General features: G+C 46.2%; 1 protein-coding gene and 1 non-coding gene across 15 annotated transcripts; one reads left to right on the top strand and one right to left on the bottom strand.

Moving 5' to 3' along the window:
- Positions 1-73,147: 73,147 nt before the first annotated feature.
- Positions 73,148-139,043, top strand: TFRC (transferrin receptor). 14 transcript variants are annotated; one of them, XR_010116731.1, is made up of 22 exons: positions 73,148-73,278; positions 78,212-78,270; positions 79,987-80,188; positions 81,205-81,400; positions 83,197-83,346; positions 83,837-83,939; positions 85,758-85,871; positions 87,189-87,287; positions 87,651-87,790; positions 90,766-90,923; positions 92,248-92,367; positions 93,727-93,812; positions 94,024-94,087; positions 96,421-96,488; positions 97,804-97,862; positions 98,066-98,147; positions 101,494-101,715; positions 103,228-103,368; positions 121,643-121,703; positions 124,446-124,780; positions 124,904-125,050; positions 138,480-139,043. XR_010116731.1 is itself a non-coding variant. In XM_063622180.1 (20 exons), exons 2-19 carry the CDS (start codon positions 78,235-78,237, stop codon positions 121,673-121,675), a joined length of 2,073 nt encoding a protein of 690 aa, XP_063478250.1. In that variant the 5' UTR covers positions 73,148-73,278; positions 78,212-78,234; the 3' UTR covers positions 121,676-121,703; positions 124,446-125,130. The 14 variants fall into 14 exon arrangements, 3 of the variants coding, with proteins under 3 accessions (XP_063478250.1, XP_063478248.1, XP_063478249.1); XR_010116733.1 differs by lacking the exon at positions 138,480-139,043 and adding an exon at positions 133,425-133,955; XR_010116734.1 differs by lacking the exon at positions 138,480-139,043 and adding an exon at positions 132,110-132,827.
- On the bottom strand, positions 82,470-82,531 carry LOC134733369 (U7 small nuclear RNA). Its single transcript, XR_010116817.1, has one exon. It is a non-coding gene; the product is annotated as a U7 small nuclear RNA (small nuclear RNA).
- Positions 139,044-139,690: the final 647 nt, after the last annotated feature.

Below are 139,690 nucleotides of genomic sequence, written 5' to 3'. Positions count from 1 at the left end.
TCTAGCCAGATGGAGTGTTCTTAATCCACGTCCAATTTTAGAGACAGGAGAGGTTGCCGCGGGGGCCAGCGCCCGGGGAGCCTGCCCTGTCTCTCTCCGCAGCCATGCCCAGCCAGCCTGCCAGGCGGGGTCTGGGAAGACAGCCTCGCCAGGATTCTCAGTGCTAGTGTCTGACCTTGAAGGCCAGGGCTCCTGGGCCCCTGTGAGCTATTTTGGGACACCTCCCCAGGCCCTAGCCCCACAGAGCAGGTGCAGGGCTGGCCAGAGGAGCTGATGCCAGAGGGATTCAGTGCTCTGTCCTCCCCAGGCTACCTCCCGATGCAATGCTGGAGGCCCGGACCCATGGGGAAGGCCTCGACCCTTGCCCAGTGCAGGAAAGGCAGGGCCTCAACTCTTCCCCGGTTTAGGGGGCCTGCAGCTTTGCCAGTGAAAGAGGCAAGCTGGAAAGAGACCCCAGGGTGTGGGTCCTGCAGGAGGTGGGGAGCGGCTCCTCCGTTGTGGGAAAGCAACTGCCACAGGCTGGGCTGACCTCATGGGTTATGCAACCCAGGCCAGCCCCGAGGCTGCAGCGAGCAGCTCCCACTGTGTAGGCCTGCCTGGGGATCAGCAGCACTGGCTCCTAAACCACACCCCACGTGGCTCCTGATGCCTCCTGACCCCTTTAGTAGAAGGTGGACAGCTTTCCCACGTGCCCTCCTCCTGCCCTGGGCGTGGCAGGGAAATGGAGTAATTAAAGCCTTTTGGGGATTATCAAGAAACTGCTAGATCACAAGTTCCCTCCTTGGGCACTCATGGCAAAGGGGAGATCAACCTGTGGTCTGCTGAGGGTCAAGGACGGGGAGAAGGAAGAGGGTGCCCCACCTTTACAGGCCCCAGCCCTCAGCCTTCAGCGTGACCCCTTCGGTATCGGCATGTTTTGGGAAGAGGCCTAGTTCTAGTGTCCAAAGTCCTGTAAAGGAAAATTTTAAAAATCAGGACCGCTCACACTTCTCTTTTTCTTGGAGACAGGGTCTTGCTCTGTTGTCCAGGCTGAGTGCAGTGGCGCTCATCTCCACCTTCAGATGTTCACCTTATCTTATATAAAATGTAGTATTCGCCTGAGCCTGACTGCCCGCCTGCCCCTCTTCCTAGGTGCCGTCCCCCTCTTTAAAGAAATGTACAAATGGCTGGGCACGGTGGCTCACGCCTGTCATCCCAGCACTTTGGGAGGCCGAGGTGGGTGGATCACTTGAGGTCAGGAGTTCGAGACCAGCCTGACCAAATAGAGAAACCCCATCTCTACTAAGAATACAAAAATCAGTTGGGCGTGGTGGCACATGCCTGTAATCCCAGCTACTCAGGAGGCTGAGGCAGGAGAATCGCTTGAACCCGGGAGGTGGAGGTTGCAGTGAGCTGAGATTGTGCCACTGCACTCCAGCCTGGGCAACAAGAGTGAAACTCCGTATCAAAAAGAAAAAAAAAAAGGAAGAAATGCACAAATACAAAACCTGGAACTTCTTGGGAAAAACAGCCACAGATGTGTCTGTGGCTTGTGTTTTTCCCAGAAGCGCCCTAACGTGGCTTAATAAACCTCGATGATTAAGACTTGCCTCAGAAACTCATTTTGGTTGTCAGTCTCAAACTGAGACTGGCCGGGTGATCCTGGGCAAGCTGCGTCACCTCTAGGAATCTGCTTCCTTCGCTGAGAAAGTGCCTGGTGAGCCGCTGAGGAGCTTCCCAGGAGGATTGCTGCAGGGGTCAGAGCTTTTCTTGCCCACCTCCCTCTCTCATTCCCTCCGTAGTTCCTGGAAACACTCCCTCTCGGGGCCTCTCGCACATCAGATCAAGCATATTAAAACACACATGTGTCCCACATCAAGTATTTTTTGCTGTAATTTTTTTTTTTTGAGACAGAGTCTCGCTCCATTGCCCAGGCTGGAGTGCAATGGCATGATCTTGGCTCCCTGCAGCCTCCACCTCCTGGGTCCAAGTGATTCTCCTGCCTCAGCCTCCCAAGTAACTGGAACTACAGGCTGATGTCACCATGCCTGGCTAATTTTGGTATTTTTAGTAGAGACGGTGTTTCACCATGTTGGTCAGCCTGGTCTGGAACCCATGACCTCAGGTGATCCGCCTACTTTGGCCTCCCAAAGTGCTGGGATTACAGACGTGAGTCACCACTCCTGGCCGCTGTAAACTTTTTGAAAGGGCTTTGAGAAAGCTGCTTTATAAATTATTTGACAATAAATAACTTATTGAGTTTTTTTTTCCTTGAGGCAGAATCTTGCTCTGTTGTCCTGGCTGGAGAGCAGTGATGCCATTCTTGGCTCATTCAACCTCCGCCTCCCGGGTTCAAATGATCCTTCGGCTTCAGCCTCCCAAGTAGCTGGGACTACAGGCTCGCACTACCATGCCCAGCTAATTTTTGTATTTTTAGTAGAGACGGGGTTTCATCATGTTGGCCAGGATGGTCTCGATCTCCTGACCTCATGTGATCTGCCGACCTCGACCTCCCAAAGTGCTGGGATTACAGGCGTGAGCCACTGCACCCAGCCAATAAATAATTTATTGAATGTTGATTGGTTATAATTTTTCTTTCCCTTTTTTTTTTTTGAGATGAAGTCTTGCTCTGTCACCCAGGCTGGAGTGCAATGGCGTGATCTTGGCTCACTGCAGCCTCCACCTCCCGGGTTCAACGAATTCTCCTGCCTCAGCCTCCCGAGTAGCTGGGATTACAGGTGCCCGCTACCACACTCAGTTAATTTTTGCATTTTTAGTAGAGATGGGGTTTCACCATGTTGGTCAGGCTGGTCTTGAACTCCTGACCTCAGGTGATCCGCCCGCCTCGACCTCCCAAAGTGCTGGGATTACAGGTGTGAGCCACTGTGCCTGGCCAATCTTTCTTTTTTAAAAGTTTATTTGAGGCTGGGCGTGGTGGCTCACGCCTGTATTCCCAGCACTTTGGGAGGCCAAGGTGGGCGGATCACGAGGTCAGGAGATCGAGACCATCCTGACCAACATGGTGAAACCTCATCTCTACCAAAAATACAAAAATTACCTGGGCGTGGTGGCAGATGCCTGTAATCCCAGCTACTCGGGAGGCTGAGGCAGGAGAATCACTTGAACCTAGGAGGTGGAGGTTGCCGAGATCACGCCACTGCACTCCAGTCTGGCCACAGAGATAGACTCCGTCTCAGAAAAAAAAAAAAAATTTTAATTTAGTTTTTGTTTGGAATGCAGTGGTGTGATCACAGCTCAGTGTAACTTCAACCTCCTAGGCTCAAGTGATCCTCCTGCTTCAGCCTCCTGAGTAGCTGGGACCACAGGTGCATGCCACCACCTGCCTAACTTTTTTTTTTTTGTAGAGATGGAGTCTTTGCTCTGTTGCCCAGGCTGGTCTCAAACTCCTGGCCTCAAGTGATCCTCCCTCCTTGGCCTCCCAAAGTATTGGAATTATAGGCGTGAGCCACTGCCCCCAGCCTGGTTATGATTTTTTGGTGATCATGGTGTCTATTGGAAATTCTTAGAAAGTAAGAAATGCTACAAAATGTTTCTTTTTTTTTTTTTTTTTTTTTTTTTGAGATGGAGTCTCGCTCTTTCACCCAGGCTGGGCTGGAGTGCAGTGGCGCGATCTCGGCTCACTGCAGGCTCCGCCCCCCGGGGTTCACGCCGTTCTCCTGCCTCAGCCTCCCTTGTAGCTGGGACTACAGGCGCCCGCCACCTCGCCCGGCTAATTTTTTGTATTTTTAGTAGAGACGGGGTTTCACCGTGTTAGCCAGGATGGTCTCGATCTCCTGACCTCGTGATCCGCCCGCCTGGGCCTCCCAAAGTGCTGGGATTACAGGCGTGAGCCACCGCACCCGGCCGAAATGCTACAAAATGTTTCTAAAGGTAGTGTCATTTTCTTGAATACTGAATGAATTCGTTTACGAGCCAGTTAGTAAACCATTAGCAACTTAAGATTGTCCATGTTGGCAGTATTTACACGACGGAAATAGCAAACACTACAAATCAGTTTAAGTGCACAAATCAGTGTGGTCATTCATAGCACCAACCCTGTCCCAGCTGATTCACTCCCGATCACTGGGAAATTATTTGTTTTTTCTTTTAATCTCTGGGTGACTCAAATGTGTAGTCAGCAATCTGGAAGAAGTTCAGGATCTTGAGTCCACTGAGACAGGCCCCAACAGGGACTGTGGCTCAAGAGGAACCTGGACTCAATTCCATCTAGAAGGAGGACTCACTCCGGGAAAGAAGGGAGTGCTCCTTAGGGAGGTGCTCCCTGCCTCCAGCCCAGGCCTTGCTGTTGGTGAGTGGTCGTTTGGAGCAGGAGTTTCATGTCTTCATGTCTTTGTGTTTGCACAGTAGTCAATTTGTTTACTGCTGCCACTTTATTCAGTAACCTTTAGCCTGTTAATTGTGTTTATTTTATTTCCCTTTTCATCTTTCAGTGTTACTAGGCCCTGCTGGCAAACAGAATTGAGGGGGGCCTGCCCAGCAGGGAGGAAGGAGGGGCCACAGCGAGGAGCGTCTGGGACTCAGCTGAGCCTTTCCTGCCCCTGAGGCAGGTGGCCTGGAGAAGTCCTTGATCTTGAACCAGCCGGTTACGGTCTGCGGGTGGCCCCACCTTCAAAGTAAGAAATCCCCACGATTCCATTGGGGCCGCTTCAGCCAGAGGAAGCTGATGAGCCCAAGAGCTTCCTGAAAGCTGCCCAGGGTTCCTGAACAAAGGCCCCAGCTCTGAGAGGCCGTGTGAAACCGGCAAGGGCAGGGAGTTACCCACGGGGCAATGGAGCATGGCACATTCAGCGTGGAGTACAGTGAACTGAAGGACAAGTCAGATGTGCGTGTTTCAACGGCAGGGACTCTCAAAACAAGGTGTGGAGTGAAAAAATGAAGGTCACCACACCACGGGTAGCACACACTGCCATTTGTGGGAACGCACTCACGTAAAAACACTGAACCAGTGAAACCCCGTCTCTATTAAAAATACAAAAATTAGCTGGGTATGGTGGCTCGCACCTGTAATCCTGGCTACTTGGGAGGCTGAGGCAGAAGAATTGCTAGAACCTGGGAGGCAGAGGTTGCAGTGAGCCAAGATCGTGCCATTGCACTCCAGCCTGGGTGACAAGAGTGAAACTCCGTCTCAGACAACAACAATGACAACAAAACTAGTGATTGGAGAGGTTTTCTAAAGAACAAACTGACCCGATGGACGAAGATATACATCAAATATATATATATATGCACTATATATAAACACAATTTAGAGTCTTTTTTTTTTTGAGACGGAGTCTTACTCTGTCGCCCAGGCTGGAGTGCAATGGTATGCTCTCAGCTCACTGCAACCTCCACCTCCTGGATTCAGCCTCCCAAGTAGCTGGGATTACAGGTGTGCGCCACCACACCCAGCTAATTTTTTGTGTTTTTAGTAGAGACGGGGGGCTCCACCGTGTTGGCCAGGCTGGTCTCTAACTCCTGACCTCCACCCGCCTCGGCTTCCTAAAGTGCTCAGATTACAGGCATGAGCCTCTGTGCCTGGCCACAATTTAGAGTCTTTATAAAGACAGGCTCCAAATAAAATTCAAGGTCTCTCCCCAAGGACATAGAAAAGAGAGTGGTCACGGCTGGGCATTGTGGTTCACGCCTGTAATCCCAGCGCTTTCGGAGGCCAAGGCAGGCGGATCATGAGGTCAGGAGTTCGAGACCAGCCTGGCCAATATGGTGAAACTCCATCTCTACTAAAACTACAAAAATTAGCCAGATGCTGTAGTGTGTGCCTGTAGTCCTGGCTACTGGGGAGGCTGAGGCAGGAGAATCGCTTGAATCCGGGAGTTGGAGGTTGTAGTGAGCCGAGATCGCGCCACTGCACTCCAGCCTGAGCAATAGAGCAAGACTCTGTCTCAACAAAAAAAAAAAAAAAAAAAAAAAAGGCACCTTGAGTTTCCTAAGGGTAGGCCATGTCAGGTGAACAGCCCCTTTTATTCACAGGAGAAGGGAAGGGAAGAAGCAAACATCTGTAACAGGTTTCTCATTCCAGGCTCCGTGCTGGGTGGCCTGAGCGCTCACAGCAGCCTAAGGGTTAGTTAGGTGCCTCATTTTACAGATGCCGAAACTGAAGGGCTGCAGTGAGTGATGTGAGAAACTTCTCTCGGTTATGTGGTGTGTGAAACATTACAGGACTTAATTACTTAAATATGTTTGGAAATTCAAGACCACAGATTAAGAATGTAGACATGATGTCATCAAACTTGGTTTTTAATCACAGCTCCTCCACCTGTCAGCTCAAGGGCTTCAAACATATTATTTAATGTCTCTAAGCCTCAGTTTTCAGATTTTTAAACTGGTGCTGATTATAATCCACCTCTTAGGTTGTTGTGAGGATTGAATAAAATAAAATGAGTAAAGTAAAAAAAAAAAAAAAAGGAAATTTGCTTCAGGGGGCAGTTGAAAATCTGGGTTCAGGCTGGGTGCTGTGTCTCACACCTGTAATCCCAGCACTTTGGGAGGTTGAGGTGGGCAGATCACCTGAGGTCAGGAGTTCGAGACCAGCCTGGCCAACAAAGCAACGTCCTGTGTCTACAAAAAGTAGAAAAATTAGCCAGGAGTGGTGGCACACACCTGTAATCCCAGCTACTTGGGAAGCTGAGGCAGGAGAATCCCTTGAATCCAGGAGGTGGAGGTTGCAGTGAGCTGAGACTGTGCCACTGCACTCCAGCCTGGGCAACAGAGCAAGACTCTGTCTCAATAATAATAATTAATAATAATAAATAGAGAGTTACAGGGATCATGGCGGACGGGAGGCAGGACTAGATTGCAGCTGTGACTCAGATGGACAGAGCAGCTGTGGAGGCTCACATAGTGAATTTTTGCTCCAGAATGACTGCAGGAATACAGCAGGAAAGCTGAGAGGACCCACAGACCCCCTGAAGGAAGCAGATTGCGCCTGCAGGACCCAGGAGACACTCCAAATACTGTGCTGGTATCCACAGCTGAGAGACTCACAGACGGTTCACATCACAGGACTCTGTGCAGACAACCCCAGTACCAGCCTGGAGCCTGGTAGACATGCGGGGTGGCTAAATCCAGAAGAGAGATAACAATCGCTATAGCTTGGCCTCAGGAAGCCACATCCATAGGAAAAGGGGGAGAGTGTTACATCAAGGGAAGACCCCGTGGGACAAAATAATCTGAACAACAGCCTTGAGCCCTAGACCTTCCCTCTGACAGAGACTACAAAAATAAGAAGGAACCAGAAAACCAATGCTGGTTCCACGACAAAACAAGGTTCTTTAACATCTCCAAAAAATCACACTAGCTCACCAGCAATGGACCCAAACCAAGAAAAAATCCCTGGTTTACTTGAAAAAGAATCAGGAGGTGAGTTATTAAGCTAACTAGGGAGGCACCAGAGAAAGGCGAAGCCCAATGTAAAGAAAAAAATGATACAAGAAGTGAAGGGAGAAATATTCCAGGAAATAGGCAGCATAAATAAAAAACAATCAAAACTTCAGGAAACACTGGACACACCTAATAGAGATGCAAAATGCTCAGCAAAATCGCTCCATGGCCTGCATCCTCCACACCCAGGAGTCTCCAGCCTCCTCCCCCAGGGGAGATGCTGCCTGAATCTCAAAGAATTGGAAAGGGAGAGGGCAGCCACACAGAGTTCACAGAGTTCCCGCTGACAACCACCACTCTAGACTGGCTTAGTGGATCAGATTGACTGGTGCTGGGGGCCAGGGGTACATGGAATCCTATGGCCGTCTGGATGTCAGCAAGTGTAGCGCACAGTGGCTCACACCTGTAATCCCAGCCAAAGGAGGAGGATCACTTGAGACAAGGAGTTCAAGACCAGTCTGGGCAACAGAGTGAGACCCCATCTCTACAAAAAATAAAAAATTAGCTGAATGTGGTGGCCTGGACCTGTAGTCCCAGCTACTTGGGAGGCTGAGGTGGGAGGATCACTTGAATTCAGGAGGTCCAGGCTGCGGCAAGTTTTCTGATAGAGCCGCTCTTCAGAGCCTAGAGGTCAAGGAGACAGAAAGACAGAAATTGATCCTACTTGTGTTGTGGGTTGAATTGTGCTCTCCAAAAAGTTATGTTCAAGTTCTAACCCCTAGTCCCTGTGCACGTGACCTTGTTTGGAAATAGGGGTCTTGGCAGATGTAATCAAATAAGATAAACTCGTAATGGATTAGGGTGGGCCCTATACTCAATGACCTGTAAGAGGAGGGACACCTATGTGGAGATAGAGGTAGGGATGGAGGGATGAGCTACGGCCCAAAGAATATCAAGGATACACAGCAACCCTGAAAAGCTAGAAGCAGTCTAGGAGGGGCTCTTCCCTAGAGCCTCAGATGGAGCATGGCCCTGCTGACTTAGGACTTCTGACTGCAGAACTGTGAGAGAATGAATTTCTGTTGTTTTAAGCCATCTAGTTTGTGATTACGTGTTATGGCAAAACTGGAAAACGAATATAGTTTGGTTGTTCCATAGAGATTGGACATCACATCCAGAATATGCTAATTATTGTCCATATGTCACATGGGCTTGGGTGGTGGGACAGAGTTTTATCCTTTTCTTTTTTTTTTTTTTTTTTTTTTTTTTTGAGACAGAGTCTTGATCTCTTGCCCAGGCTGGAGTGCAGTGGCGTGATCTCGGCTCACTGTAACCTCCGCCTCCCAGGTTCAAGCGATTCTCCTGCCTCAGACTCCTGAGTAGCTGAGACTACAGGTACGTGCCAGCACACCCGGCTAATTTTTGTATTTTTAGTAGAGATGGGGGGCGGATCCCAGCCTGGTTTCAAACTCCTGACCTCAAATGATCTGCCTGCCTTGGACTCCCAAAAGTGCTGGGGTTACAGGCATGAGCCACCACGCCTGGTGGTGAGTTTTATCCTTGACCCTGATTTATTTTATTATCCTCTTGGATGAAAATTAAGGACATCTGCCATTCAAATGGGTAGATTGTGCAAAACCTGGAGAGATGGTTAGTACTGAAGACAGGATCTATATTCAAAAACGCCTCAAAGAACAGCAAAAATGTACTAAGACCTACAATGTGAAATGCAACATGGACAAAGTTCTTGATGTAGGTTCAAGAGCCAATTGCATGAATGGAGGATGAGGAATCCCTGGCTTGATGACAGCTCATGTAATAAAAGGTATTGGCTGGAAGCTGAGTATGAGTCAACAATGCATTCAGTCGTTTGAAAAGCCAGTGCATCTGTAAGTGGTTTTGCTGCCAAGCAGAGCTGAGCTGAGCATGCCACTGGCCTCTGGGCTGATCAGGTCACACCTGAAGCTTCATTCGGCCCTGAGTGTTGAATTTTAGTGCCACATTTGACATTACTCAGCATCCAGGAAAGACAGCCAGAAAAGTGAGGGGTCTGGAAACTGTCATGAAAGACAATCAGGAGAATTAGTGTTGTTTTGAGGCAGAAATTTAAAGAAAAATAAGTACTGCATTTATTTACTTTAAGGATAGTAACAGGCAAGGCTATAAAAAGGTCGTGGTGACCTAGTCTGAGAAGTAAAAGCTGCAAGAATAGGCTCCAGACACCCCCGAGCATGGTTAAAAAACAAAAAAAACCCCAAAACCAGATTCCTTGACTGCCTCTCCTTCTCTGAACTCATAATTATGACCATGTTTGCCAATGCTTGTACTTAGTCAGATTTGTAAGTTCCTGTTTTCTTTTGCCTCAGCTGCAAGGTTACCTGCTATGCAAGGGCACAAGTTGTGCCCAGTCAGTAGTTATGCTGTAGATGACAGAACCTGCCACTGTATGATTGACAGCCTTTGTGCTGGCCTATATAAGCTAAACCCTGACTTTGTTCAATGCTCAGCTTTTTGGATACGAATCCTCTGAGCCAGTGCACCTTAAATAAACATCCTCCTGTTTCCCATATTGATCTCTCCAGTCCTTTGTTCCCCGCAACAGTTTCCCCTGAAGATGAGAAGACATGGGAAGAGGGGACATCTGTAAACACTGACCTGCTTTTGTGAAGCGCAAGGAGTGGTTGTTCTAGGAGAATGGTTCCTAACTAGCGGCTCCTGTGCTGATGAGGGCAAGTGGCAGTCTCAGTCTTTTTTTTTTTTTTTTTTTTTGAGACAGAGTCTTGCTCTGTTGCCCAGACTGGAGTGCAGTGGTGCACTCTCAGCTCACTGCAACCTTCACTCCCTGAGTTCAAACAAGCACATCTGGCTAATTTTTGTATTTTTAGTATAGATGGGGTTCCACCATGTTGGCCAGGCTGGTCTTGAACTCCTGACCTCAAGTGATTCGCCTGCCTCGGCCCCACAAAGTGCTGGGATTACAGGTGTGAGTCATCGTGCCTGGCCTAGTCTCAGTCTTCAGACACAGGGGAGACCCGTTGGTTTTGCAGCATCTTCTCTCTTTCTAATAAAAGCACCCATATTTTTCTTTGTGAGAACACTCTGCTCCCACTTTGTCCGTGGTTCCAGGGGTCGGTTTAGGACTGGGATTTAGCCAATCCGAGTGCTCTATTCCTTTGGTCACAGCAATCTGTTCGAGGGTGGGTATGTGACCCAAGCCAGATCAATGAGTGTCTGTATTAGTCTGTTCTCACACTGGTGTAAAAAGATACCTGAGACTGGCTGAGTGCAGTGGCTCACGCCTGTAATCCCAGCACTTTGGGAGGCCGAGGCAGGTGGGTCACCTGAGGTCAGGCGTTCGAGACCATCCTGGCCAACATGGTAAGACCCTATCTCTATTAAAAATACAAAATTAGCCAGGCGTGGTGGTGTGTGACTGTGGTCCCAGCTACTCGGGAGGCCGAGGCAGGAGGATCGCTTGAATCCAGGAGGCGGAGGTTGCAGTGAACTGAGATCACACCACTGCACTCCAGCCTGGGAGACAGAGCGAGACTCCGTCTAAAAACAAAAAACAAAAATCAAAACAAAACAAAAAAAACCCTGAGACTGTGTAATTTATAAAGAAAAGAAGAAAGAATTTTAATTGGCCAGATGTGGTGGCTCATGCCTGTAATCCCAACACTTTGGGAGGCTGGGGCAGGCAGATCACCTGAGGTTGGGAGTTTGAGACCAGTCTGACCAACACGGTGAAACCTCGTCTCTACTAAAAATTCAAAAATTAGCCAGGCATGTTGGTGCATGCCGGTAATCCCAACCATTGCACTCCAGCCTGGGCAACAAGAGCGAAACTCCGTTTCAAAAAAAAAAAAAAAAATGAAGAAGAAGTTTAATTGGCTCGCAGTTCTGCAGGCTGCACAGGAAGCATGACGCTGGCCTCTTCCTGGCTTTCGGGGAGGCCTCAGGAAACTTCCAATCATGGCAGAAGGCGAAGGGGGAGCAGGCACTTCACACGGCAGGAGCAGAAGCGAGAGAGAGCGAGCGAGGGGGTGGTGCCACACACTTTCAAACAGCCAGATCTCTCGAGAACTCACTATGGAGAACAGCACCAAGAGGACGGTGCCAAACTATTCATGAGAAATCCACCCCATGATCCAACCACCTCCCACCAGGCCCCACCTCCAACACTGGGGATTACGATTCAACAGGAGATTTGGGTGGGGACACAGAGCCAAACCATGTCAGTGTCTATCTGAGGCATTTGGTTGCAACCACCAGGTAGAGACACTGTTTTTCTGTTGGGAGCACTAAGCCAGCAGTATAGAATCCTGCAACAGCTGGAGGCCAGTGTGCTAAGGTCTGAGAGGAGCCTGTTTGAGAGCGAAGTCAACACAGGGAATGGAGCCAAGAAATGGAGACAGCAAGATCTCTGTTGGCACCCTGTGAACGCCTGGATCCAGCCATGCCTGAATTTGATCTGTGAACCCCTTGGACATGACACAATACGATCCCCACTGATTCTTTCCCCATCTGAGTTCAGGCTTTGTTGTTTGCGATCACGTGTCCTAGTCCAGAACATCCACCTGCAAGCTGAACAAAAGCTGTTTGACGAAAACGTCATTCCATAGGAATTCTAATGGTTCACACTTTTGGAGCACCTTCCATATGTAGACATTGTGGTAGGTTTTTTTTTTTTTTTTTTTTTTTGAGACGGGGTCTCGCTCTGTCACCCAGGCTGGAGTGCAGTGGTGCGATCTCGGCTCACTTCAACCTCCATCTCCCAGGTTCATGCAATTCCCCTGCCTCAGCCTCCCGAGTAGCTGGGATTACAGGTGCACACCACCGTGCCTGGCTAATTTTTGTATTTTTAGGAGAGACGGGGTTTCTCCATGTTGGTCAGGCTGGTCTCGAACTCCTGACCTCAGGTGATCCACCCGCCTCGGCCTCCCGAAGTGTTGGGATTACAGGCGTGAGCCACCGTGCCCAGCCGTGGTAGATTTGTATTTTAACTTGTAATAGAGTTATACTTGAACATAGTTTTATGAATTTACTTGGTGTGAAAACCCCTGTCCTTTGCAACTCAGGTTCCTTTTTCTACTCCTTAGAGGTGCTGGAGCTCAGAAACCAATACCCCAGAATATGGTGCTTTGACATACGGGACTGAAGAAGCCTCGAGGTCTCTCTGACCTTTCCCCAAAGAAGTTGAAGTTTTTTAATTGGTCAAGATCCAGACCCACAAGGAGCAATTATTTGTAAAGCCAGGAATGTAACCAAACTTGAACAGAACTTTCCACAAAATAGTCTGTAAGCTGATCTCTGTTCCTAGATCCATTTACTTTCCCTAGTAATCCTTTATCCCCCTCTTTTCCTGCCTCCCATAAACTGTGTTGCCAGGATGCTGTATGAGCTTCTGAACCCCACTGGGGCTGGGCACTCTGACTCTTCCTATGTGCATGAAAATTAGTTTTATGCCTTTTTTCTATTAATTAGTTGGCCTCATGTCAATGATTTTCAGGGAAGCTCTATGGGGCCTTGGCCCCTACAGTGGCAACCACTGTCAATTTTTTCAGATGATTCTTGTTTTTTTTTTTTTTCAGACAGGTCTCTGTCTGTCGCCCAGGCTGGAGTGCAGTGGTGTGATCTTAGCTCACTGCAGCCTCGACCTCCAGGGGCTCAGGTATCCTCCTACCTCAGCCTTCTGAGTAGCTGGGACCGCGGGCATGCACCACCACACCTGGCTAATTTTTTTTTTTTTTTTTTGAGACGGAGTCTTGCTCTGTCACCCAGGCTGGAGTGCAGTGGCGCAATCTCGGCTCACTGCAAGCTCCGTCTCCCGGGTTCACACCATTCTCCTGCCTCAGCCTCTCCGAGTAGCTGGGACTACAGGCGCCCGCCACCATGCCCGGCTAATTTTTTTTTGTATTTTTGGTAGAGACGGGGTTTCACCGTGGTCTCGATCTCCTGACCTCATGATCCGCCTGCCTTGGCCTCCCAAAGTGCTGGGATTACAAGCGTGAGCCACCGCGCCCGGCACCTGGCTAATTTTTAAAATTATTTGTAGAGATGGGGGTCTTCCTATGTTGCCCAGGCTGGTCTTGAACTCCTGGACTCCAGTGATCAGCCCGCCTCAGCCTCCCAAAGTGCTGGGATTACAGGTGTGAGCCACTGCACCCAGCCTCAGATAAATCTATTGAGTTTTCACTGTGAATGATGAAGAAGTAGCTCATTTTTGCTCTCCCTGTCCCCACCACACAGAACACTTTCCCTCCTCTTCCTCCTCATTTAGTTATGTCGCGATTTTGTTTAGATCCACATTCACTGCTTTTGTTTTTTGTTTGTTTTTCTTTTTGAGATGGAGTCTCACTCTGTTGCCCAAGCTGGAGTGCTGTAGTGTGATCTTGGCTCACTGCAACCTCCGCCTCCCAGGTTCAAGCGATTCTCCTGCCTCAGCCCCCTGAGTAGCTGGGATTACAGGTGCCTGCCACCATGCCCGGCTAATTTATGTGTTATTGGTAGGGATGGGGTTTCACCATGTTGTTCAGGCTGGTGCCCTTGGTCATCCACAGGTGTGGGCCAAGCTAAGTTTGGGAGAAATGTAGTTTATAGTTTAAATGATAATAGCCCTTTCCAAAACTAAATTGCCTTCGTAAAACTAATGAAAGGCCACCGGGTTAGGAGGATGACAGGGGCATGAATTCCACGAAGATGTGTGTGAGATGATTCCCAGCCACTATTCCAAAGGCCAACAGGTTAGGAGGAGGAAAGGGACATGAATTCCACGAAGATGTGGGTGCCGTGAGATGATTCCCAGCAGAAGTCACAAGATTTGCAACTCCCCCAATTACTCCTGTAAATAGCATCACTATTGTAAGACCTAAGATTGGCCTTTTGAGATCTCTTTTCAGGGTTTCAGGTTACTGATGACTGGAAGGCCCCACCCAGACCAGCAGCTCCTCTGTGGCCACTACCCAGAGGCTGCCTCAGAGCACAAGGGCCAATTTCCACACCCCTGTGATTGCCCCTCCAACCAATCAGCAGCACACATCCTCTAGCCCCCTGCCCACCAAACTCTCCTTAAGAGACCTTTGCCTCTGAATTTTGGGGCAGGCTGATTTGAGTAATAATAAAACTCTGGTCTCCCATTTCGCTGGCTCTAGGTGTATTAAACTCTTTCTCTATTGCAATTCCCCTGTCTTAATAAATCAGCCCTAACTGGGCAGTGGGCAAGAAGAGCACGTGGGCAGTTACAGACTCTCCTGGTTTGAAGTGAATCAATCAGAGCCAGGTGTGGTGGTGTGTGCCTGTCAATCAGAGCCAGGTGTGGTGGTGTGCGCCCGGATTCCTGGCTACTAGGGAGGCTAAGGTGGGAGAATCACTTGAGCCCAGGAGTTTGAGGCTGCAGTGAGCTATGATTGTGCCACTGTGCTCCAGCCTGGGCAATAGAATGAAAAATAAATTTAAAACTGTCTCTGAAAAAAAATTAAAAAGTGAGTCAATTAGCCCAGCCCACATTCAAGAGGAGGGTTTTACAAAGCAAATACCAAGAGGCGGGGCTTACTGAGCGTCATCTAGAGGCTGCCTCCCACAGCAGGCGAATGAAGTATTAGGGCACTTTCAGTGGTAAGTGCTGAGAGGGCCACACACAGTGGCTCATGCCTGTCATCCCGGCACTTTGGGAGGCCGAGGCAGGAGGATCACTTGAGGCTAGGAGTTCACGACCAGCCTGGGTCACATAGTGAGATCCTGTCTCCCTGCCAAAATTTTTTTAATTAAAAAAAAAAAAAGCTCTGAGAGAGGAAATCGCAGGCTGTTGCAGGTGCATGAGAGATGAAACACCAGCCTGTGCCTGAGGAGACCCAAGAGGGCTTCCCAGAGGAAGAAGCTCTGGGTTGAGACTTAACAGATGAGAAGATATCCCAGTAGGCCAGGGGGTTTAAGAGCATCCCAGGGAAAGGGAAAGCGAAAGGCAGAAGTGTGGGTTCAGGGGGCAGCAGCGCGGGCAGAGCCTGGGGCAGAGGGTGACAGGAGGGTGGGGGAAAGCTAGCTCCCGGAGGACTCGCCTGCTGCCCTCAGGTGTTGGTGCTTTATCTTAGAGGCACTGGGAAGCCGTGGCCAGGGTTAAGGGAGTGAGATGCCAGGACTGTGCTTTGGTGCTCTCTGCAGTTACCGGCTGTGTAGAGGAGCCTGAGGAGCAGAGGTGGGAGGCCGGAGACCAGGGAGGAGGCTGTGGCAGGTATCCAGGCCAGTGTTGGGGGGCTGGTCTGGGGCAGGAGCAGAGGGAGAGGGAAAGAGGAGATAATTGGGAGGTCAATGTGACCAATGGGGCTTCTACAGTGCCGGTCCAAAGGGATGAAGTAGTTCGTGGGGTAGGTGAAGGGAGGCAGGGAGAGGAAGGGCCAACTGTGTGAATGGAGGGAGTGGCCCAGGGCAGCTCAGTGAGGCCTGTTGGCTGCACATGCAGATGGTGAGCAGGCGGGGTCTTGCTCCTCACGTGGTGGGAAAGTTGGCAGGGTTGGGTGGTAACCTTGGAAACCTGAGGAGAAAGGTCAGAGTGGAGATGTCAGCTGCCATTTTGGCCCCAGGAGGTCCATCCCTGTGCCCAGTTGATCGCTCTGCTCTGTGAACACAGCCACGGCTCAGCCGCAGACCCAGGACTAGGACTCTACAGAAAGGGCTTCTTGGCTTGTGGTGGTGGCTCAGGCCTGTCATCCCAACACTTTGGGAGGCCAAAGCGGGTGGATCACCTGAGGTCAAGGTTTGAGACCAGCCTGGCCAACATGGTGAAACCCCGTCTCTACTAAAAATACAAAAATTAGCCGGGTGTGGTGGCAGGTGTCTGTAATCCCAGCCACTCGGGAGGCTGATGCAAGAGAATCGCTTGAACCTGGGAGGCAGAGGTTGCAGTGAGCCGACATCACGCCACTGCACTCCAGCCTGGGCAACAGAGCAGGACTCCGTCTCAAAAAAAAAAGAGGCTTCTTGAACACTCCCCTCGAACCTACCCTGGTGGCCTCCAGAGCTCGGCCCATCCTTGCCCTTCGAAGTTTGTGGAAGCCCTCAAGGCCTCGAACTAACTGCTCGCTGCTGACCTGCCGGCCTCGCTGCCCTCCTCCTCTCTGTGACTGTGGGCAGGCGACTCACTTCTCAGTCTTCCCTCTTGGAAAACACGCGGCTGGACCAGCTGCTTCCGGCGGTCCCTGCCAGTGCTGGCTCGCCGGGATTCCATCTCCCCACCCTCTCTGGGTTCTCCAGGCTCTGGGCTGTCATTGCAGCATGGATTGTAATGCGGGTAATGCAGTGTGACATGCATTCCAGCACCCTGATGGCCATGGACCCTCCCTCGGCTCAGGCCCGCCCTGGGGAGCTGCGGAGGCTGTGTTGAGCTCAGCTCCTCATCTTAATTCTGCAAACCTGTTTTGAGGTCTGTTCTGGTTCTCAGCTGAGGACTCAGGTACTGTGGGTGGGGTCTCTTGGCCTGGGGTCTGCCCGGCGCACCATGAATCATCAGCCAGACGGGGTCTTTCAGGAGCTGGACTGTCCATCCCTGTTCTCCAGGCGTGATCATTTCTGCTCATCAGAGATCATCTTTACGGAGGTAGGGAAGAGCTTCCCGTCTCCGGGGTCACATGTTTTACTTTGCACATCCTCCGTGGTGAGGTTCTTTTCTAGATCTAGCCCAAATCTTCAAGAAGGCTTAAAACAAAGCTGCGTTTTAAGGGCTTCTGGGTGGAGGAATCAGATTAGATCCACTCTGCTCAGCTTTCCCTCACCAGAAATGGGGGCTCCGCCCTCCGAGTGGGAAGGGACCCATTCCTTTCACTTCCCCCCTCCCTGGCTAGGTCAGCCCACACCTGCCTTGGGCAGAGCTGCAGTTGCTGTTGGCACCCAAATGGTCTGAGGCTGTTAGGTAACAGGTCTTGGCCAGACATTCTGGTTCCACAGGTACAGCCTACAAGTTAAAAATTGTTCTGAAAATGCAGGGCAAGCTGTCCAAACACACACAGACCTGGGCAGCGGGGAGGTTGCGGGACAGAGGCCACAGTCCGTGGGCAGCGGGGAGGCTGTGGGACAGAGGCCACAGTCCGTGGGCAGCGGGGAGGCTGTGGGACAGAGGCCACAGTCCGTGGGCAGCGGGGAGGCTGTGGGACAGAGGCCACAGTCCGTGGGCAGCGGGGAGGTTGCAGGACAGAGGCCACAGTCCGTGGGCAACGGGGAGGTGGTGGGACAGAGGCCACAGTCCGTGGGCAGCGGGGAGGTGGTGGGACAGAGGCCACAGTCCGTGGGGGGATTTGTTTTCCACAGGGACTCTGGGCTCAGAGTCCTGACTCCAAACCAAGCATCAAACTCAGGGACGAGGGGCCCAGACCCACTGCCCAGAGACAGGATTTGCAGCCCAATGCCCTCTTAGCCTCCCTTCCCACCCTTCCTCCCTCTCTCTTTCTCTCTTTTCCTTCCTTCCTTCCTTCCTTCCTTCCTTCCTTCCTTCCTTCCTTCCTTCCTTCCTTCCTTCCTAACTCTCTGTCTCTTTTTCTTTCTTTCGAAGGACCCTCACTCTGTCACCCAGGCTGGAATGCAGTGGCATGATCTCGGCTCACTGCAACCTCCGCCTCCCGGGGTCAAGTGAATCTCCTGCCTCAGCCTCCCAAGTAGCTGGGATAACAGGCATGTACCACCACGCCTGGCTAATTTTTTTGTATTGTTAGCAGAAACAGGGTTTCACCTAAGGCTGGTCTTGAACTCCTGACCTCAAATGATCCGCCCACCTTGGCCTCCCAAAGTGCTGGGATTACGGGCATGAGCCACTGCGCCCGGCCAGTCTTGCTCTTTGTCATTTTGATGTCTTCCTCCAGTTTAGGCATCTCTAACCTTCCCCTTCTTCTTTCCTCTTTCCCCTCTTCTTTCTTTTCCTCTTTTCTCTCCCTTGCCCCTACTCCTCTCCACCCACTAGGTAAGGGGATGTATTTTCCTTTCTCCCCTCCTTAAACTCAGCCCCCACCTTAAGCCTCTGGAAATCAGCCTGGTAGCAGAGGCAGCCTCTGGCCCCTCCATCTGCCCCCTTGGGGAATTCCCGTCACCTCTCTGGGCCTCTGTCAAAGGGGGACAATAATACCCATTTGATTCTCTGCCTCACAAAATGTCTGGGAACATCAAAAGAGGTCAGTTGGTTCATTTGTTCCATATTTATTTAAGCACGTGCAATTCAGCCAGGCACTGTGGTGGGTTCTGGGGTTCACAGCAGGAGTAAAAGACATGTGCAGACTGTCCCTAAATCCGCTCATCCGAAAACCACAGAGGGCTTCGAAAAAGACAAACTCCTTCCCTCCCCCAGATCTTCAGGGTGGGAGTCTGCAGAGTCGGGCAAAGGAGGTGGGGGCGGGGTCTGTGTTTTGTTGGGTTTTTCTGTGACTTGGAGTCTCACTCTGTCGCTGAGGCTGGAGTGCAGTGGTGTGATTTCAGCTCGCTGCAACCTCTGTCTGCCTTCTGGGCTCAAGCGATCCTCCCACCTCAGCCTTCCAAGTAGCTGAGACCACAGGCAAGCACCACCACACCTAGCTAATTTTTTCATATTTTTAGTAGAGACCGGGCCTCGCCATGGTGCCTAGGCCGATCTTGAACTCCTGGGCTTAAGGGATCCTCCCTGCCTCAGCCTCCCAAAGCGCTGGGATTATAGGCATGAACCACAGCGGTCAGCCTGATGTCTGAGTGTTTTTGTTTTTGTTTTGTTTTGTTATTTTTGAGATGGAGTTTTGCTCTTATTGCCCAGGCTGGAGTGCAATGGTGTGATCTCAGTTCACTGCAACCTCTGCCTCCCGGGTTCAAGGGATTCTCCTGCCTCAGCCTCCCAAGTAGCTGGGATTACAGACGCATGACACCACGCCAGGCTAGTTTTTTGTACTTTTAGTAGAAATGGGGTTTCACCATGTTAGCCAGGCTGGTCTCAAACTCCTGACCTCAGGTGATCCGCCCATCTCGGCCTCCCAAAGTGCTAGGATTACAGGCGTGAGCCACCGTGCCTGGCAGATGTCTGTTTTTATAGCTCTGCAAGACAGCCAGGCTCCCAGGCATGGAAACAGTGTGTGCCTGAGTGAAGGAGGACGGGCTGGCGGGGTGACTGAGTCAGCCCGGGGAACTATTAGACAGGCCAAGGCGGGGGGCAGGAGAGTAAGAGGGAGAAGCCGGGGACAGGAAGCAGAGGGGTTTTCCTCCTGCTCCTTGCCGGGTCGGCCCGTGCACATCTGTGTCCAGGCTGGCTAGAGATTGAAGTCCTGTGATTGATTCTCTTAAAAAGTGATAAAAATACCACAAAGGAAGTATAATAGCTCTAACCATTTCTTCAGGACAGGGGCTTTCTCCCCTCAGGTATATTTTATAGGATATTTTCCTCAAAGATCAGCCTTTCCTTATTTGTTTTGTCTAGAGGGCGATCCTAAAAGCGGGCCTAGGTTTTCCACGTCGTTTTTGGTGCGTGTAAATTTTTAAAAACAGGTTTTGCTCATTTCTTTAAATATTGGTGTGATATTTCATGTTTGTGAAGCAGTCACTAAGGTTGACTGCCTGGAAATGTGAACGTATGCTCATTAAGAAATGATGGTTGGGTGCCGTGGCTCACGCCTGTAATCCCAGCACTTTGGGACGCTGAGGTAGGTGGATCACCTGAGGTTGGGAGTTCAAGACCAGCCTGGCCAACATGGTGAAACCCCGTCTCTACTAAAAATACAAAAATTAGCCGGGGATGGTGGTGGGCACCTGTAATCCCAGCTACTTGGGAGGCTGGGGCAGGAGAATCACTTGAACCCGGGAGGCAGAGGTTGCAGTGAGCCGACATCGCTCCACTGTATTCCAGCCTAGGGGGCAGGGTAAGACTCTGTCTCAAAAAAAAAAAAGAAAAAAGAAATGAGCAGTAACAACAAAAATCCCTAATGCCTCCAACCTTGATGGTTTAGAAAGGTCTTTTAAAGTTTTTATTGGCTGAGCATGGTGGCCCATGACTATAGTCTGAGGTGGGAGGCTGGGGTGGGAGGATCACTTGAGCCTCAGAGGTTGAGGCTGCAGTGAGCCGTGATGGCACCACTGCACTCCTGCCTGGGCAACAGAGTGACACCCTGTCTTTACAAAAAATAAAAATTAGCCGAATATTACGACGTGTGCTTACAATCCCAGCTATTCAGGAGGCTGAGGTGGGAGGATCTCTTGAGCCTGTGAGGTTGAGGCTGCAGTGAGCCGAGATCATGCCATTGTACTCCAGCCTGGGTGACAGAGTGAGAGCCTGTCTCAGAAAAAAACAAAAGACCGAAGAAAAATGTTAACAGCGAGTTTGTTTTTCATGCGATAATGATTTGAATATGCAGGCACTGTTGATAGCAAGGGCAGAGAAGAAAACAGTAAAATTCCTTCCTGATGGAGTTCACATTCCAGTTGGGGAGAGGTAAGAAGCCAAGATGACCAGATACATAAGAACGCGTTTAGCATGGCAGGTCGTGATGAAATGCCAAGGAGGAGAAACAAAGCAGGAGTGAGGAGTATGAAAGTCAGCCAAGGAGATGGGATTGGAATTTTAGGCAAGCTAAGCCTGGGAGTCCTCCTGAGAAGATAACTTTTAAACGTTCGTCACAGAAAACTTCAAATATACGTAAAAGTAGAGAGAACAATGAAACGAATACCCATATATCCATGATCTAGTATCAACGAATACTGCGAATTTGGTTTTATCTAATTTTCCCCAATCATTTATTTATTTTTGTGTGTGTGCTGGAGTTTTTAAAAGCAAATCCAAGACGTCACATGAATTTTCCTGTAAATACTCCAGTAAGCATGTAAACTGATAAGGGATTTTGAAAACATACATCTACCCTGCTATTACGCCCTCAACAAAACTAACAAAAATTCCTCAGTATCATCCAACAACCAGTCCATATCTTCATTTCCCAACAGAGTCAAATTATCTTTTCATGGTTGGTTTTGAAACAGGATAATAACACCAGGCACAGCGGCTCATGCCAGAGGATCGCTTGAGCCCGGGAGATCAAGGCTGCAGTGAACCACGCTCACACCACTCCAGCTTGGGGGACAGAGCCAGACCCTGTCTCAAAAACAGACAGACAAACAGGATAATAAATGTTAATTTTAAGTGGTGGCATATATTTTATTACTTTTTCTCTATTTTTCAGATTTTCTACCATAAACATGTATTGCTTTTATAACTTCTTAAAAATATAATTTTGAAAAAGAAAAAGATAGACTGGAGGAAAAGCTTGCAGAAAATAATGACAAAAGACAAGGTTCATAAAGAGCTAATAAGACTGATAACTAGGCCAGGTATGGTAGCTCAGACCTGTAATCCCAGCACTTTGGGAGGCTGAAGTGGGAGGATCAACTTGAGCCCAGGAGTTTGAGGCCAGACTGGGCAACATAATGAGGCCTTGTCTCTACTAAACATTTTTTTTTTTTTGAGATGGAGTTTCACTCTGTCACCAGGCTGGAGTGCAGTGGTGTGATCGTGGCTCACTGCAGCCTCTGCCTCCTGGGTTCAAGCAATTCTCTTGCCTCAGCCTCCCAAGTAGCTGGGACTATAGGCACGTGCCACCATGCTCAGCTAATTTTTGTACTTTTAGTAGAAACAGGTTTTCACCATGTTGGCCAGGATGGTCTCGATCTCCTGACCTTATGATCTGCCCGCCTCAGCCTCCCAAAGTGCTGGGATTACAGGCGTGAGCCACCATGCCTGGCCACATTTTTTTTTTTTTTTTTTAATTAGCTAGGCCTGGTGACACATGCCTGTAGTCCTAGTTACCCAGGAGGCTAAGGTAGGAGGATTACTTGAGCCTGAGAGATCAAGGCTGCGGTGAGCTGAGATCGCACCATAGCACTCCATCCTGGCAACAGAACCAGACCCTGTCTCAAACAAAAACAAAAACTGATAATGAGCAAAAAATATGAACTAAATTGTATTCGAGAGGAAGTTCAACAGTGAATAACACCACGCTGTACCAGTGAAACTGACAAGCTGCAACCATATTAACAGCACAAAAGCCCATGCCGAGTTGGTTGGAGGGCACTCACATGCTGCTAGAAAAGTGTAAATTACTCCACTCTGGGGAGCAACGTAACCATAAAGAATTTTGGGCCAGGTGCAGTGGCTCACGCCTATAATCCCAGCACTTTGGGAGGCCAACACAGGTGGATCGCTTGAGGCCAGAAGTTCGAGTCCAGCCTGACCAACATGGTGAAACCGTTTATCTGGTAAAAATACAAAAATTAGCTGGGCGTGATGGCACATGTCTGTAGTCCCAGCTACTCAGGAGGCTGAAGCCGGAGAATCGCTTGAACCCAGGAGGTGGAGGTTGCAGTGAGCCGAGATCACTCCACTGCACATCAGCCTGGGCAATACACTGAGACTCCGTCTCAAAAATAAGTAAGTAAATAAATTAAAACTATGTACAAATATGTTGTTCTTCAACAGCAAAAAGAAGAAAATATCCAGCAAGAGAATAATGAAGAAATAACTGATGGCACAACAGCTTGGTGGCATATCAGGCCGCCATTAAAAATTCTACTTATGGGCCAGGCACGGTGGCTCATGCCTGTCATCCCAGCACTTTGGAAAGCCGAGGCAGGTGTATCAGCTGAGGCCAGTAGTTTGAGACCAGCCTGGCCAATATGGCGAAACCCTGTCTCTACTAAAAATACAAAAATTAGATGGACATGGTGGTGCACGCCTGTAGTTCCAGCTACCGGGAGGCTGAGGCAGGAGAATCACTTGAACCCAGGAGGCGGAGGTTGCAGTGAGCCGAGATTGCGCCATTGCACTCCAGCCTGGGCAACAGAGCAACACTCTGTCCGGAAGGGGAAAAAAAATTCTACTTATGAAGACTATAGGATTGTGAACGAACATTTATGATAAAAATATTACACAAGCAAAAAATAAATAATGCCTCTGACTACAGCAAAATAAAATACGTACATGCCTGGACGAACTGGAAGAACTAGACAGGAAGAAAACAACTTGTTGGGCTAGAATGCTGAGATCATAGGTGGTTTGTTTTTCCTTTACAGTTTTTTTAATGCCTTTATATTGTTTATACAATAATTCTTTTGAAGAAGTCAGGATGTGGGTGAAGGGTTGGAGTAAGGTGGAAAATGTACCAGCATGCCTCGTCTCCTCCTTCTTGGAAGCCTGTGCCTCCAGCCTCCTGCTTGGGGCTGTCACTGCCCCGCAGCCTGGGAGACTGGAAGGGAGCCGGTGAGGTCAACTCCATTTCCGCGGCCACTGGCAGGCCCTGGTGCCTGAGGCACTGCAGAAACAGACATGCTGGCTGCTCCCTTTTTCTCAGCCCACCTCCCTGCTGAGTTCTTTACATATTTTATCTCCATTTAATCCTTACAGAACTCAATGAGGTAGGTGCCCAATGGGAGTCGGGCAAGTTACCCAACTCTCAAAGCTGGAGCGCTGGGTGAGTTGCCCGAGGTCATATAGTGCATAGACAGCACAGCCAAGTTCAAGGCTCTACCCTCCACCTCTGTTTCTCACTGCCGTGCTGAGCTTGCCAGGGAGCTGTGCCGTCCAGCTGGCAGTGCAGTGGGGCAAGCTCTTCAACCTCTCTGGTCTCCTATGCACTCTTAGGTGATAAGTCGAGGGGCCCTGGGGAGGAATCTGCCTCTCTGGACTTGGACTCAGAGCTCCTTATCGGTCTGAACAGTGCAGAGGATGGTTGGACCATCCCCTCAACGGTCTCACTGTCCATCCATGCACTCAGTGCACATCTGTGAGCTCTGTTTATGTACCAGGCACTATGTGACCTCTGAGATAGACGTACTAAGACACAGTCCCCATCAGACAAAGGGAGGGACACACATCAGCAGAGAAGTATCATGAAATATCCTTTTTTTTTTTTTTGAGACAGGTCTCACTGTCACCCAGGTTGGAGTGCAGTGATGTGATCACAGCTTACTGCAGCCTCGACCTCCTGGGCTCAGGAAGTCCTTCCACCTCAGCCTCAGGAGCAGCTGGGAGTACAGGTGCACACGACCACGCCCGGCTAATTTTTTTTTTTTTTAGACAGAGTCTCGCTCTGTTGCCCAGACTGGAGTGCAGTGGCATGATCTCAGCTCACTGCAACCTCCGACTCCCAGATTCAAGCGATTCTCCTGCCTCAGCCTCCCAAGTAGCTGGGATTACAGGCGTGCACCCCCACACCCGACTAATTTTTATATTTTTAGTAGAGACAGGGTTTCACCATGTTGGCCAGGCTGGTCTCAAACTCCCGACTTCAGGTGATTCACCCACCTTGGCCTCACAAAGTGCTGGGATTACAGGCATGGGCCACTGTGCCCGGCCTAATTTTTGTATCTTTTGTACAGACAAGGTTTCTCCATGTTGCCCAGGCTCGTCTGGAACTCCTGGGCTCAAGTGATCCTCCCACCTCAGCCTCCCAAAGTGCTAGGATTACAGGTGTGGGCCACCATGCTCAGCAAATGAAATTCTTGATTGCAATGTCACCTGCTCAGAGAGGATGAGCTGGGCCATGTATTTAGAGTATCTCTGCACAGCCACTCGCTGTCCTGTCTCCCCGGTGCTTCGCATACATTTTTCACCGTTTGAAATTCTCCTCATTATGAGTAAGTTCCACGAGGACGGGGACCTTGTCTTGCTCGCCTCTATTTCCCAGGGCTTAGTGCCGAGTAAGCCCTCCCTGAGTGTTTCCTGCTTCCTGAGTTATTGGGATGAAGCTGAGCAGAGTAGGGACGCACAGGACTGTTTCAGAAGGAGAAGAGGGCAGAGAAGTCTCTCCTGGGACAGTCTGGGAAAGGGAAGAAAATATACTTTTATTGAGAAGAGGCCATGAAAACACTCAAGACCCTTCAAACCCAGAAGAGCAGTGACCAGGGCGCTGGGACACAGTCACAGGATCTGGAGTGAGAGATCTTGGCCACAGCCCTGACCCCACAGGGAACCCGAAACGAGAGAATCCACGCTGGAGGGGCCTCCGAGCTCATTCCAGCCGACTCTTCACAGCTTCAGCGTCTGGACTTTGCGGGAACAGAGAGTCAGTGGCTCATGGTTTTAGGCTTCCCCAGTTATAGACATACTTGGCCAGGGGCAGTGGCTCACGCCTCTAATCCCAACACTTTCGGAGGCCAAGGCAGGAGGATCGCCTGAGCCCAGAAGTTTGAGACCAGCCTGGGCAACACAGTGAGACCCTGACTCTATAGAAACATTAAAAAATGGCCGGGCACAGTGGCTCACGCCTGTAGAAAATCCCAGCTCTTTGGGAGGCCGAGACAGGTGGATCTCCAGAGTTCAGGAGTTTGAGACCAGCCTGACCAGTATGGTAAAACCCTGCCTCTACTAAAAGTATAAAAATCAGCTGGGCATGGCACACACCTGTAATCCCAGCTACTCCGGAGGCTGAGGCAGGAGAATCCATGAACCCAGGAGGTGGAGGTTGCAGTGAGCTGAGGTTGGCGCCATTGCACTCCAGCCTGGGCGACAACAGCAAAAGTCCATCTCAATAAATAAATAAATAATAAAAATAAATAGATAAAAATGGGCCAGGCACTGTGGCTCATGCCTGTAATCCCAGCACTCTGGGAGGCTGAGGTGGGTGGATCTCTTGAGCCCAGGAGTTCGAGACCAGCCTTGGCAACATAGTGAGACCTTGTCTCTAAAAAAATAAAATAAAGTAAAATAATTTTAAAGAGAGATCAACCATTCTACCCCAGGCCACTAAGCATGTGCCAGTCCTCCCAGGCACGGGAGTGTGTGTCCCTCTCAAGGATGGAGAGGTGGCAGAGCCTCCTCACTGAAGAATCCTTTTAAAAAAAAAAATTACAGAGACATGGTCTGGGCCAGGCACGGTGGCTCACACCTGTAATCCCAGCACTTTGGGAGGCTGAAGCAGGCAGATCACTTGAGGTCAAAAGTTCACGACCAGCCTGGCCAACATGGTGAAACCCAATCTCTACTAAAAATACAAAAATCAGCCAGATGTGGTGATGTGCACCTGTAATCCCAGCTACTCGGTAGGCTGAGGCAGGAGAATCCATGAACCCAGGAGGTGGAGGTTGCAGTGAGCCAAGGTCGGCGCCATTGCACTCCAGCCTGGGCAACAAGAGCAAAAGTCCGTCTCAATAAATAAATAAATAAATAATAAAAATAAATAAATAGATAAAAATGGGCCAGACACGGTGGCTCACACCTGTAATCCCAGCACTTTGGGAGGCTGAGGCAGGCAGATCACTTGAGGTCAAAAGTTCACGACCAGCCTGGCCAACATGGTGAAGGCCCATCTCTACTAAAAATACAAAAATCAGCCAGATGTGGTGATGTGCGCCTGTAATCGCAGCTACTCGGGAGGCTGAGGCAGGAGAATCGCTTGGTCCTGGCAGATGGAGGTTGCAGTGGGCCGAGATTGTGCCAGTGCCCTCGAGCCTGGGTAATAAAGAGAGACTCCATTTAAAAAAAAGAGAGAGGGAGAGACAGAGTCTACTGTGTTGTCCCAGCTGGTCTCCAACTCCGGCCTCAAGCGGTCTCTCATCTCAGCCTCCCAAAGGGCTGGGATCACAGGCGTGAGCCACTGTGCCTGGCCGGCAACCCCTTTTTTGTCAATCCCCATTCAGGGAGTTCTTCTTTAAACCAAGTTACATTTTCTGCCACTATAATTATAAATATAATAATTTCATTGTTTTCCTCTCATTACAGAGCACTTGAGAGATATGCAAAACATATACTTGGAATACATATGAATTATAAGGAAGGAAAAATATTACCAATAAACCCCCACCCTGGAAATATAACTTGGTCACGTTTTAGTCTATTTTCTTCTATGCTTTTCTCTCTGCGCTTCAAGCCGTAGATGTAGGTGTCATTGGCATTGCCTGTTCCCTCCCGGTGAGGTTCTGATCTCTTCATTCACCATCAAGAATGCAGCTTCCCAGGAGGTTCATCTGTTGGGTCCAGCTCCCTGCTCCCCAGGCAGGGCTTCAGCCCCGCCAGACACCGCTGACTGGGGCAGCTGCCCACTAGAGAGACACAGGTATCTTCTCCCCAGTGTGCTCTGTCCTGAAACCCTCAGGGAAGAAGAGCTTCTTATCGGCGGAACACAAAAAGAGTTGCCCGTGGGCAAGGGCGCTTGGAGGGGCAAGACAGAAAGCTGGGGTTGGAACTCAAGAGCCGGGCATGGTGGCTCACGCCTGGAATCCCAGCACTTTCGGAGGCCAAGGTGGGAGGATCTCTTGAGCCCAAGAGTTGGAGACCAGCCTAGGCAACATGGCAAGACCCCGTCTCTACAAAAGAAAGAAAAAGAAACTCCGAAAGCCGCTGTAATTGTGGTTTTTGTGGATCAACGTAATCAAGACAGCACCTGGGACGAAGGAAACGGCAACGCCTCTACCACATCTTACGCTGGACATAGCTGGCCCTGTGCCACTTCCATCCAGCAGGGCCTGTTAATGTCCAGAGTAATCTACACAAACCCCTCAGGGTCTCCCTCACTTAAAGCTCCACCGGGACAATCACGATTTTGCTTGGCTTCGTAGCTGGTAACTTATACTGAAACCTACGTGGTTTCACCTGGACTCCCCCTCACGAAGCTTGACTTGTTGCTGATTCTCTGATGTGGGAGCAGGTCATTCCCACCTCCTGGCTTGGATGCCGGGGTGTTTCTGTGGCTCAGCTTGTGAGACCCTGCAGAGCATCAATCTCTGTCCTCATCCAGTTGGCTTAAGATATCAGGCCAATCCGCATGGCCCGGCAACCACTCCCTCATCTACTGAGCTGGCCCGAGGCCAGGGCCCACCTGCCTCAGCGTCCACATTCCTCCCAAGGCTACATTCCAGAAGGCCTCCACCCGGCCCAGCCAGCCATCCGCCTTGCCTGTGGTTTATCAGCATAATCCTCAGGACCAGGATGCTCCGACTGCCCCCTGCACGAGCATTCCGTGGAAACTCAAGAACTTTTTACAAGTCATTGCTTCATTCAAAGCCCCACCTGGGTTTCCTGTTCCACTCAAACCAAGTCCTTACAGCGGCCGTGCTCTCCAATGCCACTGGGCTCCTGGCTGTTCCTTCAATATATCAAGCATGCTTCTGCCTCAGGGACTTTGCATGGCTGCCCCCTCTGTGGAATGCTCCCACCTCAAGTATCCATTTCACTACATCTCTCCTTCAAGTTTTTGTTCAAACCTCATCTTCTCAGTGAAACACACCTTATCCCCCATATATGTATATATATTTTTTGAGACAGAGTCTCGCTCTTGTCACCCAGGCTGGAGTGCAATGGTGTGATATTGGCTCACTGTAACCTCCACCTCTCGGGTTCAAGCGATTCTCCTCCCTCAGCCTCCTGAGTAGCTGGGATTACAGGCATGCACCACCACACCCGGCTAATTTTTTGTATTTTTAGTAGAGATGGGGTTTCACCATGTTGGCCAGGCTGGTCTCGAACTCCTGACCTCAGGCGATCCGCCTGCCTCGGCCTCCCAAAGTGCTGGGACTACAGGCGTGAGCCACCGCGCCCGGCCGGTCCCCCATGTTTAACACTGCAGTCTGCATTCCCAGCAGCACTCCTGATCCCCGTAACCTGTCATCCTGTTTTTTTTTTTAATAGCTCTTATTACCTTCTAACATATGATATAATTAACTCATATATTGTGTTTATTTATGACTGTCAACCCCCTCCCTGCCACAACCAGAATGCAGGCTCCATGAGGCCTCTCTCTTCTGTTCACTGATAGATCTGGAGTGTCTAGAATGTGCCCCACACAAAGCAGAGGTACGATCATGAGTGAATGAATCGTAAATGAATGAAAGGTATTTAGCATCCAATCTGCTTATGGGGGAAATTCCTGATGGGAAGGAATAAATATACTTTTACTGCAGACCAGAGGCAGACATTGGAGGGGTCGCATCTGCCACACTCAGGGATCCTCGTTTCTTTTGGAATCTCCAGCTCATTCCATCACTCTGCCCAGTCTGGACGGGAGAGGACTCTGCGTGTGCACAGGAGATATACCGGCGATGTGAGGCCTTCCTGGAGGCTTCTACGATAGAAACAGGCAGAGACGCCTCGACTTGCCTTAGCCCCATCTTGCGTCAATTAGTTTTGACTTCCAGAGAACTTCTGGGACAGTCGTAGGGGGTGAGGAGCCAGTCTGGGTGACCGAGGGCCTGCAGAAATACTCTCTCGAGATGATCTTCTTCCTGGGCTCAGCTGGGTTGACATAAATGATGGCCCAAAGCAGCAGGGATGTGGTGGAAAGAGCTCAGTAGCCAGAGGGTCTTCAGCTTCCACCTCTGCCACTTATGAGCTCGGCGACAGGTTTGGAAGCTGCTCTGTGGCAGGCAGAATCATGGTCCCCAGGGATGTCCGTGCCCTAATTCCCAGAACTTGTGACTGTGTCATACCATACAGCAAAGTGGACTCTGCAAATGTGAGTGAGGTTATATCCTTGGTTATCCCAGTGGACCCATCTAATCACAGGAGCCCTCAAAAGTGGAAAACTCGCTCTGGATAAAGGCAGAAGGGACGTAAGACACAAAGGATGCCAGAGAGCTTGGAAGCATGAGCAGGAACCGCCATCACTGGCTTTGAAGACGAAGGAACAGAGCCACAAGCCAAGGGCTGCAGGTGGCCTCCAGAAGCTGAGAAAGGCCCCCAGGTGGCAGCCAGCAGGAAGCAAGCCCTTCTTCCCACACCACATGCACCTGAATTCTGCCAGTAGCCCGCACAGGACTGGAAGCAGATACATGCTCAGGCTCAGAACCTCCAGAAAGGCAGGCAGCCTGGCCTATACCTTGATTTTGGTCTTGTAAGGCAGTGAGCCGTGCTGTGCCTGAACCTCTCACCCACAGAACTGTGACCTAATACATTTGTGGGGTTTTTTGTTTTGTTTTGTTTTGTTTGAGACGGAGTTTTGCTCTTGTCCCCCAGGCTGGAGTGCAGTGGCGCAATCTCAGCTCACTGCAACCTCTGCCTCCCGGGTTCAAGCGATTCTCCTGCCTCAGCCACCCGAGTAACTGCACTACAGGCATCTGCCACCACACCTAGCTAATTTTTGTATTTTTAGTAGAGATGGGGTTTTTCCAGGTTGGCCAGGCTGGTCTTGAATTCCTGACCTCAAATGATCCACCAGCCTCAGCCTCCCAAAGTGCTGGGATTACAGGCATGAGCCACTGTGCCCACCCCATTTGTGTGGTTTTAAGATGCTCGATTTGTGTTAAGTTGTTACAGCAACAACAGAATGTAGATCTCTCTGAGCCTTGGTTTTCTGAGATCTCTCAGAGCCTTGGTTTTCTTTTTCTTTTTTTTTTTTTTTTTGAGATGGAGTCTCGCTCTGTCTCCCAGGCTGGAGTGCAGTGGCGCGATCTCGGCTCACTGCAAGCTCCACCTCCCGGGTTCACACCATTCTCCTGCCTCAACCTCCTAAGTAGCTGGGACTACAGGCGCCCGCCACCACGCCCGGCTAATTTTTTGTATTTTTAGTAGAGATGGGGTTTAAGCATGTTAGCCAGGCTGGTCTCGATCTCCTGACCTCGTGATCCACCCGCCTTGGCCTCCCAAAGTGCTGGGATCACAGGTGTGAGCCACCACGCCCGGCCTGGAGCCTTGGTTGTCTCAGCTGTGACTTGGAGATGATGATTGTGGCGTCCATCTTGCTGACTGGCAGCAACTACATGAAATAAGCAGAAGGGGCTTTATAAACTGTCCTCTACAACACAAGCTGTAAGTATTCTATAACTGAGCAATCTGCTCCTTAGCAGGGCTCATCTCTCAGCCTGGAGAGAGGCAAAAAGAGAGGAAAGTTCAGCCAACCGCTCAGTTCAGACCAGGATTCCAGGACATTCAAGAAGAGCGACGGAGGTGGTGTGGTCGTGGGCACTGGTTGCCCCAACTATTCGAGAGGCTGAGTGGGAAGATCCCTTGAGCCCAGGAGTTCAAGGCCAGCCTGGGCAACATAGTGACATCCTCTCTCAAAAAAAAAAAAAAAAAAATGGTGAAGGGCCCTGACTCCCGGACTCTAGTCCAAAGCATGTCTCCATCTTCTAGGACTGTGGCCACGAAGCCTCGGGGAAGGGAAAGGCCAGGTCAGGGGGTGAGGAGCTTGCTTCTGGCTGATCTTCAGGCTTAGTCCTGAAATCCCACATGTCGAGCTGCTGCCCGAGGTGAGGTGAGGCGAGGCCAGGCGAGGCCTGGGAGGAGGACACGGAGCCATACGATGGACGCTTCCCACACCCCTTCCCTTCTCTTCTTGCTTCGGTTCAGTTCAGCAAGCCTGGCCCTGCTACGCGTGACAGTGATACAGAAGCCAAGAGGGCTACAGAGGACGGGGACAACAGGCAATGGCAGGGGTGAGCCGCCGCGCTAATTACAGGCAGTCAATCACCTGCATCCCTTGGCTTGTCGCTCCCTTCTTCATCTTCAAAGCCAGCAGTGCTGTGGGCATGGTGCTCATGCCTGCAATCCCAGCACTTTGGGAAGCTGAGGTTGGGGAATCGCTTGAGCCCAGGAGTTTGAGACCAGCCTGGGCAAGATAGCAAGACCCCATCTCCATTTAAAATAAAAAATTAACCAGGCATCTTGGCACATGCCTGTAGTCCCAGCAACTCAGGAGGCTGAGGCTGGAGGATCACTTGAGTCTGGGAGATGGAGGCCGCAGTGAGCTGTGGTTATACTGCTGCACTACAGCCTGGGCAGCACAGCAAATGTGAGCCCCTCTTCTCCTCCACCAGGGCACTGGGGGGGGCCTCCCCTGCTGCTTTCTCATCACTTAGGAGTCCCCTCGGATCCCCCAGGCACCTGAGGGTTGTCTGTGCCCCAAGCACCCCACTTTTGCACCCTTTTCCTCCCTCTGCCTGCCCTGTCCTGGTTGAGGCCGGGTGGGGAAGAGGCTGGCCACTGAATCCCCTTGGAGCACAGAGGGGACCGTCCCCCAAGCCAAAAGCACAGAGCAGGGGCGTCAGGAGCTCTCTGTTGCTGAGCCTCCTGCCCAGGAAAGAACAGCCTTAAGAGTGGGAACTGCATCCTTTTATGGCAGGGGGGCCAGTGAACCCTCTCGTCAGCTCCTTCCCAGCTCCTGTGAGAGGGCCACGGCTTCAGGTGGTTGAGAAGGAAAGTGGTCAGGGTGCCATTACCTGTCCCCCCTGCCCTGCATGGTCAGCCCCACCCTCACTTTGGGAAGCACCTCACAGACCCTCTCCCCCAAAACACACACATCAGCCAAGTTCAAAGGGCCTTTTGAGGCAATCTAACCCAAATTCCTTGTTATGCGCTTGGGGAAACTGAGGCCCAGGCAGAGGGATCCTTTCATCACACAGACAGTTGCTCTGATGGTAGTGACGAGGCCTCAGACCTTTTCCTCTCTGAAACCCACCTGCTATGCAACCAGCAAGCTGCACCAAAAAGGAAGGCTGAGTTCCAAACCAGCCCCTACCCCACCCGTCCTCTGTATCAGCCTGCAGCTTTTAGATTCTAGACAGGGGCCGGGCCATCCTGTTTACTCTTAGCCAGAGGGACTTATTGTAGAGGCAACCACATTCTCCCATGATTAAATACAAACAGCCACACTTCCAGATATTCACTCATTTATTTATTATTTTTACCACACCTACTTCCAAAAAAGCATTTGAGGCAGCTCACAACAAAAGCTACACATACAACAGGACTGTCAACAGCAAGTACATGTCCAGACCGCCAGGACCTTCCAACAAAAGCTACACATACAACAGGACTATCAACAGCAAGGACGTGTCCAGACCACCAGGACCTTTCATGACTGCAGATTATGGGAAGAATTTTGTTTTTTAAGGACAAAAGATGTCTTTGACTTCAGGCACTTGAGAGAGTCAGGTCTTGAGTGTGGACATTTAAAGGTGCCTGGTCAGGTCAAGAAGTGAAAATTGGAGCATCTAGGCCGGGCGCGGTGACTCATGCCTGTAATCTCAGCACTTTGGGAGGCTGAGGTGGGCGGATCACAAAGTCAGGAGTTCAAGACCAGCCTGGCCAACATAGAGAAACCCCGACTCTAGTAAAAATACAAAAATTAGCCCAGCATGGTGGCGTGCGCCTGTAGTTCCAGCTACTCAGGAGGCTGAGGCAGGAGAATCCGTTGAACCCAGGAGGTGGAGGTTGTGGTGAGCCAAGATCATGCCACTGCACTCCAGCCTGGGCGACAGAGTGAGACTCCATCTGAAAAAAAATAAAATAAAATAAGAAAGAAAGAAAATTGGAGCCTGTAATAAAGTGCAGGGATAGGCCGAGTGCAGTGGCTCACGCCGTAAGCCCAGCGCTTTGAGAGGCCAAGGTGGGAGAAGCACTTGAGCACAAGAGTTTTAGACAAGCCTGGGCAAGAAAGTGAGACCCCATCTCTACAAAAAAATAAAAAGAATTTAAAAATAAATAATTAGCTGGATGTGGTTTGCTCACACCTGTGGTCCTAGCTACTCCAGAGGCTGAGGTAGGAGGAACGCTTGAGCCCAGGAGGTTGAGGCTGCAGTGAGCTGTGATCACACCCTTGCACTCCAGCCTGGGTGAAAGAGTGCGACCCCATCTCAAAATTAAAATAAAATAAAATAAATACAATAAAATAAATAGTCCAGGCACGGTGGCTCACACCTGTAATCCCAGCACTTTGGGAGGCAGAGGCAGGTGGATCACCTGAGGTCGGGAGTTTGAGACCAGCCTGACCAACATGAAGAAACCCCATCTCTACTAAAAATACCAAAAATTAGCCGGGCATGGTGGTGCATGCCTGTAATCCCAGCTACTCGGGAGGCTGATGTAGGAGAATCACTCGAACCGGGAGGCGGAGGTTGTGGTGAGCCAAGATTGCGCCATTGCACTCCAGCCTGGGCAACAAGAGTGAAATTCCGTCTCAAAAACAAATAAATAAATAAATAGATTGATTAGAACAATGAAGTACAGGGATAGATACCAAGGGTAGGAAAAGAGGCCAAGAGTAGGTATAGGAGTCCACACTCAGGAAGTCATTCCTCATCTATTTAAGCAGCTTTGTGGAGAACCTATTATGCTAAGCTCCCTATAGAGATCAATAAGACATAATTCCTACTCTCTATAGGGACCACTGCACTCCAGCCTGGGTGACAAGAGTGAGACTCCACCAAAAAAAAAAAAAGCACCAGCACTTAAAATTTGACTTGGGTAACCACAGCACTTCTTAGACTACGGGTGAGCATGAATCACCTGGAGGATCTTGTTCAAATGCAGATTCTGATTCACTGGGTGCAAGGTGGGGCCTGAGAGTCTGCATTTCTAGCAAATTCTCAGCTGATGCCAATGCTGTTGGTCCGTGGACCTCAATGGAGCCGAGTGAACTACCCAAAGTTCATTTCTCTTATTTCTTGACCACAGAAGCCTGAATGTACCTAGCCACAGGGGATGACCCGTGATTGGTTGAAATTAATCATGCAATCCTATTCCCCTTGTCAGTGATTAGTCTTGGTTGGTGGGCCCATGACTTGGCACTGGCCAATTAATTATACATAAGGAAATCTCTACTGGGTGCTTCACAGCAAGGATTTTCCATCTAAAAAAAGATACACTCATGAATAAAAGGTGCTTTCCCCCACTGCCTTTCTTCCTTCTTGGATGCTGAGGTGTGAGGATGTGATGCTTGAGGCTGCAGCCACTGTCTGGTTGCCATGAGGCAAGACACACCCAGCACACTAAGGATAATAGAAGGGAAAGGTCCTAGGTCCTTGAAGAACTAACCCTAATGGGGCCACTGCCAGATGGCCCAGAGAGGATTATTATTCTTTTTTAAGATGGAGTCTCACTCTGTCGCCAGGCTGGAGTGCAGTGGCGCGATCTCAGCTCACTGCAACCTCCACCTCCCAGGTTCAAGCGATTCTCCTGCCTCAGCCTCCCGAGTAGCTGGGATTACAGGTGCGCACTCCCACATCTGGCCAATTTTTGTATTTTTAGTAGAGACGGGGTTTCACCACGTTGGCCAGGCTGGTCTCGAACTCCTGACCTCGTGTGATCTGCCTGCCTCGGCCTCCCAAAGTGCTGAGATTACAGGCGTGAGCCACTGCACCCAGCCCTGAGAGATAATTAAATGTCTCTATTGCTTAAGCCACTGTTAGTGAGGTGGTCTGTTACTTGCAGCTGAACACATCCAAATGAATAAAATGGTGGATCTGAAATCACGGTGATCAGCATCAGATCCAGTGGAAGCAAAAATGATGGGTGACTTGCTTTACCAGGATGGACCATAAAAGGCTCCTTGGAAAACCCTTCTCCAAGTGTAACCGCCCAAGGGGTTCACCTTGCCCACTGTCTAGACAGAGCTGATTTATCAAGACAGGGCAGTTACAATAGAGAAAGAGAAATTCACCCAGAGCTGGCTGTGCGGGAGACCGGAGTTTTATTATTACTCAAATCAGTCTCCTGGAAAACTTGGGATCAGAGTTTTTAAGGATAATCTGGTAGGTAGGGGGCCCACGAATCGGAGTGCTGACTGGTTGGCTGGGGGTGAAATCACAGGGAATCACTGGCGGGGTGCGGTGGCTCACATCTGTAACCCCAGCACTGTGGGAGGCCGAGGCGGGCGATCACCTGAGGTCAGGAGTTCAAGACCAGCCTGGCCAACATGGTGAAACCCTGTCTCTACTAAAAATACAAAAATGAACTGGGCGTGGTGGCATGTGCCTGTAATTCCAGCTACTCAGGAGGCTGAGGCAGGAGAATCGCTTGAACCTGGGAGGCAGAGGTTGCAGTGAGCCGAGATTGTGTCACTGTGCTGCAGCCTGGGCAACAGAGGGAGACTCCATGTCAAAAAAAAAAAAAATCACGGGGAATGGAAACTGTCCGTTTCTGCTGAGTCAGCTCCTGGAGTGACGTTACCTTCAAGACTCACTGGGGAAGCTGCAAATCTTATGGCCTCCAGAATAATGGCTGGGAATATTTAGAATTCCAGCCGCTCTCATCTTGACGTGCTGGCTGGTGGCCTCTCATTTGTTTTATAAGAACAGTTTAGCCTTCTAGGAAGGGCTCTTATATAAACTATACACTAAATCCCTTCCCAAAGAGAGTTCAGCTTACGCCCAGGAATGAACAAGGACAGTTTCGAGGTTAGAAGAAAGATGGGGTCAGATAGGTCTGGTCTCGTTCACTGTCATAATTTTGTTATGGTTTTCGCGAAGGTGGTTTCACAAGGAGGGTCTTGAAGGATGAGTCAGAGTTTACTGGTCAAGCAAGGGAGGACGGGCACCCCAAGCAGTGGGCCGGCTGGCAGGGAACCCCGGGGGGCAAGAAGGAAAATGCGGTTAGAGAGGCTGCTCAGGCCGGGGGGCGAGGAGGCCTCTGGGGAGGTCCGCAGAACACGTGGGGCTTGGGAGCCTGGTAAGAAGTGTGGACTCGGCGGGGTGGGCAGCAGGGAGATGGTGAGGGAATCTAGCAAGGGGCTAGAAGTCGGAACTGGAAGAAGTCAAGCAGGTTATAAAATATCAAGGTGCTTGGGCCACATGAGGAAAGATGAGTGCTGGGAACAAGTTGAAGGGACCCAGAACCACCGAGAGGAAGCCCGGATCTCTGTCAACACTTGTTCATCCATGAATTTCTCACCTTCATCTGGGCCTTCACTGGGCGCTCCTTGCTTTGCTGGAATCAGTCACCCTTCGGCATGGAAATCATGCAGAAAATCGGCAGCTGTTGGGGAGACCCTGACAAAGAGCAAGACCCCCTCAAAAACAACGCACCACGCCCAGCACTTCGGAGCCTCTGGCCAGAACTTTCATGGTACAGATGGGGAAACTGAGGCCCCGAGAAGGACTATGAGCCGATCAGGCCACACAGCGAACTGGAGACAGAACAGGACTGGAACCTTCTTATTCTGATCCTTGAACCAGCGATCAGCCCCACCACCACGACTTCCTCCTGTGACCACGCACGGCCATGGATCAAACAGAACAAACGAGAGGTTAACACAGCCCCGTTTCCCCACAAACTGAGACAAGACAGATCAACAACGTTTGAAGCACATGAATACAGCCTGTCCCCCAGAGTGAGGAAGTTCAAGATAAAATTCCTGAAGCCCACACTGATTATTTTAAACACTGTTTCAGAATTCCTAAGAAACTAAGCTTCTATTAAAATACAAACAAGCTTTGAAGTCATTTGACAATAAAAGGTATTTTCTGGGCCAAGCCTGGTGAGGGGGAAGGCTTACAGTATTCTGAAACAAACTTTGGAGAGCTCATCATAGTTTGAAAAGATTCTGATAATAGATCACAGACATATTTGTCTCAGCCCGGCCGAGACAACACACCCCATCCTCAGTCTTGCGCAACTGCTCACATTATACAGCCCCAGTGTACAGAAGTGCCGGGATCTGTCAAGACCCACAACTCCAGAGCCAGATGGCCTGGGTTCAAATCCCGGCTTGCTACTCACCACCCTAGGTGAGTCTCCTGACCTCTCTGTGCTTGGTTTTCTCATCTGCAAATAGGATAATATTAGTCACCTGTTCTTGGGGCGGATTTGAAGATTAAATGAGTTCATGTAAAGGGTGTAGAGCGGTGGTTGTGCTTTCTTGGTGTTAGCTATCATTATTCATTCCGTGAATCTCGATGAGGAGAAATATCCCAGCTGCATCCGGCCTGACTGGTCCTCCTTAGCCACTGACCCCTTACCTATGAGCAGATGGCTTGCTACTAAGTATGGTAGCCCTAACTGTTGACTGGGACACAGGGAGGCTGAACCTGAGGCCCCACCCCAAAACTACCGAGGCAGAATCTGCATTTTAACAAGATTCCAAGGGGACTGAGGCACACACTGAAGGTGGAGGAGCCCTAGACGAGGCTGCTGAAATGAGCACTGAAGGCGTCTCCAGGTGGAGGGGCCTTGGCCCCTTTGCAGCCAGGACCCCAGTGGCCTCCTCCCTGCTGGAGAGATGGGGCCACCCTGACTCCTGCCTTCCACAGGACTCGATGTCTGGATGCCACTTCCATGGCCATGGCCCTATCTTCTGTGTAGGTCTGGCGAGTAGGGGGACATGGGAGACCCTGGCCTGGCCTTACGTGTACCTGGAACAGGGCGTTGGTCGTGCATCTTCTGTGGAGCCTCAAGTTTTGCTCTCGGGTTTTGCTTGGGAGCTGCTTTTACAAATCCTTGTGGCACGTAGAGCTAAAGGCAGTTTCCCCAAAAGCCACCCAAAGGCCAGCTCACCCTACCGCAGAGACGGTCATGGGCTGGTTATGGGGATGACTGATCTCAGAGCCAGGTTCTGAGAAGTGGGGGTCATCTAAAACCCTCAGCAAAACACAGGATGAGCCACTCATTCATTCTCCCCAGTAACTTATTTTTATTTTTAGAGACGTGGGCTCGCTGTATTGCCCAGGCTGATCTCAAACTCCTGGACGCAAGCATTGCTCCTGCCATGGTATCCTGAGTAGCTGGGATTACAGGGCTGCACCACCCCACTCAGCTCAGTCACCTGTTTTTTATTTTGAGATAGGCCATGAGGATAATTCTTCAGGTCCTACTTTGGTCACCTGGCAGAAAGATAAATAAAGATCTAAAGCAAAGAGACACGTTAATCCTGAGAATGATGTCGCAACACATTTTCCTGATACAGCAAACTCTTCCCTTGGCTTAGAAGGTAATGCTCGTGTGGCTTAAAGACAGGAAGAGCGGCAGAATTTTAGCAGTGGCTCACAGGAAGGCAGTTATTATACCAGCCGATGATTCTGCGGGTCAGCTTCCTTTCATGACATTTCCTGCAGAAGGCCTGCAGTTATTTGCCATGTGGGTTTGGGGAAACTAGGGTGCCCCCTTCTTGATCTTCGGTCTGGCTTCCTGTCAGCTGTCAGCATGGGAGATGCAGCCTGGATGTTCCTTCTCTCTTGCACATGTCCAGCTCTTACTCTGCCTGGGTGCCTGCCTGGGCTGGGAGCCAAGGGGTCAGTTAGGGTGGAAGAGGACAAGAGAGGGAGGCTATTTCTTGGCTTTCACCTCTGGGCCTCCCTTAGTCCCCAAGGAAGCCCCATGCCAACCTACAGGCTGGGGGACCCAGTGTGGCCCCCAATTCTGGGTTCTGCTCTCTAGCCCTTGACTGTGAGAGGGCGACAAGGTGGATATGGCGTCTGCCCCCATCCCCGGGACCCAAGGTGGATGCGGCGTCTGCCCCCATCCCTGGGACCCATGCCCGCCGCTGGCTCTGTGGGGTGCTGGGACTGCGTGGCCTGTGTCCCCCGGGTCAGAGCTGCTTGGCCCGAATCTCATCTGCAGCGAGTCCACATTCCCTCAGTGTTTTGAAGAGGAACCAAACCTCCTGGCCCTAAGCGCTCCTGACACAAACAAATCCTCAAAGTGTCTTAGAATGAAATGGATGTGGACATTATGCTTTTGGAATAAAAAACTAAGACACAAAATTCAATAAGAACGGGTGAACAGGGCTGTCTCTGCTCATCCCATGAAAGTTTAAAAATTTTATTTTAATTTTTGAGATGGAGTCTCACTCTCTTGCCCGGGCTGGAGTGCAGTGGTGTGATCTTGGCCGCCTCCTGGGTTCGTGATTCTCCTGCCTCAGCCTCCCGAGTAGCTGGGATTACAGATGCATCCCACCATGCCCAGCCAATTTTTGGATTTTTAGTAGAGACAGGGTTTCACCATGTTAGCCAGGCTGGTCTCGAACTCCTGACCTCAGGTGATCCGCCCACCTCGGCCTCCCAAAGTGCTGAGATTACAGGTGTGAGTCACCACGCCCGGCCCATGAAGGTTTTTTGCTCCAGCCTCCATGGGCACCAATCACTGGGCCTGTTATGAAAAGCTTCCTGGCTCCACAGTCCCAGCAGGGAGGGGTTAGGGTTCAGTCCTTCCATGGAGAAGGGCCCGTGGAGGCCCCAGCATCTGGCCTGGACCCGCTTGACAGAAACCAGCCTCCTTCTAATCATTCTTTTTGTTGTTGTTCAGTCCCTTCCTTTTTATTTTTGTATTTTGTATCTTACTTAACATTCATAAATGTAATTATGATAAAATAGACAATTTGGCACAGTGGCTCACACCTGTAATCCCAGCAGTTTGAGAGGCTAAGGTGGACGGATCACAAGGTCAGGAGTTCAAGACCAGCCTGGACAATATGCTGAAACCGCATCTCTACCAAAATTACAAAAATTAGCTGGGTATGGTGGTGCACGCCTGTAATCCCAGCTACTCGGGAGGCTGAGGTAGAAGAATTGCTTGAACCCGGGAGACAGAGGTTGCAGTGAGCCGAGATTGTGCCACTGCACTCCAGCCTGGGCAACAGAGAAAGACTCCATCCAAAAAAAAAAAAAAACAAAACAAAAAGGCCGGTGCAGTGGCTCATGGCTGTAATCCCAGCACTTTGAGAGGACGAGCCAGGTGGATCACCTGAGGTCTGGAGTTCGAGACCAGTCTTGCCAACATGGTGAAACCCCATCTCTACTGAAAATACAAAAAAATTAGCTGGTCGTGGTGGCAGGTGCCTGTAATCCCAGCTACTTGGGAGGCTGAGGCAAGAGAATTGCTTGAACTTGTGGGGCAGAGGTTGCAGTGAGCCGAGATCGCACCACTGCACTCCAGCCTGGGCAACAGGAGCGAAACTCCATCTCAAAAAAAAAAAAAAAAAAGAAAGACAATTTATGAATGAGCCAGTAATTTGTGGGAATTTATCTCATGAGCTAAACCTATTCAGAGTAAGAGTTCCCGGTTTCAGTGCACCTGAGTTAGGGCCAAGTTGGTTTCTCCTATTAAAAAATGTAAATTGGCCCAGCATGGTGGCTCATGCCTATAATCTCAGCACTCTGTGAGGCTGACATGGAACGGTCAGCCTGGGCAACATGGTAAGACCTCGTCTCTACTAAAACCCAAAGAAACAAACAAATTAGCTGGGCATCACACCTGTAGTCCCAGCTACTTGAGAGGCTGAGGCAAGAGGATCACTGGAGCCCCGGAGGTTGAGGCTGCAGTGAGCAGTGATCTTGCCACTGTACTCCAGCCTAGGTGACAGAAAGAGAGCCTGTCTCAAAAAAATTAATTAATTAAGAAAATAAAAATGTAAGTTGGCTATCCATCTCTGAATATCTTTGCTGACGAGAGAGGAAAGTGTCTTAGTTGAGATGGTTTCTCCTCCCGAATGTCCACCCCCAGAATCCTATGGATCCCCTGAGGCTGAGCCCTGCTGGGTATCTGTGGGAGACTCAGTTTGGAGTAAACAGCTACTGCCTCGGGGACAGAAAGAGGGAGGAACAGGAGAAACAGCGCGGGAATTCTTCCCTTCATTGCCAAGGCCTCTTAACCTCGCCACATGGTCTGGAACAATCCTGTTTAGGTCAGGGGGGACTTAAGAAGCTGAGTTTAATTCCCACTCGGCTCTGACACGATTATTTATGTATAGTTCCGACCATTCACCGTTGGTTGAGCTCTTGCCACGCGCCAGGCCCTGGGCAAGGCATTTTAGACACGCTGTGGTTTATAGCTCTGAGAGCCTCATGAGGAAGGAGCTATTATTATGCACATGTGTAACACCACAAAACAGGTTGGAGACAGCAACTTTGTTGCAGCATTAATTTCCCGCCTCAACGTAGCCACACTAGCTCCACACGCTGTGTCTGTCTTGGGTTCTGGTTTTTGTTTTCAGAATAGTGTATATAACATACATAAATGGTTTAAAGAATTAGAACATATTTTGTATGCAAATAATTTTTTGCTTATGTATGTTAAAATGTTCGTAGCTTGATTTTTGCTTTCTTTATGGCGTCTTTTAATAAATATCAATTCTGAGTTTTAGTAGAATAAAATTTATCAATAATTTTCTTGTATGGCTTGCACATTTTATGTCTGATTTTGAAAATCACTTCCAGCCAGGCATGGTGGCTCACGCCTGTAATCCCAGCACTTTGGGAGGCTGACACAGGCAGATCACAAGGTCAGGAGATCGAGACCATCCTGGCTAACACGGTGAAACCCTGTCTCTACTAAAAATACAAAAAATTAGCCCAGTGTGGTGGCAGGTGCCTGTAATCCCAGCTACTCGGGAGGCCGAGGCAGGAGAATCGCTTAAACCCACAAGGCGGAGGTTGCAGTGAGCCAAGATCGCACCACTGCACTCCAGTCTGGGTGACAGAGCAAGACTCCGTCTCAAAAAACAAACAAACAAAAACACAAAAACTGGAGTTTCTGAGCCTACTCTGGCTCAGGAGGCTGCCTAACTAAAAAAAAAAAAAAAAAAAAAGTAGGGGGTGGGAAAGGAAAAAACCATTTCCTATCCCAACGTAGTAAGATATTTTTCTATTTAGTTTTTTTCTAAAAGGCTTATAATTTGGCGTTTCCCATTCACATCTTTAAATCTCCTGGCATTTTATTTTTACGTTTGAGGTAATATAGGGAAGATGCTTGTGACATCTATTATACTAAGTTATGGGTAATGTTTGTACTACACAAACAAAGCTTACGTCCTTCAATTCAATTGTTTAAGGTTTTATTTAGTATATGTTGTGGGATTATCTAGAAGCAGGGTAGGCCCTGTATAAGGAAAAAAAAGAAAATTATGGATTGCTAAAGTTTTGAATCATTAATTAGGAATGTACTGTGAAGGGGACAATCACTTATTTTCTGGCATCCTGATCTATCGTACTCACATAGAAAGAGAGGCGTATATAGGTTCTGTGGCTGATTTATTGTTCTCATATAGAAAGAGAGGCATATATAGGTTCTCTGGCTGATTTATTGTTTTCAAATAGAAAGAGAGGCGTATATAGGTTCTCTGGCTGATTTATTGTTTTCACATAGAAAGAGAGGCGTATATAGGTTCTCTGGCTGATTTATCATTCTCATATAGAAAGAGAGGCATATACACGTTCTGGGGCTGATTTATCGTTCTCATATAGAAAGAGAGGCGTATATAGGTTCTGGGGCTGACTTATTGTTCTCATATCGAAAGAGAGGCATATATAGGTTCTGGGGCTGACTTACTGTTCTCATATAGAAAGAGAGGCGTATATAGGTTCTGGGGCTGATATATTGTTCTCATATAGAAAGAGAGGCGTATATAGGTTCTGGGGCTGACTTATTGTTCTCATATAGAAAGAGAGGCGTATATAGGTTCTGGGGCTGACTTATTGTTCTCATGTAGAAAGAGAGGTGTATATAGGTTCTGGGGCTGATTTACTGTTCTCATATAGAAAGAGAGGCGTATATAGGTTCTGGGGCTGATTTATTGTTCTCACATAGAAAGAGAGCCATATACAGGTTCTGTGGGCCTTTGGGGGTTCCCATTCTCACTTCCTTTCTTTTAAGTGTGGTGAGCATTGGTGGGGTGTGGGGGTGAGTCTCAGGTTTTTGTTCACATTCAATTATGTTACTTTTCTTGCGCTGCAGAGATATGCTATGGTCCAGAAATTTTTCTTAAGATCCTACAGTGATCCTCTACTTTTTCCCAAGTATAGAGAAGTGTTTCAGAACAAGGAGGGTACTGTGTGGCTAGTTGCTTCTACAACTGCTGTGAACATGGTCAAAATCAACTAGGCCATGTTTGGGTCATGTCAAACAATTGGCTTACCGTAAGCCTACCATTGTCACTCTTAAAAAATCACTCCAAGCTGACAGCCCGTCGTGTTTGAATTTGTAAAGGCAACTAACTTGGGAAGTCCTTTCTCATCCAGTATGAAAAATTCGTTTTATTTTTAAATCACTGTTGTGTATGTTTAAGCAAAGGGTTTTTTTTTTTTTGTTGTTAACCTATAAATACATCCAGAGGCTTCTAAAAGGCCTTTGTGGTCCCTGGGGAGCCATACTCTTAATGCAACAAAAATAGCACTTAAAAATACACACACACACACACATATATATATAATTATTACATTAAAAAATAGAAAAGGGAACAAAAATTAGCTGGCATGGTGGCATGCACCTGTAATCCCAGCTACTCAGGAGGCTGAAGCAGGAGAATTACTGGAACCTGGGAGGTGGAGGTTGCAGTGAGCCAAGATCACACCACTGCACTCCAGCCTGGGTGACAGAGCGAGACTGTCTCAAAAAGTAAAATAAAAAAGGGAAAAAAAGGAGCGTGTCCTCATGCCTCTTTCCAGTCAATTCCTGCTGCTGCCACTACCCACCTCCTCACCAAAAGGCAACCATTTTGCAGCTTGCACTTTTCTTTAAGGCAGAGTCTCTCTCAGTGGCAAGAACACAGCTTATTGCAGCCTCAACCTCCTGGGCTCAAGTGATCCACCTGCCTTGGCCTTCAGCTAGCTGCACTATCCTTCTTCAAAAGGACTCAGTGGACCTCGGTTTGTGTATCCATAAATGATGGGGAGGGATGAGATGGCCTGTAAAGATCCTGCTTCCTAGCTCTGATGCTCAAGGGGCCCACGTGGGCAAATAAATATAATGATGTGCATAAACCTAAACATATTTTTATAAATAACCAACCAATGGTTCATGGTGGGTAGCTCCAGTAAACAAAAAAGAAAAAAAAGAAAAGAACCACGCAAAGGTACTGAGGGAGAGGAACCACAGACCGATAAATCCTTGCAAAAGTACAGCTGCTTTGGGCAGGCGCAGAGGCTCACGTCTGTAATCTCAGCAATTTGGGAGGCCAAGGTGGGCTGATCACTTGAGCCTGGGACTTCAAGACCAGCCTGGGGAACATGGTAAAATCCTGTCTCTACAAAAAATAAATTAGCAGGGCGGGTATGGTGGTGTGTGCCTGTAGTCCCAGCTACTCAGGAGGCTGAGGTGGGAGGATGGCTTGAGCCCAGATGTCAAGGCTGCCAAGATCGCGCCACTGCACTCCAGCCTGGGTGAGTGAGACCCTGTCTCAAAAAGAAAACAGAAAGAAAAAAGAAAAGCCACTTTTTTTTTTTTTTTTTGAGACAGAGTCTCGCTCTGTTGCCCAGGCTGGAGTGCAGTGGCGCAATCTCGGCTCACTGCAAGCTCTGCCTCCCGGGTTCACACCATTCTCCTGCCCCAGCCTCCCGAGTAGCTGGGACTACAGGCACACACCACCATACCCGGCTAATTTTTTGTATATTTAGTAGAGATGGGGTTTCACCGTGTTAGCCAGGATGGTCTCGATCTCCTGACCTCGTGATCCACCCACCTTGGCCTCCCAAAGTGCTGGGATTACAGGCGTGAGCCACCGTGCTTGGCAAAAAGCCACTTTTTAATAAACTATAGTGTAAAAGGATGGTTCATATAATATGCTCCTTAAGCAGTAAGTGCATTCTAGAGCATAGACAAGAAAAATGAGCAAATAAGTGATTCTGGTGGGAGATGAAGTAAATAATAAAATTAAGTTATATCAACATAAAAGCAGTGTGATCTTGGTAACTAGAGTAGTTTTATGCTTGACAGTCAGCATCTATCATGCATGATTCAAGTTGGAAATCCAGAACATTTCTCATCTGACAATAGAGTACCAGGATGTGCTTGGTCAACAGACTCATGACCAGATTCCTTTAAAAATAAAGACAGAACTTCCAGTGGAGACCGGAGGACTGTGAGCTCTTTCTACTGAAAAGACAGCTTCTCTCACTTGCTAGCTCTCCCTCTGCCCCACATACCAAAAATATTCTAGAGAAAATTTGACCCAAGTAAATAGCTATTATGACTACGGTTAAAAAAAAAAAAAAAAAGTAAAAGGTATGTTTAAAGACTCATTCATGCCTGGGCATGGCGGCTCACACCTGTCATCCCAGTGCTTTGGGAGGCCAAGGTGGGAGGATTGCTTGAGGCCAGGAGTTTGAGACCAGCCTGGGCAACAGAGCGAGACTCCATCTCCACAAAAAATTTAAAAATTCTCTGGGTGTGGTGGCTCACTCCTGTAATCCCACACTTTGGGAGGCTGAGGTGGGAAGATTGCTTGAGCCCAGGAGTTCAAGACCAGCCTGGCCAAAATGGTGAAACCCCATATCTACTATATATATGTATATATCATAAAACACAGGCATGGTGGCATGCACCTGTAGTCCCAGCTACTTGGGAGGCTGAGGTGGACCCAGGAGGTCAAGTCTGTAGTGAGCTGTGATCGTGCCACTGCACTCCAGCCTGGGCAACAGAGTGAGACTCTGTCTCTGAAAACAAAACCAAAAATCCCCCTAAGGATACATTTACATTTGACGTATATGCAATGACCGACTGTGAGGACCCTCTCTGGAAATTTGGAATAGTTGTCCCTGAGCCCCGTAAGATTTTCTGCCGCCCAGCCCCTCTCCTCAACTGAACTACCACAGATGCATTTTTTCCCAATATCTGTAGCTACATCAGTGACCTGAAAGTCTCTCAGGAGAGTGGGCCTTGGTTCAGGTAGCGAATTTGCCTCCTCTGTGTGTGCCCTCTCGGCTCACATCCTTGCAGGTAGAGCTCCATGAAGAAACTTGGGGCCGGGCACGGTGGCTCACGCCTGTAATCTCAGCACTTTGGGAGGCCGAGGCAGGCGGATCATGAGATCAGGAGATTGAGACCATCCTGGCTAACACAGTGAAACCCCGTCTCTACTAAAAATACAAAAAATTGGCTGGGCCTGGTAGTGTGCACCTGTAGTCCCAGCTACTCAGGAGGCTGAGGCAGGAGAATCGCTTGAACTCGGGAGGTGGAGGTTGCAGTGAGCCGAAATTGTGCCACTGCACTCCAGCCTGGGCGACAGAGCGAGACTCCGTCTCAAAAAAAAAAAGAAAAAAAAAGGAAACTCATTATTGTGAACATTTAAAACCTTGATTAGCTTTGAAGATTTTTGCGACTTTTCTTACCCAAGGCAGACACTGGGTTTTCCCCTCTTGCTTAACATGAGACTTCGGAGGGAAAACAAAAAAGCTCGGTTTTGGTAAAGATCCTTTGAAAAGTTCAATGCCAAGTACTTCTGAGAAGTCTGATTTGGTTCGTTCCTCTTTAGTCGTTTGTGGAATTTTTTTTGTTGTTTTGTTTTGTTTTGTTTTGTTTTGTTACTATAGGGTCTCGCTCCATCGCCCAGGCTAGAATGCAGTGGCATGATCTTGGCTCACTGCAACCTCTGCCTCCCACCTCAGCCTCCTGAATCGCTGGGACCACAGGCACACACCACCACCCCAGGCTAATTTCTGTGTTTTTGTCGAGACAGGGTTTCACCATGTCGCCCAGGCTGGTCTTGGAGTTGTAATCTTTTTTTTTTTTTGAGACGGAGTTTTGCTCTTTGTTGCCCAGGCTGGAGTGCAGAGGTGCCATCTTGGCTCACTGCAACCTCTGCCTCCCGGTTCAAGCAATTTTCCTGTCTCAGCCTTCCAAGTAGCTGGGATTACAGGTGTGCGCCACCACAACCAGCTAATTTTTGTATTTTTTCATTTGGGCAGGGCTGAAGTAGGAAGTAAGGATGGGAATTGGTGCAGGAACGATTAGGATTTCTGTATTTTCTCCCAGTCTCTAACTTCATTCAGTTTCTAGAAATTACCAGGTCTACATGCATCCCCAAGAAGACAGTGTCCTGTCAGGGGAACCAGGAAGGTACATGCCATTGTGGAGAGAAATACATTAGACTGTCAGAGACAGGGCTATTTAATAACCTCGCCTTACAACTGGCAGAGGTCAGGTGTCTGGGAAGCAGACCAAGAGGTGATTTGTGATCAGGAAGTTTATTAAAGATGCCCTCAGGAGGCCGGGCACTGTGGCTCATGCCTGTAATCCCAGCACTTTGGGAGGCCAAGGTGGGTGAATCACCTGAGGTCAGCAGTTCAAGACCAGCCTGACCAACATGGTGAAACCCCATCTCTACTAAAAATACAAAATTAGCTGGGTGTGGTGGCGGGTGCCTGTAATCCCAGCTACTCGGGAGGCTGAGGCAGGAGAATCGCTTGAACCCGGGAGCTGGAAGTTGCAGTGAGCGAAGATTGTGCCATTGCACTCTAGCCTGGGCAGTAAGAGCAAAACTCCGTGCCCACCACCCCTCCCCCCCGCCCAAAAAGAAAGAAAGAAAGAAAGAAAAAAAATGCCCTCAGGATTAATACCTGTGAGGAGGCAGGGCTGCAGGATTAGGGGACGTTGGCCTGGAGCTCAGGAAACAAAGGCCTCAGCGAATCTCTCAACAGGAGTGACTCTGGAGCTGGGATGCCCTTGTCAGGAATGCAGCTGTCCCTGGGGGGAGCAGGACCTTGGGTGACGCAGCTCTCTTTAGCCTCAGGTGATCCTGGAGAGGGACTTCCTTTATCCGGATATGGTGGCTCATGCTCATAATCCCAGCACTTTGGGAGGCCGAGGTGGGAGGACTGCTTGAGCCCAGGAATTTAAGACCAGCCTGGGCAACACAGCCAGACTGCATCTCAGACAAACAAACAAACAAACAAGAAACCCATAATTGTTATGCCAGCTACCATTTACTGAGCACAGCTATAGGCTGTGTATTGGCTAATTATTTTACATAGATCGTCTTAATCCTCAGAACAACCCCGTGAAGTAGGTATTGTTTTATGGATAAGAAAACGGGCTCTACGTGGCCAGGTGCAGTGGCTCAAGCCTGTGATCCCAGCACTCGGGGAGGCCGAGGCAGGTGGATCACGAGGCCAGGAGATTAAGGCCATCCTGGCTAACATGGTGAAACCCCGTCTCTACTAAAAATACAAAAAACTAGCCAGGCGTGGTGGCGGGCGCCAGTAGTCCCAGCTACTTGGGAGGCTGAGGCAGGAGAATGGTGTGAACCCGGGAAGCGGAGCTTGCAGTGAGCCGAGATCGCACCACTGCACTCCAGCCTGGGTGACGGTGCGAGACTCTGTCTCAAAAAAAAAAAGAAGAAAAAAAACCCCAAAATTAGCTGGGTGTGGTGACACATGCCTGTAGTCCCCGCTACTTGGGAGGCTGAGGCATGAGAATTGTTTGAGCCTGGGAAGCAGAGGTTGCAGTAAGCCAAGATCACGCCACTGCATTCCAGCCTGGGTGACAGAGCAAGACTGCGTCTCAAAGAAAAAATAAACAGAAGAATTTCGTGAAGCCTTGAGAAGCCAACTGTGTGTTCCCAGGATAAGGGTCTGTGTTCTCGTTCTCACTGTTTTTCAGTTGGCACACAGCACTGCTGATGAGGGTTCCCGAGTGGGACTGCTGTGGGTTCTCATGGAAGTTCTGTGTCTGGGCTGTCCAGGATCTTGGGCTTAGACACATTGTCACATGGAAGCTGTGGGGTGTGCGTGTGTGTGCACATGCGTCCACATGCAGGAGCGCATGTGCGTGGTGGGGCAAAGGGTTATTCAGTGGTTGGGAAACCTGGGTTCACCTGTCCTGCCCAAGCCCCAGGCTGCAGCTCCCTCTGCTCCTAGCCTCAGGACGGGCCTTCTCTTATCTCCAGCATGCAGCTCCAGGGCACTGCTCACAAATGCGAATGCGGTGCCCTCACCCTCCACTGTCTCCCTTCCCCTAGCTCGCCCTCCTGGGAAGAAGGGGGCTCCCTGCTGCGGAGGGTAGGAAAGCTTGATCCCAGCCCCATGACTCAGACCTGGTTTGACCCTGAGGGAACCAAGAGCTCCAGGGGGGCTGTGGCCCTGTGAGGCTGCCAAACAGAGTTGCTGAGGACCTGCCACTGAGTCTCCTGCCCTCAGTCTGAAACCTGAGCCTTACCCAACACCTGCCAGCCCTCTAGGCCGCCCCTGTCACCCAGCACAGGTGTGTCCCATTGTGTGTGTCTGGTAGGAGCGAGCTGTCCGTGGGAATCTAGTCTCTGTGCATTCCTTCTCTCGCGGCAAATAAGAATTCCTTAAAAAATGTTAAAAAGATATCGGGCGCGATGGCTCACGCCTGTAATCCCAGCACTTTGGGAGGCTGAGGCGGGCGGATCAAGAGGTCAGGAGATCGAGACCATCCTGGCTAACACAGCAAAACCCCGTCTCTACTAAAAATACAAAAAACTAGCCGGGCGTGGTGGCGGGCGCCTGTAGTCCCAGCTACTCGGGACGCTGAGGCAGGAGAATGGCGTGAACCCAGGAGGCGGAGCTTGCAGTGAGCTGAGATCAGGCCACTGCACTCCAGCCTGGGCGACAGAGCGAGACTCTGTCTCAAAAAAAAAAAAAACAAAAAAAAAGTTAAAAAGAACCCAGTATCTGTATCATGTTCAACATAAGAGAAAGATGAGACTCTTATTATAGAAGGGTAGGCCAGGTGTGGTGTCTCACATCTGTAATCCTAGCACTTTGGGAGGCCGAAGCAGGAGGATTGCTTGAGCCCAGGAGTTCAAGACCAGCTTGGGGAACGCAGGGAGACCACATATCTTTTGTTATTCTAATTTTTAAATTTTTTCTTTTTTACTTAAAGACCAGTGAGATACTAAGGGAGACTGCATTAGGAAGAGAGACTGCGTCTGTAAACAACAACTAAGAATTGGCTGGGCATGGTAGGACATGCCTGTGATCCCAGCTACTCAGAAGGCTGAGGTGGGAGGATCACTCGAGCACAAAAGGTTGAGGCTGCAGTAAGCAACCTCATGCCACTGCTCTCCAGCAACTGAGCGAGACCCTGTCTCAAATAAAATAAAATAAAATAAAATAGGCTGGCTGGGCGCGGTGGCTTACCCCTGTAATCCCAGCACTTTGGGAGGCAGAGGTGGGTGGATCACAAGGTCAGGAGTTCAAGACCAGCCTGACCAATATGGTGAAACCCCGTCTCCACTAAACACACACCCGCACACATGCGCGTGCACACACACAGACACACACACTAGCTGGGCGTGGTGGCGGGTGCCTGTAATCCCAGCTACTCTGGAGGCTGAGGCAGGAGAATTGCTTGAACCCGGGAGGCGGAGGTTGCAGTGAGCCAAGATCTCACCATTGCACTCCAGCCTGGGTGACAGAGCTAGACTCTGACTCAAATAAATAAATAAATAAAAATAAAAAAGGCTGAGCGTAGCGGCTCGCACCTGTAATCCCAACACTTTGGGAGACTGAGGTGAGAGGATCACTTGAGCCCAGGAGTTGAAGACCAGCCTGGGCAGTATGGTAAGATCCTGTGTACAAAACATAAGAAATGAGCCAAATGTGGTGGCATGCACCTATAGTCCCAGCTAATCAGGAGGCTGAGGTGGGAGGATCAGTTGAGCCCAGGAGTTCAAGACCAGCCTGGGCAATATGGTAAGACCCTGTCTACAAAAAACAAAAAATTATCTAAGTGTGTTGTCACTCACCTATAGCCCCAGCTGCTCAGGAGGCTGAGGTGGGAGGATCACTTGAGCCTGGGGAGGTCGAGGCTGCAGTGAGCTGTGATCATGCCACTGCACTCAGCCTGGGTGACAGAGTGAGACCCTGTCTCAAAAATAATAATAATATAATAAAATACAAAATATAGAATAGTAATGGGTAGAATACAGTAGAAAGAGAAAGCCAGTGTTACATTTCAAACAAATAAGCATTTTCTACTCTCATAGTTTAAAGAAAAGCATTTTTTGTGTTCAAAGTAATACATATTTATTAAAGAATATTTAATGGAAAAACAAAAATATTTTTTAAACTATTTTTTCTTCTATTTCCTTTTCTGCAACTATGTGTATGTGTGTATATATGATATGTATGTGTATATTTTTCTCAATAAATTTTTGCTTTAGAATATTTTTGATTCACAAAAAATTTGCAAGGATAGTATAGAGATGGCTGGGCCCAGAGGCTCAGGACTATAATCCCAGCACACTGGGAGGGCAAGCTGGGAAAATCACCTGAGCCCAGGAGTTCAAGACCAACCTGGACAAGATGTTGAAACCCCATCTCGGCCAGGCCCGGTGGCTCACGCCTGTAATCCCAGCACTTTGGGAGGCCAAGGTGGATGGATCTCCTGAGGTCAGGAGTTTGAAACCAGCCTGGCCAACATGGCAAACCTCCATCTCTACTAAAAATATAAAAATTAGCTGAGCGTGGTGGCAGGCGCCTGTAATCCCAGTTACTTGGGAGGCTGAGGCAGAAGAATTGCTTGAACCCGGGAGGCGGAGGTTGCAGTGAGCTGAGATCGCGCCACTGCACTCCAGCCTGGGTGACAGAGTGAGACTGTCTCAAAAAAAAAAAAAAAAAAAAAAAAAAGAAAAGAAACCAAAGAAACCCCATCTCTCCACAAGTTGTAAAAACAGCCAGGCATGCTTCTGTATTCCCCAGCTACTTGGGCAGCTTCGTGAAGATGTTTTGAGCCCAGAATGTTGAGGCTGCAGTGACTCATGTTCCCACCACTGCACTCCAACCTGGGTAACAAAGTGAGACCCTATCTCAATCAATCAATCAATCAAATACAGAGTTTCCATATACCCATACACTCAGTTTCTCCTATTGTTATCACATTACTATGGTACATTTATCAAAACCTATGAGCCAATATTGATACAGTCTTCTGAAGACCGTACATAATTTGGGTTACCTTAGTTCTTACCCAGTGTTCTATTTCTAGCATTTCATCTAGGATGCCATATCACATTCAGTCATTAGGTCTCCTTACGCTCTTCTGAAATGTAAGTTTCAGCCAGGTGCGGTGGCTCATGCCTGTAATCCCAAAACCAAATACATAAATAAAATAAAATGTAAGTTTCTCACACAGGGTCTCACTCTGTCCACCCAGGTTGGAACACAGTGGCACGATGTCAGCTCACTGCAACCTCTGCCTCCTGGGCTCAAGCAATCCTCCTGCCTCAACCCCCCCAAGTAGCTGAGACTACGGGTTCGAGCCACCACACCCGGCTAATTTTTGTATTTTTAGTAGAGACGGGGGTTTCACCATGTTGGCCAGGCTGGTCTCGAACTCCCGACCTCAGGTGATCCGCCCACCTCGGCATCCTAAAGTGCTGGGATTACAGGCGTGAGCCACCGCGCCCAGCCCTTCTTCTTTTTTTAAAATGAACTTGACAGTTTTAAGGAGTACTGGTCATACATGTTGTAGAATGTCCTTCAACTGGGATTTGTCTGATATTTTTCTCATGATTAGACTGGGGTTTGGGGTTTTGCGGAGGAAAGCCACAGAGATAAAGTGCCATTTTCTTTTTAGTTTGTTTGTTTGTTTGAGATGGACTCTCGCGCTTTTGCCCGGGCTGGAGTGCAATGGCGTGATCTCGGCTCACTGCAACCTCTGCCTCCCGGGTTCAAGCGATTCTCCTGCCTCAGCCTCCTGAGTAGCTGGGATTACAGGCACCTGCCACCATGCCTGGCTAATTTTCTGTATTTTTAGTCGTTTCACCATGTTGGCCAGGCTTGTCTTGAACTCCTAACCTCGTGATCCACCCACCTTGGCCTCCAAAGTGCTGGGATTACAGGCGTGAGCCACCGTGCCCAGCCTTTCCTCCGCTTTCCGTACTATACTCTTTAGTAGGGAGTCACTCCATGCAACTCCTGCCTCAGTGGTAGGGAGTTATGCCCCGCCTCCTCCATGATAAATGTCAGTATAACACCTAGAGTTCTGCTGTACAAGAGAGTTGCCTATTCGTCCTCATTTATTTGTTTAGTCAATCACTTATTTGTGGCAGTGGGGTCTCGTGGATATTTGTTTCTTATGCTTTGGGTTATATCTGTATTAGGCTCTTCATTCTGTAGTTCAAATTGCTCCAGCTTTGGCCATTGGGAGCTTTTGTAGTTGGCTTCTGTGTCCATAGACGTATCCCCACCATTTTGTTCTGTGAGCTTTTTCTTACTTTCTGGCACTAGAAGATGCTCCAGGTTCATATTGGATATTTCCTGACCCAGACTTAGAATCAGCCATTTCTTCTGGTACAAGTTTATTTACAAAACAAAACAAAACAAAACAAAACAAAACAAAACCCATCAGGGCCAGGCACCGTGGCTCATGCCTGTAATCCTAGCACTTTGGGAGGCTGAGGCGGGCAGATCATGAGGTCAAGAGATTGAACCAGCCTGGCCAACATGGTGAAGCCCCGTCTCTACTGAAAATACAAAAATTAGCTGGGTGTGGTGGTGCATGCCTGTAATCCCAGCTACTCGGGAGGCTGAGGCAGAAGAATCGCTGGAACCCAGGAGGCGGAGGTTGCGGTGAGCCAAGATTGCGCCACTGCACTGCAGCCTGGCGACAGAGCGAGACCACATCTCAAAAAATAAAAAAAGAAATCAGGCATTTCTCCTAGGAGGCTGGTTCCTTTGTATTGGGGAATGGTATTAGGAAGCAGGGTCCTCTGTATTGGGGAATGGTATTAGGAAGCAGGGTCCTCTGTATTGGGGAATGGTATTAGGAAGCAGGGTCCTCTGTATTGGGGAATGGTATTAGGAAGCAGGGTCCTCTGTATTGGGGAATGGTATTAGGAAGCAGGGTCCTCTGTATTGGGGAATGGTATTAGGAAGCAGGGTCCTCTGTATTGGGGAATGGTATTAGGAAGCACTAAGTGGACAGAGCTGGGAAATATACATGTAAATACTAGTAGCTTTTTGGTGGATTCGTTAGGATTCTCTCTATAACAAATCACATCATTTATAAGCAGAGATAGTTTCAATTCTTCCTTTCCAATCTGAATACCTTTTGTTTCTTTTTCTTTTATTTTTTTCTGAGATGGAATTTCACTCTTGTTGCCCAGGCTGGAGTGCAATGGCATGATCTCGGCTCACGGCAGCCTCTCCCTCCTGGGTTCAAGAGATTCTCCTGCCTCAGCCTCCCTGGTAGCTGGAATTACAGGCGCCCACCACCACGACAAGCTAATTTTTTGTATTTTTGTATCACTATGTTGGCCAGGCTGGTCTCGAAATCCTGACCTGTCGATCCACCCGCCTCAGCCTCCCAAAGTGCTGGGATTACAGGCGTGAGCCACCGTGCCCAGTCTGTTTCTTTTTCTTGTCTAATTGCTTTGGCTAGAACCTTCACAGTGTTGAATAGAACAGGTGAGAGTGGACATCTTTGTTTTGTTAGGGAGAAAGTCTTTCACTACTAAGTATGTTAGCTGTAGGTTTTTTTGTATGTGCCCTTTATTGGATTGAGGGACTTCCTTTTAGTTTGTTGAGCGTTTTTGTTGTTTCAGTGTTAATTTTTGTATTAGAGGCAGTGTCTTGCTATATTGTCTAGGCTGGACTTGAACTCATAGGCTCAAGTGATCCTCCTGCCTCAGCCTTGAAAAGTGCTGGGATTATAGGTGTGAGCCACTGTCATTATGAATTCAATCTCTTTACTTGCTGTAGGTCTATAGGTCTACTTAGATATTCTACTTCTTCTGTCTGTTTCAGAAGTTTGTGTCTTTCAAGGAGTGTGTCCATTTTATTTTCTCTAAGTTATCTAATTTGTTGGCATATGGTTATTCATAGTATTCTTTTATAATCTATTTTTATTTATTTATTTTTTGAGACAGAGTCTCACTTTGTCACCCAGGCTGCAGTGCAGGGCACCATCAGGGTTCACTGCAGCCTCAACCTCCAGTGCTGAAGCCATCCTCTTGCCTCAGCCTCCCTGAGTAGCTGGGACTACAGGCCTGTGCCATCACACCTGCCTAATTTTTGTATTTTTTGTAGAGATGGGGTTCTGTCATGTTGTCCAGGCTGATCTCAGACTCCTGGGCTCAAGCAATCTGCCTGCCTCAGCCTCCCAAAGTGCTGGGACTACAGGCATGAGCTACTGTACCTGGCAACCTTTTTTTTTTTTTTTCTGTAAGGTATATAGTGATGTCCTCTCTTTCATTCTTGATTTTCATATATTGAACTTTTTCTCTTTTTATGAGACAGAGTCTTGCTCTGTCGCTAGGCTGGAGTGCAGTGGTGTGATCTCGGCTCACTGCAACCTCCACCTCCTGGGTTCAAGTGATTGTCTTGCCTCAGCCTCCCGAGTAGCTGGGACTACAGGCGCATGCCACCATGCCAGGCTCATTTTTTGTATTTTTAGTACAAATGGGGTTTCGCTGTGTTAGCCAGGATGGTCTCAATCTCCTGACCTCATGATCCGCCCACCTCAGCCTCCCAAAGTGCTGGGACTACAGGCGCCCGCCACCATGCCCAGCTTCCCCTTCAATACCCAGCACTTCCCTTCCATCCCCTTCAATACCCAGCACTTCCCTTCCACCCCCTTCAATACCCAGCACTTCCCTTCCATCCCCTTCAATGCCCAGCACTTCCCTTCCATCCCCTTCAATGCCCAGCACTTCCCTTCCATCCCCTTCAATGCCCAGCACTTCCCTTCCATCCCCTTCAATGCCCAGCACTTCCCTTCCTTCCCCTTCAATGCCCAGCACTTCCCTTCCTTCCCCTTCAATGCCCAGCACTTCCCTTCCTTCCCCTTCAATGCCCAGCACTTCCCTTCCTTCCCCTTCAATACCCAGCACTTCCCTTCCTCCCCCTTGGATGCCCAGCACTTCCCTTCCTTCCCCTTCAATACCCAGCACTTCCCTTCCTCCCCCTTCGATGCCCAGCACTTCCCTTCCATCCCCTTCAATGCCCAGCACTTCCCTTCCATCCCCTTCAATACCCAGCACTTCCCTTCCTTCCCCTTCAATGCCCAGCACTTCCCTTCCTTCCCCTTCAATACCCAGCACTTCCCTTCCTTCCCCTTCGATGCCCAGCACTTCCCTTCCTTCCCCTTGGGTGTTAGGTCATCTTTGTAGCATGGTGAGATTCTTTATAACAGTCTGCATTCCATCCTGGGAACCCTCCCACTCCCGCTTTAACATTTGCATATATTAAGGTTGAAATTTGTGCTATAGAGAAATTTGTGCTCTGTGGGTTTTTTTGTTTGTTTGTTTTGTTTTAGAGACAGGGTTTTGCTCTGTCACAGAGGCTAGAGTGCCGTGGGATGATCATAGCTCATGAACTCCCGGACTCAAGGGATCCTCCTGCTTCACCTTCCTGAGTAGCTGCGACTACAGGCACATGCCACTCAGCCAGCTAAAGTTTTTTTTTTATTTTATTTATTATTTATTTTTTTTTTTTGAGATGGTGTCTTGCTCTGTCGCCTAGGCTGGAGTGCAGTGGCGACATCCTGGCTCACTGCAACTTCCGCCTCCTGGGTTCAGGTGATTCTCCTGCCTCAGCCTACTGAGTAGCTGGGATTATAGGCACCCACCACCACGCCCGGCTATTTTTTGTATTTTCAGTAGAGATGGGGTTTCACCATGTTGGCCAGGCTGGTCTCGAACTCCTGACCTCAAGTGATCCGCTCGCCTTGGCCTCGCGAAGTGCTGGGATTACAGGCATGAGCCACAGCGCCCGGCCAGTTCTATGGGTTTTGACAAATGCACAGTCTCATGTACCATACAGAAGAGTTTCACTGCCCCAAAATATCATATATGGTTTACCTATTCAGCCTATACTTCATTCTCCAAGCCTCTGGCAACCACTGATGTATTTTAGGTCTCTATAATTTCACCTTTTCTAGACTGTCATAGAAATAGAATCATTATCGTATACAGTCTTTTAAGACTGGTTTCTGGCTGGGCACGATGGTTCACGCCTGCAACCCCAGCACTTTGGGAGACCAAGGTGGGAGGATCACTGGAGCCCAGGAGTTTGAGACCAGCCCTAGCAACAAAGAAAGATCCCGTCTCTACAAAAAGTACAAAACAACTAGCCAGGGGTGGGGGCGTGCTCTTATAGTTCCAGCTGCAAGCTGAGGTAGGAGGATGGCTGGAGCCTGGGATGTAGAGGCTGCAGTGAGCCATGGCCACTCCACTGCACTCCAGCCTGGGTGACAGAGTGAGACTCTATCTCAAAAAAAGAGAAAAGATCAAAAAGACCTATCAGGCAAAATGGCCCAGAATCTAAATTTATGGCCCTCTACTAATCCTGCTGTTTCTTGCTCTAATGGATTTATGGCCATGAGAAACTGTAGCAAAGTAAAGGTGTGCCTGGAAGGGACAGATGGACTCTGATTAATTTTATCAGTCTCCTGGCAATAGCTAACCTTATATACATAAGCATTAAAACCAAATCCAAGGACATCCTGTTTTACTAACATTAAAGTGCTGTTGTCACAGAAAGGAAGGAGTCCTTCCTCTCTAAATTTATAATCTCAATCATTCATTTGAGAGTTTTCGCTGGCCCTATATATTTTGCACCTGTTCCCAATAATCCAGATGGTACTGTGGAGGCCAAGGTCCTTGGCTCCCTGAAGTTTCACTAAAAAATCAATTCACAGCCTGACGCGGTGGCTCATCTCTGTAATCCAGCACTTTGGGAGGCCGAGGGGGGTGGATCACTCGAAGTCAGGAGTTTGAGACTAGCCTGACCAACATGATGAAACCCCATCTCTACTAAAATTACAAAAATTAGCCAGGTGTGGTGGTGGCGCATGCCTGTAATCCCAGCTGCTCGGGAGGCTGAGGCAGGAGAATCACTTGAACCCGGGACGTGGAGGTTGCGGTGAGCCACGGTCATGCACTTCAGCCTGGGCAACAAGAGCGAAACTCCGTCTCAAAAGAAAAGGAAAAGAAAACTCCTGTTCTTCTCGAGCCCAGGCCCAGTCTGCAGGAGAGGTTTCAGAGCAGGGTTCGTGTGGACGGGCTGTTGGGCTGGGTCTTCCCAGGGGTTCAGGGGAGGGTTCGTGTGGACTGGCTGTTGTGCTGGGTCTTCCCAGGGGTTCAGGGGAGCGTTCGTGTGCACTGGCTGTTGGGCTGGGTCTTCCCAGGGGTTCAGGGGCGTCCACCACAGCTGTAGACTGTTCTTCCGGCTCACGGTTTCAGAAACTGTTTGGTCAGTTCACCAGAGTCATCAGGTAATTCGCTACCCAAGAGCACAAAACCCCGATTCATGAGGCCTATTTGTTAATTCGTGTGGGGTAAGAGAACTGCTGTGCAGGCCAAGTCTTCCTGCTGAGGTCTGGTGTCTTCTCAGGAGGGAAAATGGTTTCAAGATTAGGAAGAGTGGATTGTTTGGCAGTTGTGCAGTTGCAGCAAAGTAGCTGAATAGTCTTAAGGACTGTCACTGAAGCTGGGACAGCCCCAGGAATCGCCCTGGTCCACTGAAAAGCTTACAATGCAAAAAATAGAATGCATTACAGCTACATAAAAACAGCTGCCAAGCAGAAACCACTTTCATGCCAGCTGGCCACACAGTGTGCCCTTTCTGTGGGGAGTGTTGTAGAAACAGCTAATAAAACTTCTCCTTCCTCTAAAGTCTACTCAAGGGTTGGTCTAAGACCAGCAGCAGCCTGGGTGTCAGTTAGGAGCTTGTTAGAAACACAGAGGCGTGGACCCCCACCAGACCTTCTGAATCAGAATCTGCATTTTAACACAGCCCCTCCATGTGACTTATCTGCACATTAAAGTTTCTTTAAAAAAATATTTTCAAAGGCTGGGCATGGTGGCTCACACCTGTAATCCCCGCACTTTGGGAGGTTGAGGCAGGTGGATCACTTGAGGTAAGGAGTTAGAGATCAGCCTGGCCAACGTGGTGAAACCCCTTCTTTACAAAAAAACACAAAAATTAGCCAGGTGTGGTGGCACGTGCCTATAATCCCAGCTACTTGGGAGGCTGAGGCAGGAGAATCGCTTGAACCTGGGAGGCAGAGGTTGCAGTGGGCTGAGATTGCACCACTGCACTCCAGCCTGGGCAACAAGCGTGAAACTCTGTCTCTCTCTCTCAAAAATAAATAAATAAAAATAAACAATATACATGTATATGAATATATATATATATATATTTTTTAAGAAACAAGGTCTCACTCTGTAGTCAAGGCTTGACTGCAGTGGCACAATCATAGCTCAGTGTAGTCTTAGACTCCTGGGCTCAAGCAATGCTCCTGCCTTGGCCTCCAAAGTGCTGGGATTATAGATGTGACACTGCATGGGGCACACATGAATGTTTAAGAAGCACTAGGCTAGGCTGGGTGCAGTGGCTCATGCCTGTAATCCTAGCACTTTGGGAGGCTGAGGTGGGTGGATCACGAGGTCAGAAGTTCGAGACCAGCCTGACCAACATGGTGAAACCCTGTCTCTACTAAAAATGCAAAAATTAACCGGGCGTGGAGGCGTGCGCCTGTAATCCCAGCTATTCGGGAGGCTGGGGCAGGAGAATTACGTGAACCCGGGAGGCAGAGGTTGCAGTGAGTGGAGATCACGCCATTGCACTCCAGCCTGGGCGACAGGGCAAGACTCTGTCTCAAAAAAAAAAAAAAAAAAAAAGAAAAAAAGAAAAGAAGCACTAGGCTAGAGTCTAGCCTCTATCTGGATCTCAAAACCAACCTAACGTTTATTTATCTTACTACCTGCAGGAAAACCTGCCTGTACCTTAATAAAGTCAAGGCTACAGCCAGGCGTGGTGGCTCTCACCTGTAATCCCAGCACTTTGAGAGGCCAAGGAGGCTGGAAGATCCTTTGAGCTCAGGAGTTCAAGAATAGCCTGGACAATATAGTGAGACTTTGTCTCTACAAAAAAAAATTAAAAATTAGCCCAGCGCGGTGGCTCACGCTTGTAATCCCAGCACTTTGGGAGGCCGAGGTTGGAGGATCCCTTGATCTCAGGGGTTCAGAAATAGCCGGGGCAACACAGTGAGACTCCATCTCTACAAAAAAAAATTAAAATTTGACAGGTGTGACTGCGCATGCCTGTAGTTCCAGCTACTTGGGAGGCTGAGGCAGGAGGATCGCTTGAGGTTACAGTGAGCTATGGTCATGTCACTGCATTCTGGCCTGTACAGCAGAGCTGTCTCAAAAAATACATAAATAAAATAAAGTCAAGGCTGGATTTCAGACCTTGACACAGAAGTGGTCTGCCTGGAATAGCGGGTTGGAGGGGACCTGGCTAGCAGGATTGACTCACGTGCCCAGAACTGTCTCTCCCTTTGGAATTCTCTGCTGTCGTTGCCTACTTGGGCTCGACCTTATCAGAGAAGCCTGCTCCCCTTCCTAGCATGTTGCTCAGGCTGGCCTCTCACTCCTGGGCTCAAATGATCCTCCTGCCTCAGCACCTCCAAGTAGCTGAGAGTATAAACACGTACCAGGATGCCCAGCTATGTTACTTCTGGGAAGCATTCTGGAAGATAGTTGTACCAGGCACACTCTACCTTATAACCTTGTCTCTGTATGGGGTCTTTTGTTCTGTGCTCCTGGCATCAAATTCAGCTATAAAGTGGACTCAAACCTTCCAAGGGTGGGTATTGTCGTAAGGTCCTAGTCGGAGCCTGGCAGTACGTCAGTCTACCCCGAGTGCAGAGCTTCAACTACCCTACCCGCCTGCTACGACAGTATTTTCATATTTCCATGCCTGAGATATAGTAAAAAGTGGTTTTAATACAGAAACCTGGCCAGGTGTGGTGGCTCACACCTGTAATCCCAGTACTTTGGGAGACTAAGGAGGGAGGATTGCTTGAGCCCAGGAGTTTGAGACCAGCCTGGACAACACGGTGAGATCCCCATCGCTATATCTCTTAACATTTATGTAAAAAAAAAAACAAAAAAGAAACAGAAATCGCAGAGATCTGAAGTTAGGGTCTTGCTATTTAAAAGCTGTGCCACTTTCAGCCAATCCTTTTGTATCCTTCACACTTCTACTTATTCATCTATAAAATAGGTATGATACCTATTTCACAGAATTGTTGGGGGCCAAAGTAAGACGATACAAATATAAGTTCCTAGCTCAGTACCTGGACACCATAGGCGCTCAGCGAATGTTAGCGCACTCTGACACCTGGTCACCCTAGCACTGGGATATGGGTCTTCCTACCATTTAGGGGATTGTGTGAGATGAACCAAGGGAAGCCAGTCCAGCTCTCACAAATGTAACCACCGCACAGCTGCCTCCTTGACCACATTTCCACGTATAAGAAATACAAGTTTTGGCAGGAACATTTTCCAAACCAAAGGAAAATTTGTCTACTGTGTATATTAAGCTGAAGAAACCAAAAAGTTTCTGCCGATTTGGTATTTTTCCTGAATACTAGATTTGCTGACTTGGGATTTAGATGTAGACGTCTGTTTGCAAATGTTTTCTTCACACATTTGTTCATTTTTCCCATTTACATCATCAGTCACCCCCACTTCACAATGCTGTTTTCAAAGGCCTCTTTCTTAGTCATTTTTTTTAGGCAATGTTTGGCCATCTGGCACACAGTTTATCAGAAGTATTATTGCTTAAGGTCCCAGCCATAGACGAAGGGAAACTCAGACATAAGTGAGAGTTGCAAGCTCAGATGTCAAAAGAAGATACAAATAAGAGGTGGGGTACAGTGGCTGATGCCTGCAGTCCCAGCACTTTGGGAGGCCAAGGCGGGAGGACTGCCTGAGGCCAGGAGTTCAAGACCAGCCTGGTCAACATAGCAAGGCCCTGTCTCTATAAAAAAAGAAAGATAAAGATGCAAATAAGAAAAACCAAACTGACTAATTTATATTTTGGAAACAGTTTTTTTTTTTTGAAGTATTTATTTATTTATTTTTGAGACAGGCTCTCACTCCGTTGCCCAGTGTAGTGTAGTGGCATGATTACGGTTCACTGCAGCCTCAAACTCTTGGGCTCAAGGGATCCTCCCACCTCGGCCTCCCAAGTAGCTGGGACTTAAGGAGTGTACAACCATGCCTGGCTAATTTTTTTTTTTTTTGTATTTTTTTTGTAGAGACAGGGTTTTGCCATGTGGCCCAGAAACAACATTTAATATATATACATTCACATGATAATTTTATCAATTCAATAACTCTCCTTATCAAAGGTAGTTACGCATTCTGGAAATTTAAGCAAATCAGCTAGCTTGCAGGGGCAATATGAATGCACTGCATTTCTGTCAAATGGTACCCAGATTTCTGGAGCATCATTTGTACTACAAACTCTTATTTTTAGAAATATCTGGGATTCTAGCCAGGCGCTGTGGCTCACGACTATAATCCCAGCACTTTGGGAGGCCGAGGCGGGTGGATCAGGTCAGGAGTTCGAGACCAGCCTGACCAACATGGCGAAACCTCGTCTCTACTAAAAATACAAAAATTAGCCGGGTGTGGTCGCACGTGCCTGTAATCCCAGCTACTCGGGAGGCTGAGGCAGGAGAATTCCTTGAACTCAGGAGGTGGAGGTTGCAGTGAGCTTAGATGGAGCCATTGCACTCCATCCAGGGCAAGAAGAGTGAAACTCCGTCTCAAAAAAACAACAACAACAAAAAAGAAATATCTGAGATTCCCCACATGGGAATATGAATCCAAATTTTGAAATTAACTTAAATCTGAAGTGAAAAAAAATAGATCCCTCAGATACTAGATCTTCTCAAATTGTTCCATCTAGATGGTCCCTGTACCTCTTGAATAGAAGTTCTGCTCTGGGGAGGTGTCTGCAGAGCCGTGCGGGTGGTGCAGTCCGTCTGTGTCATGCGTGGGTTTGTAAGGAGGCAGGGTAGTGGAATTGTTTAGGGCCAGGTTAGAAGCAAGATGACCTAGGCTTGAATTCTGGTTGTCACCATTTATTAGCCATGTGACCTGGGGCAAGTTACTTTACTTCTGTATAAAGCTAGTTTCCACACCTGAAAATGGAATTGCCTTTTTATTTTTAAGAATTTTTAATTTTTTTAAGAATTTATTTTTAAGAATTGTTCTGAGGATTGCATGAGCTCATATGTTTAAAGGTGCTAGAATGGAGCACCTGGTAGATAAATCTTGGCTATTTTTATTCAGCTCCAAGGCAAGGATGTTCCTAGCCAAATAGATAAGACTCTTTTTCCACCTCTAGCTGAATTAGACTGGTGATAAGCGGGGACAGACACTCTACATACGCCATAGTAGACTGTAACAGTACCTGGATATCACATTCTCCATGATAAAAGGAGAATAGGGGGCACTAGTACACGGCAAAACCAGATTTGGGGCCCAGGTCTTTCTGCTCCAAAGATTGATCTATTCCCTTGAACCCTGCTGAAAACTCAACAGAAGTTAACAATAGACAGTGGCTATTAAGGTAGTGAATATGGTGGCAGACAGACGGCCACCAAAAGCTGTAGCATCTACAACAGGGGAATGATATTCCTGCCCCCTCTGGATTGGCCAAACTATACTTCCAAAAGTGACCAGTGGGGCCTGGCACGGTGGCTCATGCCTGTAATCCTAGCACTTTGGGAGGCCAAGGCGGGCAGATCACCTGAGGTCAAGAGTTCGAGACCAGCAAACTTCCATCTGTACTAACAAAAAATTAGCCCGGCATGGTAGAAGGCGCCTGTAATCCCAGCTACTCAGGAGGCTGAGGCTGGAGAATCGCTTGAACCTGGGAGGCGGAGGTTGCGGTGAGCCGAGATCACGCCACTGCACTCCAGCCTGGGCGACAAAAGCGAAACTCCATCTCAAAACAAAAAAATAAAAAAACAAAACAAAAAACCACAAAGTGACCAGTGGGTGGGGAGACATGGAATCACGCCCTGTGGTACCATTAGAAGGGATTTGGATATTTAGCTGGAGAAGACAGCTGTGGACAGGAGAGCAGTCTTCAAACAATAATTTATAGGATGGGCATGTTGGCTCACACCTGTAATCCCAACACTTCGGGGGGCTGAGGTGGGAGGACTGCTTGATCCCAGGAGTTTGAGACCAGCCTGAGCAACACAGCAAGACCCCAAATCTATTAAAAATATATATATATATAAAATAATTAATGTATAGAAGAGGGAGAGAGAATTTAGTTTAGTAGATCAAACTTTTGTTTTTCTTTTGAGACAGTCTCATGCTGTCGCCCAGGCTGGAGTGTAGTGGTGCGATCTCAGCTCACTGCAACATCCACTTCCCAGGTTCAAGTAATTGTCCTGCCTCAGTCTCCTGAGTAGCTGGGAATTACAGGCGTGTGCCACCATGCCTGGCTAATGTTTGTAGTTTTAGTAAAGATGGGGTTTCACCCTGTTGGCCAGGCTGGTCTTGAACTCCTGACCTCAGGTTATCTGACCACCTTGGCCTCCCACAGTGCTGATATTATAGACATGAGCCACCACACCTGGCCCAGATAAAAACTTTCTGACAGTTCGAACTGCCCAGGTCTTTCTGCTTTGGGAAATTATAGATTTGCTCCCATGGGAGAGGTAAAGGCGATGCTAGATAACCACCTGATGAGGTGAAGTAGAGGAATTTTTGTTTAATTAATTCAACATACATTTTTTGAGCACCTATTATAGGTCAGAGACAGTACATTAGTTATAGTTCCTTCTAAACTTGAAACTCTATTATGCAGTGAGTTCTATTTTGCCTCCAAATGGGACTAAATAGAACTTCATATCCTACTCAAAACTTCAACTTAGACCACTATACTGGTTGGCATAAATGTCCTTGTAATCAATTTAAAAATTAATTGTCTTTGGCTGGGCACGGTGGCTCACGCCTGTAATCTCAACACTTTGGAAGGCCAAGGTGGGTGGATCACTTGAGGTCAGGAGTTCGAGACCAGCCTGGCCAACATGATGAAACCCCATCTCTACTAAAAATAACAAAAATTAGCTGGGTATGGTGGTGAGCACCTGTAATCTCAGCTACTCAGGAAGCTGAGGCAGAAGAATCGCTTGAACCCGGAAGATGGAGATTGCAGTGAGCTGAGATCGTGCCACTGCACTCCAGCCTAGGTGACAGAGTGTGACCCCCATCTCAAAAAAAAAAAAAAAAAAAAAAAAAAAAAAAAAAAAAAATTATCTTCCACTATCCTAAGTAACCTTTGCCATTTGCTATACAATGGGAGCAAACTCCTCCATATTAATCTGAATCTTGCCCCTATTCCATGTTCTCATGGGTGACCTTCCTTTTAGCAATGGAGAAACAAAAAATAATTGAGTCAGCAGGATAAGGACAGGAAATGAGGGTGGAGAAAAAGAAATGCGAAATAAAATGGAAAATAGTGTCAACCTCAGATCTATGAGTTGACAGCCCACCAGCCTTTTTTCTAGGTTGCATCCTGTTCCAAGGTGGCAGAGCTCCACATTTTTATTTTATGACTCTGGTCCTAAAGTGATTGCCCGAAGCTTAGGATTCCAAGGAAAATAAAATGGATCTGGCATGTTAAATAGGAGCTGTGGTCAGAGCTGAAGGTAGGTTAGAGTGATTTCTGTAGAAGCTGCTGTGAAGACCAGCCGTGTGACAGGCAGAGTGCTGCCCTCACTGACAGGAGTGTGTGCAGCTGTTTGAAAGCATTTGAAAAGACTTCAGGCCGGGCATGGTGGCTCACGCCTGTAATCCTAGCACCTTGGGAGGCCGAAGGATCCCTTGGGCCCAGGAGTTTGAGACCAGCCTGGGCAACATAGGGAGACCCTCGTTCTACGTATTTTATTTTAAGAAATTTTAAAAAGTAAAAATAGTGAAAACACTGGGCGTGGTGTCTCACGCCTGTAATCCCAGCACTTTGGGAGGCCGAGGTGGGTGGATCACTGGGGTCAGGAGTTTGAGACCAGCCAACATGGTGAAACCCCATCTCTAATAAAAATGCAAAAATTATGCAGGCGTGGTGGTGCGCCTGTAGTCCCAGCTATCGGGAGGCTGAGGCAGGAGAATCACTTGAACCCAGGTGGCAGAGGTTGTGGTGAGCCGAGATGGCATCACTGCACTCCAGCCTGGGTGACAGAGTGAGACTCCGTCTCAAAAAAAAAAAAGATTGAAAAGACTTTCTCTCTGCTTTCTAACTCAGCCTCCCAACTCATTAAAAACAAACAAACAAACAAACAAACAAACAAACCGTAACCAATATTTGCTGAAATGTAGGGTGGTAGAAAGTCGAAACAGTGACAAGCAAAAAGAACAGGGAGAAACCTTGGGAATTGAAATTTAACTTTGAGCAAGTCATTTATCCTGTTCACTGAAAAGTCTTGTGCTCTGAGAAAGGAAATCGCCTAGGACTATGGTTTTCAAAAATAGGTTACGGCCCATTGGGAAATCAATTGAATGGGTTAAAAATTAGCATTTTTACTATTAAATAGAATAGAAAATTCTGGAGGGCTTTCCACACCTCAAGGGTATTATATCATGAAACTTTTACTTTGGGTTTCAAGGAAATATACACATATATACACACGCATACGCATGGGTGTACTGAAGGAAATATACACGTGCACACACATGCATACACGTGGGTGTGCTGAAGGAAATACACACGTGCACACACGCATACACGTGGGTGTGCTGAAGGAAATATACACGTGCACACACACGCATACACGTGGGTGTGCTGAAGGAAATATACACGTGCACACACACGCATACACGTGGGTGTGCTGAAGGAAATATACACGTGCACACACACGCATACACGTGGGTGTGCTGAAGGAAATATACACGTGCACACACACGCATACACGTGGGTGTGCTGAAGGAAATATACACGTGCACACACACGCATACACGTGGGTGTGCTGAAGGAAATATACACGTGCACACACACGCATACACGTGGGTGTACTGAGTTGTGAAGTAAGATGGACATTTGTCCATGAAATGCAGTAAAAAACGTTTGAGAAATGCTGACCTAAGAGACTTCATCTGCTGTTTGGGCCATAGGTAGGACCCCAGAAAGAGCAAGTGGCTTTAGGTCCTCTACTACAAAGTTGGCAAATTAATGGTATTTTTGTGGGTTTTTTTTGAGACAGGCTCTCACTCTGTTGCCCAGGCTGGGTGCAGTGATGCAATCTCAGCTCACTACAGCCTCAGCCTCCCAAGCTCAAGCCATTCTGTCACCTCAGCCTCCAGGTGCCCAGCTAATTTTTTGTATTTTTGGTAAAGATGGGGTTTCACCATGTTGTCCAGGCTGGTCTCAAACTCCTGACCTCAGACCACTCACCTGCCTCGGCCTCCCAAAGTACTGGGATTACAGACATGAGCCATGATGACTGGCATTATATATTTATTATTATTATTATTATTATTATTATTTGAGACAGGGTCTTGCTCTATTGTCCAGGCTGGGTGCAGTGGTGCAATCATAGTTCATTGCAACCCTGAACTCCTGGGCTCCAGCCATCCTCCCACTTCAGCCCCCAGAGTAGCTGGGACTACAGGCAGCACCACCACACCTGGCAATTTTTAAATTTTTTTGTAGAGATGGGGGGGTCTCATGATGTTGCACAGGCGGGTCTTGAACTCCCGGCCTCAAGCAATCGATCCTCCTGCCTTGGCCTCTTGAGTGCTGGGATTATAGGCATGAGCCACTGCACCAGGCCTGGCCTTTAAATATAAATTCTTATAAATATACATTATGCTTCCCCAGCTACATTGTTTGCCTTTTCAGGGGTGCAGACTTGCTTCTTAACCTCTTTACACGTCCTTTCCCAGCACAGAACAGTACTCAATAAATAATGATGGCATTACCTTTTTGTATCCACTATTATCAATGACCAAGTCACTTTTTCTGGAATAGGTGCATTCAAAAGCCCTTGAAGGGCCGGGCGCAGTGACTCACACCTGTAATCCCAGCACTTTGGGAGGCCGAGGCAGGCAGATCACGAGGTCAGGAGATCGAGACCACCCTGGCCAACATAGTGAAACCCCATCTCTACTAAAAATATAAAAATTAGCTGGGTGTGGTGGCGGGCACCTGTAATCCCAGCTACCTGGGAGGCTGAGGCAGGAGAATCACTTGAACCTGGGAGGCGGAGGTTGCAGTGAGCTGAGACTGTGCCTTTGTACTCCAGCCTGGGTGACAGAGCGAGAAAAAAAAATTTACCTTTTCTTTTTTTCTTATTTTTTTTTTTTTAAAGCTTTGACCCGTCACCACCACATTTACTCACTTAGACTGGGCTCTGCACTAATAACACCTTAAATTTGTATAAACATGTAGTTTAAGGAGTTTTCTTACTTTTTATTTCACTGGTAAATGAATGAAGGCAATAAAGGGATATTATTTCCAAGTGGCAGACAGGGAAAATGAAGTGCAGAGCCGTGACTGATGCCCATGGTTCTGCAGCACAGTGGGTGACAGGCCCACTGGGACCAGTTGCTAATTTCTATGCTGGGGCTTTTTATTTTTGAGGCGGACTCACTTTGTCACCCAGACTGGAGTGCAGTGGCCCAGCCTCAGCTTACTGCAACCTCCGCCTCCCAGGTTCAAACGATTCTTCTGCCTAAGCCTCCTGAGTAGCTGGGATTATGGGTACACACAACCATGCCTGGCTAATTTTCGTATTTTTAGTAGAGACAGTGTCTCGTCATGTTGGCCAGGCTGGTCTCGAACTCCTGACCTCAAGTGATCCTCCCGCCTCTGCCTCCCAAAGTGCTGGGATTACAGGCGTGAGCCTCCGTGCCCTGCCAGCTGGGGCTCTTTCACTAGGTAAGTGGCTTATCTGGTGTGCTTTTCTTGCCAGTTCTCTCTCACCAAAAAGCAAGACTCCTGCTTTCATCTCTTGGTGAAGAAAAAAGAGAGGGAGGCAGAATTTTGCTGTAAATCATCCTGCACTGTTGTTTCCAGCAGTAATTCCCCTGAACTAGCTGTCAGATATCTCCTTAGGAATTTTAACACACACCACAGGCTCCTCACTGCAGAGCCTTCAGGTGGCCATTTCTCCTCTGCTGAAATGCCTTCATTCTTCCTCTTCACGGGACCCACATCCATCCCAGTCTGCAGACATCTTCCACGTCACATTCCTACCTGACCCCACTCTGCCCCACGAGGACTCTGATTCAACCATGCTGACCAAGAGTCTACGATAGGGCCAGTCATTGCTTTTAGGGTCTTCCAGACCCTAAAAGAGGTATTTTTGGAATGAGGTATTTTTATTCCCATTTTATTTTTTGAGAAGGAGTCTTGCTGTGTCACTCAGGCTGGAGTGCAGGGGCACAATCTCAGCTCACTGCAACCTCCGCCTCCCGGGTTCAAGCGATTCTCCTGCCTCAGCCTCCTGAGTAGCTGGGATTACAGGTTCCTGCCACCACACCCGGCTAATTTTCATATTTTTAGTAGAGACAGGGTTTCACCATGTTGGTCAGGCTGGTCTCGAACTCTTGACCTCAAATGATACGCCCGCCTCAGCCTCCAGAAGTGCTGGGATTAGAAGTGTGACCCGCCGCGCCCAGCCTTTACTCACATTTCAGAGCTGGTACAACCCAGGCTCAGGGAAGTGGAGAACTCAGCCTCTCGGCCTCCAGGCTCTGTGCTCTTTTCTTTTCCCCAAAGCTCATGGTATTTTTTTCCTCGCCAACCTCCTTCCCTTTATGAAAATTCTAGTATTTCCGTGTACGATTCAGAAGAACTGCAAGAGTTTTAGTTCCAGGGTTAGGTAAGCCTCATGGAATAGTTTGTGGAGGGTTGGAAATTAAATAATTTCCAATAATAATTTCAAATAATTAGGCCAGGCGCAGTGGCTCACGCCTGTAATCCCAGCACTTTGGGAGGCCGAGGCGGGTGGATCATGACGGCAGGAGTTCAAGACCAGCCTGGCCAACATGTAGAAACCCCGTCTCTATTAAACATACAAAAAATTAGCTGGGTGTGGTGGTGAGTGCCTGTAATCCCAGCTACTCGGGAGGCTGAGGCAGGAGAATCACTTGAACCCAGGAGGTGGAGGTTGCATTGAGCCGAGATGGCGCCACTGTACTCCAGCCTGGGTGACAGAGTAAGACTGTTTAAAAATAAATAAATAAATAGTAAAAGTGTTAATAAGTGGACTTTAATTGCAGTGTCTATTAATACTAATAACAGCATAAAAATAAAAATATAATCGATAGCCTCTTTAGTGGCACATTTATGGTTTTATTTTAGCGAATATAAATTTTTGAGATTTGAATTTTCATGTCCAAATGGTCCTGGCCTCTAAATGTCTCCTAAACATATCTTTCTTTCTTTCTTTCTTTCTTTCTTTCTTTCTTTCTTTCTTTCTTTCTTTCTTTCTTTTTTTTTGAGACAGAGCCTTGCTCTGTCGCCCAGGCTGGAGGGCAGTGGTGCGATCTCGGCTCACTGCAACCTCCCCCTCCTGGATTCAAGCGATTCTCCTGCCTTAGCCTCCTGAGTAGCTGGGACTACAGGTGCACGCCACCACGCCGGGCTAAGTTTTGTATTTTTAGTTGTGATGGGGTTTTATCATGCTGGCCAGGCTGGTCTTGAACTCCTGACCTCAGAAGATCCAGCTGCCTCAGTCTCCCAAAGTGTTGGGATTACAGGGATTAGCCATCGCATCTGGCCGCCTAAACCTATGTCCTCCATGAGGGTATAAGATTTTCACCTGCAAATACCAGCATTGTTTGTTTCTTTTTAAAAGATACTTCAGTCAAGGAAAGGCAGAAAGCCAGGCATGGTGGCTCATGCCTGTAATCCCAGCGCTTTGGGAGGCCGGAGGCAGGAGGATTGTTTGAGCCCAGGAGTTCAAGACCAGTCTGGGCTACATAGCAAACCCTGCGTCAAATTAAAAATAAAAAATAAATAGGCGGGGCATGGTGGCTCACGCCTGTTATCCCAACACTTTGGGAGGCCAAGGTGGGCAGATCACCTCAGGTCAGGAATTTGAGACAAGCATAGCCAACATGATAAAATCCCATCACTCCTCAAAATATAAAAATTAGCCTGGCGTAGTGGCACACATCTGTAGTCCCAGCTACTTGGGAGGCTGAGGCAGGAGAATCGCTTGAATCCGGAGGCAGAGGTTGCAGTGAGCCCGAGATCGTGCCACTGTACTCCAGCCTGGGTGACAGAGCAAGACACTGTCTTAAAAATAATAACAATAAAAATAAATAAAATTAATAATTAAAAAAATAAAGAAGGAACACCACAGGGGAACAGGCCTGGTGTCTGAATGCCCTCTGTGGATGTGCATCCTTAACCTGTTCCTGATTAGATCATTTAAGGTGCAGCAATGCTCCTGCTTATATGACTCTTTTTTTTTTTTTTTTGAGACGGAATCTTGCTCTGTTGCCCAGGTTGGAGTGCAATGGCGTGATCTTGGCTCACTGCAACCTCCGCCTCTTGGGTTCAAGCGATTCTTCTGCCTCAGCTTCCTGAGTAGCTGGGATTACAGGCGCGTGCCACTACGCCTGGCTAATTTTTTTTTTAATTTTTTTTTAGTAGAGATGGGGTTTCACCATATTGGTCAGGCTGGTCTCGAACTCCAGACCTCGTGATCCGCTCGCCTCGACCTCCCAAAGTGCTAGGATTGCAGGCGTGAGCCACCGCGCCTGGCAATTCATATGACTTTTAAACACTTCTCTCTGGGGAGAGAGATTTTAGAGAATGGGAGTAAAGAGAAAGGCGTTGAGAATCCCAAGTACTTTCTCTATCTTAGAGCAGAAAAAATAAAGGGAAGAGTAAAAGCCCAAGGCCCAGAAACGGATTTGCTTTTTAAACGGCTGTTCTGTGTCCCTAAGGGCCTGAAGGTTAGTTTATGTGCAATGCTTTTTAAGGTATGGATTGTTTTCTGGCATTGTAGCTACTACCTCCCTGGCCTGCTGGTTACTGACCAGAGGGAGGGAGAGGGTGTGATTGTTTGGAAAGAGTTTAAACAGTGACAAGAATTGAATTTTATTTATTTGTTATTCATTGCACAATCCAATAACAGCGATGGCAATGAAAACGAAAGTTAATCTACAATCCTATCACCCTATTAAGTCACTTGTTTCTATTTTCCCTTTTATTCCCTCATGCATTAAACATTATGCAAAGCACTCCGCTAGTCTTGGTTAAAGTGCAGCTTGTATACATTCTGAATAAAAATTTGCATTTTGCTTTTCTTTTCCTTTTTGTGTTTCTGAGGCTGCAAAATACATCTTCACAAGAGTGGCTTTAATAGTTACCTAACATTCCATCCTTCACGTACATTTTAAGGCACTGCTGCAGTGCAAGTATCCAACATTTAAACGTCAACGCCAACAGATTTGACCTAGCACTGCAGGGACTGGAGGTTGGTCAAGGTCAGGCGGAGGCTGCCAGGCTACCAGGGTGGAGGAAGGCGCCGAGGCAGAGGCCAGTGCGCCCATCGCGCGGCTCCTCGGGGCACCTGCTGCCTTGGCGCCTTTTCACTTCGCCTTCGCCTCGCCCGCAGCGCCCTCCGCAGAGGGCCCCGCCCGGTGCGCGCACATCCCCGCCCCCCGGGCGATCTGTCAGAGCAACTCGCGGAGCGTACGTGCCTCCGGAAGTGACGCACAGCCCCCCGGGGGGCCGGGGGCGGGGCCAGGCTATAAACCGCCGGTTCGGGGCCGCCATCCCCTCAGAGCGTCGGGATATCGGGTGGCGGCTCGGGCCGGAGGACGCGCTAGTGTGAGTGACTGCGGGCTTCTAGAAGTAGGCCGACCCTCGTGTCCTCCCTTCATCCTGCGGGGCTGGCTGGAGCGGTCGTTCCGGTGGTGCTGTCCAGCAGCCATAGGGGGCCGCACGGGGAGCGGGAAAGCGGTCGCGGCCCCAGGCGGGGCGGCCGGGATGGAGCGGGGCCGCGAGCCTGTGGGGAAGGGGCTGTGGCGGCGCCTCGAGCGGCTGCAGGTGCACGGGGTCGGGCGGCTGTGCGCAGAGGCGTCCCTGCGCCTCTCGTCCCTTCGCCTCTCGTCCCCCTTCCCTTCTCTCTGCCTTCTTGCCCGCCTCCTCGGTCACAGAGCGACGAATGACTTCTCTTATTACTCCGAGGACGAGACCAGGTGTACCCCACTGTCGCTCTCAGCCCCGCGGACTTCGGGTCCTCGCCCTTGAAGGCTGCAGGCCCTAGTGCGCCGGCTCCGGGCTGCGGGTCCGGGAGCGCGGGCGCAGCCAAGGTGCAGCTGCGCGGCGTGCGGCGCGGGGGGAACACGTGGCTGCTCCAGGAAGTCGCCCCGGGGAACGGCTGGGATTCGTGGGTGACCTTGGGCTCCTAAACCTTCGGTTCCCCGGGCTCCGGGTGGGCCCCGCTCTCACTGCGGAAAGGGACAAAGCTGTCCCCGATTCGGTTACTAGCGTGTTACAGGCATTAATTAGATACGGGTTTCTGTAAACTTACCCTTCGGCTCTGGTACAACCTGATCTTGCCATGCTCTGCCTGTTCGCCTTGCGTGTGGATTCTGTTTTCTCAATGCAGAATCCACTGAACACCGCAGGTGTTCACATTGAGAATATTGCTAGCAGTTCTCACGACAAGACGGGAGCCATAGGAGTGACTTATTTATGAAAGATACTTGGAGATAGATTAGTGGTGTGGTGAGAGGGCTGTGCTGGATTGATGGGCGCCGGAGAGGCCCATTGTGTCATATTCTGCTGGACAGTTCTTTAAGGTTGGGAGAGTGGATAAGAAAATATATTCTGATTCGGCTCTTTTCGGATAATGCTTTCCCTCTGCTCACTGCTTGTAGAGACCGGGGGACTGGGTTCTGCAGCTTTTTCCATTTTCTTCCCCATTGATAAGAGGATTAAAGTAGGAAACTGTATTTGGCTACCCCATACTTACATGCTAAGCTTACTGTGAAAATTAAGGTTAGGCTCTCTAGAGTACTTGTGGACCCTGCTGGTTCCCCCCGCCCCCCGGCCCTGAATTGTGGGTTACAATATGCTTCTCAAGAAAATCCAGAGTTAAGATAACTTTTGTCATCGATATTGCAAGGTTAAATATAGCATAGCATCCTTCAATTTCCTTTGGATGTTCTTATCAAGTAATGGTGGCTGTAAACCTAGCCTGTGTTGAAGATTGTTGGATAGACAGCAGTTTGGCTAACTCCGCCCTAAGGCGAGGCAGTTACTTGCCTCTGATAATGTGTTTAAATGTCATGGAGCAAGGTGCCCAGCTAAACCTGAATCGGATCACAATGCTAGTTAAAAATGACCCTCGGCTGGGCGCAGTGGCTCCCGCCTGTAATTCCAGCACTTTGGGAGGCCAAGGCAGGCGGATCACCTAAGGTCAGGAGTTCGAGACCAGTCTGACTAACATGGTGAAACCCTGTCTCTACTAAAAACACAAAAATTAGCCAGGCATGGTGGCTCACGTCTGTAATCCCAGCACTTTGGGAGGCCGAGGCAGGTGGATCACTTGAGGTGAGGAGTTCGAGACCAGCCTGGCCAACATGGTGAAACCCCGTCTCTATGAAAAATACAAAAATTAGCTGAGCGTTGTGGTGCACACCTGTAATCCCAGCCACTCAGGAGGCTGAGGCTCGAGAGTCGCTTTAACCTGGGAGGCAGAGGTTGTAGTGAGCTGAGATCGTGCTACTGTACTCCAGCCTGGGCAACAGAGCGAGATGCCATCACAAAAACAGCAACAAAAAAACTCCCTATTAAACCAGAAGAGTGACGGGGACGGGAAAAGATTCCTGGTCCAATGTTTTCATTATATTTTTCATGTCATTTGGAATCTCATGCATCAGGCATGCCCCAGTACTGTTCAATATTTTTACTCATTATCAGGTAGTTCAATACCAGTTATTACAGGATAGGGAGGTCAGTCAGAGAAGGCTTCATAGAGATGAAGCCTTGAGCTGAGCCTGGAAGAAATGAGGAGGACCTCAAGGAACAGAGAAGAATGTTGGTGGGTAAAAACATGGGCTGGATTCTGTCTGATTTTGGAGACAATAGAGGGTAGTGAAGTTGTTATGCAGTGAATGTGTTCCATTTCATGGTTCAAAATGTGGGGCTACGTTTTGCCTACCTGAACTTCATTATTAATGTGAGAAATTGAATTGTTTTCGGTCGCCATTGAGAACACCAAAGATACACAGGTAGCTTAGATTATTATTTATTTATTTATTTATTTTTGACAGAGTTTCACGCTTGTTGCCCAGGCCAGAGTGCAATGGCGCAATCTCGGCTCTCCGCAACCTCCACCTCCCCCAGGTTCAAGTGATTCTCCTGCCTCAGCCTCCCCGTAGCTGGGATTACAGGCATGCACCACCATGCCCGGCTAATTTTGTATCTTTTTTAGTAGAGATGGGGTTTCTCCATGTTGGTCGGGCTAGTCTCAAACTCTCAACCTCAGGTGATCTGCTCGCCTCGGCCTCCCAAAGTGTTGCTGGGATTACAGGCGTGAGCCACCATGCCCAGCCATCGCTTTGTGTTCTTAAAATTAATTTAAAACTAGAAAACTTGAGGAATGATGGTTCAGATGAGTGTTGAAACTTGCAAGATGTTTTTTCCTAGAAAAGGATGATTAAAATTGGTTCAGGGTGGGGCCTTCCAGTTCTGGCTCTAATGATTGGGTCCTTACTGTTCTGGTGCAGTGGTAGTGATAAGCTTTTTGTAACAGAAGGGGCAAAAGATTGTGCTTCTGGCTGGGTGCAGTGGCTCACGCCTTCAATTTCCTTGGGATGTTCTTATCAAGTAACTAATCTTAGCACTTTGGGAGGCCAGGTGGGTGGATCACCTTAGGTCAGAAGTTCTAGACCAACCTGGCCAACATGGTGAAATCCCATCTCTACTAAAAATACAAAAATTAGCTGGGCATGGTGGCGGACACTTATAATCCCAGCTACTCGGAGTCTGAGGTGGAAAAATAGCTTGAACCCGGGAGGCAGAGGTTGCAGTGAGCCGAGATCCTGCCATTGCACTCCAGCCTAGGCAACAAGACTGAAACTCTGTCTCCAAAAAAAAAAAAAAAGATTATGCTTCCAAGAATGTGGTCTATTGCATATGGACACTGTTTTTAAAGCTTGAATTTAAAAAATTTTTTGTAATAGGTTTTAGAGCTTTTTCTTTTTCTTATTATTTTTTTGAGATGGAGTCTCTCTCTGTCGCCCAGGCTGGAGTGCAGTGGTGCCATCTTGGCTCACTGCAACCTCCACCTCCCGTGTTCAAGCAATTCTCCTGCCTCAGCCTCCCCAGTAGCTGGGATTACAGGTGCCCACCACCATGCCCATCTAATTTTTGTATTTTTAGTAGAGATGGGGTTTCACCACCTTGGCCAGGCTGGTCTCAAACTCCTGACCTCGTGATCCACCTGCCTCGGCCTCCCAAAGTGTTGGGATAACAGGCATGAGCCACCATGCCTGGCCAGAAAGCTTTTTCTTAATGCCAGTTATAATACCCTTTGCTTTACAATTTGCATATACCTCACAGCTTGCTTTGTGCCATGTGCGTGTTTAATATGCCCTAAGTGTACTTGTATACAGGAAAAGCTTTAAAATGGTATCCAATAAATGTCCATTTTGCAAATCTCCGGATAATGTCACTTCCAAGTATCTGGATGCCCTCAAACCAAATTAACTAGAAAATTCAGATTTCAGTTAAGGCCTTTAACTTAACTTAGGACTTTGATTACAGAGATGTATTTTGCTTTGACAAAAGTTAAGGTTAATGTCTTAAATTTCCAGAGATGACAACACAATTTCTATAACCCAGTAACCCATTTAACTTTGATTATATTATCAGTTTTCAGCCTTGAACAGGCCACTTAGTTTCTCTGATAACTGGCCTCTTCATCTGTAAAACAGCGTGATCTGTGTTTCATGTTTCTTTTTGTGTCAAAGATTGAATCACTTGTAGGAACTATTCATTCAGTCAGGATCAGGATTTCTTCCCCTTTCCATTGGAGATGGTTTGTGGTATTTGTAGCATAACTGGTCTTGTCTGCTTTAGTCTTAATTTTGTCTTTGTGTCACCTTTTTTTTTTCTTTTTTTGAGACAGTTTTGCTCTTGTTGTCCAGGCTGGAGTGCAGTGGCGCTATCTTGGCTCACTGCAAGCTCCACCTCCTGGGTTCACGCCATTCTCCTGCCTCAGGCTCCCGAGTGGCTGGGATTACAGGTGCCCACCACCACGTCTAGCTAGTTTTTGTATTTTTAGTAGAGACAGGGTTTCTCCATGTTGGCCAGGCTGGTCTTGAACTCCTGACCTCAGGTGATCCACCCATCTCAGCCTCCCAAAGTGCTGGGATTACAGGTGTGAGCCACCCTACCCGGCAGTATGTGTCACTTTTGTCTACTCAGAACATAGTGGTTCGTACCTGTAATTGCAGCATTTTGGGAGGCCAGGGTGGGAGGATTGTTTGAGGCCACGAGTTCAAGACCAGCCTGGGCAACATAGGGTGACCTTGTCTCTACAAAAAGAAAAAAAAAGAATTACATATATAACAAACTTTAAAAAGGATCCCACTTAATTTAGTTGTCATGTAAACTATGGTTAAATACCTTTTCTAGAAAAGCAATAATGTATTTTAAAAATTTGATATATCATTTAGCCTGGTAATAGAAAGCTCACTAATCTGATACAGTAATGTCTTTCTCAATAATTCTCTATTCTGATACCTAGGTTCTTCTGTGTGGCAGTTCAGAATGATGGATCAAGCTAGATCAGCGTTCTCTAACTTGGTAAGATATTTTCAGTTGTATTTCTGCATCTGCAAGAATGTGAAATATACAAGCATGACTTTAACTGAGTAAGCATGAAATAATAACCCCAATCTATTATCAGGTATTCATTTACATTTGCATTGGTGGTCTTGAGGCATAACTGATCTCACAAAGAGTTCAGCCTTCAGTAGGGTTAATTATGGAAAGTCTTGGAAGAATTCTCAGAGTGGTTCTGGGTGTGGTAGAGGGGGACAGCTTAGTAGATAAGATGAATTAAAGAAAGCCCTGATCAAAATATTTTAGTAGGAGAGGTAAAAAGCAAAGGCTTGCCTGGCGCTGTGGCTCACGCCTGTAATCCCAGCACTTTGGGAGGCTGAGGTGGGTGGATCACCTGTGGTCAGGAGTTCAAGACCAGCCTGACCAACATGGTGAAACTCCGTCTCTACTAAAGATAAAAAAAAAAAAAAAAATTAGCTGAATGTCATGGCACATGCCTGTAGTCCCAGCTACTGGCGAGGCTGAGGCAGGAGAATTGCTTGAATCCGGGAGGCGGAGGTTGCAATGAGCTGAGATCACGGCATTGCACTCCAGCCTGGGCAACAGAGTGAGACTCCGTCTCAAAAAAAAAAAAGCAAAGGCTGAATGAGGCCAAGCATGGTGGCTCACTCCTGTAATCCCAGCAGTTTGGGAGGTGAGGCAGGAGGATCACTTGAGCAGCTTGAGACTTGCCTGGGCAACATAGCAAGCCTATCTCCATAAAAAAAAAAAAAAATGAAATTTTAAGAAACATTGAGTAGACAGTATGAACGAAAGCTGAAAGAACATACAGAAAAGACAGCCATCCAGGCCATGACGAGAAGGAGCCTAACTCTTAACACACTGCCTAGACCTCGATTCTCTCTTATTTGTATGTATGTATGTATTTATTTATTTATTTATTTTTATTTTATTTTTTGAGATGGAGTCTCAGCCTGGGCTCTGTTGCCCAGGTTGGAATGCAGTGTGCAATCTTAGCTCACTGCAACCTCCGCCTCCTGAGTTCAAGCGATTCTCCTGCCTCAGCCTCCTGAGTAGCTGAGATTACAGGCGTGTGACACCATGCCCAGCTAGTGGGTTTTTTTTTTTTTTTTGGATTTTTAGTGAGACCATGTTGGTCAGGCTTGTCTCAAACTCCTGACCTTAAATGATCTGTCTGCCTCAGCCCCCTAGGGTGCTGGGATTACAGGCGTGAGCCACCGCATGTGGCCTATTCTCTCTTTTCTGTCTTCTCTCTTAATGCTTAGTCAGAATTTCTGCTTATTTATAACTTTGTTTTATTCTTGCTCCCTTGCTCCCACCAGCATCATGGTCTGGGTTACTGCATAGTATCCTGAACTGATTTGTGCCCCTAGTCCCAGCTACTCAGGAGGCTGAGGTGGGAGAATCAGTAGAGCCCAGGATTTTGAGGCTGCAGTATGCTATGATGACACCACTGTACTCCATCCTGGGAGAGGGAGGGAGACTTTGTCTCAAAAAAAAAAAAAAAAAATTTACAAAAAAGGAGAGGCTGACTGAGAAGACCAGTGTGAACTAGCCCTTGACTGGGCCCAGGGAAGAATGTTGGTTTGAAAGGAGAACACCCTGAGGAATATATAGCGAGTCATAGTAATGGCCCAATAACAAGCATATACCTAAACAAGCTTTTCCTAAACATTCCTGTGCCTGTTCTTCATCATGCCTTCTTCCCCAAAACAGTTTGGTGGAGAACCATTGTCATATACCCGCTTCAGCCTGGCTCGGCAAGTGGATGGCGATAACAGTCATGTGGAGATGAAACTTGCCGTAGATGAAGAAGAAAATGCTGACAATAACACAAAGGCCAATGTCACAAAACCGAAAAGGTGTAGTGGAAATATCTGCTATGGGGCTATTGCTGTGATCGTCTTTTTCTTGATTGGTAAGAATGACCATTCCAAACTTCAATGTTTTCCATAACCAACTCTGGGAAGTCTGTTATTTCAGCTCAGCATGTAGTTATTTTGTGCCTTTTTTTTTTTGGAGACAGAGTCTTACTCTATTGCCTAGGCTAGAGTGCAGTGGCACCATCTTGGCTCACTGCAACCTTGGCCTCCCAGGTTTAAGCGATTCTCTGCCTTAGTCTCCTGAGTAGCTGGGACTATAGGCGCCCACGACCACACCTGGCTAGTTTTTTTTTTTTTTTGAGATGGAGTCTCACTCTGTGGCCCAGGCTGGAGTGCAGTGGCGTGATCTCGGCTCACTGCAACCTCCATCTCCCGGGTTCAAGCGATTCTTCTGCCTCAGCCTCCTAAGTAGCTGGGACTACAGGTGTGCACCACCACAGCTGGCTAATTTTTGTATTTTTAGTAGAGACAGGGTTTCACCATGTTGGTCAGGCTGGTCTCTAACTCCTGACCTCGTGACCTGCCCGTCTCAGCCTCCCAAAGTGCTGGGATTACAGGCATGAGCCACTTTCCCGTCCACTTTATGCCTTTTTAAGTGCCACTAGGAAGACAATCATGAGTAGATTCTATGCCTGTCATTGAATTTAATCTGTTGGAAAGAGAGACCCATGAATTATTTCAATACGATGTGCAAGTGTTTTCTTTTTATTTATGTATTTTTTTGTTTGCTCCCACTCCACCAGGAAGCAAATGTTATGCTAAAAAATATATGCAGGATACTGGTGGTGTAGAAGCTCAGTCTAACGTTTCAAGGAGGTCTTTTGGAAAAAACGACCTATGTTTTGAATAGGTAACTATTTGAAATAAAGTTAGTATATAATTTATTAAGTGGTTTAAAGTATACAAAACTGAGATGCATTATATACTTTACAACTACTTAGAATTTGATGAAAACCAGTATTTTTAAGGCTTACCTGAAAATATTAACAGATTAACAGGGATAGATTACAAATGAAATTCTGAGTTCAGCTCTGGAACTTTGTCTCTTTAGGATTTATGATTGGCTACTTGGGCTATTGTAAAGGGGTAGAACCAAAAACCGAGTGTGAGAGACTGGCAGGAACCGAGTCTCCAGTGAGGGAGGAACCAGGAGAGGACTTCCGTGCAGCACCTCGCTTATATTGGGATGACCTGAAGAAAAAGTTGTCAGAGAAGCTGGACACCACAGACTTCACCAGCACCATCAAGTGAGTGTGAGCTACTTTGCAAGTATCTAGACAAGTAATTCAGGAATTATGGTAGGCCACAGGGAAACAATAACAGTGACACTGTGGGGAACAGCTTTTTAGAGAAGACAAGACTTGTCATGTTTAGCTAAAGAGGGGAAGGGGCCTGTGAAAAACTGAAACTATATTGGTAAGGAAAAAGGTAGAACTTCTCTGGGGAGTCTCCTTTTTCTTAAAAAATTCATAGGCCCTTGATGTTTTCCCCATCTTTGTAGCTTATTGCTTGCTGTCATTCTCTGGCTCTGATTTTTCTTCTTAACCTCTTGTAACGTTGTACTAAGCTCTGCTTTGCTAACAAGGACATCAGTAGCTTTTCTCTTTTTTAGGAAGCAACACATGCCAGAAGTAGCCTTTTTCATCTCCTAGATCATGCGTAACTGCCTGACTTAAGTCTCTAGTGCTTCTTAATTTCTGTGATACTCACCCATTAACCCCTAGGCCAGTCAGTATCCAGAGACAATGTCTCCCTCTGGTGGAGGCTGGAATACGGTGGCACGCTCTCATCTCACCGCAGCTTCATTCATTCATAGCCTCCTGAGTAGCTGGGACTATAAGCACGCAGCACCACACCTAGCTAATTTTTTTTTTTTTTTTTTTTTAAATAGACAGAGTCTCACCATGTCTCCCAGGCCGGTCTGTTCTTAGATTTTTATTTATTTACTTATTTATTTTGAGATGGAGTCTTATGTGCTGCCCAGGCTGGAGTGCAGTGGCATGATTTCAGCTCAGTGCAACCTCTGTCTCCCAGGTTCAAGCAATTCTCTTACCTCAGTCTCCTGAGTAGCTGAGATCACAGGTTTGTGCCACCACACTCTGCTAATTTTTGTGGGTTTTTTTTTTTGTTTTTTTTTTTTTTTTTTTTTTTTTTTGTAGAAACGGGATTTCACCATGTTGGCCAGGCTGGTGTCGAACTCCTGACCTCAGATGATCCTCCTGTCTTGGCTCCCAAAGTGCTGGAATTACAGGCGTGAGCCACTGCACCTGGCCAAATTTTTATTTTCTATTTATTTATTTATTTATTTTATTTTTAATGGGCTTTCTGGCAAAAACGAGAAAGCATGCTAGACAAATTCTAAAAGAGCTGTAACACTTGTCCATAGAGTTTTACTATCTTTGCACATACATGCCTCTGTGCAAAGAATACATTTATCTTTTCCTTTTTGCAAGCTTCCTACAGTTACAGTGGTACCATAATTCTTTAGTCTTAAGTTATGGCATTTTCTACTTCATCTAGTTGATGGTTTTGTGTTTATTTACTATACACCAGACCTTATGGATAAAGTGAGAGTATAGTCCACTGCACAAAAATGTAAGAACTAATATGCTGAGTAAAGAGAACTGTGGGAGATCGGACCAAGGAGCAGTTCTGCTTCAGGGTATTCAGATGCTTCACAAGTAGGTGAGAGCTGAAACTACGCACTCTGTTCAGCACAGTATTACTATCTTAGATTTTATAGTAGATCTCCTGGAAGCTGCTCATTTCCCCTACAACTACCCTAAGCAGTTACATTGTGTTATGATGAGGCTCTTGAAGGAGTGCTTTGTAGTGAGTAAAGAAGCTTTGAAGTTATAAGATTTGGGGCACAGTTTTTTTTCTTTTGTGTTATTCTGGTCAGTCTAGAAGTTTTGGGTCACAGTTCATTTATCTGAACTATGAGGGATAATATTTTGCTTTCAAAACAATTTGTTTAATCCTTGAGTTACATGTTTATTTTAAATTAAACTTAAGTTCATTTAAAAGACATTTTCTCCTCCAGGCTGCTGAATGAAAATTCATATGTCCCTCGTGAGGCTGGATCTCAAAAAGATGAAAATCTTGCATTGTATGTTGAAAATCAGTTTCGTGAATTTAAACTCAGCAAAGTCTGGCGTGATCAACACTTTGTTAAGATTCAGGTCAAAGACAGGTATGTTGAAAGATGGTAAACTTATTTTTATACAAGTAGCTATTTTCAGGTGTGCTAAGTATAGCAAAGAGTTTTTGTTATTGTTTTATTTTGAAACGGGGTCTCACTCTGTTGCCCAGGCTGGAGTGCAGTGGCACAATCTCTGCTCACTGCAGCCTCTGCCTTCTGGGTTCAAGTGATTCTCCTGCTTTAGCCTCCAGAGCAGCTGGGATTACAGGCGCACGCCACCACGCCCAGCTAATTTTTGTATTTTTAGTAGAGGTGGGGTGGTCTCGAACTTTTGACCTCAGGTGATCCGCCTGCCTCCGGAAGTGCTGGGATTACAGGCATGAGCCACCGCATGTGGCCCAAAGGCTTTTAAAATAAAAATCAAGCTTAAGATTTAGAGGTAAATTTCCTCAAGCCATATAATGCTAGACATACTAAATGTAAGCTATTGTGTTTTTTGGAAGATGACCTTAGGCTTATTTTAACTTAATCTTTTTAACAGCGCTCAAAACTCGGTGATCATAGTTGATAAGAACGGTAGACTTGTTTACCTGGTGGAGAATCCTGGGGGTTATGTGGCGTATAGTAAGGCTGCAACAGTTACTGTAAGTAAGACAAAACAGTGCATGAGACTCTTCCCTATTGAATCATTCAAAACTCATCTTTTCTGTTCTTAGGAGTTATAAATTTCCTTTTAAAATGTAAATGATCATGAGGTATTTTGGTTTTCAACCCTCTAATGACACAGTCAACATGCATTGTCTTCTCTCTCTAATCACTTTCCCCATGTCCTGCTTATTTTTTCTTTATAGTACTGCTAGCAGCTGACATTATGTATGCCTTTGTTTCCATTAGAATGTGAACCAGATGAAGAACCATGGGTTAGTTCTATTTACTGCCATGTCGCAGAGCTTTGGAGAATGGCTGACATACATAGTAGTATTTGCTAAACAAATGCATATCCTCCCTGTGGGGACAGATGTCAATATCCATCTTGGCTGGGGCCTAGTCTTAGCTTGATTCGCTAATGCTTGATCTTTTTCTATTTTTGTTTTGAGACAGGGTGTCACTCTGTTGCCCTAGCTGGAGTGCAGTGGCGTGAGCTTGGCTCACTGCAACCTCCACCACCACCCAGGCTCAAGTGAGCCTCCCGAGTAGCTGAGATGTCCAGCTAATTTTTATTTTTTATTTATTTTTTATTTATTTTTTTTTTTGGTAGAGACAGGGTTTTGCCATGTTGGCCAGGCTGGTCTTGAATTGAAACTCTTGGGCTCAAGTGATTCACCACCCTCGGCCTCCCAAAGTGCTGGGATTACAGGAGTAAGCTGCTGCGCCTAGCCCTTGATCTTTTTAAATTTAGGCAAATACAGTCAAATTAACACAGAAATAGAGAACAGATAGATGGAATAATTTTCAGCTTAAAAATCACATTTGTGGCTGGGCGTGGTGGCTCACGCCCATAATCCCAGCACTTTGGGAGTCCAAGGTGGGCAGAACACCTGAGGTCAGAGACCAGCCTGGCCAACATGGTGAACTCTACTAAAAATACAAAAATTAGCCAGGTGTGGTGGTGGGTGCCTGTAATCCCAGCTACTTGGGAGGCTGGGGCAGGAGAATTGCTTGAAGCCAGGAGGTGGAGGTTGCAGTGAGCGGAGATTGCGCCATTGCACCCCAGCCTGAGCAACAAGAGCGAAATTCCATCTCAAAAAAAAAAAAAAAAAAAAATCACATTTGTAAGTCAGGTGTATCTCTAGTGGATACCTTTTGGGGCAGGTGCCGTTCTATGTTGATCCCTTGCCTTTCTGGATACGTGTGCTTTATCCCTTTGCCTGGCTGCCTATAAGCCAGGAGTTTAGAGATGGGTAGATTGTTCTGTTAAAGAACATTGAAGATTTTTGTTCAACTTCAAGCTTTCTGTATTGAGGTGCTTGGTTGTTAGTGTCAGTTTATAGCTGTTCATCTGGACTCTTACTAGCTTAGGAACATAATGACACATCTAAAGTTGGTGTGTGCAAGTCACTTTGTTGTAATAGATGGTGTTTTAATTTTGGGACAGATTTATTGTCAGACCTTTCAGTTAAAACCTATTTCTATGATGTCCTCAAGGCTAAGATTGTTCCAGGCCTCCAGTCCCATGACCAGCCTACATAGGCCTCTTTAATCTAAATGCCCTTCAGATGAAAGGCAGCATGGGATGAAAGCATGAAAGACATAGGAGGCCAAAAATCTTGATTTTCTTCCAATAGCTCTGACCTAAAAGTTGTAAAGTTTTTTAGAACTCGTGTCTTTTTTAGGCCTTGGCCTCCTTTTATTACTTACTTGGGTTGCCTGTCTTAGGTTTGATCTATAAAACTCCTCTGTCTCAAGATTTTAGAGCTTTTCCGATACCATAATGCTCATTAAATCTAATGTCTTTGTTCTAGGGTAAACTGGTCCATGCTAATTTTGGTACTAAAAAAGATTTTGAGGATTTAGACACTCCTGTGAATGGATCTATAGTGATTGTCAGAGCAGGGAAAATCACCTTTGCAGAAAAGGTGAGTATGAGTTATTATAATATTAAATACAGTACTTTGGTATCTTACTCTTCAGGTAAGTGATATTTCTTATTAATATTCTTACATTCTGAAAACCAACAATCTTAAACTCTCATACCAGATAATACAATTTATTAAAATGCTCAACAAATGAAGTTAAGTTCCACTTACCCAATCAGAAGTGCTTAAGTGAAAGCTATTTCTCTGTATAACTCAGTTTTATGCATATACAGAATTCATCTAAAAGCATGTTTTATAAAAAGGAAAATTAATAGCCAAACATACACAAGGAACTAGAGTGGAACATATCAAAAGACAGTGGTGATTTCTGCATTTTTAAAAAAGTGGCAGGGCTCACACCTATAATCCCAACACTTTGGGAGGCTGAGGTGGGAGGACTGCTTGAGCCCTGGAGATTGTGAGATGTGACTTATGCCACTCCAGCCTGAGTGACAGAGTGAGACTCAAAAAAGTGGTTGTCTTAGATGGGGTTTTTGTTATTTTTCTTTTCTTTTCTTTTTTTTGAGATGGAGTCTCTGTCACCCTGGCTGGAGTGCAATGGCGTGATCTCAGCTCACTGCAACCTCCGCCTCCCGGGTTCAAGTGATGCTCCTGCCTCAGCCTTCCGAGTAGCTGGGATTACAGGTGCCCACCACCATGCTTGGCTTATTTTTGTATTTTTAGTAGAGACAGGGTTTCACCATGTTGGCCTGGCTGGTCTTGAACTCCTGACCTCAGGTGATCCACCTGACTCGGCCTCCCAAATTGCTGGGATTACAGGCGTGAGCCACCACTCCTGGCCTTTGTTATTCTTTTTTTTTTTTTTTTTTTTTTTGAGAGGGAGTTTTGCTCTTTCATCCAGGTTGGAGTGCAGTGGCGCAATTTCGGCTCACTGTAACCTCTGCCTTATGGTTTCAAGCGATTCTCCTGCCTCAGCCTCCCCAATAGCTGGGAATACAGGCGCCAGCCACTGCGCCCAGCTAATTTTTGTATTTTTAGTAGAGACAGGGTTTCACCATGTTGGCCAGGCTGGTCTCGAACTCCTGACCTCGTGATCCCCCTGCCTCAGCCTTGCAAGGTGTTGGGATTACAGGCGTGAGCCACCACTCCCGGCCCATTGTTATTCTTATTTGCAAACAAGTGAGTTAATTTTTCAGGAAACAATTAACAAATTACCAGATAAACAATTTGAAATATTTGGAAGTATTAAAAGTTTAGTCCTCTGTAACCATTTGGCCTTTAGCATAATGTACAGGATGTATTCTCATTTCGTATAATTAGATCTTCATTTTCTGAGCTTTGTATGTTTTCTTTTAGGTTGCAAATGCTGAAAGCTTAAATGCAATTGGTGTCTTGATATACATGGACCAGACTAAATTTCCCATTGTTAACGCAGAACTTTCATTCTTTGGACATGTGAGTTATTTCTTGAGTAAATCACCGTTTTGAGTTCTTTGAATTGTTCTTGGATTCCTGTATTAGCAGAAATAGCACTGTGTCTTCCTTAAATGCTCTTTTTTCTGGGAGGGTGTTAGCAGAAGCAAGAAGATAGATTACATTGACTTTGAGGCTTTATTATTTGTTGCTAAAAGTACTTTGTCAATAGTGCCTTGAATTGAGAATTTCCATGTGCCATGAAAACAGGATTCACATTGCAGAGCCACTCAGATTTTTGAGGCTTCAAGTAAGGCTGGGCTGCAGCCTTATACCAAATCTGAATCTTACAGAGAACTTCTGAGGAAGTCTGTGATGGGGTGAATTGCTCTTTTGTTTTCCTAGGCTCATCTGGGGACAGGGGACCCTTACACACCTGGATTCCCTTCCTTCAATCACACCCAGTTTCCACCATCTCGGTCATCAGGATTGCCTAATATACCCGTCCAGACAATCTCCAGAGCTGCTGCAGAAAAGCTGTTTGGGTAAGTTTTTATTTGAAGGCGGTCTTGCATAGTGAGGTTTTATGATTAGGGAAGAATGGTAATATGTTGATTAAAATGTTAAACATGATTATAATTTTCCACATTTGGGAATTTGGAGGATGGTTAGCTGTTACCTTGGTACAGATAAAAATGAATTTTTCTCTATAAAGAGATCTTAATAATGGACTTTGGACTTATAAACGCAGGAGAATAAGGAGACTTACAAACCTAGTGAATTCCTTGTGCAAGATTCCTGGCATAGCTTCTGCTCAACTACTTCTGTGCTGAAGCACGATGCCTATGGCAACCCATTCAGTTAGTGGAGAGAATCTGTTAGAATTCATATTGGGATAAAATCCTATTCCCTGAAACATCCATTTGTCTGGATTTTTCTCCTAAGCAATACGGTGTGATTCCAGTTACCTTGTCTACAGATTGAGAAGCCTCGCTTCTCATGATGGTCTCCAGAGAAACCATTTGTGGTCATGGCCCGCTCCTCTCGATATCCTCCCTGTAGTTAGTGTCTCTTTTTAAAAACAGAGCCCAGTTCCATTAGAGTCCGTAGCATTAATTTTGATTTGGATGTGGATATATTTATCATTTCCTGTTATTATAGGATGGAGATCTAGTTTCGGACCTTTATGAAAGCATTTATCTCCTGTATGACATAGGCTCTCTGATCCTGTTTCTTTAACATAATTGGATAGTGAAAATATATTCTATTTGATAGTCTCAAATGAAGAACATCAGTATATAAGGAGTATATGAAATACCATGACTGTTGATCATGCTGAGAGGCCTTTAGCATAGGGGAGTGTGTAACATACCATGACTATTGATAATGCTAAGAGGCATTTAGCATGGGAAGGAGTGCATAACATACCATGACTATTGATCATGCTAAGAGGCATTAAACATGGGAAGGAGTGCATAACGTACCATGACTATTGGTAATGCTAAGAGGCATTTAGCATGGGAAGGAGTGCGTAACATACCATGACTATTGATCATGCTAAGAGGCATTTAACATGGGAAGGAGTGCGTAACGTACCATGACTATTGGTAATGCTAAGAGGCATTTAGCATGGGAAGGAGTGCGTAACATACCATGACTATTGATCATGCTAAGAGGCATTTAACATGGGAAGGAGTGCATAACATACCATGACTATTGGTAATGCTAAGAGGCATTTAGCATGGGAAGGAGTGCGTAACATACCGCGACTATTGATAACGCTAAGAGGCATTTAACATGGGAAGGAGTGCATAACATACCATGATTATTGATAACGCTAAGAGGCATTTAGCCTGGGAAGGAGTGTGTAACATACCATGACTATTGATAACGCTAAGAGGCATTTAGCCTGGGAAGGAGTGTGTAACATACCATGACTGTTGATAACGCTAAGAGGCATTTAGCCTGGGAAGGAGTGTGTAACATACCATGACTATTGATAATGCTAAGAGGCATTTAACATGGGAAGGAGTGCGTAACATACCATGATTATTGATAACGCTAAGAGGCATTTAGCCTGGGAAGGAGTGTGTAACATACCATGACTGTTGATAACGCTAAGAGGCATTTAGCCTGGGAAGGAGTGTGTAACATACCATGACTATTGATAATGCTAAGAGGCATTTAACATGGGAAGGAGTGCGTAACATACCATGATTATTGATAACGCTAAGAGGCATTTAGCCTGGGAAGGAGTGCGTAACATACCATGATTATTGATAACGCTAAGAGGCATTTAGCATGGGAAGGAGTGTGTAACATACCATGACTATTGATCATGCTAAGAGGCATTTAACATGGGAAGGAGTGTGTAACATACTATGACTATTGATAATGCTAAGAAGCATTTAGCATGGGAAAGAGTGTGTAACATACTGTGACTGTTGATAACGCTAAGAGGCATTTAGCATAGGTGATTTTTGTTGACTCATTCTACCTACCACCTGCAAGTCGTAACCAACCTGTGAAGCCAGCGTCCCATCTTATCCTTATGTAGTAGGGGAGTAATAATGTTTCAACCTATATTTATGTAAGTAAGCCCCCTTAGGAGCAGCTATTACTTGGGTAACACAGAGGAATTAGATAGGGGAAGCACAGGATTTTTTTTTTTTTTTTTTTTGACAGTCTCACTCTGTTGCCCAGGCTGGAGTGCAGTGGCGCGATCCTGGCTCACTGCAACCTTCACCTTCTGGGTTCAACGAATTCTGCCTCAGCCTTCCAAAGTGCTGGGATGACAGGCGTGAGCCACCGCACCCAGCTGAGGAATATTTTTTATAACTGAGCTAAGAATGTGTACTATCCTTGTTAGTGGTGACAGTTGGGAAACATAAAAATGTATTAATATTCTTTTATATATTAGAAGAACTTCATTTTGAGTCCATCTTGGTGTGTATTCCAAATATAAACTACGTAACTATGTCTGGCAGAAAGGCATAGTTAGAGAAGTGTTTTAAAATATTGCTTAATTAATGGTTTTCAATTGGCTGCCTACAGATCAAAGTAAGACGCAAATGGTTCACCACTAGAGAGGAAGTTTTTTTTGTTTTCGTTTTGTTTTGTTTTGTTTTTTTGAAACAGGAATTGTGCTCTGCCACCCAGGCTGGAGTGCAGTGGCATGATCTCGGCTCACTGCAGCCTCCGCCTCCCAGGTTCAAGCGATTCTCCTCCTCATCCTCCTTAGTAGCTGGGATTACAGGCGCACGCCACCATGCCCAGTTAATTTTTGTATTTTTAGTAGAGTCGGGGTTTCACCATGTTGGTCAGGCTGGTCTTGAACTCCTGACCTTGTGATCCACCTGCCTCGGCCTCCCAAAGTGCTGGGATTACAGGGGTGAGCCACTGCACCGGGCCGAGAGTGAGTTTTGTTTATATGTCCTCTTAATCTAGAACTTCACTGGACGGAAGTAAACCTTGGGCAAGGAACAATAACTCAGAACTTACGCCTGCTTTCTGATTCTAGGAATATGGAAGGAGACTGTCCCTCTGACTGGAAAACAGACTCTACATGTAGGATGGTAACCTCAGAAAGCAAGAGTGTGAAGCTCACTGTGAGCAATGTGCTGAAAGAGATAAAAATTCTTAACATCTTTGGAGTTATTAAAGGCTTTGTAGAACCAGGTAAAGACCCCCCCCGCCCCTGCTTTTTTTTGTTTTCTTTGCTGTTCTTAAGGATGTGGCTAGAGAAGGAGGGAGGGTAGGAATGCTGGCGTGGCTTGGTTTTTTTTTTTTTTTTTTTTTTTTTTTTTTTGAGACGGAGTCTTGCTCTGTCGCCCAGACTGGAGTGCAGTGGCGCGATCTCGGCTCACTGCAAGCTCCGCCTCCCGGGTTCACGCCATTCTCCTGCCTCAGCCTCTCCGAGTAGCTGGGACTACAGGCGCCCGCCACCACGCCCGGCTAATTTTTTGTATTTTTTTTAGTAGAGACGGGGTTTCACCGTGGTCTCGATCTCCTGACCTCGTGATTCGCCCGCCTCGGCCTCCCAAAGTGCTGGAATTACAAGCGTGAGCCACCGCGCCCGGCCTGGCTTGGTTTTATGAAGTGCTCAATCTTGTCTGTCCTAAAGTGAATTGTTTATGTGTCAGTTTCTTTTTTTTTTTTTTTTTTTTTTTTTTTGAGAAGGAGTTTCACTCTTGTTGCCCAGGCTGGAGTGCAGTGGCGTGATCTCGGCTCACTGCAACTTCTGCCTTCCAGGTTCAAGCCATTCTGCCTCAGCCTCCCCAGTAGCTGGGATTATAGGCATGTGCCACCACGCCTGGCTATTTTTGTATTTTTAGTAGAGACAGGATTTCTCCATGTTGGTCAGGCTCCATGAGGTCAGAGCTTCTGACTTCAGGTGATCTGCCTGCCTCAGCCTCCCAAAGTACTGGGATTACAGGCGTGAGCCACCGCGCCCAGCCTATGTGTCAGTTTTATTGGGAGGTAATAAGGCCCTAGGAAATTCTTGTTAAAAATTGACCATTATGACTAGAAAATCTATTCTAAGTTATTGACTAGACCAGTGATAAGCAAATTTCTTAAGGGGGCAGATAATAAACCTTTTGCAGGCTATCCAGTCTCTCTTTTAGCTGTTCAACTCTGTGGGAGCAAGAAAACAGGCAGACTGTACGTAGTGAATGGGCACGCGGGCTGTAGTTTGCCGGTCCCTGGAGTTAACTTTAAATGCAATAAAATAGCCAACACTTACTAAGAAATAAGTCCTTAGACTTAAGTAGTCAGTAAATATTAATTAGTAGTATAGGAAAAAAGTAGCTCTACTAGTAAGGTAAAATTAATATTCTCATGTGAATTTTTAATTCCCAGAGTTTTTAGTCAGATTTGAAGTAAGGCTCTTTTATCCTTAATACATATACTGCATTTTTACCTTTCTACTGATGTGCTAATTCTAGAAAAGTTTAGAAGCTGATTATGTAAGTTCTTTCTTCCTCTTTTTTCTTTTTTAAAGATCACTATGTTGTAGTTGGGGCCCAGAGAGATGCGTGGGGCCCTGGAGCTGCAAAATCCGGTGTAGGCACAGCTCTCCTATTGAAACTTGCCCAGATGTTCTCAGATATGGTCTTAAAAGGTGGAGTACAAATTTTGATTCCTTTGAATATTGGCGCACTACATACAGTTCTAGATGTTATACTGTGCTTTGCTCACTTTGCCTACATTCCTGTGGTTCTCTCATGCTAGACTCTAGTTCTTAAATACAAGGCAGATTGTCTTTTGTTGTAGCTGCCTTTTCCTTTGAAAGAGCTTTCCATAAAGTGTCTTAACTGTGCTAGAAATCACCAGTTTCTTTGAGACAGTGGAGTTATTGAGCCCCAGTGCTTAGTTTGGTGGATCCAGAGTGATAAGGCAGATCGTAGTCCCTAAGCAATCTATTTGAAAGCAGTAGCATACCTCTCCACTCATGTACTGAGGCCTAACAGCTATTGAAATTTTGTTCTGTTTATTCATTTATTTATTTTCTGAGACAGAGTTTCACTCCGTTGCCCAGGCTGGAGTGCAGTGGTGTGATCTCAGCTCACTGCAACCTCTGCCTCCCGACTTAAAGCAATTCTCCTGCCTCAGCCTCCTGAGTAGCTGGGATTACAGGCACCCACCACCACGCCCGGCTAATTTTTGTATTTTTACTAGAGACGGGGTTTCGTCATGTTGGCCAGGCTGGTCTGACCTCAAGTGGTTCACCCGCCTCAGCCTCCCAAAATGCTGCTAGTGAGCCACCATGCCCTGCCTCTTTTATTTTTGAGGCTTTCTGTCCTACTTGCCACTCTTTCACACTCCTACCCACCCACACATTCAAAATCACGTCACATTCTTGAATCTTTGGGTCATAGGGCAAACTGCAATGCTTAACTTTAATACAGAGTACATTAATGGAGAAAAAGATACACTGAGGGAAGTGGGCAGGGTGGAGGGCAGTGTGATACATGTAACCCCAAAAGGTGTTGTCACAAATGTGGTTTCTCTGCAGACTCTTCCTGTAACTTAAATTTGTGAATTTTTATTTTATTTTAGAATTATTTTTTAAAAATCCAGTGTTTGGATTTACCTCTGAAGATTTTTCTCAAGATGTGCATCATCATGCTTACACTGTTTTCAGTGATCTCTGGGTCCAGAAGTTAAGGAACTCCAAGAATGAGATTGTAAAAGGGTGACTACTGGCCCCTGCTATGTACTCGAAATCTTATTTGCAGATCTGCTGTCTTGCTCTTTATAGGTTACTTTAAAAAAATTATTCCTATTCTTTTATTCTTTTACCTGGGGTCTCAAAAAAAGATTTTGTTACTCTTTTTTTTTCTTTTTTGGCTCAGAAAAAAAAGATTTTGGAATCTGCTATCTTGGAATTAGACCTTCTGATTCATCTTAAGTGGGATACCTTCTGTCCTTGTCTGTGTATAACCTTTCCTAAGGTAAAGCTAACTTTCTTCTCTTTCAGATGGGTTTCAGCCCAGCAGAAGCATTATCTTTGCCAGTTGGAGTGCTGGAGACTTTGGATCGGTTGGTGCCACTGAATGGCTAGAGGTATTCTTTATCATCCATTCCCCTATTGGACACCTGAGCTTGTGGGCTTAGGCTGTCATCCAGAAATGATGTTTTTATAGGTTTGATTTTTACCATTTTTGCCTTTGCGTTTAGTCTCAATAGAGTCCAGAATTGAAAATGAATCCCTAATGCTACTGTATGTGATAAATAAACAGATTTATACTTATTAATGTTTTCCCTTCTCTTCTAGGGATACCTTTCGTCCTTGCATTTAAAGGCTTTCACTTATATTAATCTGGATAAAGCAGTTCTTGGTAAGTATCCCTTTCATTAGCTGTTTATGAATTCAGGTAAACTTTTTTTTTTTTTTTTTTTTTGAGATAGAGTTTTGCTCTTGTCGCCCAGGCTGGAGTGCAATGGCATGATCTCGGCTCACTGCAACCTCTGTCTCCCAGATTCAAGCGATTCTCCTGCCTTAGCCTCCTGAGTAGCTGGGATTACAGGTGCTCACTACCATGCCCAGCTAATTTTTTGTATTTTTAGTAGAGACAGGGCTTCACTATGTTGGCCAGGATGGTCTCGAACTCCTGACCTCAGGCGATCCACCTGCCTCGGCCTGGGATTACAGACATGGGCCACCGTGCCTGGCCAGGTAAACTACTTTGAAGTGGAAGAAAGCTTTTTTTTTTTTTTTTTTTTGAGACAGGGTCTCACTCTGTTGCCCAGGCTGGAGTTCAGTGGCACAATCTTGGCTCACTGCAGCCTTGACCTCCTGAGCTCAGGTGATTCTCCCACTTCAGCCAACTGGCTAACTTTTTTTGTAGAGATGGGGTTTTGCCATGTTGTCCAGGCTGGTCTCAAACTCCTGAGTTCAAGCATTCTACTTCAGCTGCCCAAAATGCTGTGGTTACAGGCATGAGCCATTGCCCTCAGCCTGTATCTTAACCTTCCTTTAAATAGTCGGTCAAGTTACACAGTGAGCACGATTGCCTTGTCTAGAGCAGTGGGTAGTTCTCAATGTGGCCCCCAGATCAGTAGCATCAGGAACTGTTACAAATGCAAACTTTCAGGTCCACCTCAGACCTTTGAGTCAGAAATGGGAGTGTTGGTCTAAAAACTGGGCTTTTTGGGCTGGGCGCGGTAGTGCACGCCTGTAATCTCAGCACTTGGGAGGCCAAGGCAGGCGGATCACCTGAGGTCAGGAGTTCAAGACCAGCCTGGCCAACATGGTGAAACCCTGTCTCTACTAAAAATACAAAAATTAGCCGGGCGTGGTGGCAAGCACCTGTAATCCCAGCTACTCAGGAGGCTGAGGCAGGAGAATTACTTGAACCCGGGAGGCAGAGGTTGCGGTGAGCCAAGATGGTGCCATTGCACTCCAGCCTGGGTGGCAGAGCAAGACTCTATCTCAAAAAAAAAAAAAAAACAAAAAAACTGGGCTTTTTTTTTTTGCAACCCTTGGGGAATAAAAACCTATTATTTTCTTAAGGACAAAGTATCCTGAAGCAAAAAAACCCAAACAAATAAACAAAAAACTTTAACAAGCATTCCAGGTAATTCTGATGCACTAAAGTTTTAGGACCATAAGTCTGGACTATATTGAGGTGAGAAGAAACTAAATCATGCCATATAGAATGGTACTTAGAGAGTAATTCACATCCTGTTACGTTGTGGCATCACTGATAGAAATATTGGATAATGAAACTTCTAGAAGAGTTTGAATGTTCACTGGCAGCAGAAAATTGACAAAAATTTTGAATGCTATTTAAAGTGCAGCTGTACATTCAACAGGAATGGGTTAAAAAAGAAGGTGCAGATGTAGCTGATGAACTGAGAATAGTGAAATGTCTACATAGGGGAAAAAAGGGAAGAGTTACAATTAAACCTCTTTAGGTTAGTTATTTCCCTGTTGTATGTTTGCCGCAGAATGTGCTGAGTATAGCAAGCATACTATATATAGCTCTAACCTGGGTGAACCAGAAAGTTAAACATGAAATTGCTAATGAGGGAGGCTGCACATGTTTGGGGGCAGTGGATTTGTGGGACCTCTAGGTACCTTTCTCTTAATTTTGCTGCTGAACCTAAAACTGCTCTGATTTTTTTTTTTTTTTTTTTTTTGAGACAGAATCTCGCTCTGTCACCCAGGCTGGAGTGCAATGGTGTGGTCCCGGCTCACTGCAAGCGCCGCCTCCCGGGTTCACGCCATTCTCCTGCCTCAGCCTCCCGAGTAGCTGGGACTACAGGTGCCCGCCACCATGCCCGGCTAATTTTTTGTATTTTTAGTAGAGATGGGGTTTCACCATGTTAGCTAGGATGATCCACCCGCCTGGGCCTCCCAAAGTGCTGGGATTGCAGGCGTGAGCCACCATGCCTGGCCTAACTGCTCTGATGTTTTTTAAAAATATCACTTGGATTAAAGTATGCAAACTCAAGGAGTGGTAAGAGCCTCACTTGAGTCAAGTTAGCATAGTTGCTAAAGAGCTTGATACCAAGATTACTTTTGTCTGCTTGATGAATGGGATAGTTGTTGCATAGGGCCACTGATCTAGATTACTGTCTTATTTGTCAAGTACTTATAGTTGTAGAAGTAGCAGCGTGAAAATTACTGGAATGGAGAAGGGGCAATGATAAAATAATTTCTTTTCAGGTACCAGCAACTTCAAGGTTTCTGCCAGCCCATTGTTGTACACACTTATTGAGAAAACAATGCAAAATGTGAGTATATACCTCATTACAAAAATATATGGCTTAATTTTTTGTTGAATTGACCTGAGATAAAAAACACTGATATGTAAACCGTAGTCAGTAACAAAACATAGGAATTGAGAATAAATTCTATGCAGCATTATTTACGGGATACTTGCCTATTGAACCATATGAGATGAGGGCTCCAATCTCAAAGAATATGTTGTCTATTTAGGAATATAGAGCAAAACGCCATGAGGCCTGAGCTGTAGTGCAGGTGCCCACAGGGGGTTGTCTATGGAGTCACAGTCTAAGGAAGGCTTAAGTCAACTTGAATTATACTTTGAGAAGGCTGGACGAAATATTCATTGAATAAAGAATTACCATAGTTTTGAATGAGGGAGAGCATATGAAAGAAAATATTTGCCTAATGGGATTAGAGGCTGTATATTGGAGTGAGTAAAGTTAGAAACAGGTCAGATAGCAGACATTGGCCTTGATCCCAAGAGATGCTGGGGATTATAGGATCTCAAGCAAGGTGATAATGAATTTGCCAGTTAGGTTGGTGGCATAAGATGCACTAGAAGGAAGAAACCAGAAACAAGATAGGCATAGTATGAAGCCCAGAGAGGGCTTTTACAGTTGTGGGTAAGCCACCATGGTTTTGTTTGTTTTTTTGAGACGGAGTCTTCCTCTGTCGCCAGGCTGGAGTGTAATGGTGCGATTTTGGCTCACTGCAACCTCCACCTCCTGGGTTCAAGCGATTCTCCTGCCTCAGCCTCCTAAGGAGCTGGAGCTACAGGCACACACCACCACACCTGGCTAATTTTTGTATTTTTAGTAGAGACGGGGTTTCACCATGTTGGCCAGGACGGTCTCGATCCCGTGACCTCATGATCTCTTGACCTCGGCCTCCCAAAGTGCTGGGATTACAGGTATGAGCCACCGCACCTGGCTTTTTTTTTTTTTTTTTTTTTTTTTTTTAAGAGACAAAGTCTTGCTGTGTTGCCCAGGCTAGTCTCAAACTTCTGGGCTCAAGTGATCCTCCCACCTCGGCCTCCCAAAGTGTTGGGATTGCAGATGTGAACTACCCTACCCGGCCTAGGCCCACTTTTAAAATGTTAATTAGGAAGAAAACATTTTTTCCTCACCATAACTAAAGGAACTGACAACATGAGCCTAGTTAGTAATAACTTAGAGATTGTTTTAACTATCATAATTTATTTTCAAGAAGATATAATACAAGTTTTCTATTTATAAATTTTTATAAAGTAACATGTTAGTGACTAGCCTGAATAAATAAGTTCCAAAAGGTTAGTTTTAATGATAATTTCTTATCTTACAGGTGAAACATCCGGTTACTGGGCAATCTCTATATCAGGACAGCAACTGGGCCAGCAAAGTGTAAGTTGAGAAAAGTGAATGAACAAATTAATAGAAAAGCAGAGATTCTACCTACTACATTAGGTAGAATCTAAATCTGTCCTTTCATTGAACTTACACCTAAAGATATTCAACTAAAGAATTTATTTTGGATGGGGGGACTAGCATGATAGAACAGTCTATTCTTTAGAACACTTTCTAAGGCACATTCTTTCTCTTTGCAGTGAGAAACTCACTTTAGACAATGCTGCTTTCCCTTTCCTTGCATATTCTGGAATCCCAGCAGTTTCTTTCTGTTTTTGTGAGGTAAGTCTGTTCATTTAAATGACAAATGGAGAGAGGCTCTCTAAAAGGAAATGATCTTTATTTGGGAATAGGGCATTGCAGTAGGAATGCTTGTGCTATAGTCAACTATGTACATATTCAGAGAGGTAAAGGAAAACAAGTTTTTGAAGGACAAATGACGAGGATTACAAAATTGAGGTAATTATTCTTGGCTGCCAAGATCAATAACAAGGGTGACACCAATCCAAGTTTGACAGGCAGTTGCTAGGCAGATTTTCTCACAAGAGAATTTTTTTGGTGCAAGGTTGCAGTAGCCTTTGTGTAAGGTTGTAGTTTTTGTAAAAAGGAAAAAAAAACCCTTAGTCCTTGTTATCAGACATACAAGGATGAGACCCTTCTCTTCAGGGTTGCATTTTTGTTAACACTAGTGACTCCATTTTGATTTTGACAACTTGCACATATCTTAGTTGTTGGGTTTTTTTTTTTTTTTTTTCGACGATGGTGACTTGCTCTGTCACCCAGGCTGGGGTGCAGTGGCCCAATCATGGCTCACTGCAGCCTCAAGCAGTCCTCCCCTTTCAGCCTCCAAACTGTTTGAATTACAGGCAAGAGCTACTCACTACACCTGGCCATGGATCTTCTTGTATCAACTTTGAGACCAAGTTTACTGGAGTGCTTAAAATATCTTAAGTTATACACGTGCTGGACGTGGTAGCTCACTCCTGTAATCCTGTAGCAGGACAAGCCGCAGATGAATCCCCTCAGACACCGAGTTAAAGAAGGAAGGGCCTTATTTGGCCGGGAGCTTTGGCAAGACTGACATCTCCAAAAACTGAGCTCCCCGAGTGAGCAATTCCTGACCCTTTTAATGGCTTACAACTAAGGGGGTCTGCGTGAGAGGGTCGTGATCGATTGAGCAAGCAGAGGGTACGTGACTGGGGGCTGCATGCACCGGTAATTAGAACAGAACAGAACAGGACAGGGATTTTCACAGTGCTTTTCCATACAATGTCTGGAATCTATAGATAACTGGTTAGGTCAGGGGTCGATCTTTAACCAGGCCCATTGTGCGGCGCTGAGCTGTCTGCCTCTGCCTTTTAGTTTTTACTTCTTCTTTCTTTGGAGGCAGAAATTGGGCATAAGACAATATGAGGGGTGGTCTCCTCCCTTAATCCCAGCACTTTGGGAGGCCAAGGAAGGCAGATTACGAAGTCAGGAGTTTGAGACCAGCCTGACCAAAATGGTGAAACCCCGTCTCTGCTAAAAATACAAAAATTAGTCGGACGTGATAGCGCGTGCCTGTAACCCCAGCTACTCAGGAGGCTGAGGCAGGAGAATCGCTTGAACCTGGGAGGCAGAGATTGCAGTGAGCTGAGATGTAGCCACTGCATTCCAGCTTGGGTGACAGAGCAAGACCCTGTCTCAGAAAAAAAAAAAAGAAGTTATACAAATGTAATTATTGCATGTTCCTTCTTTATCATTTTTAACATAGACGTGTTAATCTCAATTAGCTTAATTAGCATTTGAGTTTATTGCTAAAACTTCTTTATGAGTTTTAATAATGAGGCTTGGCTGAGTGTGGTGGGTCATACCTGTAATCTCAGCATTTGGGAGGCCAAGGCAGGTGGATCACTTGAGGTCAGGAGTTCAAGACCAGCCTGGCCAACATGGTTAAACCCCATCTCTACTAAAAATACAAAAAAATTAGCTGCGCATCGTGGCACATGCCTATAATCCCAGCTGCTCAGGAGGCTGAGGTGGAAGAATTGCTTGAACCCAGGGGGCAGAGGTTGCAGTGAGCCGAGATCGCGCCATTGCACTCTAGCCTGGGCAACAGAGCAAGACTGTCTAACAACAACAAAAAAACTGAGGCTGAATTTCTTGAGTGAATGAGCAGTGGCTATCTATTGGACAGTCCAGCTGAACTGTATTTTCATCAGACTGGGTGCAGTAACTCACATCTATAATTCTGGCACATTGGGTGGCTGAGGTGGGCGGATCACTTGAGGCCAGGAGTGACACCAGCCTGAGTAACGTGCCTAGACTATATCTCTACAAAAAATGTTTTCAGTTAAGCTGGCCCAATGGCATGCATCTGTAGTCCCAGCTCCTTGGGAGGCTGAGGCAGGGGGTCACTTGAGCCAGGAGCTCAAGGCTGCTGAGAGTCATGATTGCATCACCGCACTCTAGCCTGGGTGACAGAGTGAGGCCTCGTCTCAAGGCTGCAGGGAGTCTTGATTGCATCACCACACTCTAGCCTGGGTGACAGAGTGACCTCGTCTCAAGGCTGCTGGGAGCCGTGATTGCATCACCGCACTCTAGCCTGGGTGACAGAGTGAGGCCTCGTCTGAAGGCTGCAGGGAGTCTTGATTGCATCACCACACTCTAGCCTGGGTGACAGAGTGACCTCGTCTCAAGGCTGCTAGGAGCCGTGATTGCATCACCACACTCTAGCCTGGGTGACAGAGTGACCTCGTCTCAAGGCTGCAGGGAGCCGTGATTGCATCACCACACTCTAGCCTGGGTGACAGAGTGACCTCGTCTCAAGGCTGCTGGGAGCTGTGATTGCATCACCACACTCTAGCCTGGGTGACAGAGTGACCTCGTCTCAAGGCTGCTGGGAGCCGTGATTGCATCACCACACTCTAGCCTGGGTGACAGAGTGAGGCCTCGTCTCAAGGCTGCAGGGAGCCGTGATTGCATCATCACACTCTAGCCTGGGTGACAGAGTGACCTCGTCTCAAGGCTGCAGGGAGCCGTGATTGCATCACCGCACTCCAGCCTGGGTAACAGAGTGACCTCGTCTCAAGGCTGCAGGGAGCCGTGATTGCATCACCACACTCTAGCCTGGGTGACAGAGTGACCTCGTCTCAAGGCTGCAGGGAGCCGTTGATTGCATCACCGCACTCCAGCCTGGGTGACAGAGAGACCTCGTCTCAAGGCTGCAGGGAGTCGTGATTGCATCACCGCACTCCAGCCTGGGTGACAGAGTGAGACCTTGTCTCAAGGTATGTTTCATGTATGTTCTCTTTTTTCATTGATAAAGGCCCAAACTTCCCGGAGAGAAAAACATACAGCCTTAAGGAATTTGGCTAGAAGTCTATTCAGGGCATATGATACGATAGAACAGGGATTCTGTAGAACGTGGAAGAAACTAGTCACTCTAGGAGTAGGTTAGATTCAGAGAAGTAGCAAGAATGTACTTAAAGCAGCAAATAACGAGATAAAATTGGGGTAAATCGGGGTAGGAATATGTTAGAAGCAAGGGGGGGAGCTGTAGTCACTGTTACCTCGATGGCGAAGCCAGAATGTGAGGCTCTTGCTCTTAGAATTCACGTGAGTACCAGAGCCTTGCGTTTTCTTGCAGGACACAGATTATCCTTATTTGGGTACCACCATGGACACCTATAAGGAACTGATTGAGAGGATTCCTGAGTTGAACAAAGTGGCACGAGCAGCTGCAGAGGTCGCTGGTCAGTTCGTGATTAAACTAACCCATGATGTTGAATTGAACCTGGACTATGAGAGGTACAACAGCCAACTACTTTCCTTTGTGAGGGATCTGAACCAATACAGAGCAGACATAAAGGTGAGCACTGATTCCAATTATGTTTTCATTGCTGAATGTCAAGTATTTTGAAGTGTGATGTGTTCCTGTGTGTTCCTGTTGGAAGGGTGATTGTAGCCATAGTACATTTTAAAGTGAATTGAGGTAGAATTGTATATAGAATTGGTAACTTGTTTGAGAGAAGTTGGGAGGCTGTGGATTAGGGACCTAGGACAGAGCTCAGCAAGTGTTTCAGAATCCAGAGCAGTGTCGGGTTTTCTGTCACTCATGTCTCCCAGGCAGCCCGTCAGTAGGACACGGAATATGAAGATCTCAGCAAGGAGTTGGGCTGTGTGCCTCTCGGACGTGACACAGATGGAAAGACAGCACAGCTAGCAGGATTCTATCTCGTACTGATCTGCGCATCTAAAATTCAAATAGTCCATTAAATGAAACTGATAAACAGAGTGAGGTGATGCATACCCGTAGCACCAACTACTTCTGCTGAGGCAGGAGGATTGCTGGAGCCCAGCCCAGGCAACATAGCAAAATCCCATCTGTAAATAAATTAATAAAACTAATATTAAGTAGCTTCCAGATGGTTTTATGGTACTAGGAGTTGATTTTTAACAGATCTCTTAATTGAAGTAAATCACTGATAACCAAATCTTTTTATACCTTTTTTATTTTTATTTTATTTTTTTGAGAGACGAAGTCTCGCTCTTGTCCCCCAGGCTGGCATGCAATGACATGATCTCGGCTCACTGCAACCTCCACCTCCCGGGTTCAAGCGATTCTCCTGTCTCAGCTCCCCAGGTGGCTGGGATTACAGGCGTGTGCCACCATGCCCAGATAGTTATTGTGTTTTTAGTAGAGCCGGGGTTTTACCACGTTGGCCAGGCTGAAGTGCAGTGGTGAGATCTCAGCTCACTGCAAGCTGTGCCTCCTGGGTTCACGCCATTCTCCTGCCTAAGCCTCCCGAGTAGCTGGGACCACAGGTGTCCACCACCATGGCCAGCTAATTTTTTGTATTTTTAGTAGAGCCGGGGTTTTACCATGTTGGCCATGCTGGTCTTGAACTCCTGACCTCAGGTGATCCACCCACCTCGGCCTCCCAAAGTGCTGGGATTACAGGCATGAGCCACTGCACCCGGCCTCTTATGTCTTTCTTGAAACTAATTGTAGCTGTTGAAAATGGAACTTACCAGATGGAAATAACTGGATCCTGAAGTACATTGAACCAAAATGTTCTCCCCTATGGGGACGTTTTCCCCCAAAAGGAGAACTGAACGGGAAACGATATAGTACATAGGATTATGTAATTATGTTCAGTTTCTTAATGAGAGTATGGTTTTCCTACGTGCTGGGCTCAAACATGGGCGAATGTCACAGTCCACAGAGCTTGGAACCCCTGAGCAAGGTGCTTTCGGAGTCTTGAGCTTATCTGTGAGTTCCTTTTATCAGAATCTTACTTAACACATGTTAAATTAGAAAGGCAAACAAAAGAATGTCCTTAGAAATAAAACTTCTCATAGTGAATAATGTCTGTTTCAGGAAATGGGCCTGAGTTTACAGTGGCTGTATTCTGCTCGTGGAGACTTCTTCCGTGCCACTTCCAGACTAACAACGGATTTCGGGAATGCTGAGAAAACAGACAGATTTGTCATGAAGAAACTCAATGATCGTGTCATGAGAGTAAGTGAACTTTTGGGAAAGGAGGAACTAAAGTGTGTGTAAAATAATTGATAAATCTTACACTTCTGCAAAGTGGACCAACTCTAGGAGTCTGGAATTCCTTTAAGAAGGGAGGGAGCATTAATGCTTTAGCTGTCATTTTCTGTTTCTGCTGTCTAATTCAGACCTTAGTCAAACCTGGTCTTTTTGGAAGAGACTTGGCTGTAAACCTTCCATGTATGCTCCAATGGGGAAAAGAATCTGAACACATTTAAAGTTTTCATTTGTAAAATCAATCAGTTTCCTTTAAAAATTTTTTTTTTTTTTTTTTTTTTTTGAGACAGAATTTCACTGTTGTTGCCCAAGCTGGAGTGCAGTGGCACAATCTCAGCTCACCGCACCCTCCGCCTCCCGGGTTCAAGTGATTCTCCTGCCTCAGCCTCCTGAGTAGCTGTGATTACAGGTGCCCACCACCACGCCCGGCTCATTTTTTGTATTTTTAGTAGAAACGGAGTTTTACCATGTTAGCCAGGCCGGTCTCGAACTCCCAACCTCAGGTGATCCACCTGCCTCAGCCTTCCAAAGTGCTGGTATTACAGGCGTGAGCCACTGTGCCCAGCCTCCTTTAGAATTTTAACCTTAGAAGATTAGCATTAGCCTGGTTCTCAGCATTCTTTTTTCCTTACTCTGCTATAGAAAGTCTGATCAGTTGGCTGGGTACAGTGGCTCATGCCTGTAATTCCAGTACTTTGGGAGGCTGAGGTGAGCGGATCACCTAAGGTCGGGAGTTCAAGACCAGCCTGACCAACATGGAGAAACCCCATCTCTACTAAAAATACAAAATTAGCTGGGCGTGGTGGTGCATGCCTGTAATTCCAGCTGCTCAGGAGGCTGAGGCAGGAGAGGAGGTTGCAGTGAGCTGAGATCGCGCCATTGTACTCCAGCCTGGGCAACAAGAGCGAAACTGTCTCAAAAAAAAAAAAAAAAGCTGGGCACGGTGGCTCACGCCTGTAATCCCAGCATGAATCGCTTGAACTTGGGAGGTGGAGGGTACCGGTGAGCCGAGATCGCGCCGTTGCGCTCCAGTCTGGGCAACAAGAGCGAAACTCTGTCTCAAAAAAAAAATAAAAGTCTGATCAGCATTCTTAAATTTGGGACATTTTACATTTGAAGTGAACAGTTGTTTTACTACAAAAGTCACAGGGCTGTGTAAATTGCCTTGTGTGTTGTTTTCGTAGGTGGAGTATCACTTCCTCTCTCCCTACGTATCTCCAAAAGAGTCTCCTTTCCGCCATGTCTTCTGGGGCTCCGGCTCTCACACGCTGTCAGCTTTACTGGAGAACTTGAAACTGCGTAAACAAAATAACGGTGCTTTTAATGAAACGCTGTTCAGAAACCAGTTGGCTCTAGCTACTTGGACTATTCAGGGAGCTGCAAATGCCCTCTCTGGTGATGTTTGGGACATTGACAATGAGTTTTAAATGTGATACCCATAGCTTCCATCAGAACAGCAGGGTAGTCTGGTTTCTAGACTTGTGCTGATTGTGCTAAATTTTCAGTAGGGCTACAAAACCTGATGTTAGAATTCCATCCCATCATCTTGGTACTACTAGATGTCTTTAGGCAGCAGCTTTTAATACAGGGTAGATAACCTGTACTTCAAGTTAAAGTGAATAACCACTTAAAAAATGTCCATGATGGAATATTCCCCTATCTCTAGAATTTTAAGTGCTTTGTAATGGGAACTGCCTCTTTCCTGTTGTTGTTAACGAAAATGTCAGAAACCAGTTATGTGCATGATCTCTCTGAATCCTAAGGGCTGGTCTCTGCTGAAGGTTGTAAGTGGTTGCTGACTTCGAGTGATCCTCCAACTTCATTTGATGCTAAATAGGAGATACCGGGTTGAAAGACCTTCTCCAAATGAGATCTAAGCCTTTCCATAAGGAATGTAGCTGGTGTCCTTATTCCTGAAAGAAACAGTTAACTTTCAGAAGAGATGGGCTTGTTTTCGTGCCAATGAGGTCTGAAATGGAGGTCCTTCTGCTGGATAAAATGAGGTTCAACTGTTGATTGCAGGAATAAGGCCTTAATATGTTAACCTCAATGTCATTTATGAAAAGAGGGGACCAGAAGCCAAAGACTTAGTATATTTTCTTTTCCTCTGTCCCTTCCCCATAAGCCTCCATTTAGTTCTTTGTTATTTTTGTTTCTTCCAAAGCACATTGAAAGAGAACCAGTTTCAGGTGTTTAGTTGCAGACTCAGTTTGTCAGACTTTAAAGAATAATACGCTGCCAAATTTTGGCCAAAGTGTTAATCTTAGGGGAGAGCTTTCTGTCCTTTTGGCACTGAGATATTTATTGTTTATTTATCAGTGACAGAGTTCACTATAAATGGTGTTTTTTTTATAGAATATAATTATCGGAAGCAGTGCCTTCCATAATTATGACAGTTATACTGTCGGTTTTTTTTAAATAAAAGCAGCATCTGCTAATAAAACCCAACAGATACTGGAAGTTTTGCATTTATGGTCAACACTTAAGGGTTTTAGAAAACAGCCGCCAGCCAAATGTAATTGAATAAAGTTGAAGCTAAGATTTAGAGATGAATTAAATTTAATTAGGGGTTGCTAAGAAGCGAGCGCTGACCAGATAAGAATGCTAGTTTTCCTAAATGCAATGAATTGTGACCAAGTTATAACTAAATGTCACTTAAAGGCTGTGGTAGTACTCCTGCAAAATTTTATAGCTCAGTTTATCCAAGGTATAACTCTAATTCCCATTTTGCAAAATTTCCAGTACCTTTGTCACAATCCTAACACATTATCGGGAGCAGTGTCTTCCATAATGTATAAAGAACAAGGTAGTTTTTACCTACCACAGTGTCTGTATCGGAGACAGTGATCTCCATATGTTACACTAAGGGTGTAAGTAATTATCGGGAACAGTGTTTCCCATAATTTTCTTCATGCAATGACATCTTCAAAGCTTGAAGATCGTTAGTATCTAACATGTATCCCAACTCCTATAATTCCCTATCTTTTAGTTTTAGTTGAAGAAACATTTTGTGGTCATTAAGCATTTGGTGGGTAAATTCAACCACTGTAAAATGAAATTACTACAAAATTTGAAGTTTAGTGTGGGTTTTTGCTATCTTTATGGTTTCTCCAGGTCCTCTACTTAATGAGATAGTAGCATACATTTATAATGTTTGCTATTGACAAGTCATTTTAACCTTATCACCTTATTTGCATGTTACCTCCTATAAACTTAGTGCAGACAAGTTTTAATCCAGAATTGACCTTTTGACTTAAAGCAGGGGGACTCTGTATAGAAGGTTTGGGGGGTGTGGGGAGTGAAGGGTGTGGGGAGGGAGAGTCCCCCGAAGGTCTTTGACACGTCTGCCTACCCATTCGTGGTTATAAATTAAATGTAGGTATGAATAAGTTCGAAGCTACATGAGTGAACCATCATTATAAACGTGATAATCAGCTGTTTGTCATAGGGCAGTTTGAAACTGCCTCCTAGGAAAAAGTTCGTAGGATATCTTAAGCTTCTTAGTGTCACTTACCTAGATTGACAGCCTCACTCGAATGTTTCACTACTCACAGTCTCTTTAATCTCCAGTTTTATCTTTAATCTCCTCTTTTATCTTGGACTGACATTTAGTGTAGCTAAGTGAAAAGGTCATAGCTGAGATTCCTGGTTTGGGTATTATGCATACATACTTAAATGAAAGCATGTGACATATTCATAGTCTAACACGATATGAATAAAGGGCATCCATTTTGCAGCAGTAAGTCTCTTCAGAAAACCCTTTCTATAGTTAGGGTTGAGTTACTTCCGATCAAGCCAGTACGTGGTGACAGGCTCAATATTCCTGAATGAAATACCAGACTAGTGACAAGCTCGTGGGCTTGAGCTGTCTTCTCCTTAAGGAGTTGGGCCTTTCGGAGGTGACGGATAAAATGAATGAGTTCTGTCATGATTCACTCTTCTAGAACTTGCATGACCTTTACTGTGTTAGCTCTTTGAATGTTCTTGAAATTTTAGACTTTCTTTGTAAACAAATGATATGTCCTTAGCATTGTATAAAAGCTGTTATGTGCAACAATGTGGAGATTCCTTATCTGATTTAATAAAATACTTAAACACTGAGTTGTCATTTTTTAGATAAGTTTTTTAAGAAGAGCAGTTTTAGGCTCATAGCAAAATTAAACAGAATTCCCACACATCCGCTGTTTCTGCCACTTACACATCCTCCATGACTGTCCACAGCTTGCGCCAGAGCGGCACATTCGTCACGATGGGCAGCCTGCACGGGTGCACCATTAGCACCGTCAGCCTCATTAGTCTACTGTTTACGTTAGGGTTTGTTCTACGGTTTTCGACAGATGTGTAATAGCATTCTAGTAGCTTACAGAGTAGTTTTTATTGCCGTAAATCTTGTGCTCTGCCTATTCATCCATCTCTTCTGTAAGGCCCTGGCAACCACAGATCCTACTAGATCCATAATTTTACCTTTTCCAGAATGTCATACAGTTGGAATCAGAAAATAGCCTTTTCAGATTGGCCTCTTTCACTAAGCAGTAGCATTTGTTTCCTCCATGTCTTCATGACATGATACCTCATTTCTTTTTAGCACAGAACAATGTTCTGTTGTCTGCAGTTACCATAGTTTATCTAGCTCACCTACTTACTAAGTAATCTTGCTTCTAAGTTTTGGCAGTTATGAATAAACTGATAAGCACCTGTGTGTATATTTTTTCTACGAACATAGGTCTAAAGCTCTTTAGGTAAATACCAAGGTACTTGATTGCTGCTGTCTTCTAAGTGGGCAATCTCAGCCCACTGCAGCCTCCACCTCAAGCAATTCTCCTACCTCAGCCTCCGAGTAGCTGGGATTACAGGTGCCTGCCACCACACCTGGCTAATTTTCATATTTCTAGTAGACATGGGGTTTCGCCATGTTGGCCGGGCTGGTCTTGAACTCCTGATCTCGGGTGATCTACCTGCCTCAGCCTCCCAAAGTGTTGGGATTACAGGCGTGAGCCACCATGCCCGGCCTCTATTGGCAATTTCTAAATATACAATATATTGTCACCATGTACCACATACGTAATTTTATTTATTTTTGAGACAGAATCTTTGCTGTCGTCCAGGCTGGAGTGCAGTGGCGCTATCTCGGCTCCCTGCAACCCCCACCTCCTGGGTTCAAGTGATTCTCCTGCCTCAGCCTCCTGAGCAGCTGGGATTACAAGTGTGGGCCACCATGCCTGGTTAGTTTTTGTATTTTTAGTAGAGATGGGTTTTCACCATGTTGGCCAGGCTGGTCTCGAACTCCTGACTTCAAGTGATCTGCCCACCTTGGCCTCCCAAAGTGCTGGGATGACAGGTGTGAGCCACCACCACGCCCTGCCTTTTTTTATTTTTATTTTTTGTTTTTTGAGACAGTCTCACTCCATCGCCTAGGCTGGAGTGTAGTGGCGCGATCTCAACTCACTGCAACCCTCACCTCCCAAGTTGAAGCAATTCTTGTGCCTCAGCCTCCTGAGAGGCTGGGATTACAGGCGCGCTCCATACCACGTCTTCAAATTCCCTTGTACCTCAAGCAGCGCACATCTCAGTTTTGGCCACGTTGCAGGGACTCAGCAGCCACATGGTTAGTGGACACCAGCTCTATAGCAAAAGGCGTCATTGTTCAGAGTTTTCTTATTTTGGCCTTCTACCGTGTGGTTACCAAAAAATCCATTACACAATTGCATCCCATTGCTACAAGTGCCAGCCAGGATTCTTAGGTATGGCCACAAAAATTGTGGCCCCTAGAATTGGGAAGCCTTCTAATTGCCTCACTTATGCCCCAGCTTTCCCCAGTCCAAATTAGCCACATGCATGCCCTTGAGAAGCAAGATGATTATTAAACTGCTGTATTCTACAGGAGAAACTGCCTATGTGAAAGAAGGTCATGGGCTAGGAAGCTGCCCTAAACAAATATTTGTAAAACACCTGGTTATCTGCAAGACAGCTTTGCCTAGAATTCAGTATCAGATACCAATGTCTTCCTTGTGGCTGTCAACAGATTTAGGTGCTGAGTTAGATAAAGCCTTTGTAGTTTGCTGCATTTGCCCTTTAAGCTGCCTCATGCTTAATCCACCCCAAATGGACAGTTTTGTATAATTTTCTTTTCTTTTTTTTTTTTTTTCTGAAATGGAGTTTCATTCTTGTTGCCCAGGCTGGAATGCAGTGGCGTGATCTCAGCTCACTGCAACCTCTGCCTTCCAGGTTCAAGCGATTCTCCTGCCTCAGCCTGCCCAGTAGCTGAGATTACAGGCGCGTGCCATCACGTCCGGCTAATTTTTGTATTTTTAGTAGAGATGGGGTTTCACCATGTTGGCCAGGCTGGTCTCAAACTCCTGACCTCAGGTGATCCGCCCGCCTTGGCCTCCCAAAGTGCTGGGATTAAAGGCATGAGCCACCGCGCCTGGCCAGCTTTGTATAATTTTTAATGCCTTTTTTGAAAATATTCACATATGGTCAAAGTGCAGAAAAGTCTGTATTAAAAAGTATTTTCCTCTTGGTCTCCAGAGTTGTCATCCCTCTAAATCTCCACAGTTACCAATTTTTCTTTTTTTATTTTGAGATGGTCTCACTGTGTCACCCAGGCTGGATTGCAGTGGCATGATTTCAGCTTGCTGCAGCCTCCACCTCCTGGGTTCCAGCTATCCTACCTAAGCCTCCTGAGAGCAGCTGGGACTACAGACAGGCTCCACCATGCCCAGCTAATTTTTGTATTTTTTGAGAGATGGGGTTTTGCCTTGTTACCCAGGCTGGTCTTAAACTCTTGGACTGAAGTAATACACCTGCCTCAGCCTCCCAAAGTGCTGGGATTACAGGTGTGAGCCACTGGGCCTGGCCATTTACCAATTTCTTACGTACACTTTCAAAGTTGTCTGTGCATAAAAGAATTATATACCAGATCTTCCTAAAAGCATATATAGGGGCTCTGGTTCCACGGTCACCACATAAGCCTCCTACAACCTATCCCACCTGCTGCTTACAGCCATAAGCTCAGTAAGACAGGACGAAAACTCTCCCAAAGCTGAGACGTAAACAAAGGTAGGCAAACTGTGGAGGGGAGTAAAACTTGGAGAAGTGACCTCAAAAGGGAAAGAATTGGCAGGAACCAAAAGGGGAACAAACAAAAAAACTGGTGAAGTGGCATGCATCCAGCCATATCAATAATTATATTATTGACATGTTAACATTCTAATCAAGACTGACAATTAAAAAGCAATCAGGCCGGGCGCGGTGGCTCACGCTTGTAATCCCAGCACTTTGGGAGGCCGAGGCGGGCGGATCATGAGGTCAGGAGATCGAGGCCACGGTGAAACCCCGTCTCTACTAAAAATACAAAAAATTAGCTGGGCGCGGTGGCAGGCGCCTGTAGTCCCAGCTACTCGGAGAGGCTGAGGCAGGAGAATGGTGTGAACCCGGGAGGCGGAGCTTGCAGTGAGCCGAGATTGCGCCACTGCACTCCAGCCTGGGCGACAGAGCGAGATTCCGTCTCAAAAAAAAAAAAAAAAAAAAAAAAAGAAAGCAATCAAGGCCCATTTATGTGCTGCCTATAAGAAACTTTAAAGACAGACGATTTGAAAGGGGAAAAAATACAACATGTACACTAGCATAGTATGATTGGAATGGTTATATAAATGTCAGATTAAATAGACTTCGAACAGATAGTACCATAAAGGTAGGAACATTTTATAACTGTAAAGAGAGCCATTCAGGAAGATAGCACACATAAATACGTTTGCACCTTAAAATACATGAAAAAGAAATGAAAATTCTGCCATTAAAATAGATTTTAACACCCATTTCTTAGCAGTAAATAGAGAAACTAGACAAAAAAAAATCAGGGCAAATTATTTGAACCACTGTGTCAGCCACCTCAATCTAATTGACATTTGTAGAACACCACATCCAGCAACTGCAAAATATACTTTTTTTAGGTGTACGTGGTATATTCAGCAAGATAGACCATATACTGGGTGATACGGTTTGGATTTGTGTCCCTGCCCAAATCTCACGTCGTAATCCCCAATGTTGGAGGAGGGGGCCTGGTGGGAGGTGGCTGGACCATGGCGGCGGAATCCCCCTTGCTGTTGTCATGATACATCCCACAAGATCAGGTAGTTTGAAAGTGTGTAGCGCCTTTGCTGTCTTCCTCCTGCCCCAGCCATGTGGGATGCGTCTGCTTCCCCTTTGCCTTCTTCCATGATGGTGCATTTCCTGAGGCCTCCCCAGTCAGGCTTCCCATGTAGCCAGCGGAACCATGAGCCAATTAAACCTCTTTTCTTTATAAATTACCCAGTCTCAGGTAGTTCTTTAAAGCAATGTGAGAATGGACTAATAAATTGGGTGGTAAAACAAGTCTCAATATTTTTTTTTTTTTTGAGATGGAGTTTTGCTCTTGTTGAAGATTGTGTAGCTCGTTTCGGGAAGCTTCTATCTTCTTACGATCTGCAGCATCTATACTGTAAACAATAGCCTTGACTCGTTGCTGTCGCCCGGGCTGGAGAGCAGTGGCGCGATCTCGGCTCACTGCAAGCTCCGCCTCCCGGGTTCAAGCGATTCTCCTCCCTCAGCCTCCCCAGTCACTGGAATTACAGGCACCCGCTACCACGCCCAGCTAATTTTTTGTATTTTTAGTAGAGATGGGGTTTCGCCCTGTTGCCCAGGCTGGTCTTGAACTCCTGACCTCAGGCGATCCACCTGCCTCGGCCTCCCAAAGTGCTGGGATTACAAGCATGAGCCACCGCCCGGCCGGTCCTGGATCTTTACTGTGACGTGACGTTTAGTTACTTTCCTCGGGCTAAAGCCCACTGTGGCCGTCGTATCTCCGCTGAATTCACCTGACGTGATGGAAGTGACGAAGGTGGCCTTGCCCGAGTACTGCAGCCCACGAGCGTCAGCTCCATCTCCTCCTCCCGGACGAGCGAAGGGGACCGTTCGGCAGGTGGCAGATGAGCGCCAGCATGATGGCGGCTGTGAGCCAGGACGACCCTCCACAGGCGCGGCATCTGCCTGGAGCCCACGACGGCCCCTCCAGGCCAGCGCCACACAGGCGGGCACAGGCCGGCGGTAGCAGCCTTAATTTTTTTTTTTTTTTTTTTAAAGACAGGCTCTTGCTATGTTGCCCAAGCTGGTCTTGAACTCCTGGCCTCAAGTGACCCTCCCACCTCAGCCTGGAGTTGCTGGGATTCCAGGTGTGAGTCACTGCGTCTGGCTCTCTGAACAACTTTATGTCCCCAAATTTGACAAATATAAGTAGACAAATTTATTGATATATTCAAATTACCAAAGTTAACATAAAATCAGGACATCTGAGTATGGACCATATATACAATTATTATTATTTTTAAATCTGCCTGTCTATTTTATTCCCATCACAAAAATATTACCTATATAAAATTGTGGTCCACTTTCTTCTCCTTGACCTCAAATTTAACACTTTTTTTTCCTTTTTTTTTTTTTTTTGGAGACAGCATCTCACTCCCTCACCCAGGCTGGAGTACAGACGTGGCTCACTTTCTGAAATGGAGTTTCAGAATAATAACCTCCACCTCCTGGGCTCAACTTCCTGCCTCAGCCTCCTGAGTAGCTGGGATTACAGGCACCCACCACCTTTCCTGGCTAATTTTTGTATTTTTAGTAGAGACGGGGTTTCACCATATTGGCCAGGCTGGTCTCGAACTCCCAGCCTCAGGTGATTTGCCTGCCTCAGCCTCCCAAAGTGCTGGTATTACAGGCATGAGCCACCGCACCCGGCCAATTTCCACACTTTAATTTCACTCTAGTAAAAGCAGGATCACATTCCTGACATGAGAACTAATATTTCACATCGTTAGTTTGGATTCGATATGTTCTTGATTAATTGTTTCTGGGGAATAATAACTCATCTTTCCTACCTGTTATTTCTCTTTTATTGATTGAGGAAATAAATGTAATGACCATCATAGATTTGTGATGAATATCTCTTTCCTGTGTTCAGTAAGAGAGGTGTACATAGGTGTAATTTAAAACCATAACTGGATGCTGGGCACAGCAGCTCACGCCGCTAATCCTAACAGTTTGGGAGGCCAAGGTGGGTGGATCACTTGAGGTCAGGAGTTCGAGACCAGCCTGGCCAACATGGTGAAGCCGCATCTCTACTAAAAATACAAAAATTACCTGGGCGTGGTGGGGCACGCCTGTTATCCCAGCTACTTGAGAGGCTGAGGCAGGAGAATTGCTTGAACCTGGGAGGCAGAGGTTGTGGTGAGCTGAGACTACGCCACTGCACTCCAGCCTGGGCAACAAGAGCGAAACCCCATCTCACAACTCAGTTACACAAACTTTTTTAGAACACAGAGGAGGAACAATTGTCCAACATGTTATGAGGCCAACATAACATGCCCAAAACTAACAAAGATAGTATAAAAACAAAAATTACAGACCAACATTTTCATGAATATATATGCAAAAATCCTTCACAAAATACGAGCAAATTGAATCCGATGTATCATGACTAAGTAGAGTTTATTACGGGAGTGCAAGTGTAGTTTAACATTAAAAAAATCAGTATATCTGGCAATTCCATGCCTATGTATATATCCAAGATAAATGAAAACATGTCCACATGAAAATGTATACAGGAATGTTCATAGCAGCATTATTTATAATAGCCTCAAATTGGAAACAGCCCAAAAGTCTATCACCGGATGAACAAATAAACAAAATATGATGTAAGCACACAAGGGAATATGATGTAAGCACACAAGGGAATATGCTTTGGCAGTGAAAAGAAATGGAGTGATGTCATAGATGATGGTATATTAGGAAGTGCCAGGAAGCCATCTTTCCACTCAACGACCATTGAGTTGTCAGGAACTGTTTCGAGTCATTATTCTGGAACTTGAGTCTAGTTGAACATGTGCAGCATCCAGGGGAGAACTCAATTTTTGGCTTTGTTGGTAGTGCCTCAAATCCCCACTTCCCAGCACCACAGCAGGCAGCCGAGAGAAGGGTGGTCTCCATTCCTGGGGTGGCTTCTGAAGCCAGGGTAGGCAATAAGAACCTTGTCTTCCAAATCTCAGGATTCTGTATTTTGATGGCTGATTGCTGCTTTTGATTGGGGAAGGTGACTGCTGAGATAATAGAACAAAAACCTTAGTGACCACACATAACAAGGCATGCTTCGCAAAAAATAGTTCGGAAAAGTCACAGTGGATGGCTCCAACACTCAATAAACAAGATTCTGCAACCCCTGAGGATTGAGAGAATTAGATCTCCAGAGTTACTGCAACATAGTCTTCAAATATTTCCAGTTCTCAATGAAGAAATTACAAAACAGAGAAACAAGAATGTGTAGCCTACTCACGGAGAGGGGGAGAAACCAATTTGACAGAAATTAGCCCCTGAGGAAGCCCAGACACTGGAATTATTAGTCCAAGATGTTAAATCAACTGTGTTAAATATGTCAATGAGCTAAATGAAATTATGGAAAAAAATAAAGGAAATCAAGAAAACTATACATGAACCAATGAGAATATCAATAAAGAGACAGAAATTATTACAAGGAACCAAATAGAAAATCTGGAGCTGAAAAATAACTGAAATAAAAAAGTTGCAGGCCGGGCGCGGTGGCTCACGCTTGTAATCCCAGCACTTTGGGAGGCCGAGGCGGGCGGATCACGAGATCAGGAGATCGAGACCACGATGAAACCCCGTCTCTACTAAAAAAAAAATACAAAAAAATTAGCCGGGCATGGTGGCAGGCGCCTGTAGTCCCAGCTACTCGGAGAGGCTGAGGCAGGAGAATGGCGTGAACCCGGGAGGCGGAGCTTGCAGTGAGCCGAGATTGCGCCACTGCACTCCAGCCTGGGCGACAGAGCGAGACTCCGTCTCAAAAAAAATAAAAAAATAAAAATAAATAAAAAAATAAAAATAAAAAATAAAAAAGTTGCTATAGGGTGGGGCATGGTGGCTTATGCCTATAATCTCAGCACTTTGGGAGGCTGAGGCAGGTGGATCATTTCAGCTCGGGAATTTGAGACCAGCCTGGGCAACACGGCAATAACCCAGCTCTACAAAAAAACACAAAAATTAGCTGGGTGTGGTGGCACGTACCTATAGTCCCAGCTACTCAGGGGGCTGAGGAGGTGGGAGAATCGCTTGAGCCTGTGAAGTCAAGGCTACAGTGAGCCATGTTTGTGCCACTGCACTCCAGCCTGAGTGACGAATGAGACTATGTCTCAAAAAAAAAAAAAAAAAAAAAAGGAAAAAGTCACTCTAGGGGTTCACATTTGAGCAGGCAGAAGAAAGGATCAGTCAACTGTAATATAAGAAAATTAAAACTCCCCAGTCTGGCAGGTGCAGTGGTTTACACCTGTGATCTCTGTTCTTTGGGAGGTTGGGGCAGGAGGATCAATTGAGACCCAGGCAAGATGGCAAGATCCCATCCGTTAAAAAAAAAAAAAAAAAAAAGGAAAAAAAAATTCTTCTTTTAAATTAGCCAGGTGTAATGGCAGGTACTGTAGTCCCAGCTACTTGGGATGTGGAGGTGGGAGGATTGCTTGAGCCAGGAGTTGGGGATTAGAGTGAGCTATGATCACGCCAATGTCCTCTAGCCTGGGCAACAGGGTGAGACTCTGTCTCTAAAACAACAAACTATCCAATCTGAAGAGCAGAGTGAAAAAAGAATGAAGAAAAATAAACAAGAGAGCCTGAGGTCCCTGTGGGATACCATCAAACATGCCAACATGCATATTATAAAAGTCCCAGAAGAAGGAATCTCAGTAGAAGGCAGAGATAAACGGGAAGAAAAAACATTTGAAGAAATGATGGTTAAAACTTTCCAAATCCGAGGAAAACCATAAATACACACATCTAAGAAGCTCAGTGAACTTCAAGTTGGATATACTCAAAGAAATCCACACTGAGACACATGTAATCAAGTTATCAAAACCCAAAGGAAGAACAGGAGAATTTTGAAAGCAGCAAAAGAGAACTGACGTCACATCACATAGAGGAGGAGTCTTGGTAAGATGATTACCAGCCGTATTCAAGAGAGCCTGGGGAAGATCACCAGCTGCTTCTCTTGGGAAACCATGGAGGCCAGAGGCAATGGGGGTGACATGAAGTTCTGAAAGAAAAAAAACCGGCAACCAAGATTTCTATATCTGCCAAAGCTGTTCTTCAACAATGAAGGAGAAAATAAAGACATTTCCAGATGAACAACAGCTCAGGGAGCTCATTACCAGTGTAACCGATCTGCAAGAAATGCTAAGTGGTGTAAGGCTGAAATGAAAGGACACTGGACAGTAACTCAAGCCATGAGACCAAAATAAAGAGCAGTGGTAAAGGGAACTATGTAGATAAATATAAAAGCCAGTATTATTGGACTTTCGGTATGGCTTGTGGCTTTTCTCTTTTTCTTATATAATAGGCAAATGCACAAAACAATAATTACAAATCTATGTTAATCAGTATACAATGTATAAAGAAGTAATCTGTGACAATAACATATAAAGAGGGAAAGACAGATTTATAGGAGCATAGTATATACTATTGGATCTAAGCTGGTATTATTCAAACTAGTTTGTTATAAATTTAAGGCTGGACATGGTGGCTCATGCCTGTAATCCCAGCACTTTGGGAGGCCGAGGCAGGTGGATCACTTGAGGCCAGTATTTGAGACCAGCCTGGCTAACATGGTGAAACCCTGTCTTTACTAGAAATACAAAAATTGGCTGGGTGTGGTGGTGGATGCCTGTAATCCCAGCTGCTTGGGAGGCTGAGGCAGGAGAATCACTTGAACCCAGGAGGCGGCGGCTGCAGTGAGCCGAGATTGCTCCACTGCACTCCAGCCTGGGTGACAGAGTGAGACCCTGTCTCAAAATGAAACAAAACAAAACTAGGTTGTTATACATTTAAGATGTGAATTGTAGCCCCCATGTTAACTGTTAAGAAAATAATTTAAAAATCTACAGAAATGGAATGAAGAAAGGAGTTTAAAAAGTACACTAAAAAAAAAATACAAAAAGGCAGTAATGAAGGTATTGAGGAATTTTTTAAATGTAAGACATACAAAAACAAATGCATAAATGGCAGAAGAAAATATTGTTTTATCACTAATGTTAAATGTAACTGAATTAAACTCTCCTATGAAAAGGCTGGGATTGTCAGATTGGATTAAAAAAAAGATTCATCTATATGTCGTCAGCAAGAGATTCACTCTAGATGTAAGGACACAGTCTTGAAAGTAAAATGATGAAAAAAGGTATTTTACCAAATAGTAATTAAAAGAGAGCTGAGTGGCTGTATTAATATCAGATAAAATAGACTTTAAAATGATTACAAAATACAAAAAAGGGCATCATATAGTGATAAAAGATTTGACACAAACTTGTTTTGGCACCTGGACAAAAACAAGTTTTAATACATTTTAACAGACTGAAATCAGACAAAGCATTTTTTCCAATCACAATGGAATGAAACTAGAAATGAATAACAATGAAAACTTGAAAATTCACACATATATGGAAATTGACACTTTTTTTTTTTTTTTTTTTTGAGATGGACTCTCACTCTGTTGCCCGGGCTGGAGTGCAGTGGCACATCTCGGCTCACTGCAACCTCTGCCTCCTGGGTTCAAGCAATTCTCCTGCCTCAGCCTCCTGAGTAGCTGGGATTACAGACGTGTACCACCACGCCCAGCTAATTTTTGTATTTTTAGTAGAGACGGGGTTTCACCATGTTGGCCAGGCTGATCTTGAACTCCTGACCTTGTGATCTGCCTGCCTCGACTGCCCAAAGCACTAGGATTACAGGCGTGAGCTACTGCACCCGGCCGGAAATTAACACTCTTAAATACAAATGAGCTAACAAAGAATCACAAGAGAAATTAGATAATACCTTAAGATAAGTAAATGAAAAAGAAAATACGCCTACCAAAACTTATGAGATGCAGCAAAAGCAGCATTAAGAGGGAAATTTATAGTTGTAAATCTATACATGAAAGAAAAATACTGCAAACAGTGGATTAGTGTCCCCTATGATTGCAGACTTGTATATTACTTCTTCTTCTACTTCTTTTTTTTCTTTTTTTTGAGATGGAGTCTCACTGTCACCAGGCTGGAGTGCAGTGGTGTGATCTCAGCTCACTGCAACCTCTGCCTCCTGGGTTCAAGTGATTCTCCTGCCTCAACTTCCCGAGTATCTGGGACCACAGACACACACCACCACACCCAGCTAATTTTTGTATTTTTTAGTAGACATGGGGTTTCACCGTGTTAGCCAGGACGGTCTTGATCTGTTGACCTCATGATCCACCCACCTCGATCTCCCAAAGTGCTGGGATTACAGGCATGAGCCACTGCGCCCGGCCAGACTTGTATATTACCTCTATAGTTATAAACTATAAACCATAGTTTATAGTTCTATAAACTTTACATAACTGAAATTTATGCTATTAGGTATTTACAAATTTATGAGCTTCCTATGGAATTGATCTTTTTATTACTTTGAAATGTGTATCTTTATATCTTGTAATTCTACTTTAGATCTACTTTGTCCGATATTAATATAGCCATATAATTTTTCCCTTGGTTAATATTTGCATGATCTATTTTCATCCTTTCACTTTTAGACTATGTATGTCTACATACTTAAAATGTTTCTTTCGTAAATAAAATATGGCTGTGTTTTATTTTTTATGTAGCTGACAAATTCTGTATTATTTTATTTTTTACTCAGAATTATTTTCTTATGAGGCATAATTGACAATAATTATATTAAAAAGAGAAGAAAGATCTAAAATCGACAACCTAACTGTACACCTCAAAGAACTAGAAAGAGAAGAGCAATTTAAGCTCAAAGCTAGAAGAAAGGAAATAATAAAGAATCAGAGCTGAGATAAATGTAGATAATAGAAAAACAGAGAAAATCAATGAAACCAAAGTTTTTCTTTGAAAACATCAACAAAATTGACAAACTTTTAACTAGGTGGATTCAGAAAAAAAGAAGATTCAGTTTACTAAAATCAGAAATGAAATGAGACATTATTACCAATTTAACAGAAAGTAAAAGGTTTATAAAAGAATAGCATAAACAGTTGTATACTAACAAATTGGATAACCTAGATTAGATGAACATATTCCTAGAAATACACAATATACCAAAAATGACTCATAAAGCAGTAGAAAATCTGAATAGACTCTGAACTACTAAGGTTGAATCAGTAAGACCTGGCCTTTTCTTCACCAGATAGTTTCATTGGTGAATTCTTCTTCTTCTTCTTCTTCTTCTTCTTTTCTGAGACAGTCTCGCTCTGTTGCCCAGGCTGGTGTGCAGTGGCACGATCTCGGCTCACTGCAACCTCCGCCTGCCGGATTCAAGTAATTCTCCTGCCTCACCCTCCCCAGTAGCTGGGATTACAGGTATGCACCACCATAGCCAGCTAATTTTTGTATTTTTAGTAGAGACGGGGTTTCACCATGTTAGCCAGGCTGGTCTCGAACTCCTGACCTCGTGACCCACCCACCTCGGACTCCCAAAGTGCTGGGATTACAGGCGTGAGCCACCGTGCCCGTCCGCCATTATGAATATTGATGCAAAATGTTTAATACTAGGAAACCAAATTTAACAGCTTCTCAGAATAATTATATACTGTGACTAAGTGAGGTTTATTCTGTAAATGCAAGGACGGTTCAACATAGGAAAATCAACCAAGGTAATACACCACATTAATAGAATGAAGGGGAAAACCCCAAATGATCATCTCAATTGATACAGAAAGAGTATTTGACAAAATCCAACACACTTTCATCAGAAAGCAGTCAATAAACTAGGAACGGAAGGGAATTCTTTCAAAATAATAAAGGTTATATCTGAAAAACGCACAGCTAATATCATACACAATGGTGAATTTCTTAAAACTCCCAGCACTTTGGGAGGCTGAGGTGGGCAGATCACCTGAGGTCAGGAGTTCGAGACCAGCCTGGCCAACATGGTGAAACCCTGTCTCTACTAAAAATACAAAAATCAGCCAAGTGTGGTGGCACGCAGCTGTAATCCCAGCTACTTGGGAGGCTGAGGCAGGAGAATCTTTTGAACCTGGGAGGCGGAGGTTGCAGTGAGATCGTGCCACTGCACTGCACTCCAGCCTGGGTGACAGAGTGAGATTCCGTCTCAAAAAAAAAAGCATCAAAAAGAATAAAAAAATACACAGGAATAAATTTAACGAAGGAGGCACAAGACTTAGACTTACATATTGAAAACTGTAAAACATTGCCAAAAGAATTAAAGAAGACATAAGTAAATGGAAGGATATTCCATGTTGGGGATTGGGAGGCGTAGTTGTAGTTATTAAGATGACAATACTGCCCAGCCTATCTACAGAGTTAATGCAAAATCCCTTTCAAAATCCCAGGGGTGTTTTTTGCAGAAATAGAAAAACCTAATTTAAAATTCAGGCCCCGCACGGTGGCTCAGGCCTGTAATCCCAGCACTGTGGGAGGCTGAAGCAGACGGATCACCTGAGGCCAGGAGTTCGGGACCAGCCTGGCTAACATAGCAAAACCCCGTCTGTACCAAAAAATACAAAAATTATCCGGGTTGGGGGTTACGTGCGCCTGTAGTCCCAGCTACTCGGGAGGCTGAGGTGGGAAAATCACCGAAGTCCAGGGAAGTCGAGGCTGCAGTGAGCATTGATCGCGCCAATGCACTCCAGCCTGGGTGACAGAATGAGACCCTGTCTCAAAAAAAAAAGTAAATAAATAAATAAATTAATTAAATTAATGTGGGACCTCTCCTATTGGCTCTGGGAAGCTTGCGGCTTGAGATGCGGGCCCCGCAGAGGAACGCGCATGCGCTGATTCGTCCAACGACTTGGGTTGGTGGAAAAGTAACGGCGGTTTTTGCCTTTTTTGTTGTTGTTGTTGTTGTTGTTTTTTGAGATGGAGTCTCGCTCTGTTGCCCAGGCTGGAGCTCACTGCAGCCTCGCCTTCCCCGGACTTAGGTGATTTTCCAGGGCTCTCTGCCCATCCGTCCTTTCCTCTCCCCAACCCCTGTCAACCACTGATTATTTTACTATCTATGTAATTTTCCCTTTTCCAAAATGTCACGTAATTGGAATCATACAGTATGTGGCCTTTTTGGCTTCTTTCACTTAGTAATGTGCATTTTGGGTCCCTGTATGCCTTTTCATGACTTGATAGCTCATTTCTTTTCTCACTGAATGATATTCCGTTGTCTGCAGGTACCAGAATGTATTTCTCCAGTCACCTGCTGAAGGACATGTCGGTCACCTCCAGTTTCTGGTAATTCTAATGAAGCTTCTATGTAGGTGCCAGCCCCACAGGGTTGTGAGTTTCTTCTCCCTGTGTTCGGAGACGAGAGAGTGTAGAAATAAAGACACAAGACAGAGATAAAAGAAAAGACAGCTGGGCCCGGGGGACCACTGCCACCAAGACGCGGAGACCGGTAGTGGTCCCGAATGCCAGGCTGCGCTGTTATTTATTGGATACGAAGCAAAAGGGGCAGGGTAAGGAGTGTGAGTCATCTTCACTGATTGAGAAGGTCAAGTGAGCCACGTGTCCACCGGACAGGGGGCCCTTCCCTGTTAGGCGGCCGAGGCAGAGAGAGAGAGAGGACAGCTTACACCGTTATTTTTTCTATGCTCTTTTCAGAAAGATCAAAGACTTTAATACTTTCACTAATTTGCTACTGCTTTCTAGAGGGCGGAGCCAGGTGTACAGGATGGAACATGAAGGTGGACTAGGAGCGTGACCACTGAAGCACAGCATCACAGGGAGACGGTTAGGCCTCTGGATAACTGCGGGAAAGCCTGACTGGTGTCAGGCCCTCCACAAGAGGTGGAGGAGCAGAGTCTTCTCTAAACTCCCCCGGGGAAAAGGAGACTCCCTCTCCCGGTCTGCTAAGTAGCGGATGCTTTTCCTTGGCACTGATGCTACCACTAGACACGGGCGTCTTCCCAGACGCTGGCGTCACCACTAGACCAGGGAGCCCTCTAGTAGCCCTGTCCGGGCATAACAGAAGGCTTGCACTCCTGTCTTCTGGTCACTCCTCACTATGTCCCCTCAACTCCTATCTCTGTATGGCCTAGTTTTTCCTAGGTTATGATTATAGAGCAAAGATTATTATAATATTGGGATAAAGAGTAATTACTACCAACTAATGATTAATGATATTCATATATAATCATATCTAAGATCTACATCTAGTATAACTCTTGTTATCTTATATATTTTATTACACTGGAACAGCTTGTGCCCTCAGTCTCTTACCTTGGCACCTGGGTGGCTTGCCGCCCACATTTCTATAAACATTTGTGTGCAAGTTTGTGTGTGGACATAACTCTTCAACTCCATTGGGTAAATAATGAGGAGCACAATTGCTAAATCTTATGACAAGACTATGTGAGCTTTGTAAAAAACTGCCACACTGTCTTCCAAAGTGGCTGTGCCATTTTGCATTCCCACAGCAATGAATGAGAGTTCCTGTTGTTTCACATCCTCACCAGCATTTGGTGCTTTCATTCTTGTGGATTTTGGCCATTCTGATAGGTGTGCAGTGGTATCTCATTGCTGTCTTAATTGGCAATTCCTAATAACATATTATGCAGAGCATCTTTTCATATACTTAGTTTCCATCTGCAGATCTGTTCAGCTTTTGCCCAGTTTTGAGTTGTTTGTTTTCTTATTGCTGAGTTTTAAGAGTTCTTTGCATATTTCAGATATGAATCCTTAGATATATTTTGCAAATATTTTCTCACAGTCTGTGATTTGTCTTTTGATTCTCTTAACAGTATCTTTTGCAAAACAAAAGTTTTTCATGTTAATGAAATTAAACTTTCCAATTTTTTCTTTGTGGATCGTGCTTTTGGTGTTGTATCTAAAAAAAAAATCACCAAATCCAAGGTTATCTAGATTTTTTCCTTATGTTATCTTCTAGAATTTTGAAAATTTTACATTTCATATATTGGTCTAATATCTACTTTGCATTAACTTTTGTAAAAAGTATAAAGTCTGTTTACGTATTATTTTTTGCATGTGGATGCCCACTTGTTCCAGAACCATTTGTTAAAAAGACTCCTTTCTCCATTGAATCGTTTTTGCTCCTTTGTCAGAAATCAGTTGGCTGCATTTCAGTCTGTTTCTGGGCTCTCTGTTCTGTTTCACTGATGGATGCGTATGTGTCTTCTGTTTTGCCTTCAATTTAAAAAAAATCTAAATATCTACTTGCTGCCTCAATTTGCTTATGAATTCTCATTTGTAAACAGAAAAGCATAAATTAATGCCTGAGTATCTTTTGGGGTAGATGTTGCATTGAATACAGTGAGCAGAATGAGTTATAACCTTAAAGTGAATATAAAAATTTGACCATAGTGGTAAGAGATTTGCGCACTAGTGACTTCAATGACAGAGTCCATTGCAATATCGCTTCCTCCTTCGGCTCAGCTCTGCTTCACACCAGACAACGACCAATCCCTTCTGTGCTTCATTCAAGGATTTCTGTGGGGTGGAAAGCAGAAATATCATGAGCTCAGTGGAGGGAGAGAAGGCAGTTTCCCAGGCTGGGAGCAGTCAGTTCTCTGGTGGGTCCCAACACTGCTCTGTAGCAATGCCTAGAGGGCGATGGAAACGGTGAAAATGAGGTGGGTGCCGGCCCCAGGGTTCCCAGTGTTATCAGGTCCCCGTGGTCTATAAGATGCCCGGAAATGAGATCTTCTGGGTTTTGGGGGCCCCTGTGGAGTTGGAAAATAAGAAAGTGAGCAGTGACAATCCAGACTGGTTATTAGAGGTACATCTCCCATTTTTCAGAAACCAAGGAGCCTTTGATTAGTAGTGAAATTGTGGCACTGCAACAGTGGTGGAGTGGAATGTCCTGCCATTCTGGATGGGTGATGGCTCGGGGTCAAGACTGAATTCATTAGAAAAAAAAAGAAGTTTTTTTTTTTTCCTATCTGAGTTTGTGAATGAAGAGCTCCACTGCTGTGAAATGTGCAAATCATTGGCTGTTGTTTCTCATGTGCATTTCAGGAGTATCAAGTCCAAAACGAAGCTCTTCAAACCATCTGGGAAGAGAAAACAGCATGACAAGGAAAGGTGTATTTGTCTGATCCCAGGAATCAATATAAACATCCATGATAACCCCACCTATTTTTTTAATGTATGATTTGGACGAAACAAGAGAAAGAGACTGATTGCTGCTGAGTCCCTGCTGCGGTCCCGACACCGCTGGAGACGCCCTGCTCTCCTTATTCTGTTGATGCTCATGAGAAAGACACTGATGTCTGAGGAAGAAGGTTCTCGTCCACCTCTGCCCCTGGTGTGTCACGTGCCGGCCTTGTCAACGCACACAAGAACCTGACAGGGTGAGTGTTATAACCCCAGTTATAGAAAAGGAAACTGGCTCTAAAGTGTTTAGCATCTTGCCCAAGTTCTGACACTTAGCAGAGGCCTAAGTTTAAATGCAGCCCCGTCTTGCTCTTTGACAGCCTCAGCGCTACATGCCCTGGGTGGCCCATGCAGTGAGTCACTGACAGCCCTTGTGGTGGGCCCGTGGCACAGCATGCAGCGAAATGGTCCACTGACCTTTGCAGACACTTGGGCAATTCTTGATACAGTGTATGCAGTCACTCCCGGTGAGTCCTATTGTTCAGTTTAATAGAATACCTAATTCTATGTTTAGTATGAATAAAGGGAGAGTTCTTGTGGTTTTTAAGAATGTGAAGCTTATCTATTTTGCCTGCAAGTTGGAAGTTCCGATACTATAGGAAGCATAAGTGCAGGTTATAATGATGGGTTTTTTGTAAGACTGAATTCACATCAAACTGAATCAGTAACTCCAGCTGTATGAACAGGGTGAGACGTTAAACATTTAATGAAAACAAATCCTTTCTTAGGTCACAGCAAGGACTAAATATGTCCAATTATCCTGCCCACTAAGATGTATTGTAATATTTGCAGTTAATCACTCATTCAGTTCAAAGGGTATTTATTAATTGTCTGCTCTGAGCATAACATTAATTGGAAGCAGTGTGTTCACATGAAAAAAAAACTTACCTGAGACTCTAAGTCACAACTTTCCATGACCAGCACACGTTTCTAATCTGAAATACATATCTCAAGCTTCAAATGCATAAATAGATATCCCAATCTAGAACTAAGTTAATAGTTTCTTTGAATTAATTGTTTAAATTATCCTGGGAATAGGAAAGATATGTCTACATGAAACAATAAAGGCTATATTAGAATTAGTAAACTTTAGAAGACCACTTTAATCTTAATATATAAACATACTACCTAGGCACACGTTTAAATACATCTGCAACCTACTATTTTTAGATTTAAGTAAATCATTAAACCTTAAATTTGGAAAAGATTTCAGTGTTAGAGCTCTAGACTGTGAAACTTGAATGTTTTTCTAAACTTGTTGAGTCTTATCCAGAAATACAAATTTTCCTGGTACTGAGAACTGCAAGAAATTTCACTTGGAGTCTCCACATAGTCAACGATGTGATGGCAACATCAGTGTAATAGATACTGTCATAAACATCCTGTGACTTTTATTTTTTTTTATACTTTAAGTTCTGGGATACATGTGCAGAACGTGCAGGTTTGTTACATAGGTATACACATGCCATAGTAGTTTGCTGCACCCATCAACCCATCATCTACATTAGGTGTTTCTCCTAATGCTCTCCCTCCCCTTGACCCCCACACCCTGACAGGCCCCAGTGTGTGATGTTCCCTTCCCTGTGTCCATGTGTTCTCATTGTTCAATTCCCACTTATGAGTGAGAACATGCAGTGTTTGGTTTTCTGTTCCTGTGTTAGTTTGCTGAGAATGATGGTTTCCAGTTTCATCCATGTCCCTGCAAAGGACATGAACTCATCCTTTTTATGGCTGCATAGTATTCCATGGTGTATATGTGCCACATTTCTTTATCTAGTCTATCATTGATGGGCATTTGGGTTGGTTGCAATTCTTTGCTATTGTGAATAGTGCTGCAGTAAACATACATGTGCATGTGTCTTTATAGCAGAATGATTTATAATCCTTTGGGTATATACTCAGTAATGGGATTGCTGGGTCAAATGGTATTTCTGGTTCTAGATCCTTGAAGAATTGCCACACTGTCTTCCACAATGGTTGAACTCATTTACACTCCCACCAACAGTGTAAAATCGTTCCTGTTTCTCCACATCCTCTCCAGCATCTGTTGTTTCCTGACTTTTTAATGATTGCCATTCTAACTGGTGTGAGATGGCATCTCATTGAGGGTTTCATTTGCATTTCTCTAGTGACCAGTGATGATGAGCTTGTGTTCATGTATTTTTCAGCCGCATAAATGTCTTCTTCTGAGAAGTGTCTGTTCATATCCTTCGCCCACTTTTTGATGGGGTTGTTTGTTTTTTTCTTGTAAATTTGTTTAAGTTCCTTGTAGATTCTGGATATTAGTCCTTTATCAGATGGGTAGATTGCAAAAATTTTCTCCCTTTCTGTAGGTTTCCTGTTCACTCTAATGGTGGTTTCTTTTTTTTTCTTTTGTATTTTTTTTTGAGACAGAGTCTCACTCTGTCGCCCAGGCTGGAGTGCAGTGGCACAATCTTGGCTCACTGCAAGCTCCGCCTCCCGGGTTCACACCATTCTCCTGCCTCAGCCTCTCCGAGTAGCTGGGACTACAGGTGCCCGCCACCATGCCTGGCTAATTTTTTGCATTTTTAGTAGAGACGGGGTTTCACCGTGGTCTCAGTCTCCTGACCTCGTGATCCACCTGCCTCGGCCTCCCAAAGTGCTGGGATTACAAGCGTGAGCCACTGTGCCCAGCCTATGGTAGTTTCTTTTGCTGTGCAGAAGCTCTTTAGTTTAATTAGATCCCATTTGTCAATTTTGGCTTTTGTTGCCATTGCTTTTGGTGTTTTAGTCATGAAGTCTTTGCCCACGCCTATGTCCTGAATGGTATCGCCTAGGTTTTCTTCTAGGGTTTTCATGGCTTTAGGTCTAACATGTAAGTCTTTAATCCATCTTGAGTTAATTTTTGTGTAAGGTGTAGGGAAGGGGTCCAGTTTCAGTTTTCAGCATGTGGCTAACCAGTTTTCCCAACACCATTTATTAAATAGGGAATCCTTTTCCCATTGCTTGTTCTTATCAAGGTTGTCAGACATCCTAAACTTTTTAATTTAAGAATTTACATTTTTTAAAGTAACTGACAATCATTTAAAAATCCATGACTTAAAAAATAATAATTCCTCCTATGTTTTCAACCAAGAGAAGTGAAAATCTGTTTACACAAAGGCCTGAATATAAGTATTCATAACAACTTTCTTCTTATTAGCCAAATATTTTTAAAATAGTCTATCACTGCAGAATAGATAAACAAGCTGTAATATATTCCTACAGTGGTTATTGCCCAACATAAGAAGAGTGACATACACACCAGAAACCACATGGACATATCTCAAAGGCATTAAAATATATGAAATAAACCAGGTATAAGATAATTTACTGTGTGATTCCATTTATATCAAATGCTTTTCTTTCTTCTTTTCTTTTTCGACAACATCTCACTCTGTCACCAAGGCTGGAGTGCAGTGATGTGACCACAGGTCACCATAGCCTTGACCTCCCAGGCTCAGGTGATTCTTCGGCCTCCTGAGTAGCTGGGACCACAGGTGTGTGCCACCACACCTGGCTAATTTTGTGTGTGTGTGTGTATTTTTTTTTTTGAGACAGGGTTTGCCTTCTTACCCAAACTGCTTGTTCAAGTGATCCTCCCTCCTCAGTCTAGTGCTACGATTACAGACATGAGTCACCACACGTGGCCTGTATCAAATTCTAAGACAGACAAAACTAGAGTGAAAGAAAGCAACTGCCAGGAGCTGTGGTGGAGGGGGGCACTGACTACAGCAGCATGCAAGGGAATTTTTGGGGTAATGAAATGTATTTCAATGGTAGTGCTGTGTACATGACTATATATATTTGTCAAAATGCACTCATTTGTACACTTAAAATTACTAAATTTTATTATATGTAAATTAAACTCAATCAAACAATAAAAATTAAACTTTTGATCCTGAAAAAATACCTACATACACACAAACGACCTCTGAAACAAACTACTTTCTCAGAATTTCTAATTTAAATATTCAGAAATATGAATGACGACAATGAATTTTAACAAGGCTTGCCTAATTCAATTCTGTTTTGGATCACGCCTGGGAGGCATATTAGCTGCTGGACTTAGGCGGACTTCCTTATCTCCTTTGCATATGAAAAAACAGGAGGTTGAAGGCCGGGCGCGGTGGCTCACGCTTGTAATCCCAGCACTTTGGGAGGCCGAGGCGGGCGGATCACAAGGTCAGGAGATCGAGACCACGGTGAAACCCCGTCTCTACTAAAAAATACAAAAAATTAGCCAGGCGTGGTGGTGGGCGCCTGTGGTCCCAGCTACTCGGAGAGGCTGAGGCAGGAGAATGGCGTGAACCCGGGACGCGGAGCTTGCAGTGAGCCGAGATTGTGCCACTGCACTCCAGCCTGGGCGAAAGAGCAAGACTCCGTCTCAAAAAAAAAAAAAAAAAAAAAACAAAAAAAACAGGAGGTTGAGACAGAAACAAGATATGTAACTAATGTACAATGAAACTTTCTACTGCCCAGGAAATGAGGCTTTCTATTGCCCAATGAATTGTGCCTGGCAGCACAATTCACTGCTTCACAATTGATCATTCTTTTTACCCTCAAAGCATCCTTGAAATGATTGACTCAACCGTGAGAGAAACACTGTAAATATTCTCAGATACAAACTCGCAGTACCAGCTTCACAGAACACCTGCAGGTGCAAGTAACTAAAAATCCAGCTCAATTTGACTTTAATAAGAAGGCAATTTTTTGACTCAGGTGGGTAGTTCAGAAGCAGACCAGGCTTCAGGGTGAATTTGAGCAAAAAGAAGCTCATGGATGCTACCCAGGACTCAGTCTCTTCCCAATTTTCTGCTCTGCCTTCAGTGAAGTCACAATCATTCTGAGTGTGGCAAAATCTCCAGGAACAATTTCTGAGGCTGCATTCTTCGTCAAAGAGGGAGCATGAGCAAGCACACTCTTAGCACAACTTGCATCTGACTCTAACTGGAACAATGCAGGCCCTTGCCCATCCCCAAGTCCATTAGGGGGACCAAGGGAGTGCTGTGTGGCACCGGGCATGAGCCTCAGTTATGCACCCACCTTGGAACCAGTAGCTGTGACATAGGGTGAGACAGTGCTGGTTAGGTTAAGTCAACCAGCACCCACCCTATGTTTCAAACCATGTGACTGAATAACTCAGGGCTCTGTTAGGAAGGAGAAAGGGGGATGCTTCTTGAAGAGTACCCAACACTCAACTACAATTCAATTTGACAGGAACCCGGAGGCCTTGCCCATAGAAATCTCTCACAGTTGCTTGGAGAGAGAACACTCAGTACAAAAATCTTATGGCAGCAACCCTGTGGCCTCAAGGGTGCCACGGACTTGGTGTGGGGGGTGGGGAAGGGCTCAGCATCTTCTGAAGATGAAGCAGAAGAATAGATGGCACTGCCTTAGCAGAGTGGAAAACGTTTAACCCCAAGAGGTGCCTACAGAGGCAGGTGGCCACACCACAGACTCCTAGAAGGGCTTGGGTTAGGGTTTCCACATGTCTGGGTAGCAGAGGAGATGGTGAGGCAGACACAGAGGGTTGGTTCAAAGCACATTGGGAAGAGAGATGCCTACAGAGGCAGGTGGCCATACCACAGACTCCTAGAAGGGCTTGGGTTACAGTTCCCAAGTGTCTAGATAAGCAGAGGAGATGGTGAGGCAGACACAGAGGGTCAGTTCAAAGCTGATTGGGAAGCGTGTGATCCCAAGACCCCTCAGTCCACACTGGCAGTCAAATATTCCTCCCTGACATCAGAAAAAGCAACTATTTTCTTCAGACATTGAAACAGGACTTTTCTAAGCTGCAGGACACTGGGTAATGCTGCTTATGCAAAGACAGTATTTAGTGAAAGCCAATGTACTGAACAGGGAGATCCACAGACTCTTTCTCCCTCTTGGCTCCCAGAATGCTGGGGTCAGGCTTGCAGTCTTAGGAGACTGGCAACCTCTTTTTGGAGAGGATCTGCAGATACCAACAATTCAGGGTTTCCTCAGGTCCAGGAGTGCCAGGCTCCTGTGCACTCTTCCTTTGGGGCAGCAAAGGAAGACTCCATCTGTGCTTTTGGCCCTGGTGTTTCCGATGTGGCGTCTCACACAGGAGTTCAGCTCCTCTCAGAATAGTGGACCCAGGATTGTTTGTAAAGACCTACCAATAGCTCACTGTCCATGCACGTGGTAAGAGCACAGCATCCACAGAGAGTTTCCTGGGGCCCAGAACGGGTGCTGGGGCCCATAGTGGAAAACCTCAACCCAACACCTGGGAATGCTCTTGGGAACCTGCACTTTCCTGGGCAGGAAGAGGTGACAAGCCCATGGCAACACCCGCCTACCACAACACCTGAGTCCACACCTGCCCACCACAACACCTGAGTCCACACCTGCCCACCACAACATCTGCCCACCACAACACCCGCCCACCACAACACCTGAGTCTGCACCCGCCCACCACAACACCCGCCCACCACAACACCCACCCACCAGAATACCTGAGTCCACACCTGACCACCACAACACTCACCCATCACAACACCCGCCCACCACAACACCCCCACCACAACACCTGAGTGCACACCTGCCCACCACAATACTTGCCCACCACAACACCCACCCACCACAATAGCCGCCCACCACAACATCCAAGTCAACACCCCCCAACCACAACACCTATCAACACCCATCCATTCCAACACCCCCCCACCACAACGCCAGCAGCAATACCTGCCCACCACACTTGAGGAGCCTCGGGCAATCACCACCCCAGGCCTTGGGGCCACACTGAGGGGAAACTGAGGCCTGAGCTCTCCATCCTGGCTCTCCTCGTGCTGATCTGAGCCCAGGAGAAGGTCATGGAGAGAGAAGGCCAGGTGTGCTCTTGGACAGTCGCTGAGACTCTCACAGGAAGGGGCATGCAGGGCCAGGGGTGTGAGGAGGTCCCAGAGTTGCACATCACATCAGGAGGAGGTGAAGCTCCTGGGGCCCGGGCAACATTCCCCAGCCAGAGGGAGCCTGCTGGCCTCCTCTGAGCTGGTACTTGGGGAGTAAAAAAGATCAAAGGTAAGTTATATTGATGGTTCCATGATCATGCAGGGTTGGAGTAATGACCAAGCTGACCAGCAGTTTAAGTGTTTGTTAGTCGCCTTCTGGGGACAGGAGCAGGTTAACTGAGTGCGTTTGAGGGACAAAAACAAACAGAGCATTTATTTTTATAATTCATAAAGCCAAGACCACTAAATGGATGTCCAGTTGAAAACACGATGGGAATTTAAACAGCCTTCGGAAGGAACCCCCCTGGTCTCTGTATTCACACCGGTCAGGCCGTCTGCGCGTCGCTGCGGGATCAAATATTCCTCCCAACTGGTTTTCTGCCACGTCTGAGGGCTTTGAAGATGCTGAGGTCCTTCGGTATGTCCATGGCTCACAAAGGCCCCATTTGGTGGCACTGGATGCAGCTGCAGCCAACTGTGCCTTTATTCAGGTTCCCGCTAAAACAGACAGGGCACAGCTGCCGACTGCTCCTCCGCAACTTTCTTCAGGATGCTGCGGGAAGCACGGGCACTTCTGCCGTGACTGATGTGACAACCGTCCCAGAGGCGCCTCCTCCACCCGCCACATCCCACAGACCTAAGAGGCCTTGACTGGAGCAGGCCCTGCCCATACCTTGGTTTTGGACTTCATGCCTCCAGAGCTGTGAGAGAAGAAACTCGATTGCTTTAAGCCCCTGGGTTTCTGGTAACTGACTACAGCAGGTGTGGGAAGCCAGCATCCTTCCACATTGGTGCAGGGGATTCTGAGATGTCTAGCTAGAATTGGCTTTTTACCAGGGTGCAACTGAATTGAGGTATCGTTTAGTACAAAGTTTAATTTTAAACATTTTGTGGAGTACATCAATATTTTAACCTGATTATAGTAAACTCTTTACCTAATAACAGGTCATGAAGAGTTCTCCTTATGTTTTCTTCTAAAATGTTTATACTTTTGTAGTTTTCATTTAGATCTGTGATTACTTTCAGTTAAGTATTCATAAGATGTGAGGTTTAGATTGCGGATGTTTGCACATGCCTGTCAACATGATTCATACCCGCTTGTTGGAAAGACTCTCACTCCATTAACTCCTTTTGCATTTTTGGCATATTTGTGTTCTGGACACTGTATTCTGTTTCAAGGATCTATACGTTTGCTACTCTGCAAATGCCACCGTCTTGATGACTGCAGATTTATAGTAAGTCTTAAAATAAAGTAGTTTTAATTTTATGTTTTCTCCAACTTTGTTCTTCTTCAGTATTAAGTTGCATATTCTCTCTTTTGCCTTTCCATATAAAGTTTAGAATCAGCTTGGTTTAAACATTTTTGTGGGATTTTAATTGGAATTGCATTAAACTACAGATCAATTTGGGGAGAGCTGATGTATTTACCGTGTTGGGTCTTTCAATCTATGAGTATGTTGTTTCTCCATTTATTTATACATATATACATATATGCAAAAATTGTCTTCATAGGTCTTTTGTAGTACATGGAAATCCTGTACATGTTTGGAAAGATTCATACCTAAATGTTTCACTGTTTGGACCTGTTATACAAAGGCATTTTTAAAAAAATTGAATCTCCAGTTACACATTGCTATTATGTAAAAATATGATTGGCTTTCTATGTAAATGTAGAAATATGATTTGTTGATCATAAGTTCTACTTTGCTAAATTCATTCATTATTTCTGGGAGTTATTTATTTATTTAGTTTTTGTGTTTCTTGGGATTTTCTGTATGTAAAATCATGTCATCTACAACTAAGGACACTGCTGTTTTCTCTCCAATCAATATGCATTTTATTTCTTTTTCTTGCCTTATTGTAGTGACTGGGATTTTAAGTGTGATGTCTAATAGGATTAGAAAATCTGGGCATTCCTATCTTCTGCCTGATCTCACTGAGAAAGCATGGGTCCCTCACGGTTGAGTGTGATGCCAGCCGTAGACTTTCTGCTGATGCCCTGTTCAGGTTGGAGAAGTTCTCCTCCTCTAATCTTTGTTGCTGAGTTTTTAATCATAAATTGATATTGCTTTGTCAACTGCCTTTTGGCATCAATTGATATTATCATGTCATTTTTATTCTTTAGACTGTTAATATGATGTATTGCATTAGTTGATTTTACTTTTTTAGCTATCAAACCACCCTTGTATTCCTGGAGTAAATAGCACCACTTGACTCTGGCGTGGTACTCTTTACTCTTTTCGTTTATTACCAGATTTAATTTGGTAACATTTGAATGAGGACTGTTATGTCCATGTTCATGAAGAGTATTGACCTGTAGCTTTCTTTATTTGAATGCTCTTTGTCTGGATTTGGTATCCTGATGACTTGCCCTCATTAAATAATTTGGGGAGTCCTCCTCTTCTATTTTTTGAAGACGTTATGTAGAACTGATGGCATTTCTTTGTGAAATATTTATTAGAATTTCTTAGCAAAAAAATGGGCCTGGAGATTTCTTTGTTAAAATGTTTGGGAATACAAATAACCCTCTGAGGGTATTGCTTTCACATGGGGTGAGTTTGTGTTTTCTGAAGAATCCATCCATTTTACCTGAGTGTTGAGTTCATGTGTGTGGAGTTGTCGTGTTATTCCCTGTTTATCCCTTAGTGCCTGCAGTGTCTATAATGATGACCCATTTTTCTTTTTCAATGTTGGTAAACTGTGTCTCCCTCACTTCCTTTTTTATTCAATGGTATTGTTAGAAGTTCATCAATTTTATTCAAATTTAGTCAAAGAATTAGGTTTGGTGTCATTCATTTTTCTATTGTATTTTAAAATAATTTTGTTGTTTTTTGATCTTACCTTTATTATTTCCCTACTCCTGCTTGGTTTTCATTCATTTTGGTTTCCTTTTTCTACCTTTTAAAAAGTGGAAACCTACATTATTGAGAACTTTCTATCTTTTTAGTATAATCTTTATTAATAGAGCAGTGTTACTATTCCTCACTGTGGACTTTGTCTATTTCTCTTTTTGGGTTTTTAAATTTTTGTTTCAAGTATTTTAGAGTCCTGGCATTTGGTGAATTCACATTTAGGATTGTTGTTTTCTTGACCCTTTTGTCATTATTTATTTCTTCTCTTTATCCCTGGTGATTCTGTTTGCTGCAAAGCCTACTTTGCCTGATACTAACGTGGCTTATCCTGCTGTCTTCGATGAGGGTTTGCGTGGCGTTTGCTTCACTTTTTGTCTTTTGATTTTCATTCTATCTCTATCATTATATTTGGGGTGATTTAATTTTACACAGTGCATCACTGTCTAGGAAATAAAATGTACGTAGTTAACTTTTCACACTTTGCCTGGAATCCATATTTGCTAGTTGGAATTTGTGAATCCATCTTCACGTAGGTCTCCTTCACCTGCCCCTCTAGTGGCAGGAGAGTTACAAGCTAGGTCTGCACACTGAGTCTCCACGAGAAGATATTCTCATTTAAAACATTCCTTTCTCATGTTTTTCTCTGTTGTTAAGATTGGATAATTTCCATTGATCTATTTTCAAATCCACAAACTCTTGTTTCCATTCTGATATTTCTTTACCATCTTCTATAATCCCATCCAGTGAGGTTTTTTCAAAAAGAACTTATTGCCCCTCCATTCTAAGATGTCCATTTGGTTTATATTTACATCTTCTAGTTCCTTTCTGAGATTTTCTCCTTTCTCATTTGTTTCAAGAGTGTTTGTGACTAGGGGTGGAGTGATTTTATCATAGCTATTTTCATGTTTTTGTCAGCAGATCACAACATCTCAGTCGTCTTGGCATGGGCATGGGCTGGCTGGTGCCTGCGTGAGTTGTGATTTTCCTGGTTCTTCATATCCTAGTAAGGTTGAATTGCATTCTGGACACCATGAATATTATGTTAGGAGACTCTGCATCTTATTTTATTCCAATGAAGGGTGTTGATTTTGTATTGGTTTGTTTTAGTGAGCATTAACCCGATTAAATTCAGGCTGCAAGTTTCAACTAACATTTTGTGGTCTGGCTTTCCACAGCCAGTTCCTTTCTCAAAGCCTTCAATGCTGTTTGCACGTGCCCTGTGTGTGCACCACCGGGGTCTAGGCTGAGGTCTGCCCACGAGCTCAAATCCACATGTGAGCAGCTCAGGGCAGCCCAGGAGGCCACGCGCCACTTACCAAGACTCTTCCTCTCCTGAATCTCCCTAAAATGTCCTTTCTCCCTGGGAACCCTCATTTTCATTCTCTAGCTAGAAAGCCAGGGATTTAGTTACCTGCTGAGCTGTGCACTCTCATGGCTGTGGAAGGCCTGGGCCAAGGGCTGGGAAGATGAGAGAGAAAGAAGCAGTGGGGCTGGCCCCATCCTGCTGGAGCCCCACATGCAGAGGAGGTTCCCCCGCGGGGCTGGGTCCTGCCCTCTGCCATTGTCCGCACAGCTGCTGCCACAGACCCAGGTGATTGCCGGGGGCAGGGGGCAGGGGGCAGAGGGCAGGGGGCAGAGGGCAGGGGGCAGAGGGCAGGGGGCAGGAGGCAGGGTGTGGGGAGGGGTGGGGTGTCTTCCCTTCCCCTTAGGTCCTCTCTCTGTAGGCCCCAGCTCAGGCTGTGTGGTCCTTCCTGGAGTGTCCTGCACGTGGCCCCTGAGAGCTTGTGGACCCTGCTGCCTTGATGTGGGCAGGGGATGCAGGGGGGATGCGGGAGGGGACGCAGGTGCATCTGCTGCCTGGCCACTGCTCCTCAAGTTCTGCCCCATTGTTCTTGCCAGAGTCCGTGGCCAGGGGCTCCCTGAGAGGGGTGAGTGGCATGTCTCCCCTCCTCAACCAGTAACAGGAGCCCCCTGAGCGGCGCCTTCCCAGCAAGGACGCCAGAGGGCTCTGGCCACAGACCTGCCATGGCTTGCTTATATGTTCAGTCCTGATGTTCAGGAACTAACATCGCTTAAATATTTATGCAAACTTCTGTCCATGGAGTCGTGCAGCTTCAACTACTGGGTACTTTTCATGGAGTCCTAGTTCACACGTACTAATTTCCTTTTCTACTATTTATACTTTTGTGGAACATTAAAGGTTGTTCTATAATGTTTCTGTCCCCTAAAAATGTCTTTTAAAAATGAAATTTGATACATATAAAATACCGACGCTTCTACAGTTATGTCTCAGTCTGTCCGTGTGATCGTTAGCTGGGATGGGTCAGCTCATGTGGTGCTGAGGAACCGCGTGGCTTAAGAGCTGTGACGATTTTCAGGACTTTGTTATGTAAAAGATGATTTCTGTTTCTACTTTGAATATAAACGTACATCAGTAGGAACGGGACGGGAAAGCCACCTCGTGGCACGTCACTATGTGTTAAAAATTCTAAGACATATTGTCCTGTGAAGAACTTCCAAAGGGATGGCTCGCTGATGGACGGCTCCTGACCACGTTTCGCTGCTTCAGGGATGGTCCTGCTGCATTGGTCTTTCCTTGTGGGTGACGGCCAGGATATCACCCCAGCACAACCTACTGAAGCCCCACTCCTCTGACTTCAGAGCTGTCCAGGGCCCAGGCTATGAGGCAGCTGCTGAGAGGTCCCAGTACAGGTTGGGTGCACATGTTTTCAAGGAACTTACAGGACAGCTCCGGGAACTGAGGCCTACACAACAATGGAGAATTCAGGCTTTGTTTCACTTTCTTAAAAAAGTAGTCCAATTACATTTATGAGTATGACCATGACCATGCATAAATATAACTAATTTCTGAAAGTACTGCATACGTGAGTGCTGGTTCTCGGGTGCCAGTACGATGCCACGTGTGTGAGGCTGTCAACACTAGGAAGACGAAAGACACTCCCAAAATACAAGTCAGAAGAGGGGCAAGTGCTGGAGGAGATCAGTGAAAGGCCACCCGCCACCCCCAGAGCCTGGCAGAAAGCAGCTTGCCCACGAGGGCTGGCTGGGTTCTGTGCCAGCTTCCTGGGGCTACTTAACAGCGTTCCAGAGACTGGGGGCTTCAACAACAGAAACCTGTTGTCTCACAGTTCTGGAGGCCAGAAGTCTCTGAGATCAAGGTATAGCCAGAGGTGGTGGCACATGCCTGTAGTCCCAGGTACTCGGGAGGCTAAGGCAGGAGAATCACTTGAACCAGGGAGGCAGAGGTTGCAGTGAGCCAAGATCGTGCCGCTGCACTCCAGCCTGGGAGACAGAGTGAGACTCCGTCTCAAAAAAAAAAAAAAAGAAAAAATAAAGAAGGTTCCAAGTACTGTAAAGAAAAATAAAGCAGGCTGGACTCAGTGGCTCACGCCTGTAATCCCAACACTTTGAGAGGCTGAGGTGGGAGGATTGCTTGAGCTCAGGAGTTCGAGACCAGCCTGGGCAACACAGCAAAACCCTGTCTCAAAAAAAAAAAAATTAGCTGGGTATGGTGGCATGCACCTGTAGTCCCAGCCACTGGGGAGGCTGAGGAGGGAGGATTGCTTGGGCCCAGGAGGTGAAGGTTGCAGTAAGCCGAGATCATGCCATTGCACACCAGCTTGGATGACAGAGCCAGAACCTGAAAAAGAAAGAAAGAAAGAAAGAGAGAGAGAGAGAGAGAAAGAAAGAAAGAGAGAAAGAAAGAGAGAAAGAAAGAAAGAGAAAGAAAAAGAAAGAAAGGAAGAAAGAAAGGAAAGAAAGAAAGAAAGAAAGAAAGAAAGAAAGAAAGAAAGAAAGAGAAAGAGAGAGAGAGAAAGAGAGAGGGAGGGAGGAAGGGAAGGAAAGAAAGAAAGAGAAGGAAAGAAAGAAAGGAAGCAGGGATGGGGGCATGCTGGGGAGGAGGCTGGGAACGCAGGGGAGGTGCTGGGGATGCAAGCTTTCCTGAGTTCCCACAGTTCTCTGCCCCTCTCCTGTCTCACGGGGCAAGGTCCACCTGGGGCTTGCGGTGGTTTTACACCAAGCTAATATCTTGTTCTTCCCAACAGACGGAGGCCGATTGAGGCTTCTCTGTCCTTCACGGGGAACAGCATTGGCCTAAACCTGCAGACAGCATTGCAGAGAGAAGTCAGGCAAACCCGCTGATGAAGAATGATTCCAGTGTGCTGACAGAGGCTGACATTTCTTGCCATGGGTGATTTAATGTTGGGCCTCAATTTTTCACTCCCCCCGTAAGAGTATGACAATAGCCACAACCTTGCCAGGGCCCGAGGGAGGGTGGATGGACTTATCCATCCCATAGGTGTTGCTCGTGGCTGGGTGACTTGCTTCTGCGAGTGAGATTTTCACAGACATGGCACAAGCAGAAGCCTGGAATGTGTGGGCACTGCCAGGCCTGCCCTCTGAGGCTCTTGATTTTCCCCACGAGATGCACGTGCCCCAGGGAACGGCGGCTCTGGCTGCGGGATGAGAGGCGTGTGGAGCAGGCATGGTTCCCATCCTTAGCCTGCAGTCAAGCCCAGACTAGATCAGCCTAAGCCCAGCCACGCCACGGGTGCAGGAGTGAAGAGCAAATGCTAACTGTCCATGGAATTGACTTTCAAAGGGGCATGTCATGTGCCTCATCCCAGCAACAGTGAAGGCATTTCCCTATCAGTCAGTTGGTAAATAATTATTGACAAACAATGTGCTGGGAAGGTGGAATGATTTGAGTAGATTTGGCCTCTTCTCATGGAGCTTCCTTTCTAGAGGGGCAGGCAGATGATGGATGGATAAATATAAATGATTGTAATAGGTTGGTGCAGCAGTCATTAGAAGGAATGGCAAAAAAAGAAAAGAAGAAACGGGGAGGAGCCGCTGCTGCAGTTCATTAATAGTAATGGCAAAAACCGCGATGACTTGTGCCCCAACCTAACACAGTAACCACGGGTGTGCAAAATGTGGCAGTTGGGAAGTTCCGAGTGCTAGGAGACCATGTAGCTTCCCGGCGTCAGGACACGGGGGTTGGCAACCTAACCAAGGTTAAGTCCAAGTGAGGAGGGTGGGCAGGGAGCGATATTTCAGTGGAGACTCCAAGGATGAATGGTATTTAGAGATGAAACCCCGATAGAGAGGGTGTGTGTCTGGCATAGAGAAGAGCCTGTGCAAAAGCCGGCGGGGCGAGAGGACACCGTGTGTTCATCCACCTGAGGGGCGACCAGCAGGCTGGAGCTCAGCGGGTTGAGAGGAGGATGCAGAGCCCAGGAAAGGCACCCTAGGC

This window comes from Symphalangus syndactylus, chromosome 17 (assembly GCF_028878055.3).
Source record: "Symphalangus syndactylus isolate Jambi chromosome 17, NHGRI_mSymSyn1-v2.1_pri, whole genome shotgun sequence".
Classification (NCBI taxonomy): domain Eukaryota; kingdom Metazoa; phylum Chordata; class Mammalia; order Primates; family Hylobatidae; genus Symphalangus; species Symphalangus syndactylus.
This window is presented reverse-complemented; position numbering and strand designations above follow the sequence as displayed.

What these genes read in the sequence shown, in the direction of transcription:
- TFRC (XM_063622178.1), top strand. Translation starts at nt 78,235, where the DNA reads ATGATGGATCAAGCTAGATCAGCGTTCTCTAACTTG. An exon ending in AACTTTCATTCTTTGGACAT is followed by an intron (nt 87,288 to 87,650) that starts GTGAGTTATTTC and finishes TTGTTTTCCTAG; the next exon opens with GCTCATCTGGGGACAGGGGA. An exon ending in GTGCCACTGAATGGCTAGAG is followed by an intron (nt 93,813 to 94,023) that starts GTATTCTTTATC and finishes CTTCTCTTCTAG; the next exon opens with GGATACCTTTCGTCCTTGCA.